Below are 140,830 nucleotides of genomic sequence, written 5' to 3' on the forward strand. Positions count from 1 at the left end.
TGTGCAGTGGTGTGAGGAACATAATCTGGTTTTTAACGTTAAAAAATCAAAAGAAATGGTGTTTGACCCCATCGGCGACCATAGCCCCGTTTTTATTAGTGAGGAAAGAGTTAAGCAGGTGACACTTTAAGTTTTTTTAAGTATTTGGGCATTTGCTTTGATTCTCATTTGCATTGGGATCATCATGTCGAGTTCATCTGTTCAAAAATCAGTCAACGTCTGCAATTTCTGAGGAGGCTCAGGATACACGGAGTGGATAAGCACATAATGTTGTTGTTTTGTAGATCAACCATTGAAACTATTATTCGTTACTACATTACAACATGGTTCAGGAACCTGACTGTCAAATTTAGATCACAGCTTCAAAATCTGATTAGGAGATTTTTGAGCAGACTGTGACAAGGCAAGGTCAAAAAATCACTGCGAACCCAAACCACATCCTGTACAAGGAGTATGAGATACAGGCAACCTCACTGTAAATTGAACCGATACAAATTTTCTCTTGTACCATTGTCAATAAAGTTATTGAACAACAGTAAGTAACAGTCTTCTCTTCTCTTCTCTTCTCTTCTCTTCTCTTCTCTTCTCTTCTCTTCTCTTCTCTTCTCTTGAGTGATGAATCCCACTCTTCCATCTGGCAATCTCATGGACAAGTCTGGGTTTGGAGGATGCCAGGAGAACGGTACATTTCAGACTGCATTGGGCCAAGTGTGAAATTTGGTGGAGGAATTGTGGTGTGGGGTTGTTTCTCAGGAGCTGAGCTTGGCCCCTTAGTTCTAGTGAAAGGAACTTTGAATGCTTCAAGATACCAAAACATTTTGGACAACTCCATGCTCCCAACCTTGTGGGAACAGTTTGGAGCAGGCCCCTTCCTTTTCCAACATGACTGTGAGGAGACTGAGAGCCCGGCTTTCTCGACCAACATCAGTGTGTGACCTCACCAATGCACTTTTGGAAGAATGGTCAAAAATTCCTATAAACACACTCCTCAACCTTGTGGACAGCCTCCCCAGAAGAGTTGAAGCTGTAATATCTGCAAAGGGTGGACCAACTTCATATTAAACCCTATGATCTAGGAATGGGATGGCACTTAAGTTCATATGTGAGTCAAGGCAAGTGAGCGAATACTTTTGGTAATATAGTGTATATCTATTGGCATTGTAAAGTCAAAACGACATAAGTCCAGGACCACGTATGTCGAGGACCTCCTGTAAATGAGTATGCATGAAGGAGCAAAATGTTCCTGTCTGTTAGACATGGCCCTCTCGAGTTCGTCAGATGGGAGCATGCCCGCCTACTTTGCATACTTTCTAAACATTTAGCTTTACACTTGACAAGCAATTTTAAGTTTTGGATTTAGATCTAACATTTAGATTTAGATTTAGATTTAGTATTTCAATGTAGATGTAAACGATGGTCCCAGTGCCCCACACACTGTTAGCAGCACACTGCTGTCCCGAGGCTTCATGTGTCGTTCAGGATTAGCAGTATGGTCCAGATTTTTTAACGTCGATCCAGGCCCACACACGGTTAAGATATTCAAAGGGCATGGCTGCAATAAGCTTGGAGAACGTACAGCGACTGTACTTCACAGGAAGAACATAAAAGGACCCAGAGGTTGGAGGATCGGTGGGGGGAATGCGTAAGTGCTGCATACACAGCCCTACAAACACATCCTCAAGGTAGATGGGTTTAACATGCTTGGAGGCCTCCACCAGTGTTTTAGCCAGGTCCAGAGAGAAAATGTACGCCATACCATACACATAGGGAGGGAAAAACTCACGAGGGTAAAGAGACGCCGGAATGTACCACTTTGACTTTGGATCCCTCAGGACGGCTCCTCCTCTGACCACGAGTCCAGTCAGGTAGTTGGTCTTTGTGGAATTTAGCAGCATTCTGATGAGATTGGGCACATTTAAGAACATGTCTGAATCGATCTTCATGGCATACGGCGTGCCAGAGCAGTACGTGTCCAGCCACTCCATCATCACCATGGTCTTGATGGTCAGGTTCTTGTAGCAGTCCACAAAGTTGCTCTGGATCAGGTCTCCGTACTCTTTGCTCTCCTCCAGCAGCTTCTCCTGGAGCTCCTCTACCCCCACCCCGCTTTGCTGCCCCAGCAGGAAGAACAGCTGGACCACTTTGCCCAGGACCAGGCTCTCTCCTCCCCATGTGCTGCGGATGATGTCACGGTGCGCCCTGTTGTTGGGCGCCACTGGAACCACTAGAACCAGGAAGGGTTTGTACTTCTTACATGCGTAGGGCTCGTTGATGGTGAAATGGTACTTGTAGGGATACTCCACCAAGTACGGTCCTGGAGATTTATACGGAGGCAGAGTTATAGGCTCAGAACTAAGGTTCTGTGGTGTCCTCCATGTTTTGATGCTGTAGTGTGTCAACCACTTAGGTCTCCAGTCAGAGGACGTTGCTGTAGTGTCTGTTCTGTAGAAAACAAAAACTGCAAAGACCACCAGGACGAAGAAGACGAGGTGACCCCGTGACAAACCGCAGAATCTCCTGTGACTGGGAGGAAGACTGTGAAAATAAAACGACACAGAATCAGAAACTAAAGATGGCAACAGAATAAAAGGTACTGTGATGGAAGATTTGTCATTACACTGAAGACGCAGAGGTACTCGTTGCTTTCTCTACGTTCAGTAACTTTGTATGCTGTTGATTTAGAGATCTGTCTACACCAGAACCAAGGTTATAATTGTTAACTTAAAGGCAAAAAAAGACAAAACTAAAATTTGCCTTATTTATAAACTACGACAAGACTCAGATCAGATTAATCACTTGAATCTCACAAATGCCATCATGCTAACTGGAGGACAGAGGAACTCACTCCTCTTTCTCACAGTTCAGCTAACTGCTCCTTGATCTGATCCCGTAATACCTCAGATCACAGCAAAAACAACAAACCAGGCTTACCTTTTCCTTCCTGCAGGATCCATCCCTCAGTATGAAGACGCTCACAAAGAAACAAGGTGACTGACCGTCCTACACATTCATCAGGACTGAGAAAACTGCACAGGGTGTGAGAGAAGGGGTTGAATATGGAACCGATATGATTCCTCCAGATATTTACCCACAAGCTCCCGCTGGCTAATTGTTCTTCAAATAACGATGAATGACAGGTGCCACACCTGTTTGCTCCTCCTGTCATGATGCCAGCCCTATTGGCAAAGTGACAGGCCTGAAGGATTTGAATATCCAACAGCACAAAGGCATCCCAGCCATGTAGGGCAGTTTTAGACTAATCTTATCCCCATCACATGATATTTTCCAGAAATGTTTGAAAGATCCAGAGAAACTTTAGAGAGATCCTTTGAAATCAAGATGTTCTCCTGTGAAATCCACAGAAACATTTGTGGACTCACAGACAACTTTTGCAAGAGCGAGAGGTTCCTTGGTGGGTATGAAAGTGTTGGACAATATTTTAAAATAATGAAAGTAGATCAAGGAAAAACAAAGGAAGTGTCATTAGATCCAGAGAAGCTGTCAGTAGATCCAGAGAAACAGAAAAAAAACATCATAAGATCAAGAGAAACAAAGCAATTGTCAGTAGATCATTAGAACAGAGAAACTGTCATTAGGTCCAGAAAAAAAACAGTCATTAGACCATGAAGAACAAAGAAATTGCCAGTAGCTCAAGAGAAAAAGAGAAACAGCCATAAGATCCAGAGCAACAGAACAACTATCAGTAGATCCAGAGAAACATAGAAAATGTCAGCAGATCCAGAGAATAACAAAACTGTTATCAGATCAAGAGAAAATGAGAAACTTTCAATAGATCCAGAGAATAAAGAAACTTTCAGTTGATCCAGACAATCAAAAAACTGTTGTTAGATCCAGAGAAACTGAGGAACTATCATTAGATCCAGAAAAACAGATAAACTGTCAGTGGATCCAGAGATACTGCAAAACTTTTATTAGATCCAGAGAAACAAAGAAATGTCAGTAGATCTAGATACTGGAAAACTTTCAGTAGATCCAGAAAAAACAGAGAAACTATCAGGAGATCCAGGGAATAAAGAAAATTTCATTAGATCCAGAGATACTGGGTAACTTTCATTAAATCCAGAGAAACAGATTAATTGTCAGTAGATCTAGAGAAACTGAGAAACTTTCACATGATACAGAGAATAAAGAAACAGTCATTACACCATGAAGAAAAAGGAAATTGTCAGTAGCTCTAGAGAAACAGAGAAACAGTCATTAGATCAAGAAAAATCAAAGAAACTGTCAGTTGATCTGGAAAAAACAGTCATTAGATCAAGAACAAACAAAGAAACTGTCGGAAGATCCAGAGGGAAAAAAAGCTGTCCAGAGGTCTACAGAATAAATAAACTGTCATCAGATCCACAGAAACAAAGAAATTGTCAGAAGATCCAGAGAATAAAAATGTCAGTGGATCCAGAGAATAGCAAAACTGTTATCAGATCAAGAGAAACAAAGAATCAGTCAATAGATCCAGAGAATAAAAAAAACTTTGAGTTAATCCAGATAGTAAAGAAATTGTCATTTGATCCAGAGAAACTGAGAAACTTTCATTGGATCCAGAGATACTGCAAAACTTTTATTAGATCCGTAGAGACAGAGGAAATAACAGTAGATCCAGAGATATTGGGAAACTCTCACTAGATCCGGACAACACAAAAACTATCAGTGGATCCAGAGAATCAAGAAACTTTTAGTTAATCCAGATAATAACGAAACTGTCATAAGATCCAGAGAGACTGAGAAACTATCAGTGGATCCAGATAATAAGGAAACTGTTGTTAGATCCAGAGAAATTAGAAACTCATTAGAAACTTTCATTATTTCCAGAGAAACAGATAAACTGTCAGTAGATCCAGAAAAACAGAGAGACTGTTGTTGGATACACAGAAACTTAGAAACTGTCATTAGATCCAGAGAAACTGAGAAACTTTCATTAGTTCCAGAGAAACAGATAAACCGTCAGTAGATCCAGAAAAACAGAGAGACTGTTGTTAGATACAAAGAAACTTAGAAACTGTCATTTGATCCAGGGAAACTGAGAAACTTTCATTAGTTCCAGAAAAACAGAGGAAATGTCAGAAGATCCAGAGATAATGGGAAACTTTCACTAGATCCAGAAAAAAAGAGAAACTGTCATTGGATACAAAGAAACTGGGAAACTATCATTTGTTCCAGAGAAACTGATAAACTGTCAGTAGATCCAGAAAAACAGAGAAACTTTCAGTAGATCCAGAAAAACAGAGAAACTTTCAGTAGATCCAGATTAAGATTTGAAAAAGTGGGAGTCTGAATTCAGGAGTGACAGTTGCTTTATTCTTTAACAGTGGGAGCCTCTACGTAGATATAAAGGTGAACACTTGTTTCTTCATTTTCTATAACACTTATCCTGTTTAGAGTCTTGGGTGTTTAAAGCCTATCCCCGCTGGTCTTTGGGCAAAAGATTGGGTACTGCCTGGACTGTTCTCTGGACAGACAACCTTTAATGCTTACGCTCACACCTATGGGCAATATAGAATCACCAGTCAACCTGATGAGATTAAACATGTGCCGTAGCATCAGAGGATAGAACCATCTCAGAGTACGCAGACGACACAGTTACTGTCAGCCGGCTGAAAAACAATGACACGAGCCATGGCCTAGTTGTTAATGATTTTCTGGACCCAGGCACTAAATGCAAGTTCCTAGGTTTTGTGGGAGAATTTAAACAAAAGATCTGGGGCCTTAAGTTGGAGATCGTTTTAGGTACTTTTATCCAATTAAAGGTGTATTTATTCACTCATGAATATGTCTACACATGTACAGTCTATGAACCATCATCAGATCCACAGAAGAAGAATGAGCTTCTTGGTTACCAATAAGCCCTGATCTGGATGTGTTCCAGTTTCAGAGGGTAACAGGATTGTAGTTTTTAAAACATGTCAGGTTTATTCAGAGAGCAAGAAAAGTCCTCGAGTTTTCAAACGATTGATCAACAAGTCCCCTGAGAGGAGAGTGGGCACTGAGTCTGACCCGCTCCATGTATAAGTCCTCTAAAGATAACTGTGGAGTGGAATCGATACTTTTCAAATAAAGACTGATTGATCAGGGTTTACTCTGTGACACCATCTCACCTGACGCCTTATCTGTGAGGAACAACAGACAGAGAGAAAGTTCCTCTGACCTCAGAGCCCCAAAAGGTGTGAGATGACCTCCACCTGGCTCTCTGGCGCTCTGGTGTGGCTTCTTCCTCTTTATCCTTGTTTGATCATTAACTGAAGGAACAGACTAAGTGTGATCATCACATCGTCATCACCTGAAGGTGACGTTGTGTAAAGGATGAGATAAGACTTCAGCCTGTCTACGTTTTCATTCAAATGTATGCAAACTAAAAAAGAAGTCTGACTCTGAGTCCTGCGTTTGCATCCAGAGTCAGATGAGCAAACAAAGTGCTGCAGCGTTAAGACAGAACATGGAAATAATCTGCAGTCAGCTGTGCAAAATAACTTTATGGATGTTGTTTACAGCTTTTTGAGGCAATATCTCTGTTAGTTTTTCCTTTTACTGAGACTGCAGCTGGATGAGCCAGGTGAGGCAGCATCAGTTCAGTCTGAGCCGCTCTGCTCTCGTCTCCCCATCATTCGTCAGACCGCTCAGACTTCACTCTTTCACCACCAGCTCCCCAACTCCTCAGCTCCTCAGCATCAGTGTCTGGACCAGGGATCAGCAACCTTTACTTTCGTAGGAGCCATTTTGCCTGAGCAGACCTGGATTAAAGTCATTCAGAAGCCACAAAATCTACTTTATCTTCAAAATATAGACTATAAAGTGGATGAAATTTCTGTAGGCCTACATCGAAAAAAACAGAAATTGATTTTTTTTTTGTCAAATTTACTCAATTAATTTAATTTTATTTTATTTTTTGCAACTTGAAATGTCACTTTTTTTTAGATTTTTTTTTTTTTGCAAATTAACTAAATTTAAAAAATGTATCTTTTTGCCTATTTATTTAGATAAATAGGCAATAAGATACCTATTTGACACCACATTTACAATTTCACAAATTCCAAAAGCTTGGGTTTTAGCGTTTACCTTGTGTTTTAGCCCTTGTTTTAGCATTTAGCTTGTGTTTTAGCCTTTAGCTTGTGTTCTGGCCTTAAGCTCCTCCTCTAATCCATGTTTTTGCCTTTAGCCTCTGGTTTAGTGTTTAGCTCGTGCTCTATCACTCTCCTGTTTATCTTTTTTTCCTTCTCCTCTGTCCTTTTTCTGTTAGGCTCCTGAGTCCAATCGCAAAAATTGTTTTCAGCAAAGAAAAACACAGATCTCTCTTCTTACTAGCAAACTTAGTCAGCCAGTGTGGCGTTGTGAGACAGACGTCCATGTGCCGTTAATCAATCCGGTCCAGCTTGACCTGATCAGGAAGCCAAGAAAAAGTATTTTTGAAAAAACCATATTGGTGCTGATAATCTTGTTTCAAAGTGTGAATTATGGTCAGGCATATATCTAAAAGGAAGACTTTTCCGAAATCACTAAGAACGTCTTCACGGGGACATTAAGTTAAAAAAAAACAAAAAAAACCCAATAACACGTGGATTAAAGTCTTACTGTTAACAGACTGAAGCCATAATGTTAGGAGCTGTAAGTTAGACTTAAATCCACATTACAGCTTGTCTTCTTCTAATATCACAACTTTTTCTTAAATCTGTGACTTTTCCTTGTAACGTTACAACAGTAAACTTAAATTTTTTGGAAACATGAAGACTTTATTACTGTAACATTACAACTTTTCCCCCATTACATTACATTACTCTAACATTATTGCTTCACTCTTGTTACAACTTTTATTGTGTAACATTATGTTCTTTATCAGGCAACCATCAACTATTCCCTTTGAACATCACGACCTTTTATTATTTTTGTAATGAGACTCTGATCTTGTATTTATATGACTGTAAACAGAATAAAGCTGTAAAATGACAAGACTGGAGTGGTTATGTAAACGTATTAAAATGTTTGAGAGATGGTGACATTAATGAGGTATGGTATTAGGAATGAGGAAGCAATTTGTGGAGATCAAGTTTACGGTACATCCCTTTAAAACATGATTACTGTTATCTATCGTGATAAGTTTTGGCATTCTGAATCACCGTGGCTCAAACTGAGTCTGAGATGAAGAGTGAGTGGTTTGGTGGTTGTGTTCTTCTAAATCCTGAGACCCTGAGGCATGATTTGATCAGAAGGTTTAAACAGATTTATGATATTGAGATGAAAGCGGGTACAAACATACAAAATGAAGCTGTCACCTAATGTTTGCTCAGCAGGTATAGCACACTGGAGGGGAGGGATATGTTTATCATGCTAGTTAGCAGACAGAGGTAGGACGAGTTGGACTGGTTTCCTCTGAAAAAGTTTATTTTTGTTCCGGACAAAGAAAATCCTTCTTCAGTTTTGGTTATTTGATTTCCATGGAAGCCCTAACTCTCCAAAACTGGTTGTTCAGAATTCTCATCAGATATGAACTTTTCATGCATGTGCATTTGTTTATTTGTTTACGTGTCATACAAAGGCCTGGTGTGCTTGCTGTCAGGTGTATTCTGAGTGAAATGTGTCGTGTTTGGAGGGTCATAGTTTTATTTTCCTCTCTGGCTCAACCAGTGGTGGCCTGTAACCAAAAGTACAGAGGAAGCCAGATTAAGCAATGAATTTGATTCGATTTAAATTGTTATTTTCATGCAAACAAAATACTGTGACAGTACCACTTTCATTTTACAGACTTCTAATTAATTTCAATGTATGGGTAAATAAAGGGACTTCTTTAGAGTCCCAGGGGTGTGTGCAAGTGTGTGTGTGTGTGTGTGTGTGTGTGTGTGTGTGTGTGTGTGTGTGTGTGTGTGTGTGTGTGTACATGTGTTAACAACATGTAAGCTTGACAAATATTGAATTTCACCATCCTTAATTACACATCATCAAACATTGAGAGTGTTACTAACAGGCTGCTGCTACAAAATGTTTGATCATTTGTCAATAATTGCTTTTAAATTCTGGCCTCATTTTTTCCCCCTAACTCCCCTAACTAGCTCTTGTTTATAGTTTGAAGAGCAGAATCAAAAAGCTTAAAAATACCCCATTGATTGAATAATTTTTTGTCTCTGTAACAAAACAAACAGAAACATTATGGTTATTTTTTGTGTTTTTAAAGTTTGGAAGATCTGATCTAATACTTTAGGTACCAAGGTTCACCTGTAGCTCCACCCCCTGTTAGGCCTGGCCAATCAGATGAAGGGGGTCTTGTGGGGCCAGGAGTCTTAAATACACAGCAGCTAAAAGGTGTTTGAAACTGAAGGGCTGAAGTCAGAGTTTTCTAAAATACCAAAGAGAGAAAATGTGGATTCTTATGACCATGAAAAGATCCTACTGGTGCACCAGGGGGACAAAATAAAGAATATTCCTCCACAATTCCCTCTGTAGGCTCAAAGTAGAGACTCCATGGGTGTCTGAGATCATCTCTTTCTATTAGTCCCTTGATCCACCAAAAGGAACCATGTTGAGGTATCTAAATGCATCCTTATTAATGTGAGGAAGTGGAAGAGTAAGTAATTTTCCATGCTGGACATGAACGCAGCATTGTAGAGTTATATACTGAGGAATAAATGTGTTAAATTGAAAAAAAAAAAGAGTATGCTTTACTATAAAGAAATTGATTTTTTTTTTTACCACATAAACACAAAACAGTACTGAAAATTGTTACCGTTAAGTACATATCGATTCAAATGTGACAGGTACCCATCCCTCTCTGCAAAAGCAGAAAATACAGGTTAACAGGAGCGCTCGGCCTGAGATCTGTACACTGCTTCATCACATACTATCATCTTCTACTGGGCGTCAGCTGCTGATGCATAAGGTATTGAGCGCCATCTGCTGGTAAAACTTATATGTGACTCTTTTAGAGCTGAGTAGACATAGACAGTAGGTATATAAATAAAGATCTGCCTAAATCAGTAAAAATAAAATTGGGGGGGGGGGGGTTCCAAAAACAATCCACATCATAGTGCCACAAATGCAATAAAGACATGATATGAGCCTAAATTTTTGATGGTTAAAATTCTGGAATAAATATAAGATATAAAAGTGTTTATCACTTCCTTTTTATCACTGTTTTTTTTTTTTTTTTTTTTTTTTTTTTGGTGAAGTGATAAGTGATATGAAACTATTGAGTTTTGTTAAGGTGGTTACTATTTTCTTTTCGGCCATTTTTTTTTTCCAGTTTAATTTTCTTTCTTTCTTTCTTTCTTTTCTTTTTTTTGTATCGTGTGTGTGTGTGTGTGTGTGTGTGTTTGTGTGTGTGCAAAAAATAAAAAAATAAAAGCGTCTCCCGTATCCCAGATTCACTTCCGGTGTGACGTAAAGACGCAGGGCAGCGTCTGGCGTCATAACTTCCAACACAACCGCCGCTTCCCGGCCGGCCTGGGCATGCGCCTCAGGCCCCGCTGCACCCTGAACCGTTATCCGCTCCTCAGCTCCATCAGCCGGGAACACGGAGCTTCTCCGCCCGGTCTGCGGGCAGCTCAGGGCGGATGAAGAGACTGAAATCCGCTGAAGCCTCCGCAGACGTCCCGGGACTCTCTGCTGGGTGAGTTTGAGACGGTTTGAGAGAGTTTGAAGCTGCAGAGAGATGAAAACAGAGGTGAAGTGATTTATTCTGAGTCCACAATGAATCAGTGTAAAGTCTCAGGGCAGAGATTCCTCCTTCCTCATTCACTCAAACTCCTGTTCGGTTCCAGGTATTGCTGTGAGTTAAAGCAGAAACCTGGTTTCTGATGTTCAGAGATGCTTGTTTTTAATCAGGATTTACTTTAAAGCACCACTGAGCGTCTTTCCTCTCATTAAACAGTGACCAGGTAAAGCTTAGCTGTCTGCTCTGTTTTGTGTGTGTGTGCAGGTGGAGGGTGGAGCCTGAGGCGTGGCGGCCGTTGTGATGGTGTTGGACTCAGGTGAGGTCTTCATGGATCAGGTAGAGGGCACTGGGAGCAGCAGGGAGCTGCTGGAGCGAGCAAGAGAAAGCCCCGCCACACCGAGACCACCCCCCAAGAGGAGTGAGGTCACCAAGAGGGAGAGATCATCCCATAATGGACTTCCTGTTCAGACCGATGGCAGCCAGGTGGCAACGAGGAGGTCGTCCTCATCCGTGTCATCACGAGGCAAGGTCACTCCCAGACCTCCACTGCGCCGCCCCCTCAGTCTGGAGGTGACCCCACAGCACCTCAGAGCGTCTAGGGAGCACGTGGCAGACAGGCGGGTGGTGCAGCCTCCATGGCGTAGCGGCTCTGCCCCCTCGCCACCCGCTCGAAGCCTGACCAGCCCCAACCTGGGGGCCGGCGGCTGGATGCGCCGCAGTGAGAGCACCTGCTCTGTCAACTACCCCTTGGGGCTCCGAGCAGGACGGGGGCAGATGAGACCGGCCACCTCCCTGCCACACATAGCAAAGGGGGTGGGGAGCTCCACCACTCCTGCCTCTACCCGGCCCTGCGTGCTGGTGGCGCTCAGACCCCTGAACCTGGAGCAGGAGAAGCAGACCTTCTTTCAGGCCGACTACAAGTACGAGCCGCAGTTTGAGTATGCTCAGCCAGAGCCACGGAGCGTGCTCGATAAGTACAGGGAGGGGTCCGGACTATTCCTGGAACAGGTACGGATGATATTTAGCGCTGATAATAAAGTTGTTAAAGGTGATGATGACTTCCTGTCTCTCCTGCAGGCGGTGGGGATCATGGAGTGCGTCCTGAGGAAGTTTGGCTCCTATAAGAGCTTTGAGGAGGTGACAGGGGGTAGCGTCCTCCCAAAGAGTCAGGTCTGGGCAGCGGTCCGTAAATACCTGCAGAAAGAAGGCTGTGTGGGAGAGGTGAGGGCACGGGTCACATGACCACACATCACATCATTGTCATCATCATTAGCAGCAGCAGCAGCATTTAAGTGGTGTCAGGTCTTAGAGCCATGATGTCTACCAGGGAGCTCATGTGAGGTTAGCTTATCTTAGGTTCGCGTACTTTGCATTAGTTCACCTGACGTTAGCTAGACTGGCATTAGCTTGCTAATGTTAGCTCACCTGATCTTCTACGACAAACAGGTTGTACATCTTCAGGAGAATGATCGTGCCACCCTTAACACTCTTATACTCTGACCTTACTACCTGTACAGGTCAATTTTCTCTGAAACACCTGGAGGGGGCGGGGCTTACAGGTGTTATAGAGGGATAATAAAGATTACAAAATACATCATACATTCAGTTTTTCTGCTGTTTTTATTAACCCCTGCTGGCTGGATGTCTCATGCCCTCTCTCACACACAAACACACATGATGATGATGATGATGATGATGATGAAGATGAAGGTGTCTCTCCTCAGGTGGTGGTGCGTCTTTCTGATGAGTTGCTGTCTCAGGCACTCATGGTGGTGGAGAGCTGTCGGCCCACTTTGACAATTAACCTGTCGGGGGCTCGTCAGCACTGGCTGGAAGGGATGCTGAGGCATGAGATCGGTGAGTACACACACACACACACACACACACACACACACACACACACACACACACACACACACACACACACACACACACAGAGAGATGGCGTACATTCACTCTCTCTGATCCTCACATTTCCTGTCTCGTTCTCAAACTGTCCTATAAAAATAAAGGCTTAAAGCTGGCCCTCTGCTGGACAAACTATGCTATAACAACACTCTGAATCAGAGTGCTGTGAAAAAAATAAAAGATTTTTAACCCTATAGAGTAAATATGGTGACACAAAAAAAGAAAAGAGTGAGCGCTGCTAATGCGAAGAAAACTGTAAAACAATGCAAAGACCTAAACCCAGAGGCTTCGTCAATTCGATTTTGTGTCTCACAAAGATGCATGTACATTATGTCTGATTGAGAGATGAGAGGAGTGGAGGTTTTAACCACAGAGGCAGGTAAAGGTGATTCAGCAGGCTTGATTTCATCTTGTGAGTGGGCAGAGTCAGTGGGAACAGCTGAGGTTGATTTGCAGCCTGATAATTTGAATACAGTGTGACCAGTATGTGACGATTTATGGGGTCCATCCTGAAGCTTAAAGGAAAAGTTCAGTTTATACAGCTTTTGCATTGTTTATAGAATGAAGTAGAACAAAATACTCACCCAGAAGGCTTTCCTGATCCAAGCAGAGCTTCGGGAGATATTTAGATCCAAAATCGTGCAGCGGACGTCCGTATAATGGGATCCATCGGGGCAAAGACAGCGCCGCTCCTAAAACTGCATTAATTGTCCAAAAACTCATGTTTTCACCAATATTCCATCATGGTCCACTCCGGGTTAGTCCTCTGCTGCAGTCTGTGTCACTCCAGACAGTGCTGTGTGGCTGTAATGACCTCTGAACTGACAAAGACTTTGTTTACGTTTGCCCCTCCACGCATGCACAGTACTCTCTGGAGAGCTGACTACACTTCCTCCTTTCTTTAAGGGGCTAACATAAACAAAGTCTTCGTCAGCAGAGGACTAACTTGGAGCGGACCATGATGGAATATTGGTGAAAAACACGAGTTTTTGGACAATTAATGCAGTTTTAGGAGCGGCGCTGTCTATGCCCCGATGGATCCCATTATACGGACGTCCGCTGCACAATTTTGGATCTAAATATCTCCCGAAGCACTGCTTGGATCAGGAAAACCTTCTGGGTAAGTATTTTGTTCTACTTCATTCTATAAACAATGTTAAAGCTGTATAAACTGAACTTATCCTTTAAACTCAGGTGTCCTGTTGAGGGAGGAGTCTCACGCTGGCCCAGGTGAAGCTCTAGTCCATTTAAAGTGGTCTGCTTCTCCCCAGGTACTCATTACCTGCGCGGGGTGAACAACAGTCTGCAGCCGTGGGCGTCCTCTGAAGGCAGGAAGCAGTTTGGTCTCAAACCAGCTAATCCCACGGAGGAGGGCCTGGCCAGCCTGCACAGCGTGTTGCTGCGGAAACAGCCGTACCTGTGGCGAGCGGCGCTGCTCTACTACACGGTGTTCCAAGCTGCCAGCATGAGCTTCAGCCAGCTCTTCCAACACATCGCTCGCTTCGTCCATGACCCCCACGTCCGCTGGGAGTACTGCCTGAGAGCCAAGAGGGGCCAAACAGACACCTCGCAGCCAGGTGACCACACACGCACACACACAGAAACAGCCTGTGAGACAAGATATGTGTCCTTTGCCCTGAGCCTTACCTGTCAGGGAACTTTAGCCTTATTTCTACCAAGAGGTTCAGCTCAGATTGTTTGGTTACGCATTTGGTTGCATTTCCATTAACTAATGTACAGTCCCACTGATATCCTTCTGTTGGGGTGCAGGGTTACCGATCTGACCCCAGAAGCTGAAGGTAGAAACACTGCAGTAGCTGACACGACTATTGATATCCAGCTTACACACCACCTTCCAAGAAGGTCACTGTTGGCTGTGGAAACAGGATCAGGCTTTTCAGATCCTACCTGTAACAAGCTGTACTGATCCATACTGGACCGCTTGCTAGAAACGGGCTAAAGGCTCTCTCCACCTTCAGTAGCCATCCTCTTATGAGAGAGTGATGCTTTTACAGATGTTTCAAATGCACAAACAAAGACTGCCCAAAAATCTCCATCACCAGAACTCCACAGAGCAAATACAGCGCAAAAAAAACCCCATACAGTGATTTTGAAGGTGAAAAATTCAGATTTTTTTGTGTTAATACTTGTTTGTTGTGTGTGTGTGTCAGGATGTTTCAGCAAAGATCAGGTGTACCTGGACGGGATCCTCCGAATCCTTCGCCATCGCCGAAACATCGACTTCAAAATGCTGACATCTTTAGGGAAGGTGAGTGTCTGCTGCAGGTGTTCAGCTTCATCCCTCTGTGTGAGAGTGTTTCACTTTATTGACCTGTCAGGTGAACAGGTGAGCAGAAGCTCAGAGGTCCAAGGTTTCCTTCTGGTCCAGAATAATCTCCAGTCTATCTCAAACCTTCGTCTTACCTGTCCAGGTGTCTTTCGAAGACGTGGAGAGGCTGCGGCCCCTTGCTTCCCTCCCACGGACCAGAATCCCTCACTTCATGCGAGACCAAGAGCGTTACCTGCAGCACCTGGATCACATTGTCGCTGTCAATGAGATTGACGATTCAACACTGCAACACCTGCTGCCCTGAATCGCCCTAAGCCCCTCCCCTTTCCTGGACCCGCCTTGCACCACCTGGATCCAGGTAGAGGAGACACCTGTTGCTGACTCTCCTGAGATTAAATCCTTCAAACGTTCAGTATTATCGAGGACGTGTTGGAGAAATTTTCTTTAACTTGAACAATGTGAAAAAAAGGGATGAACACACCAACACCTGTATTACCTGTCACTTGTCTCACCTGACACCCCATCACATTGAAAAACTACCTGTCTTACCTCTCACATCTATCACACCTGTTCCCCTCTGTCTCACCTGTCTAATGCATGTTAATGAGGCCTCTCCACAGAGCTAGTCCAGATCAAGTGCCCCCTTTGTCCCTTGTAGACTGGATGTACTTCAGTCCTATAACTCCATCATATAACTGTCATTATCTACGCACTCGTTCCTAATCCTGATCCAGTGCCTGTACAGACTCTGCTCACCTGTACAGACTCTGCTCACCTGTACAGATGTTATTTTTCAGAATCAGGCTTTATTTATGTGTTGGTTTTTTACTTTAGAGACCAAACTGAATGTCTCTGGTTTTATCAGCTTTACACCTTTTTTTTAAGAACACCTTGTTTTTGCCTTAGATTGTTTGCTTTTAAAGGACACCGAGGACACACACGGTCTTAGCCGAGACCTTCAGTCTTTAAATCAAATGCCAGTGTAATTAGAGACGTTCAGAGATCAGCCGTTGCAGGATCAGCTGTTTAAAGAGTCCTCGGTGGTCTTTAAATCATATCAGCATGCTACTGTGAAGTGATGGTTCCAAAGCTCTTTCTCCACTCAAACCAAACTGACTGTAGACCTGTTAAAGGAACATTGACTCACTTATTAGCCTCCACTAGATCCACATCCGGTCTGTCCCCTGTTGTCCAGTCTGTCCACTCACAGGGGTTTTCAGAAAGCAGCTCTGAGCAGGATGGTCTGACAGCTGGAGCCACATGACAGGGGAAATCCTGACTGAATCAAATACAGATACTCTGAGACCAGTCCGGCGAAGTCAACTGAACTTTGCTGGATCCTCAAAAGCCCTGTTCCCACCAAGTGGTCCAGAATGGATCAGAACAGTTTGGCATGGGTCAGATTGGTCAATTCTGGTCCTGTTTGTGTTTCCACAGCCAACCGTGCCCTTCTTGGTAGGCGCCGTTTAAGCTAAATGCTGATAGAAGCGTCATCTGCGTAATAGAATGACGGCATATCAGCAAGACACAGTGTACTCTGCTAATAAATCCAACAAAGAAGAAAAACGCAACACAGGAAACCAAGAGCGTCGATGGAAGACATCCATCAAATGTATTATTACCGCTGTTGCGCTGGAAATTACGATTCTTTTGACAAATCAACACACTGCAGTGTTTCTAGTAGGGCTGGGATGATATGCTATTCTCGCGATTCAATTCTATTACGATTTTTGGGGTACCGTTTCGATTAATTTTGACATTTACGATTTTTTAGTTTGCTTTTTTAACACCAGACCATGTGAAAAAGTTTAATTATTATGATAATGTCTACAGACTATAACATTCACATTTCACCCTCTGCTGGAGAAAAGTGGTAACTCTTTTTCCAATCCAGTTTATAAACAAAGACTGAAATGAAGAATTTGAATTTGAAAAAAAAAAAGTTTTTTTTAAAAAGAATCTTGCCAAATATTGCCAAACAAAAACCCTATAAATCATGTAATGATTTTTTCTTCCACCCCTGGTTTCCAGCTCCACCTTTTGGGGTGGGATCGGTATGTCTGGCACCCCAACAGAGGCGTACCGAAAAGTAGGACGGTACGGGTCGGTAATTTGGGAACTCTGACAGCGTGTTCAGTTCGAAACAGACTGATGGACGTAGCTAGAAAATATAAGCGTCTGAGGATCGTTGGGCTGCTAGAGTGACATCGACCCAGTTCCTGAGAGTTGTATGGGTCTTTAGTCGTCTGTGGTCATTGGGACTCTTCAGTTGTCAATGGAGGCATTTCCTTAGTTGAGTCCTGAGGGTCGCTAGAGTCTTCAGTCTTCTGTGGTTGTCATTAGCAGAGTCGTTAGCCTAGTTTCTGAGAGTTGTTAAGAGTTGTGACTGTGCAGCAACAAACCACAGAGTGTTGTGATCTCTTACATATCAGATAAATATCCAAGAAATCCAGGAGAATCTTCAACAAAGCCATTACACAGGTGCATTTCAAGCCCTCTAAATATGAGTCACGAAACAACAACTGGTTCACCTGATCCCAATATCTCCCTGGAACTATGTCAGCAACTATGCTAACCGCAGACAACTCAAGACCCTTCTCTAGCTCCACCTGGCAGTCCCTTTAGGACTAAGGATTCTCTCTGAAGAGAAACATCTTGAGGAACTTAGAGCCAAGTAACCTGAACTGAATCAAGCTCTGGGTCACTGAATCCAGATGATTCTTATTTACCTTTTAATTAGGTCTTTATGAAGTGTGTAACTGTTCCTTTAACTAGTAGTTCACGGGCCAAAGAGGCATTCTGAATTGACCTTTGAACTTTTTTTTAGAAGCAGCCAATCATCGTAGCTCCTCGTTTACCTTTGAGGAGGAGTCCAGGTGTTGTGGGCGTGCCTTCGATGGGTGTCGAGCTCATCCTGCTGTAGCTAGCCGTGTGTTTGTACGCTGCTTTTTAACGTGTTTGACACTTCGGACTCCAGATGTCAGTCAGGACATTCAGCCGGGCCACGAGCAAAACTCAGACCAGGTGTAGACATGAAGCTGTCTCACTTTTTAACCTGATCGATCCGTAAAGCAACCCAAATCCTCCGTCAGTATCTAAAACCTGGATTTGAAAAGGATAGAAACAGATTCTGTCAGCTGTTTTTAACCGACACCGACCTCTGGCCTCAGCGAATGCTCCTGTTTGTAACGCACGAATGTCGCACAAGTGCTTTACGTTCTGGAAAAAACTGATTTCCAGGTTATTTATTAAAAAGTTGACACATTGACTGAGACTCTGTCTGTTTACTGACTAACACACCACACGCTGAGGATCATCTGGAGCCTGTTCACTGCTTTAATGTATTTGCAGATAAAAACAAATCAAACTGTGAGTTTTATGAATCTTACAGCTTTATTCCTTTCAGGATGGTGGAATTTGAGCTTCTAATGACTTTGAAACCTTTTCTAAAGAATTACGTTTATCTTTCCTCATCATTTGACACCCCATTTGAACTTATTGTGAAGAAGCTACTCTGATGATTGCAGTACAATTTGGTAGTTCGATGCTTTTAGCACGTTATAGTATAAAAAGAGGTCCTGCAGTAATCCTTCTTTTCTATAATCTACATTTCATCCCTAAATCATTTATGTAAAATCAAGGTTTCACCACAGTTTAAGATAACAGCTTTTAATTTTTTTAGTTTCAGATTTTCTCGATTAACTAAACAATTTATTATGACAGCGGATTTGGGCCGCATTACAGAAAAAAAAGAAGTAAATTGACGAGGATAATCTCATATTTAGACAAAAAAAGTAATAGATTACAAGATTAATCTCCCAAACCCTTAACAGTCCAGTTACCTTGTTTTTAACTCTTTGTAACAACTATAATGACTTTTGCTGAGGTTGCAACTATCCAGGGTCAAAAATGTTGAAATCACAGGGAGTGACAGTTGTTTGTTGTTTGTTTGTGTTTGTTTTGTTGCTAATAAATTAATTTACAACTTCACTGACATCTCTGTTTGCTCAAGAATAAGTTTCACAGAGCAAAACGTTTGGGTACGTTGGATTTGTTCTTGGCAGCAAAGCGGTGTACATGTAAAGCAAAAAATAAGAGTCAATAAAAGGGGACACAGGTTAATCCTTTAAATAAAAATGGTTTATTCTCTTAATATAGCTTTTGTTCTATCTGGAGCAGAGGGGAGCCTCCGAACCGCTCCGTGCTAAAACCTGGAACTGGATCTCAGGTCAGCACGGCATCGTAATGACCGACAAACGTCTTTACAGCACAACACCGGCATGACGCTGATACACCCACAGTCACTCTGCTCACGCTTTAAAAACAGGAGGAAGGGAGGAGAGGGAGAGAGAAGGGAGGGGAAGGAGAAGGGGGTCAGACCTGAGTCCAGATGCGTTATATCTGACCCGGACCCAGCAGAACAGATCCCCGGGCCGGGCTCTGCGGGGAGAAGTTGAATCTGTGTGTTTGTGTAAAACTGACATCTTGCTCCTGTATGGCTGTCGATGTGGAGGCAGAGGTCTGCCACAAAAAGGTCACAAGCTGAGGTAACAAAAGTTCTTCCTGAGGACAAAACAGACAGGAAGTGACATCAGAGCCCCACTAGAGGTGTGTAGTGTGAGGTCATTGTGGCTGTGTGTGTATGTGTGTGTGTGTGTTACCTGCTCTCTGGGCATCATGTCGCGTTGGAGCTGCTTATGGCCTTTGTGCCGTCTGTGTTGGCATTTGCATGTTCCTTCACCACAGGATCTGAGGGACAAACACACACTCTGTTTGAGCACACACAATCAGGACGCCAGCAAAAACAGCTCAGACAGGTGTGTCCAGGTGTGTGTGACTCACAGAAGTAGGGGTGCTGCATGGCCTCAGCAGCCGTCAGCCTCTGCTGGTGGTCGTAGCGCAGCAGTTTGTCCAGCAGGTCCAGAGCCTCGGGACTCACCAGGTGTTGGTTCTCGGACTGGATGAACTGCTCCCAGCGCTTACGGGTTTGTCTGAAACACACATGCCACACAGGTAAAGACACCTTCGCTACAAAACACAGGTAACTGAGATGAAGTCAACGGTGGGCGGGTACAGTTATGTTTCATCTCGCTGAATCAAACGGCTCCCCAGTGACACCAGTTATAAAACCCAACAGGTAAACTGTTCTTTGTCTCAAAAATAAATAAATCATTGATGGATTGATAAATTGGTCGAATACTGCAGACTTCAAAAATGCCCACTATATATACAAAAATAAAGACAAAATACCAAACTAACAAAAAAACACAAAACACAGATGTGTACTAACTACTCACTAAAACCTACATGAACCTCCGGGGTGATCAGGGACAGTTTTTCCTCTAGCAATTCTATTTTGCCCAATATTTGGATTTAATTTTGAATGTGTTACTCCACATAAAATGTTTTTTTTTATTTATCTTTTATTATTTATTTATTTTTATTTTTCTACCAATTTTTTTCTATTCATTTATTTACCCATTTTTATTATTTTTATTATCTTTTTTCTTTTTTTACCATTTTTTTTCTAAGGTCATCAATGCACTGAAGGCAAATTTACGACCCTTTGAGGACATTAAAGGACAAAAAATGTCCTCTACCAAAAACTTCTATTAAGAAAAAACAGATTAATTTTCTTTCTACTTTTTTTGGTTAATTATTTCAGTCAACCTCAGTCCTAATTAAATGTACCAAATATTTAAGAAATCTTACTATTTCAACTGTTTTAGTTGCACCTTTAGTTACATGATGCCACTGTTTTTATGAAAAAATAAAATAAATAAATAAAATGAGTTGCTTTTCATTTATTAAATGCTGAAGGGCTGTTTTTTGAGATCAGGCATAAACAAGCACAAGTTATTCAACTAATTTTGAAGTGCTGTATGTATTTTTGATTAGGACTTAAGTTGACTGAAAAACTTGAGGAAAAAAGATGCAAAAATATTACTGTAATGTTTTAAGGCTGTTTTTAAAAGAGGACTATTTTGTCCTTTAGTGTCATATATTAAAGCAACCCATGAGGGTTTAATACAAAAAACAGATTCAAGAATAGTCAACATAACCTTAGTAAATCAACCAATAAATCAATACACACAAATATGATAATAAATCCATAAATGGTACTCACTGTCACATTAATACATAAATACATTAAAATTACCACTGTGCTAAAAATGATCATCTTCAATCTCCAAATATATTTAAAAAGCACTCACTGTCCCAGCAGGTCTTTGAAGCGAGTGTCCAGCTCTATGTGATATTTGTGCAGGTAGCCGAAGAGCTCATCTGTGCCCAGAACTTTAGCGATACGGACCAGCTGCACCAGAACAAACACACACAATCAGATTGAAACAGCTCCAATCAGAGGTTACAGATCAGGACTGGGGACCCTTCAGGTCTTACCTGGTCGTAGTTGTCCTGGCCGTGAAAAAACGGTTCCTTCAGGAAGATCATGCTTGCCAACATGCAGCCTAAACTCCACATGTCCAAACTGTAGTCATACATCTGAGGAGGGACAAATGGTCACTCAGACTAGTTTAAATTAGTGACATACATGATGACGAGAAGGTAAAGAGGCTCACCTGATAGTCCACTAGCAGCTCGGGGCCTTTGAAATAACGAGAGGCCACCCTGACGTTATATTCCTGAGCGGGATGGTAAAACTCTGCCAAACCCCAATCTATGAGACGCAGCTGAGACACACACACACAATCACAATATCAACTCAAACGCCTCATATTATACAGTTTGAGATTCAGCAACAAAGAAACGGGATGAGATCGAAACTGGAGGAGCAGGACCCTAAAACCTGTCTCATATACTCACCTTTCTGAGCTGGTGGTCGATCATCACGTTGTGCGGCTTCACGTCCCTGTGCATGATGCCCATACTGTGACAGTAATCCAGGGCCTGAACACACACACACACACACATTACATGATACTTATAAACACCAATGAGACCTTATTTGGATTCCAAGGCAACAAAAATTAAGGTGCCTAAGAGTGGGTCGTTTTCTTGTTTTGATTTCCAACCTGCACAAAGAGCTCATACAGACAGGGCACCCATTTAAACCTTCATGTTTTATGGTAAAGCCTAACAGGAAGGGTGCACATAGCAGACACAAAATATTCCCTTTCAATACATATCCCTGTAAAAAAAATAAACAAACAGATGAATAAATTTAAAAAAGGACGTTGTCTTGCTTGGCTTGTAATGAAGGCACAACAAAAACTGCTCCCCCTGGTGGCTGGCTGCAGTACAAGTCAAACACTGTGACTTGGTCTGACCAAGCTTTTTGCATGCATCTTAATAGTCCAATCTTATGCTGACTAAACTCATAGTCTGATTTCTGAAGCCGTATGTAAATGCACTGATTATGAACATCATCTCCCCTGAACAGAACAACTTCAAGTTCCTGGTTGTAATACCACACCCCCACCAGACGATGGCAGCAGCGTGTCTGACAGCTGTTTGCCAACAGGAGAAGGTCTATAAAGGTGTGCTGAATTATCCCTGTATATTAACTTCTAACTTTCCTAATTTCATTGTGTGCAAATCACGTGATGACAATAAAGACAGCGTGAATCTGATTCAGTAATAATCCCAGCCTCATAATCAGCTCCCCATCCTACAGATTAGTCCAGTGACTCTAAGCAGGTTTGGCACAGTTCACCTGAAATAATTTCATTCTTACCTTGAGCAGCTCATACATGTAGTATCTGATGTCATAGTCTGTCAGCTTCTGGTAAAGCTCCTGTTAAACAATATAAGGACAGAAAGTATGAGAGTGTGTAAGGAGCTCAGCTGGTCTCTGCTTTCAGAAATCAGGATCGGGATCAGGGGGGTTCAGACACACTGAGACCTTACCTTAAAATCTGTGTTATTAATGCACTCAAAGACCAGTGCTGGAGTTCTGGACTGGAAGAGAAGAAGACACCAGGTGATCACTTTCTCTGCCCCTGGACTAACATCTCACAGCATGCCCAGAAACAAACTCACCACCGGGTCTTTGACCGTGTCCACCAGGCGGATGATGTTGGTTCCTCCACGCAGGTTCTCAAGAATCTTGATTTCTCGCTTGATCTTCTTCTTCTTGACCGGCTGTGGAAAGAAGAAAAATAAAAACAAACACATGGAGATTAACTTCACTGAGCCAGATTTTAAAAAAGGGAAGTTCCATGGACAGATCACGAAAGACACCTTTCCACATAAACACCGAGGGAAGCTGTAAGAAGAAAACCATAAAGTGAAGGATGCAGAATTATTACCACATGGCTGAGATTCACTTTTAGCTCTGTTTAAGATGAAAGATTTATTGATTCCATTGGGTTTATCAGAACTATTGTGCTTTAATTTAACCTTAAAGTGATACTCGGGGATGGAACAAGTTGGGTCCTATCACAAGGTTCAGGGCAGAAATTACCCCTACAGCAGTGATTTTGTGCAGCAGAAGCCCAGGGCGCACGCACCAAACACCCCCTCCCTGCTCCTCTGCCGGTTTCCTCTGCACTCAGACGAGGCCATATTTTACTTGAACACAAATTAACACAAATAAACGGACTCCCACTGAAAAAATCTGATATCGCTCTGCATTCACCCGTTATTTAGAGAATTTTCAGCGCGTTACTTTCACACAAAAACACAGCTAAATAAGGCTCTAGTTCTCATCGTGTCTCTTTGTCCTGGCAGACTACCTGCGTTTGTTGATATCTGGCACGCTGCGCGTGGACTGATACACTAAGCGGCGAGCGCCTCGTAGCCAGCTGTGGCTCTGCAGCGGAGGTAGCGCCGTTTTACGACACAATAGCCTCACATTCTTGTTGCTAGGCGCTGCCCAAGTAGCTGCCTGTTGCAGCAGCTCTCTCGTCTTTGTTCGTTTCTTGTAATTTTTTTCGTCTCTTTTTCGTCATATTTGTATTTGGAGTGGATCATCACTTTGTATGGTTCATTGTTGGTCATGGACACCAAACTTTTTGTGGCTTCAGCGATATTTTTTACTACTTTTCTCCTGTGTTTGTCTGGAGAACCTACATGTAACCATGGCTGCATTGTTTACATGTGAAATAAGCTGTTAGCAGCCTGTAGCATGTCAATGCTAACTAGTGTAGGGCTTGATGATTTCCCTCAAGGTGAGGAGAAGGAGGTGAAGACGACGTGCTGGTTCTCAGGTGTGAGCTGGGAGGTGACGACGTGGACCTGTCCTTCCATCTATCGTTGTTGGGAAAGTGGGATCTATCTCTGGTGGGATGGATGAGCTAGCCATGCTAGCCCAGCGGCAGAGGGGCTGCCGGAGGGCAGAGTGGCATCGTACTGTTCACAGACGTGGCTGACGGAGCTGACATCGGATGCTGGCGCCACATTGGAGGAGCTTCGCCCGCTGTGGGCAGACAGGATCCAGGAGACAGAAACTGAACAGACTGCTGGGGAGGCTCAGTCCTGGACCCTGTGGAGGTGGGGACTGGCTGGGCAGGAGAGTGGTGGACGGGCTGTCGTCATCTATTTTTTGTGGACCTTTTTGCACTTTCTATACACTTTCTTACTTTTGTTTTCTTGATTGCTGCTGTGACTCCTGAATTTCCCCTCGAGGATAGATAAAGTATTTTCTATTCTATTCTATTCTTTTCTCAGTACAGTAAAGCCATCTTTTGTCAGATATCTGGACAACTTGGTTTGTCCAAGCTGAGTTCAGAAATGAGATCAATAGGCAATAGTATAAAGGGTAATGTATTTTAACCAAAGACTGCATAATAATTTTTAAAAAAAATAATTAAATACATCACTTTGTGATCAGATAAGTACATATTACACTTTCATTGTAGCTAGTAACCTACGAGATAACCTCACTGACTCTTTCTTCTTTGTTTGTGCAGACCTCACCTCTTCATTCTCAGTCACCTGATCTGGTAGCTCTTTGTTTGTTTCTGCTGAATTCTGCTCCTAGACAAATAAAACAATGGAAAAACACACCTGAGATTGATGGTTATTTGTATAACGCACCCCAGATGTTCTATAATGTTTGTACTTCTGTTGATGATGGTACAATTAGCCTATTGTTTGATATACTTTTTAAAGTGGCCACAGCCTAATAACCATGGTAAATAAATGTAAATACGTGTAGATTTGGTATATGAGCGTGTTGAGTCCAAGGCTGTATTCAGACCAGGAAAGTCCTTTGGTCCAGTTGTTTGGTCCGGACCAAAAGCAGACTTTATTTTTTTCGTTTGGTGCGGTTCGTATTCAGATTGTACTTTTTGCAAGTGGACTATATTCTGTAAACACATCCACGTGTGTAACGGTCCGTGCTCTCATTGGACAGCACTGACAAAGGCAGCACTCAGAGTACAGACCTGGAAATGGCGGTAAACATGTGTTTGTGCTCGTATTAGAGCTGCAAAATCATTTTCAGTTTCAAGAGCAGCTCCTTCAAAGAAGGCTTAACAACACCATTTCAAATTTTGGAACAGCGAAGACGAATGATCGCAGCAAGGAGACGCTATGCTCTGCGTGTCCTGACCCACAACATGCTAGCAACAGCGTGGCTAAACAGAAGACGGAGGATCAGGTATGAACCAAAGACGGTTAGGTTACGGTGGCTTTATAGGCCCAAAAGGCGCATGTATCCTGTAGTTAGTTTGGATAGACCTTGGCTTGTATTCAGACCTGCACCGGAGAACCACGAACTGTACCAGAGTTCGTTTGGAAGTGGACCGAGACCACCTCAAAAAGTGGGTCTCGGTCCGGTTGTTTGGTCCGCACAAGGGTTCGTTTGTGTCTATTCACACCTGCATGAAAAGTCCGCACCAGTGTGGGAAACGAACCCTGGTCTGTTTAAAGTGGACCAAACAGTCCAGGTCTGAATATGCCTTTAAGATATATGAGGCCATCTAGTGGTGATTCTGTGGACTGCCAGATTGTCTCCCTGCTCCTTGCATTTGTGTTTTAATTGGCATCAGTCAAAGCCAGTATGTGGTTATATAGATGGACACCGTTTTGATAAAATGGCTTGTAAGTCCAAACTGCTATAATGCTCATTTATCTCTTATCTAAAGTTGTTTACGACAGTAATGCTAGTCAAGAAATTGCTCCTGCTAGCTTAACCACAAAGTATATCCTACTGATATATTCATGGTGTTAGCTACAGCAGCTGTACAATTATAGTGCTACTGGTGTGAGATGGCACCTACGTTGCATTTCTGCTTTGTGAAAAAAGCTCTGATGTCTGTTGCTTTTCTTTATGACATGTTGATTTGGGATCAGGTATTTTCCTAGATTTCATATATGTAAGAAGAAAAAAGAATGGATGGCGGTAAACGCAACATAGCGAAATAGAACCCTTCCATGAAAACCACGGAAGAAGAAGAGGTCATGACCCGGATGATCCACTCATGGCAAAATTTTTCTGGAATAATTTAATGAAGATAATTGTAATAATTAATGTTTCCAGTCTAGAAATGAGAAAGGTAAGACAAGAAGGCTTCATGTTTTGATAACTTGTTCTTCCGCTGCTGATTTACTTATTTTTGTTTCAGTTTGAGTCATTAGACTGATCATTGTGGGGTCAATTTTGGTGAGCTGGTAAGCTGTGTTGCAATTTTTCTGTTTCTCCCTTGAGTTGCTTTGTGTTATAACTTTGTTCGATTTGACTGGAAATAGCTGGTTAGGCTTGATCGGTCATGGATATACTCAGTTAAAGATGTAGGCAATATATTTGACATGCAGTTTTCAACATGAAGTTCAATATTGTTGAGGTTTGTTATTCATATAAAAATGTCGACCTAGCTCAAGAGGTTTTTATTTAGTACATCACAATTACTTAAAACATGAAATAAGTCCAGGCTTTTTATGGTAGCAATACCAAAAGTAAAATCAATTAAAATCATCCCCCCAAGCACCCCTCAAAAGTCACTTTTGGCAGTAGCTATCCCCCACACTTTTAAATACAAACTGACGCCCTTGGTGGAGCCACAGGATGACACAAAGCCTCATCCACACCCTCACAGGCTGTAGTGATGTCAGGTATGCAGTGTGCATGCATGTGGTGTGTTTGTGTGTGTGTGTGGTCCCAAGCAGAGTCAGATACAGCTCCCAGGTCAGAGGATGGGGAACTTAAGATATTTTCAGGCTCACCTTGAGGATTTTCACCACAACCTTCTCATTGTTGGTCACATTTATGGCCTCGAATACTTCGCTGTACTTCCCTCGGCCCAGTTTACGAACCAGCTGATAGTTTTCCTGATTACTGCAGAAAAAAAAAAACATGAAGACAAGTTTAATCAACAGAAATCAACATTCAAGTTTAACTTGATACAAACATTTTAATAGAATTACTTTAACTATTGTTCAATAAATGCATCAGTCTCTTCTTCTTCATCGCTGAAGCTCACACAGTCAAAGTGTTCCTCACACAAACCACAGGAGCTCATCAATAAATCAGCTTGATAAAGAATAACTAAAGCAGAACAGAGTCATTTGACATTCGAATGAATTTTAGATTCATGTTCTTTTTGTTCTACTCTGATATTTGCCATTCTCCTTTTTTCTACTGTACTTTTCATTTCTATACATTCCTTTTCTTCTAATTGACAGTTTTCGTTAGTGATGCACCTAGATGGAAATTCTTGGTCAAACCAAAAATGAGGAAACCAAGGTTGAAAACTGAAACACTAAAAGAAATTTTTATACATATTATAAGTGCCATTGCATTTATGCTATGACTATGTACTAACTTCACAGCATTGCATCTATTAATCATAATGCTTCAAAGAATAATGCAGTCTTCATAGAGCTGAGCTTGGGAGCGCTTTAAAAAAGGCACAGATTTTTTTCCTATATGTCTTATATGGTGGTTGTGGCATTATTTTTCCTGACTCTCTCTCCATGCCCCAAGTGTGCTTATTCTGTGTGTGCCCTCATGTATTTGTGTGTCTCTGCATCCATCCCTGCCTGGATCATTTTTGTGCACGCATTGCGCACTTTTCAAATTGCTGTCTGTGGACCTTTCTCAAACATACTGAATTACATCCACACTGCACACATGATAGGCCTTATTCAGACAAGAGCTTGCTGGCCCCGGTTTTTGCAAGCGTCATCACAACGCACTGTTTCATCAGTCTTGTTTCAGTGATGAAAACTGTTCAGCCTAAAACACATTCAAAAATTTTCAGTGGCCAAATTTTTTGGTGCATTTCTAGATGTTATTTTTCGGATTCACTTCGCTGTACTATCCACTATCTATTCCAGCCTGACTGATCTTTTTATGAAGCATTCTCTTCTATTTTAATTTTAAAAAAGTATTTCCCACAAAATTATATTTCTTTTCTACTACATTCCACTAATTTCCACTGCAATTATTACAACTTTTGTTTTATTTTGCTCAATCCATTGTTATCTTTTCTATGCTATTTTGTTGAATTATCTAGCACCTTGTTACATTTCCTTTTTTTCATTCCATTCTACTGCATTTAATTCTATTCGGCTGACCCCATGTATGTCTAATGCACCCTCTTATTTTATAACACTTTATTTAATTCCCCTAGATTGTTCCTTTTAGTGAACAGGCCATGAAAGCCGAGTAAAAGGATTACAATATATTTATTTAATTGTAGTTTTTGTTACAGAAATGCAGCTTTCTGCTCTCTGTGTCAGGCTTTCATTAAAGCAGTAGTTTCCTGTAGAAGTGGACACTGGGCAGGCAGGTATTGATTGGCGTTTGCAGCAGCCAATAGCAGCATGGTGAACACTGCCCCCACACAAATGTCCTCCATCAGATTTAAAACCAAAACAGAATAATGATCGATACCAACGGGAGGCAGAGAGCTCTGCAAACGGGGATGGAAAAAATGAAAACCAATCTGCTGCTCTGAATCTGACAATCACACACATCTGTGTTTGAACACATGCTGACACACAGGAGACTAAAAGCCTGGTTCAAACCGTGTACAGTGTGAAAACTTCAGATCATAAGAAGCTGAATCTTGAGTCCTGACAGCAAACACCAGCACAGCAGTAAGTGGTCAGAGATCATGTCTGTGAGATGCTGCAGGTAGAGGTTTCAGATTCAGTTGTTTCAGAGCAGGTTAATGCTGTAGCCACATATATGGACCCTGAACAGAGGGGACCCGGTGACCACGCCTGCAGAACACATGGTGTGTTGCAGACAGCCCCACCCCCTGAGCTAACAGCTGGACGCACTGAACATTCAGTCCTATGTCCAAAAAAGCAGCAGATGCTATGAGTGACAGGGTTGTTCTCTGTGCTCCCTACTGTCAGAGGCTGGACCAGGTGTGACAGGTGAGGGCCAGACCAGGTGTGACAGGTGAGGGCAGGACCAGGGGTGACAGGTGAGGATTGGGTTTGTTTGGGGAGTAGAAGGAAGGCTTAGGCTGTGATTCTATGCTTAAAACACTTGCAGTATTTATGTGGTGTGGTTGTCTACATGTTTTTCCACCAGAATCGACGTGAACTCAAAGGATGCCTCAGTGTGAACCCTGACCCTGAACCAAGCTGTGGGGTGTGGCATGTAGCATTTGGCGTGTGGTGTGTAAGCGTACCTCCAGTTTGGCACATGTGCGTCATAGTCCCAGTACTCTCTGTTCTTCTGTGTGTTGACGTCGGTGTACACCCGAGCCTTGCTGCTGGCCGGCGTGGATCCGGGCATCGCTAGCTTTGCAGCCCCGTGTCGAGGACCAGCTCCTCCCTCTAAACACTTCTGGGCTTGGTACTTAAAGGCAGCACAGCTGTTCTCCTGGACCTGTAGCTTTAAGATGCTTCTGCTGTTCTTACCATGAGCTCTGGCTCCTGGTGCTGCCCGCTGATAACAGGCGTCAGGCCGGTCCGACGCTGCTGCTGCTGAGCAGACGGACAGAGCGACAATGACCGAGCGCGTGAAGCCCCGGAGCAGGAAGTTAACGGACAGGAAGGGATGAAGAGCCGCCAGCTGTAAAACCACAGGAGACAAGATTCACTAAGCTTACTTCAGTGAGTTATCAGAAACGTGTTCAGTCTCTAACTTTAAAAGATCTGAAAGAAAACAACAAGGTGAGAGTTGTAACTTTAGTATGTCTTCATAAACTTTTTTTTATCAACCATTAACAGAATTATACACACCAACCTCTTCAACCTGATCTACTGTTGATGCCTTTTTTTAGCCGTAATAACTGAAATAGGCTTCAAAATCCAAACTCAGTGACTTTAGAGCTATTTGATCAGGTCCAGTGTCACCTGGAAACTCTACAGGAGGATTAAAAAACTGCTGCAGATGAACGAAACCATTGTCCTGTTTTTACAAAAAGCCTGCTTTCCCCGACAGGATCGACATCGGACCAGGCCAACCTGAAAAACCACTACACCTGTCAAACCTCACAGAGATCAACATGAATGCCCTGCAGGGCGCCTCAAGAGAGGCAGAAACTGACCTTGAATCTGTTTGTCCTGGATCTAGAACAGACAGCCTACATTTCCCATAATTCAACCAGAGTTAAGATCTGCTTCAAGTTTCTGTGGCGTCTACTCAGAGTAAACTAATTCATCATCCATCAATTCACCCATTTTTCTCCCTACAGAAAGCTATGTTAAATATATTGAACATATATCTCGGTAGGAAGCCTACTAACTTTTAAGTTACTTCACTTGTGCCTGCTGGATATGCGATAACCACAGTCCCTTCTTCTAGTCTCTCGTGACAAATGAAGCCTGCATATTTTTGCATCGCATCAACGCTGTAGCCTATGCTGAAGGTCTACGTAGCCTTTTACGAGCGCAGAAGCCTAAACACTTAGATTGATATGCTCCTTTCCATTTGACTACAGGACAGGTCCCTGTATCACCAGGCCTGTCACGATAATCAATAAATCAATTAACCGAACGATAAATAAAAACGTCCTCGGCAAGTTTGCCAGCCTCGATAAACTGACAAGTGCATGCATGTTTGTTTTCCTCCTCTCTTTCGTCCAAAGAGGCTGAATGAGAAAATGGCTCACTACGTCTATCTTTCCTAACATCAGGGTGCACAGATTCTATAGCGGATTTAGCGGATTTAGCGGATTTATGGCGGAGTGAGCATCTGTCAAAACTGCGATCTTTGGGGTGAAGACTGGGCTGCTCACGCGTACACACGGAGAGAGCTGAAGCGAGCATCCTGAGGGGTAAGGAGGAAACACACGCTAATATGAGTGATGGCACGAAAGATACGGTTCTTAAGCTGCCTGCTACAGTCCCAGTGTGGGAATATTTTGTTTTTTACCAGAATGAACAAAGTGTGAGCTTATGAACACTAACAAGCTGATATGTCGCATTTGTTTGAAAATAGTTGCAACGAAGAAGAAGAGGGAGGTGCAGTGGAGCCTTGTTCTTTGACAATCCGCTCTTACTGAGGCTTTTGGTCTGCAAAGAAAATAGAAATAAAAGCGCCAAATGGTGGGCGCTCAAAGACAGCTACATTGCCAAAGAAATGCAGCCCTTCAATACGGTTGAAAGCCAGACATGTTAAAAATGTTTGACAGACAGTGCGGATTGAAAAAGGAAAAAGTACATGTTGCAAACAATTCAGGAACTGTATGAACTCCCTTTTATTTAGGCTATAGTTTTTGTTGTTGCTGGGGTTTTTTTTGGAGTTTTGTTTTTTCTTTAGAGACAGGGTCTATGTTTTATTGTTTTTGAATAGTATTAATTATTTTCATTGACATGTTTTTTTAAAAGAGAGTCCATTTCATTTTCATTGTATTTTTTTCTCTTTCTTGTTTGTTAAATTTATTATATTTTTTGTTTAATTTATTTCATTTAAAAGATCCTGACCTTTTAATTACAGTTAAATACTCTTAAGAAATTAAAGTTTATTGCTTTTGATATGGTATACTCACTTTATTATCCCATTTATCATAATTACATCAATGAAAAAATGGAAAAAAATCAAAATAATAATGACAATAATATTGTTTATCGGCAATAATATTTTGGAAAATTATCGCTAGCAAAATTTGTCATCGTGACAGGCCTACTGTTTCCTGTATTTACAACTCATTTCTTCTCACTTCCACCACTTTTTTTTCACTCATTATTTTTTTCTGTCTAATTTTATTTGTATCTCCTCTGTTGTTGCAGTGTGTTTTCTAAGGATTTGAAAAATAAATGATGATGATGATGATGTTGATAACAATCTGAAATCTGTGATCTGTTAACTCCAGTCAACATTTGACCGTAATCTCTGCTGTCAAAACTTCACTAGATGGCAACCGCAGTTTTAAAAAACCATCATCAACAGATAACATCAATGCTTCCTCTTCCTTCTATCCAAATCAGAAGAAACAGGCTGTGGACAGATGACAATCGGTTAGCCCTGTACCTGATTTTCTGAGCCATCTCTCTTACCTCACCGAGGCTTTCTGCTTCTGTCGCTCAGCGCGTTCACATGACAGAAGGTGTTTAGCTCGTTATTCCATGTTTCCTCTGCCAGATCTAAGAGCTGCAGGAGAATCCGCAGTTTCAAATCAAGCTGTTCCTCACCATTAAAGCTGGTGTCTGACATCTTAGCTGTGCTACATCTGAGTCAGTAAGCAGCACGCAAAGGATGATGGTCTCTGTAGTTCTCACCAAAAATACAATTACAGTTCACGGCCCAAAGACCCACTGTTTCAAACCATCACAACAACATGACAACACTTAGTGTCCTGTAACTGATGATACCGCCAACATCCACTTTATCCTCTAATATTCACCTGTCAGATGAAGAGAGGGTGTGGAGAGAAGTTTGAAAAGAAAGGCCAAGTTGGCACGTTATTCAACAAGGAATTAGTGCCAGAGTAGAAAACAACTATGATAACAAGATTACAAAAATGTAACGATTCAAGATTACGATGCAATAAAATATACAGTTGTATTGTATCAGGAAAACAGTGATCATGTTGTGAAGATTCTGACAGACTGACGAGAGTAAAGCTCTGTTGCTACATTTAAATATACTAGTGCTGCACGATTTAGGGAAAAGGTGCGATTTGCGATTAGGTGGACAATATTGCGATTGCGATTGTGCTTGCGATTGAATAAAAAAAGTTGTGTCATGATGAGTCTACAGACTTGCTTGGTTATTATGGAGAAAAATCTGAATTGCATGTGCTGACATTGCGATTGCGATATCCTCTTTTGCGATTACGTAATTGCATGTGCTGACATTGCGATTGCGATAATCGTGCAGCCCTAAAATATACTGCTATTGTTAAGAAATTAAATGTTACATGACTAGATCCCTTATGTGGAAAAAAATAAAACTGTAATATTTTAAGAGGAAAGTTGTTGTGCTAACACTGCAAAGTCCTAATGTTACAGAATGAAAGTCATTATATTAATCGTCTTTGTCAGTGACGTCATCTACAAGCCCCTCTCGCCATTTTGGTGGGTAAACGGATGTAAACAATAGAGGTTAACATTAGAGGTAAAAGGAGAGGCAGTGAGGAGCTCTACGATTTTATACAATTTTAAAACTAAAAAAACAAAAGCCAAACGAGCGAAAACTTTATCGAGATAAGCTGACGATAAATGCCAGGGAAAGGTTTTTTTTTTTTTTTTTAACAATATTGATCAGTGCATTAAGATGCACTGCAGAGTTTGCGAATGTGACGTCACCTGACAAAGACCGATAGATAATTTGCAATGTAAAGAGATTACAGTCATAGTGATGAGAAAAAAAAGTCATATTACAAGTTCAAAGTCGTAATGTATTGTGAAAACAATTATACTCACAAGAGAATACAGGGATGTTATGCAACTAAAGATGTAGCGAGATCATAGTCGTGTCTTAACAAGATAAAATTAAATAAAATGTTACAAAAATCAAAACTGTGATTGTATAGAGTTACAGACATGTCACAAGACCACAGCCGGGATTGGAAAAGAATAAAATTGTAATGTTTTGAGCGAAAACTCAATTAGCTAACATTATGCTTTTTGAAATGTTAGGAGAGTCGGGTCCATTTTTATTCTTGGGACATTGTGACTTTATGTCTAGTCTTTCAGCTAAGTTAAAATAGTGCTTATTAAGTCCCGCATCTAATCACAAATTGTGCCAATATCTAAAGGATTTTTGATTGGCACATGAGGTGGCCAATCATATTTCAGTGGGGCCCATGCCAACCCTTGACGCGCCCCTGTTCTCCGGGGCCCTTTCAGTTACAACCGTTTCGCAGCCTGTTTTCGCATATTTCAGCATCACAAACTCTTGCAATACAGAATCATTCGGTCATTTCAACCGTTACTAGCAACGTCCAGAGTAACGGCTTCGACTAGCCAGCTGCGGTGACACAGCTAACTCAGCAGATATCAACTGCCACAGTCACAGCTTACGATAGGAAAACAGGTTAATAAAAGCAGGAACAAACGATCGTTTGTCAGTTACATCTACAGAAAGCACACTGGTTATTTCTGCCGACATTTACAACATGTAAAATCAATACGTAAGCTAGTTAGCCGGCTAACCTCGTCGTAGAAGCTCCGAGCTCAGCCGAGTCCGCCCGACGCTAACCCGTTAGCTCCTGGTTAGCTCCCTGTAAGCTTCTCATTAGCTCCCCGTTAGCTCCTCGTTAGCTCCACGTTAGCAGCTCATTATTTACACGCCGCTCTCTGTAAAGCGATACAGCAGCTCCAGTTTTAAAGTGACTAACAATATTCGTAATATTACTGTTTAAAGGACCACTTGGAGGAGAGGAGGAGGGACAGTAGCAGCGGGTCGTTAGCAGAGCAGGGTGGTCTCTTCCGTTTTGCGGTAAACATCAACCGGAACTCTTCTTCTTCTGCGTTGGCGATTTTGCGCTAGTTTGGTTCCGTTTGGATAAAGCACCGCCACTCAACGGTTACAAATCCTAACGGCTAGTCACATCTTTAAGCCTAGTAAAAAAAAAAAAAAAAAACAATGAGAGAAGTTGTCTTGCACTTTTGGATCTTGAAAATATTTTAAGTTATAATAATAATAATAATAAATTATTTTTTATCATTTTTTTAAAAAAAATTCTTTATAATTTGTTGTTTTATTTTCATTTTTATTATTTACCTGCCCGGTTTCACAATTTTTGATACTTTTCTCCCCATTTTTAACCTCCAACCTATGCTTTTTATGCATTATTTTAACTATTTATCCTCTCATTTTAATGCTTTAACTTATTAAACTATTAAATTGCTTTATGTGGATGTTAGTCTAAAGATTATAATTCTTTTTTTTTGTTTTTTGAATTACATTTCATTTAAGTCTGAAAGTGATAAAAGCTGTAAGTATTTTTAATTTATTTGTCTGATTTTAAAAAATAATTATTACTACGGGATGTTTTACCTACAGAAATGATGGATAGACGCTCTGCTGAGCAGCCGCTCTTAGTTACATGAAAAGAGGCACAGTTTATTTCATAAGGGTGGTTTATTTAATTGTCTGTATACAGTATGAACAGGAACCTTTATTGATATCCATAATGTGTAAATCCACCGTTTCAATAGACCCACTCTCCTCCAACAGAACAAAACCATGGCACAACCACGCTGCCCCCCTCCCCCCTCCCTGTGACCAGGATTTAAACTCCAAAACCCTTTAAATATACTGCAGATTGTACGGAATATAGAAACCCACACAGTCAACTAAAGTACACAAATATCTGACTTTATGCTCGGCATAAACCAACACGGGACTTTGAGGCTACCTGGATTATCTGTGTGGAGCAGGAGGAGGCCAACTCTTCAAAATAAAACACAAAATAAGATACTTTGTTAGATCTAGATCTCAGTAACTAATGCAGCTAGTTTGTGGCGATAAGCAGTAAAACGCTTCTGGTTAAACGTGTGATACTGTGTGTGGAGGTGAAACTAAAAGGGCCCGCAGCTTCTGGCAGGCTCGCTCCAGGTGAATAGAAAAGCAGGTAACATAAGCACTATACAGTTTTACATCAGCGTATACACACAATCTCTAATATAACAGAGTAGACTATGCCATGAATCAGTAGTCATAAATATTACATTGTGCATGTTCTATTGCACATGTCAAGTGTCTGTATGACATGGTAGGTACAGGTTAGTTACCTAGATGTCATCTGTTTAATACAAAGATGCAACAACACAGACTTTATAGGACACAGGCTATACATTTTCACAAATCCACTTTTTCTTTTCTTCTTCTTCTTCTTCTTAGGATGTTTTCCTAAATAAAGCAAAGGCTATATTACAACAGTGATATTAAAGTGTGATAAATATTCATGCACAAACAGATGAGACTACCTAAGACCTAGTATGTGAAAGATACTGCTGCACAGACCAGCCGCAGTGTGCGGGTGGAGGTTTCAAACCAGACAGGAAGTCAAACTAAAACACAACATGAGCCATCAGTAAAAAAAGGCACATGGATCAGAGGAGCCGACACACACATCTGACAACTTTCTGAAAGTTTCCGTCATCTTTCCTCGACATCAGAACCACAAAAAAAGACGATCACATGCAACCACAGAAAATGTCCCGCTCTCAGGACAAAACTTAACCAAGATCTTTCCACATTTTACTCATCCTGCTCACATTTTCTCAATGATTTCAAAATAAGAGGAGGGTCCTGTCACCTGTCATTGTCAGGTGTTTCTTCTCTTACTCAGGATGAGGATGAACTGAGTTTATTAGTTCATAAAAATCATGAAACAGAACTCATGTGCATGTTGTATTCTACATATGAGGAGGGGTGCTGGCACACACTGGATGTGAATGTCAAAGTTCATGGGATGCAGGGAGTTTCAGGGAAACTTTCTCCCTCTGCTGTGTGCTGCACTGTGTGCTCCTGCAGAGCCGTGAGGTCAACAAAGCGCTCCCCGCACCACACGCACTTAAACTGGGTCTCTCTGGAGTGCACGCTCTGGTGCTTGGCCAGGTGCTCGCGCTGCTTGAAGCTCTTGTCACAGTTGGCGCATTTGAAAGGCTTCTCCCCTGTGTGAACCCGTCGATGGCGCTGCAGCTCAGACGAGTACCTGAAGCGCTTTTCACAGTCGGGACATTTCAGCGGCTTCTCTCGCGTCGGGTCGCAGCGGTGCTGGACGAACTCAGAGGACGACACAAAGCGCTTGTCACAGAGAGAGCACTTCAGCGGCTTCTCTGTGCAGTGAGAGTTCTGGTGGCGCTGCAGGGTGGAGTTCTTTTTGTAACCTTTGCCACACACATCACACTTGTACGGCTTCTCCACCTCACCGCCGCATTTGTGTCGCAGCAGTTCCCCTGATTGGCTGAAAGACTTCTGGCAGGACGCACACTTGAACAGACTCTCCATCCCGTGAACCTGCTGGTGATAGAGCAAGTGGGACGGCTGGAGGAAGCCCTTGTCGCAGAGATTACACTTGAAAGGTCGATCAGCCGGGTTTTTGTGGGTGCGGCGGTGGCGTACGAGAGCATACTGTTGCTTGAAGCTCATCTGGCACTCCTCACACTGGAAAGGCCGTTCCTCTGAGTGTGTGCGTTCATGCTGCCGCAGGTCTGACGGCCGCTTAAAGCTCTTTCCACAGGAGCCACAGCGGAAAGGCCTCTCCCCTTCAGGCTGGCACTGATGGTGCAGGAGCTCAGACGACTCCTTAAAGTGCATTTCACATAAATTGCACTTGAACAGGTGCTCGCCTGAGTGAGCGTACATGTGACGTACCAGGTGAGAGCGGTGTTTGAAGCTCTTTTCACACACGGCACATTTGTACGGCCGCTCTGAGCTATGCGTGCGCTGGTGGTGAGCCAGATGTGAGGACTGACTGAAGCTTTTGTCACATGTGTCACATTTGTACGGCTTCTCTCCCGTGTGCACCCTTTCATGGCGGGTCAGCTCAGACAGGTGGCGGAAGGCCTTATGGCACACTGAGCACTTGTACGGCCGGTCGGGCGCAGAGGCCTCAAACGCGGGCGGGGACGAGGCACTGATTGCTGCGCCTCCACTGGACGTCTCTCCGGTGGAGGGCTGCTGGGGGTTGGCAGCTGACGAGGTGGGGGTGACGTTTCCAGAGCCTGGCCGGTAAGTTTTCTCACAGATGGAGCACTTCATCGGGTTGTTTCCGTTGCCATGGGAGTTGTGATGCTGGGCCAGGGAGGTGAGGAGGGAGAAGCCCATCTTGCACACTCCACACACAAACGGCTTCTGCTCCACCTGCACACACTGGTGCTCTAGTAAGTCAGTGGCCTGGCTAAAGATCTTCATACACTGCGTGCACTGGAAGGAGCGGTCCTGGTTCACCATGCACTGGTGTTCATGAGGGTTGGCCAAGTGAGAAATGTCATGACCGCAGGCTCCACACTTGTGCCCTCTCTCACCCCCTACCTGCAAGGAGGGCTGCTGGGCTTGAACAGAGTGCTGCTGTGCATGCTGGGGCTGCTGCAGGGAGGTGTCCTGCTGCAAGACCACTCCGTACACAGCACAGCCCAGAGTGCTATCGGCCCCAGGAGGGAGTGTATGCACAACAGAAGGTGGAGCCACTGCATGTTGCTGCTGCTGCTGCCACGCCTCCGTCATCCTGCCTCCTTCTAGTGCAAGGATCAGAGCTCAGCAGAGGAAGTGGGTCTCAGAGCCAACTGAGAGGGTGGATGTGGTCTGAGAAATGCCACACCGAGAATGGTTGAGTGCGTGATAGACACAGCCTTTCACAGGGGTGAGAAAACCTACCAGGAGAAAAAAAGAGCACAGAGAAACTTACTGCACTACATCATAAATATAATGTAGAATGATTACATGACAGCGGGGATGATGGGCTGCTGCAGCTTTAAACACAAACGCAGGAAACTTACATTTAGAGTGTTCCTATAACACTAAAAGGAAGAGGTTTCTATTTCTACGAAGAGTCAAAATAAAGAGTGAAAGTGTGAATCATATATCAGCTGTTTGAACTGAAGCACCACCATACTTAGCTTAAACACTAACTCTGTTAAAAAAATAAAGCAACTATAAAAAAACTATGTTTATTGTAATCTGAACGGTTTACGGTAACACAGACAGACTCCTTATACTAAACTCAAAGAACTGACAGTAAACGCGAAGGCTCCATCAAAATAAAAAGGGCCCGTGTACTTACTGAAACATCATGCTAGTTTTACAGTGTTTAATGTTAAATAAAATACTGAAACGGGTGCGCTTAGTTAGGAAAGAATGTCTGCTAAAGTATGGTGGTTTTCAAGATATTATATAATAAATTGGCAAAATTTTTGACACACACAGAGCACAGGGAGCCCTCAAAATAACATCCAGCCTCAGAGCTCAACAAACGAGAAAAGGGCTTAGTCTATTTCCTGAAACAGAAATCGGGTACGATTGTTTTACGTGTTTTATTTTGGGGTATTTTATTAAGTTTACAGCCACGTTTATAAAATAGGAATTATTCTGTTTTTGATGTAAATGTATGTTAAACAAAATTTCCTTCAAATTGTTAAATTAATGTTTAAGTTACTGTGTTTCTGCTCCTGGATGTAGCTGCTAGCCTGTTAGCAGCGGTAGCGGAGCTAATTGAGAGCTAACGATGCTAAACACCTGGACTTCCTTTAAAATGGATTTTTCCTTCGTTTATCATTTATACTTGGCTGTGGGAAATGTTTTAACAGCTGGTAAAGCTGTGTTTCGCCCCACGGATTTAAAAATTGGACTCTGTAATGAGAGAACGGGGCCCTGTGTGTCGTGAGCCGCCATCAGAGGGGCTGAGATGCCGCTTGATGAAAGGCCACAGAGCCGTTTAATGGACCAGAGATCAGAGCAGGCCTCCCTCCGTGGGGCTGCGGGGAGAGTCCGCCTCCTGCCGCCGAGCCCCGTGCATCTGCAAAAACCACCCATTAATAAAGAAACAAGCAGGGTGACTTACTCTGTGGGATTATCGATGATTTTCACTGCTGTCCTTAGCCTGTGCTCGACAACCTTTGGTAGATTTAGGACTCGGAGGACCGGCGGTGGAGGGGATGCGGATGAAGCCGGACGCCATCCTCCCGCAGACGGACGGACACCGGAAGCCGCCACGCAGTGAGCTGTCGCCGGGGAGCTGCTGCTGTTACAACCGCTGCATGCTGGAGGTTTCAACCCGGAGTGAAAAACTACCCGATCGGGCGCTAAAATTAGCTCCTATAATGTGTGAAGAGTTCTCAAACAAACACAAAGGCCAAAACGAGCTCCAAAGATCTATTTTTAATTGTAGGTCTTCGCTGTTACTATAGGGGGCAGAGTTTTGCTCCCTTACTGTGAACAGTCAGCTTCAGATCGCTATTTCACTGAGTCTCCATCATCACCCAGCTCCAGTCTGTTATCACACAGCTCCAGTGGGGCAAAAACACTTTAGTATGATTACACCTGTATTTACAATGTGCTCAGGAAAGCTACCAGCTTTCTAGTTTATCACTGCACTTATACTTTACTATTCTTCCACTTTACTTTATGTGTGCTAGACTAGTAATACACATATAGCACACTTCAGAAAAATCTCACCTCATGCTGCTATTCATATGGTACAGAGAACTAGAGCATCTGAAGAGTTTTTAAGGTGTAATGTGTTTAATAAGCATAGATAGGTGAACTTTTGCATTCAAATAAATAGATTACTATTAATAATAACAGTAATAAAGATGATAATACCAATATCAGTAATAATAATAATAATAATAATAATAATAATAATAATAATAATAATAATAATAATAATAATGATAATAATAAGGATATTTTGTTAGACATTGTGTCCTTTAAGTAATCTTTACTTTTGTCTGTGGTCCAGTCAGCCCAAACAGCTGAACTTCCAAGTCTACACAAGTCATATTGTACACAGAACAAAATGCTAGCAACAAATTTCTGTACATTATACAACCTATATAGGCTTTTTCCGGGTCGAATATGTTTAAAATCAAAAATCGGAGACAGCTACAACTCCTGTTAAGGTCAACATGGACCCTTATTTTATCACAGGATGTGAATATGGTTGAGAGTGCAAACATGGTGTTTTATTTTGAAATCCACCTAATGGTCTAATTTTGTTTGACTTCCTGTCCAGGCCAATCTTCTCTGTCAGAAACAGACTCAGTGTGTAGCTGTCACAGAGTGGAGCAGGGAGACGCTGTTGGGATGGAGTACAGAAGTACAGTGACGCCCCCTGTGGAAATGATAACATCTTCTGGTAAGAGCTAGGATCAGCACCAGAATTGGTGACCGAACACAACACAACGAGCACACCTCCAACAGCTGACGGGGTCAGCTGTTTTCAGTCCCTCCTGCAGTTTAGTCTGGACAGGAGTAAAACTGTTAACAATAATATTCCTGTGTGTTTGAACGCTGGAATTTTTTGTTTTAGTTACACCAACAGCTTGCTCTGTTTGCGTGTCATCTCATGCTGGATATGCTAATTGGAGCAGGGCTAACATGCTAGTTTGACCAATAGCTGAGAGTTTAACCAGCAACCACAGAAAAACAGTGCCCCCTAGTGGAGAATCATACTAAACAAACACAACTTTGAAGGAATCTAGGCTGTTGGGTTCTTGTTTCCACTGTACTTTAAAGTTTCTCAAAGAGACAGTAACTGAAATCAACACCACACACATTCTTTAATAATTTCTTATCAGATGAATACTCTCTTTTGTTTTCTGCCTCTTTTTTTTAAAAAACATCTTCATCTCTACCTTATGGTAAATAAATTAAATCTGCTTCTACGGCATGCTGTCAGTCAGACTGACGCCTGCCCATCACAGTGGTAACAGTCAACTGAATACATGATGGAAACTCTCAGTATCATAGATAATGATGCTGTTTGCTTGTTGAGGTCATTAAGAGACATTCAGTCTTTTTCAGAATCAGTTAAAACTCCTTAGAGAGGCTTTAAAATGTGCTGAAGTCAGCATTTTCAATGTGGTGACCACCATCTGAGACCCAGACTGCAGCCATGTTTTATTCAGACTGTGTTTGTGTGCTTTGCCTCCACCTTTATGAAAAATGAATCATCAAACTGAAAGAAATAAGGAGCCCAGACTGCTTAATTTCAAACATTTCATTATTTTCTCCACATTAACTTGGAAACAACCTCATAAACCAAAGAGTAAGAAAGAGCATGCTCGGGCATGCAATGATGTCACAACATGATGATGCCACTGGGTGCGAAGTATAAAACATACAGTAGCAGAGAGTTTCTTTTGATCATTCATAAACCCACGGAGAGAGAGAGAGTTAGAAGCTAGCGTTTATTTTACACCGCTCTCCTCGTCGCCTCACGTCGCCTTGTGTTGCTGGATTAAAGAGACGAGAGGGGGAAACTCACAAACTGACACCAGATTGAGCAGGCTGAACAAACATGCTGAAAAAAATCTCATCCGGCCCAGAAAGTGTCTGGAAATGACACCGTAGAAACCCCATTTTTCCCTTTTTGACTGGTCCAAAAGGGGGAGAAAAGGGGGAGAGACAAAACAGTGCATGCCATTTCAGGGTGAGGAGGAGGAGGAGGGGGGAGGAGGGGGAGTCTGTTGGTGGGTGAGGAGGGTCAGGGTGGAGGGTCACCTTTCTTAATGATGAAGGTCATTGTCTCCTCTCGGCCTGCCCACATGGGGGCGGGGCTTAAATAAATCATAAATGAATAAATACGAGGCACTCTGCATTCTCTCTGTTTGCAAACTGCAGAACAAAACAAACTGTAAGAATAATCATAATAATAATCATAATCATAAATCATATGAATCATAATAATGACACATACACAGATATAGTAGAATCAGTGGTTATAACGTAACAGTCTCAGGCTGTACAAAGGGGCGGGGCTGATCCTCCTCAGTATGTCAGCAGGTAAAAGTGTATGTGTGTGTGTGTGTTTTCTTAACAATAAACTCCTCACATTTGTGTGTATGTGTGTGTGTGTGTGTGCGTGTGTGTCCGCCGGCAGCTGACGTTTGGTTCAGAGTTTGGTTTGCTGATTTGATTCGATGGTGGCGCTGATCTCCAAATCTGCGCCGGCGACAGGAAGTGATGACCAGGAGATGGCGTGCGTACGAATGAGGACAGAACGGTGATGTTAAAGGGATAAAAATGCTCCTCTTAAAGCCCACACAGCCTCATGCAATGGTTGTGTGTGTCTGTGAAGTTCTTTGTGGAAAGAAAAGAAAAGAACCATGACGGAGCCCTTTAAAATGGATCTACTCTGCAGCATAGTTCTGTATGTAGCGCATAGTGCCGATAAGACTGGGTCGAAGACTGGGGGGAGGGGCTAACATGGGAGATGGTTCAGAGGCTAAAGGGATAAGGATGGAGTGTGTGCATCATGCTTTAAGTTAGCATGATTACCAGGAAACAAAGTTTGTTATATTCTCGCCTAAAACCATGGAAAAATGGGAAGAACTGCCTGTGCCATCTCCAGGTGTGCTGCACACACATGCACCTGTGTCCTGACACACTCCTCTCTTTAAAGCCGCTCTCTCTGCGCTCTCCTTCTTCTTTGTCTTCTTCTTCTTTGTCTGTGGCTGCAAGCTGAAAAGAAGCATCTGAAAAAAGGAGCGGTGCTCGAACAGAGGTGAGAAGACGAGTACGAAGCAACGATAAAAGGCTCTGCTGTGTCCGTCGCTCGGGCTGCGGGCTCCATGTCCGTCTCAGCACATAATTATAATTTAATAATATACCGTAGTTATCAATAAGTCTTATAGATCATACCTGTATAAGCTTAAATAAAGAAGTGAATGAAAAGAATGGCTACTCCAATATTGAGTAAAATGACCATAACCACCAGAATAGAGCTGGAGCCCTGCAAGACAAGAGCAGAGAGGGAGAAGAAGGAGAGAGATAGTTGAGTAAACTCACATAGAATCAGTGCATTGGAATGAAAACATTTCATTTAACTGGAATCCAATGAAAGTAAGAAAAATGTGTCAAAAAATGTGCAGACTTACTAGACCAGTGGCCTAGTAGGGGGAGGTAGAGTATCCAGCCTAACCAATCAGGTCGGAGCAGGCTCTCTGCTTTCCCTTTCATATTTCTAACAACTCAGAACTCATGTCTTTCTCCTTCACCTTCACTTCGTACAATAAGGAGGAAAAGGGAGTTAGAGAGAGGTAGAGGATACAGTTGTTAGCCCAAACAGCCTCTTCCCCTTCCTCTAACTCCCTGTCCTCTTTCTAACATCTATCTGGAGAGTCTTACATTCACTTTCTTGCTCTCTTCATCCCTCTCATCCCTCAGGGGAAAGTTGGAGGTAGAGGGTACAACTTAACTCAGCAAGAGAGAACTCAAGGCAAAGAAGTAGGGGGGGTAGAGCATCCAGCGTTGGGGTGAACTCTAGTCAAAGCAGGTGTCTTGCCTTGCCTCTGCAATGGTTGTACTCTACAAAACATCTCTACCTGGTCTTCCTTGATTCTTCTCCCTGCCCTGTCTTGATCATTATGGAAGTGATAGCGTAAGGAAAGGTAGAGCATACAGCCTAACCTGGCCACTGTTAGCCCAGACAGCCAGCTTCATCGGTTCTATCTCCTGTCATCTTTCTTACATCTATCGCGGACACTCGTTTTATCATCCCATACTCCCACAAGGGAATGTTAGAGGTAGGGCGTACAGTCTAACTCAGCAGGAGTGAACTCTAGCCAGAGCAGGTTCCTTGACATCGCTTGGTTATAACATCATTCTACCATTTTGTCTCCTCTTTTCCTAACTCTTATTTCTCTTGACCCTTAAGAATGGGAGAGCAGGGGAGGTAGGACAGACAGCTGACTGGGCAGGAAAGGGTCCTAGCCCAAATAGTATTCTTGTACTGCCTTCACTGTCCTCTTTCTGGCATCTAGTTCTCATCTAGGTCTAACTCTAGTTTTTTACTCCCTTTGTTCTTCATGAAAGTAACAGAGCAGGGGGCGGTAGAGCATCCAGCCTTGGGGTGAGCCCTCAACCTGGCTCTCATGTGTTTGTTCTCTGTTACACATCTCTGCCTGCCTCTTTGTCTCCTTCATTACTCTTTCCTGTTCCCTTTTGTTCCTCATGAAACTGGACAAGTTGGGGGAGGTAGAGCATACAGCCTAACCGAGCTGGGAGCTGAGTCCTGAGGCCCTTTCAGCTTTCTGGCCCTGGCTCTGCTCTCTCTTTCCTTTCTTGAACATCGCTTTACCTGTTTGTCTCCACTCCTCTCTTGCTCCTTATAAAAGTGACAGAGGAACAGGAGGTAGAGCATTCTGACACTACCTACAGGTTCCTCTCTGTTTCTCTGTTTGTGTGCATGTGCGTGGGGTGCCTACAGCTGCCAGGACATGTTACTCACTGAGTTTGGTTTGAGGGTGAGATTTTCTCCGTCCTGCTCCAGAGTGATGGGCTGAGACTTGAGAGGGGGTGAGAGGGTCAGGTCCCTGTGCAGCGGCCACTCCTCTAGCTCTGCCCCCACATTCAGGTTGTCCAGCATCTGTACAGAGTCCATGGACCCCTCCCTGACCGGCCGCAGGCCTCGGGACCGCAGACGGTTGTTCTTCGGAGGCGGGGACTCGTGGCCCCGCCCCCGTGACGTCTGCGAGTCCTGAAGCCTCATGTCCACCGTGTAGTCGTTCATGCGCTCGTCGTCCTGCTCCGTGAGGCGGGAGTGGGCAGGGCTCCACCTCAGGGTGCTTTCAGCGGTCCAGCCCCCGGGGAGGCCGTCCAGCCGTGGGTCGGCGTGCTCGCTCAGCTTGTGGTTGGGCGGGTTGTGCTGCTTGGGGTGGTGGTTGGAGTAGACATGCTCTCTGGGTTTGTAACTAGAGACGTGCTCCTTCGCGTTGTGGTTTGATGAGATATAATCGTGGGACTTGTGATTGGAGGAAGCATGCTCAGAAGTCTTGTGATTGGACGAGCTGTGGTGCGAGGCCTTGTGATTGGATAAAATATGCACCTGCGGCTTGAAGTTGGAGGAGGCGTGGTCGCAGGCCTTGTGATTGGTGGAGGAATGATCCCATGTTTTGTGATTGGACGATGAGTATTCCCTCGACTTGTGATTGGAGGAGGCGTGGTTGGAGGGCTTTTGGTTGGACAGGGAGTGTTCCCACGCTCTGTAGGAGGACTTGTGATTGGACGAGGATTTGTCCCGGGGTTTGTGGTTGGACAGCGGCGCCTGCTCGTGCCCGTTGATCTGGCTCTCGTGCTCCTCCAGGAGGGATGGGGTGGTGGAGCGGCTGCTGCCTCCCCGGTCTGGATACATGTCATCACTCCAGTTGTTGGCGCCACCCCTTGGCAGGTCCATGCCCCGCCCCTCTACCAGCACCTGGATTTCAGCCCCGCCTTGATCGTCCACAGCGCTCTGGCGCATGAAGCAGGCATTCCTGGGGCGGTGGGCGTGTTTGGGCGGGGTGTGGGGGGGTGAGGTGGGCACGCTCAGCACGGGGCTGAGGTCAGGAGATATGACGGGGGGCGTGGTGTCTGGCGTGCACAGCTCTGGACTGTCGGTTCCTGTGGAGATCACCTCGTGGTCTTTGTCCTTGGCGTCCTGGTGTTTGGGCCTCTGACACTCCAGACCTGAGAACAGACGGAGAATGATCTGGACCTGATCCACCACACCTGCAGAGTGTATGTGTGTGAGTGTGTGTGTTTTTGTGTGTGTGTGTCATTAACATGCAGGGAAGCAAAATGAGAAGCGCTGAACAAACTGGATCATGTGTTGGATTAAAGAGGATTACAGGAACTAAATCCTGCGTTTATGATGGGATCCAGCATGAACACAGACCCTGAAGGATCCGGGTCGCCCGGCATTTAAAGTTCACGTTGCACTCTGATAAAAACAGCTTCCTGTCTGTCCTAAGTTTACAGTCACATGGTTTTGTTCTGATCTATGAGGGAAATCAAGGAACTGTTTTGGACGAACGTTCCAAAAACTATAAAATAAGGAAAGTTAGAGAATAAAGAACAGGGTGTTTTACTTCTAATAAACATGTTAGTCGGTGTGTGTCTGTGTGTGTATGTGTGTGTGAGTGTGTGTGTGTGTGTGTGTGTGTGTGTGTGTGTGTGTGTGTATGTGTTTTCCTCTCACCATTCCCGTAGATGTGGAAGGAGGGAGAGAGCTCTTTGGCAGCTATCCGGGCCAGACGACACTCCTCAATCGCCTTTTGAGCAACTCCCTCTGCTGCCTCCGCCTTCCCCCGAGCGTGGCTCATCCTGTGAGGGCAAACCGTCATCATCATCATCATCATCATCATCATCATCCTTGACCCCTTGTTCAGGCTGATCTGGTCCCTGTTCCTGATGCAGCATGGATTTGTTTTGCTGTCTATCACATCTATCATATCTATCACAATGTAAAAAGTTGAAATCTGCTGTTTCTCGAGTGTCCACTTGAGGCTGGCTCCGGAAGTACCAGAAGTCACACACACACACCAAGCCAAAAAAAGCAGTTTTCACAGCAGAAATAAACCTATTTACAGCCTGGTCCAAAAATGCTTCCCATCTGGATCACTAATGTCACTGTTGTTACACACAATGTACAGGGAGTTCTTATTTTCCAACTCAGCAAGTTGGGCCAATCAGAGGCACAGCTCAGCTCATGTGACTGACGGGTGCCCTATATGACTCAAAGCCTGCATCACTTCCAATATAGCCGCGACAGCCGATTTGATTCCAAAATCCATTTCAGAAACAGACAGGTGACATTGAGGAGACTACATCCATTAATTTCACACTGTATGTCATTCATATCAATTCATGCATCAATTTTTCTCATTTCTTTACCACCTGTAGACCTGGTCTACAGGAAAGACTTGTTTATATGCCGGCAGTATCCTTTATTGTGATGGTCATACTAAAGAATGAATTTATTGCTTGTGTTTAATAATCTCCTGTTTCGATTTTGGGGATTTGCCGACGTCAGCAGTTCCCTTTTTTGACCAATCAGGAGCAAGTCTGACCTGATTGGTCCACTGGAGCAGGTACCCCCGAACCCCCTCCCCGCCCACTCTCCTCCCCACTGCTGGGGAGATTTCTCTCCAGCAGCGGGGAGGAGAATGCCAAAGTTGAAGAGCCATCACTGCTCTGTTTTTGGCTGTAAACAGCCACATAGTTCCATGAACAAGCTTCCCATCTCGGAAGAAGACAAGACTAAGTGGCTAGAGTTCATTTATCAAGGAAATGTTCCAGCTACACTCAGTAAAACTGTGCATGTGTGTGCTAGTCACTTCACGGCTGACTGCGTTTCCAACTTTGGATAGTACCACAGAGGGCTAACGAATAGACTGGTCCTGAGTCCAGGCACATTACCAACCATCCGCCAGCAAACTTCGAACTTGTGAGTATTTTAAATGCTGTGTGCTCTCGAGCAGATGTAAGAGCTTTTCCTCCGAGTCCCCTCTGTCTCTGTGTTAGCTCCAGGATGCTAACTTTAGCTGCGGTTAGCCTGTTGTTTCAGCCTGTCATGTAACGGTAAACGAGCTTCACTGTTTTCTAAACATTGTGCACTCAGAGCTTGGCGCCGCTCTCAGTGACGTTGAAGAGCGCGGCGATATCAGTGGTGGATCATTTACATATGAAGGCCACTCCCACTAAGTCAGAGCGTTCTGAACAGAGGGGCTATGAGAGCCTGGAAACAATGCTGCTGTGCTTGATTTATTGGCTTTTTGGACCAAAAATTTTACTACCATTTCATGAAGACATTAATGATCCATATTAAACTGCAGAAAAGGAGCAGAATATGGGGCCTTAAAGTAAAAACTGTTTCCACCAACAGCACACAGGAACTTTGAGTCAAAAAAGACACTTCTCAAGAGCTTCAAAAGTTCCTCCTGCTGTCCCAGGATCTATGTGAACCATAAACAAACAAACAGTCTGAAACCTGTCGATCCAAAATGTTTACCACAGCAGGACCAAGGTCTACACAAAGGTACTCTAGAACCAGGTCCCTGTGGTGGAACCTCTGGATAAGGTTCCAGGAACTTCAGATGGTTTCTCCCTAAAGGATAAAGTTCCTGTAATGTCTCACCTGGACATGGCGATCTCGGCCTTCTGCTTGGCGATGTCTGCGGCCTTCTCTGCTGCCTCCACAGCTCGGTCCACCTTCTCCCGGATCTTGCTGGCTCTCAGCGGGATCAGGTTCTTGCGTTTCCCGCTCACCAGTACATTCTGCTTGTACTTCCCCTCTTCTTTGGTGCCGTCGGGGAAGGTGGTGCATCCATAGCCGTGCCTCTTGTTCCCCGCCCACTCGCCTTCATAATGCAGGCCGTCAGAGCGCCGGCTCACGCCCCAGCCTGCTCTCTGGTCGCTCCGCCACTCGCCGGCGTACATCTCTGTAACAGTGGCGTCCACAGGTGCGCCTTGCTCGCTTTCGCTGGCGTTTGAGTGGATGTCAGATGCGGCTGAGCTGACTGTGCTCATGCCGGCCTCGCTGCAGAACGAGCTCTGCTTGCTCAGCTGACTTGCAAGCGAGCTTTTGGACTCAGAGCGCCGCAGCTTCAGGCCGCTTAGGATGGACTGCCTGAAGCGACCTTTCCTCTTCCTTTGTCGCTCGGCTTCACTTGGCGCCGTCAGAGCAAAACCACCCCGACCCACCGGGCTCCCCGCTAGCCCAGCAACCACACCGTCTGTGGGCGTGGGGGCAGAGCCATCCTCCAGTACAGCGGGGGGACCGTGGCTGTGCTCGGAGCGGAGTGAGTTTATGGATGTCCGCAGGGGGAAGAGGATGACGGCCGCCATGCCGTACGGGACACTCTGCCGCACGCCGTAACCGTGGCGCATCCCGGCCAACCACTGACCCTGATAGGTTCCTGCGAGAAAGAGAAAAAGAAACCGTCATAAATCTCATGTTTCCGTCCTGATGTTAACCTCAGACGTCTGCAGACATCACGTCCTCCTCACCATCAAACAACAGACTTCCTGCAGAGAGGAGCGCCCCCTACAGGGGACTCTTCACAGAGATAAAGGTCAGAATCCCTCCATTCACCTCCTCCTTCAGCCTCTACACTGATCTCTCAGCTCGTGGGTTTGGTTTTAGCAGGGATGGAGATGAAGAAACTGATCGATCAGACGGGGACTGAGCCCAGGGTTATGTTTTTGAGCTTAAACTGTGATCATGACGCAGAACGAACAGAAACAGAAAGACCTGAAGAAATGATGAGTCCTGTGCTCAGAGCTGCTTGTAATAACTGATTATCAGACAGAGTGAGATCACAACTGGATCATCTCTGATGGATCTCATGCTTCCTGTGGTCACAGATGTCTCCTGCTCATTAGCAGATCTGCTCCACATTAGCTATTGAATCAGTGATATCTATGATGTTAACTGATCTTCAGCTTGTTTGAGGCGCTCTAACAGAATAATATCAGACTCTAATCCTTAAGATTGGTTCTGAGGAAATGACTCAACTTTGGGTGTTTCTTGTGCCACAAAGATCAATGACAGACTCCACAGAGTCACTAAGGTTGTTTTTACAGTGTTGTTTCTGCACAAGGAAAGCTTTCTAAAAGAACTGTTTTTATTTATTTATTTTTTTGTTTGTTTGTGTTTGTTTGTTTTTCTTATGTTTTTTTAAATTGATTATTTTTTTGTTTTGTTTTGTTTTTGGTCTTATGTTGTTGATTTTTTTCTTACCTTGGGTGTATATAATGTTTACTTCAGGAGAATTCACAAGTGCAATTATTGTTGCTGTTATGCATATGGAAAATCTCAATTAAAAAAAGTCACACACACATACTCTAGGTTTACCTGTACATCAACCTGTACATTCACCTTTATGTTCATCTGTTAGTTCCCCTGCACCTTCACCTGTACATTTTTTGGAATGTTTCACTGTTAGACACCAAACTTTTTGTGGCTTCAGTGATACTTTTACTACTTTTTCTCCTGTGTTTGTCTGGAGATCCTACATGCAACCACGGCTGCATTGTTTACATGTGAACCCAGCTGTTTGCAGCCTGTAGCAAGTCAATGCTAACTGGTGTAAGGCCTGATGTCTTCCCACAAGGTGAGGAGAAGGAGGTGAGGATGACATGCTGGTTCTCAGGTGTGAGCTAAGAAGTGATGACATGGACCTGTCCTTCCATCCACGGTTATTGGGGACGTAAGATCTATCTCCAATAAGATGGACAAGCTAGCTGTGCTAACCCAGCAACAGAGGGAATACTAGAAGGCAAAGTAGCATCATGCTATTCACAGACATGGCTAGCGGAGCTAACATCAGACATCAACGCCACATTGGAAGAACTTCACCTGCTGTGAGCAGACAGGATCCAGGAGACAGAGACTGAACAGACTGCTGAAGAAGCTCAGTCCTGGACCCTGTGGAGGTCAAGGCTGGCTGAACTGGACAATGATGGACAAGCACTTTCTATACACTTGCTTACTTTGGTTTTCTTGATTGCTGCTGTGACTTCAATTTTGTTATACTTGTTACAATGACATTAAAGTTCATCTATCCTATTCTATTCTATTCTATTCTATTCTATTCTATTCTATTCTATTCTATTCTATTCTAGTTCCCTATAAGTGCACCTGTCCATTCACCTGTAGTTTCACCTGTAAGTTTAACTATACTCTCAACGGTACATCCATCTGTGTGTTCACCTCTTTGATCACCTGAAAGTTGACCTTAATGTTAACCTGTACATTTACATGTAACTTCCCCTGCACACTCACCTGATAGTCACACTCAGTTGTAAGTTTGACTGTATCTTCACCTGTATGTTTACAGGTCCACCTGCCAATTCATCTGTGGTCCACATTTTCCTGTATGTTTACCTTTTTGTTCACCTCTGTTCATGGTTGCTTGTTAGTTCACCTATGTTCACCTGTACATGTTCACCTGTGCATTTACGTTCACCTGTAGGTTGGTTTGTGAAATATTTGAACATTTCCCTGGTTATTTTCTGTTTCCAACTTATACTCAGCTCTCCCATTTCATAAAGTGTCTCGTCTGTGGGTCACCGAGGCCACACTTTATAGAACACATGACGCTCAGAACGACACGCAGTTAGCATGTAGCCTGTATTTGGGTCAGCGCCTGAACTCTGCACATTAATCCTAAGCTGATTTTGTGTTTTTAGTGTTTTCACTCTAGTAAATGATCGAATTACGTAAACTAAAATCCACCAGAGTGCAGAACAAAAACACGGCAGACTTAGTATCATAACCCGTGTGAATCACAACGACACAAAATTTACACCGAGGATGAAAAATTTGGAAAACCAAACTTATTCAACACCTGATTTTTCCTTCAGGTGGAGGAAGCACCCAGACATTTAGAGCCAGCATAAAGAGGAAAGAAGTGCCACAATGCTGAAAGAAAAAGGCCTGTCTCCAAATATACAATAAGTTAAAGACTAGCATCAAGCAGGACATGCATGTTTCTTTAACTTAGATCCTGTGCGTCTCCTGAACCTAACCCCGCCAAAAATTTATCATTTTATCTTAAGTAACATAAATAAATACTTTTACAAATACATAGTATTATTTCCAGCCATTATCCTCCATCTTTCTTCCCTTGAAGTTGCATTTTGCTTATTTGTTGATGTGCTTTTTGAGCACAGATGATTTCAAACTAAGGTTGTTGTTTGAATGTTAGGTCAAGCTAACTACCTCCTACATGGAAAGCAGCAGAAACATTTATTCATTTTTTGTATATCTTTTTTTTTTGTCCTATCAGTGAAGTTATAGTGATCTTTTCTTTGGTGTTGTTATTGTTCAGCACTGACCTGGAATAACCTCACAGATTATGTGAGGACTCCCCAGACTAAGACTGCCTTTAAATCCAGACTAGACACATTCCTACTACTCAAATTTACACCCTAGCTCAGATTGAAAACTACATTTTCTCTTCCTGGTGTTTAAAAAAAAAAAAATTCAGTCTCTGTCTGAAGCATGCTTATTTTTTAAAAAAAATATGATTCCTGTTGTTAAAATAGTTGAGCTGTTCAGTTTTCATTACTTTCATGTTGCTTCACATGATAGATTAATCGGTTTTAAATGTGGGTAAGGAGAGTGTTTTGGAAGCCAGGGAGAAGAGGGCATATCTGTTTGAAATCCTCTAGCTTTAAATCTACAAACATCTGTTGTGTACAAAGTATTTTGGCTTCACCTGTATGCTACAGGAGGATAAACAGTTGTGCTGTCCATCTTTAAATACAGACCATGATCTGTTTTAGGTTTATGTAACTATAAAATTTAAGATGTAAACAGTTTACTTTTAGGCTAAGCAACAAGTAAGTCCTAAAATTTTGAACTATATTTAAATCCTTCAGATTGGGCAGTTTGACATATTCAATCTGTAAAACTTCTTAACCAATTTAGAGTGGATGCAAAATCTAAGCATATATCCCTTTAAGGCAGGATATAAAATGTATGTGTTTCTACCTCAAAGACTGGATGCAGCATATATCTGTATATACCTTTAAGGCCAGATGCAACATTTACACATATTTACCTTTAAGGCTGAGTGTAAAATTAACTCATATATAGGCTACCTACAAGGCCAGATGCTACACTTGTGTGTATATACCTTTGAGCCAGGATGAAGCATTAATGTGTTAACATTGCAAGACTGAATGCAACATTGATTTGTAAATACCAATTAAGTAGGAAGCAAAAATAATGTGTGCACCATGTGGCCAGATGCGATGTTTACCTTTGAGGCAAGATGCAACATTTAGGCGTTTATATTTTACATTTATGGGTATATACCCTTGATGCTGAATGCGTCATTTGCATATATATACCCTAAAGGCTGAAAGCAAAATATATGTGTGTATATAACTTTAAGGTCAGATGTAGCGATCATGTGTATGTACCTTTAAATCCTTATGCAATATTAGTCTGTGTATACCTCAAAGGCAAAACCTAACATTCACATGTAAATACTTTTAAGGCTGGAAGCAATATTTACTTGCATATATGTATAAGAATGGATGCTATAAGTTTATATACATTGTGTATGTGTTAATACCTTTAAGGCAGGATGGATCATTTGTGTGTTTATACTTTTTCTACCATATGCAACATTCACGTTCATATACCTTTAAGACTGGATACAACATTAAGATGTGTGTACCTTTAACTCCAAGTAAAAATAATGTTTATATACCTTTAAAGCCAAATGCAACATCATCATGTAAATACTCCTTAAACGGGATCCAATATTTGAGTGTATATACCTTTAAGACTGGATGCAACATTTATGTGTTTATAATTTTAAGACCAGAATTCTTTTCCTGATTTTGATGTAGATGAAACGTGTACTCTCTCTTTTATTTTTCCTGGTGTGTTGTTGTGTGTTATTGTCTCATATAGCAGTCTGTATGTTATGAAGCTGGAGGCTGGAGCTGTCCGCGGTGCTGAAACCAAAGCTGGTCTGTAGCACGAGGCTGCTCGTGGCCTCTGTTCTCATTATTAAGCTATTATCATTTTTAATCAGCTCTCCGTTTGTTGACAGGCCTGCCGGTGTGTGTGTGTGTGTGTGTGTGTGTGTGTGTGTGTGTGTGTGTGTGTGTGTGTGTGTGTGTGTGTGTGTGTGTGTGTGTGTGTGGTGAGAGAGAGAGAGAGCACAGTTACTGGGTTGTGGAAAATGTGTCAGCTCGTGCGTGCTATATTCATCTGTCGGCGGTCGTCCACGTGACCAGAGGAGGCGTGGATCTGACGCGTGACGCAGTGTTTTTTTTTTTAATGTTTCCTCCCCGCGCTCCATCTTTGTTTCTGCAGGTTCAGCGCGAGCGCAGGTGTGACGTTTGGAGCCGGAACGCTCGCGCTGGGAGCCGTTCCGAGCAGCCTCCACCTTCACTGCAGCACCCCACACACACACACACACACACACACACACACACACACACACACACACACACACACACACACACACACACACACACACACACACAGTGTTTTCACTCTGCATCACTTATTGACCTCCTTCATCATCCGGGTCCCGGAGGGAGGGCGGGGCCTCTATGATGAGCCACGCAAACATACAGAGTGACAAACGCAGGCAGCCAATCACAGAGCAGCTGGTCTCCAGTGACACGCTGACCTGCTGTCTCCTGGTTGCCACGGTGACAGCGGGTGATGCTGAGGGCTGAAGGTGTGTTTTTATAAACATGATGAGATCTCAACACAGTTTGATTTCTATTCTTAGAGCCCGGCCTCTTTTCAACACACAGCCTGTTTCTGTCCGCCATGTTTCCTCCTGCAGCTCAGAGTGAGGCCAGGCACATCACCCTGTGTGTGTGTGTATGAGTGTGTGTGTGTGTTTATATTATTCCCTCATCACGTCACACTGTTTTAGTTTTGCATCCGTTGGCGTGGCCATGTGTCAGATCTCTCATAAAATTAATCACTCTGGTATTTCTGCATCTCTTAAAGGAAGTTGGGATTGTAACTCTGAAAAGGTTTCATGAAACTTTAAATTATTATTTTTCTTTGTAGTTTTTTTTTTAATCTCTATGATCATAAACATCTAAATCCAACTCTTTTACATTCCTTAAGATGGATCCTTTCTTTAAACTTTATAAAACTGTGTCCCATTGATTGTAGTTCTCCTAGGTCTCTGTCTTTTAACAGTTCCTTTGTGTCTCTTTGTGGTGTTAGTTTGTTGATTAGCATAACTGCAGTTGTTTTGTATCTTTGTGGTCGTCCTTGCTCTCTTGTCTTGTTGCGTCCTCTGTAATTGTTTTGAGTCTTTGTTTGTAGTTATTGTCTTTAGTTTTTCTCTATTTCCTGCCACTTTGTGTCTCTATAAAGTTGTTTTATGTTGCTTTTTGTGTTGCTTTAAATGTATTAGTAGTCATTTTGTGGTTTTGGTTTGTTGCTCTGTTGTCGTTTCGGTGTCTTTGTCATTGTCTCCTGTCTCTCTGTGGTTATTTTGTGTCTTTTATTGTCTTTTTGTGTCCAACTGTTGGGCCTTTTTGCTTTTCCAGTCTCTGTAGCTCATATAAGTCACTTTATATTCACTTAGCATCTCTTTGTAGTTGTTTCACACTATTGTATTAATAACAATCACTGTTGTTGTCTTTTTGTGTCTTTTGTGATTGTTTTGAGTTTTTGCGGTTTGTTTGGGTCTCTGTAGTATTTTCAATCAGTCTATGGTCACTTTGTGTCTCCTTGTAGTTGTTTAGATGTCTCTTTTGGCTGTTTTATTCTTTAATAGTTGTTTTGTGTCTTCTTTGCGGTAATTTCCTGGCAACTATAGTGTTTTCAGCTTTTGTACTTTGTTGTTCGTTTAAGAGTCATTTTGTTTTTAACCATATTTATTAAGTCATTCTTTAAGTTTCTTTATGGACGTAAATATCTCTTCTGGTTGTTTTGTAGTTCGCTTGGTTCCCTTCATAGTTTACAGTTGTTTAGTGTCTCTTCACAGTTGATCTATGTCTAGTTATTGCAGTATTGTATCTCTTTTTTATTGTATTGTATTATTGATGTTCTTTTTGGTAACTAGAGAATATTTTTGTTTCATCATGATTGGTTTTTGTAATTCCTGTAATTTTGTTTGTCTCGCTGTGATTGATTTTGTCTCTTTGTATCTCTTCAGATTTTTTTTTCTGGTAGTCATTCTGTGTCTTCTTCAGTTATTTTGTATTTTCAATATTACCTTTTTTAGACTGTCTGTTGTCCGTCTGTTTTTCCTAATATTTGCTTTCTGTCTCTTTGTAGTTGTATTTTCTCCTTCTTAGGTGTCTTTGTATTTGTTTTGTATCTCCAAAGCATCATTTTCTTTTCTTTTGTAGTTGTTTTAAGTCTCTGTAGTTCTCCTTGGTCCCTGCAGTTTTTTAGTCTCTTTTTTAAAATTTTGTGTATTGGTGGTAGTTTTTCTTTTCTTCGTGATTGTTTTCAGATTTTTGTGCCTTGGTTGTTGTTGTTGAAAGTCTTTTTGTAGTTCTCCATGCTCCCTGTAGTTTTGTCTCTTTCTTTGTAGACATTTTGTGTGTCTTTGTTGTTTTTTGGATTTAGTTTGATGTATCTCTATCACCTCTTTCACTGTAGTTTTTTCTTCCCTTCTTGATGTCTGAATCCTCTTGTTGTTTTGTGTATCTTTGAATCATTGTTGTGTTTTCTTGTTTTTGTTTTGTCTTTTCGTTGTTTTGTATAATTAAACATCCTCTGACAGAAGAAATCTTTTCTGTTTAGTTGGCATCAGTTTTTCTTCATGTGACACTTTGTTTCTCCGTTTGGACATTTAGGATCAGTTTAGGTTTAGTCGTGATTTTTCTAACTGGTAGTTTTCTAGTTTTATTTCCATCTCTCTTTTGTTGTTTCTGGTCTTGCTGTGGTAGTTTTGTGTCTGATGTTTTGTGTCTCTGTCTATCTAAAGCTGAAGCTGACCTCTTGTCTCCTCTGTGGTTAAACTTGATTTCTGATTTGTTGTTGTTTTTGATTTTGAGTAGAGGAGGACCGTCCTGACTGTTTAGACTTCAGCAGACTCTCTCTCACCCCCTTTGCTTTCATTTTTAACTCTGATTACTAAAACCTGACCTCAGAGGCCCTGAGTCCTGGTCAGTATCCTCACGTCTGTCTGTGACCTCGTGTTATCTCTGAGGCTGATATCAGAGAGGCGTTTGAGAGCCTCAGAGTCTGAGACCTGTAGAGGATCAGTTTTAGGAGACTCCCCTCCGTCAGTCTTACCTCCATCAGAGTAGGTTTCTGTGCCGTATCCGTCCTGCAGCCCGTTGCTCCACGTCCCCTCGTATCGGGCTCCACTGGCTGTGCTCTCCAGCTGCCCATAGCGACCTTTGAACCCCTGCGTCCACTCCCCCCTGTACTCCCAACGGCCCTTGTTCTCCACGCCGATGCCGTGCCTCTTGCCCTGCGCCCAGGTGCCCTGGTAGCTGTTCCCACTGGGCCATGTGTACACGCCCAGGACCTCGAACCCATGACTCCAGGCGCCGGCATACTCGCCCTGACCCTGGGGCCCCGTGCAGACCCCTCGGCCATGGGCCTTCCCCTGCTCCCACCCCCCGCAGTACGACCCCCCGTCATCAAAGTCAAACCTGCCTCCAGTGGACATGCATGAAACAGGTTTAGGCAAATCCTTAGAACGTCAAGAAGAGAAACCAGGCCGGTTCAGAGGGAGGGAGGCGAGAGGGAGGAGGCCTCGATGTCTGGATGTGTTAGCATGGAGCTGCAGGCCTCCGCTCCTCCTCTCCTCTCACTTCACAAGGAAACACGGCAGCTCCTCGTCTGAAAAGCAGCGGGACGTTTCTGGAACAGCATCGCTTCACGATGGAGAGGCGCTCTCAGCCTCAGCGGCGGTTGTGGGGTGACGAAGGCAGCTGTTGTGCATGCTGCTTCCCATGGGCATGCAGACTCAGAGAGCTTCTCCTCCTCCTCCTCCTCCACTTCCTCCTCCACCTTCCTGCTCCACGCAGCCTCGCCGCCCGGCAGCCTGCCGGCCCGTCGTCTCGGCCGTTCAGCGGGGCGCTACAGACAGGCGAGGCCTCGGCTTCTCCGGTGGTCCCAGAGGCCCTGAGAGCTGCGAGCGACAAGCGAGCTCAGTCAGACATCACAGCATCCAAACGGCAGAAGAATCCCAACATCCAGACGTCTGAGTGCTGCCGCCGCAGCATCCACACAGGAGAGGAGAGACGGAAGGATGCTGCTCTCACAGGGTCTCAAATAAAATCAGAGAATCTCTGTAGCATGGCCTGGAAACAAGCAGAGCAGGCTAATGCTCAGACACACACATCCACAACACACACACACACAGCGTCAGCCTCGCACACACACCTCGGCAGACATCACGGAGAGGTAATATCTCTCCTCTTGTTTCCTCTCCTCCGCTCGCCTGAAGATGAAGCTCTCTCTTTCTCTCCTCCTGAAGGAACAGATCACTGCTCTCCTCCTCTTCCTCCCTCCGTCCTCTTCATCCTTTCATCCGTGATGTTTGTCTTTTATCCTGATTCCATCAAGTCATCCGTCCTCTCCTGTTTTTCGGCCTCGCTCCTGCTCTCTCTCTCTCTAAAATCTGCTCATTACAGGACTGTTCCACCCCAGCCAATACCCCTCCCCCACACACTCACACACACACACACTCCTCTCACACACACACACACTCCTCTGAGCTCTTAAAGAGATAGAGACGGAGGGATGGTGGAATAGCTGCGTGTTCGGATCTGGCTGCTCTCTCCCTGTGGGGATTCAGCCTGCTCCTCCTAATTATCCAGCCTCATTTCACTCCTCCTCCTCCTCCTCCTCCTCCTCTCAGACTCAAATCTGGTCACTCAGCAATCTGTTTCCCTGATAACCGGAGCTTTGTGAGCTCATTGATCCCATCCTGAGCTAATTGTTGCTCCTCTTTTCCCGGCCGTCTCGTAGGACTCTCTGAGACGCACGCTGACCTTTTCAAACACCACCTTCCTCGAACGTGCTGAGCGCTCAGCGGGTAAATATCGCTCTGATCAATAACCTGAGCGTGCTGCTATTGGAAATCTTTCTGTCATCTCTTGGACGGTGTGGTGACCAGGAAGTGTTGTCAAAGGAAGACTGACAGTGACCTGAGCAGATGAAGCTGCATTATTTATAATGTCTGTAATACCTGAAAGAGACGCTGACTGTGAACTGCTTCAGACTGCTGCTTTATTCCTCTGTACGGAGTCCTGCTGGGGACAAAAAGAGGAGAAAATCAAAGCTGTTTCTCACTGAATGAAGAGAAACTGCTGATAATCTCACTGAACAGATAACCTGAGTGAAGCATTAAGCTCAGTGCAGCAGGTTCAGCACCCTGGACAGCTCCACAGCAACCTCAAAACTGCGTCCTCTCTAATGTCCAGCAGGGGGCGACTCCTCTGATTAAACACCAGTCTCTAAAAACTGCTGTTCTGACCCCTAATGAACAGCTGCAGCTTCAGGGCAGTCAGAGCAGGGCTGTAATGAGACAGGGACTCATTTGCAAAATATCCAATAATTTCTCGAACTAAAAGATTAAAAAATAATAATAATGATAATAAAAAAAATGATTAAACCAACTTTCAACCTTCTTCTATTTTCTAAAGTCATATTTATTCTAATATCAAAATCCCTGTAAGATCCCAGATTTATTACCTGGTAGTTTTTGTATTACATAGAGTTTGTCTTGGTCTGTTATTGCAAACAGCAAAAAAGAAAAAAGTATCAAAAAGCATGAATAAATTAAGAAAATTATACAAATACATACAATAAGATGAGATAAACATGCAGGGAACAACTGTCAAAGTGGGAGTTGTGCATGACAGTGCAAATAAGATGCCATCTCACTTTTTGTTTGTGAGCCTGATCATGATCCAGGCTTCAAAATAAGAGCATCAGCAACAAAATTTGTCATTGCTAAAAAATTATGTAGTCTTTGTGGACACAAATCTATTTATGGCACATAGACTACAAGTCTCCATGTAAACACTGCTTGAGTGGGAAGAGCAAACTGTTTTTTCTCTGCTAAAAACAATTTCTGTGATTAATTTTGCGCCTAACTGGCAGATAGAAAAAAAGACAGAAGAGCAAAACAAAGCTAAACAGGAAAGTGGTAGAGCATGAGCTAAGGCTAAACCACCAGCTGGAGACTAAAATACTAGCTAAGCGCTAAAATGCGTGTAAAGGCTAAAACACAAGCTAAAGACTAAAACACAGACAAAACGAAAGACTCAAACAAAAGCTAAAGGCTAAAATACTTCCTGACGGCTGAAACACAAGATAAAGACAATGTGGAAGGCCAAAACACAAGGTAAAGGCTAACAGATAGTTTAAAGACTAGAATACAAGCTAAAGGCTGAAACATGATAAAAGGCTTGAACACAAGCCAATGCCTAAAACACAAGCCTAAGGCTATCTAAAGCTAGGCTAGAATATTAGCTTAAGGCTAAATATGAGTTAAAGGCTAAAGGCAAAGGGGTAAAACACAGACTGAAGGCTTAAACAAAAACTAAAAGCTATAACACAAGCCAAAGGCTAAAACACAAGCTAAAGGCTTACATATTAGCTAAAGGCTAAAACATGATTAAGGGCTTAAACATGATTAGAGGCTAAAATATGAGTTAAAGGCTAAAACAAGGCTAAAGGCTAAAATGCAGATTAAAGGCTAAATAGAAGCTAAAGGCTAAAACACAGGCTAAAGGCTTAGGGCTTAAAAACACCAGCTGAAGGCTAAAATACTTTCTAAAGGCTGAAACACAAGATAAACGATTATACATAAGTTTAAGGCTTAAACGGGTTAAAGTCTGCAACAAGGCTAAAGGCTTAAAGATGTGTTAAAGGCTAAAACATAGGTTGCTTAAACACAAGCTTAAGGCTAAAACATGAGCCAAAGGCTACAATACTAGCTAAAGGTTTAAACATAAGTAAAGGTTACAAAACAGGCTAAAGGCTAAGACACAGACCTGAACTGTTTGTGCTAATGTTCATTCCAACGCACATTCAGCATTTATTCTGCAGTGGTTTGTTCAAACTTGAGAGTCTATCAATAAAATGAAGAGTGAGGTTACGTTAGCTCTGATTGGTAGATGACCAGCAGGACATAACTAACCAGGATTCACTAACGTTACACATTATGAAAAAATGTCATAGCACCAGATTTTTAAAGAACTCTTAACAATCTGCTCACCTTCTGGACACTAAACTAAAAAGTGAGCTCATAAAGTTTGACTTTTGCCACCTTCCAAACAACAGGGCTACTTAACAACAAATAAATACATCACCTTGTTGCTCTTCATTCTGGAAAAAGTCCTGTGCTTCAAAACAAACGTTTGCCTTGGTGAGAGCCATGTCTTTACCACAGTGGGTGATGGTGCTCATGGGAAACAGAACACATATCCCAGAAAACACTACCAACTCTGACCACAGGGGGCACTGTAATCAACTTAAAACAGTCCTCACAGAGACTTTTAAATATATTTTTTGAAGTCTTTGATCATTACTCTCCTCACAACAAAAGTGGACTAGCTGCTCCTGATTTCTGTTTTTGAACCTCTTGAACCCACAAATCAACCTTCAGAATTGTCTGTATGATGTGGACGATTAAGTGTTTACCCTCAACCAAAGATGGTCCAATTAGCTACCAAAGGTGAAGGAACGCTGCATGAGGAGACTGGGATAGCAAATCATGAGACAAACAGGAGACAGAGAGGAAGAGTTAAAGGACAAAAAGCAGAAAAAAAGGATGAGAAATGAAACATGGCAGCTTGTTTGTGCTCAGAAGAAGCTGCACTGAAAAGAGAAGCTCTGATATTTCCACTGAGCAGATGATTTTCTGCCTCATTTGAGTCTCTTTTGATGAAATAATCTGGATTTTTCCTCCCTGTGGATGGAGAGAAAAGAGCCTCCTGGAGGATGTTTCAGTGTTTGTTGTGCTTCAGTGAACTCTGTGTTCAGATCCAACCTGCCGTTCATACAGACGGAGGAATTGTCCCGGATCATGTCCTGGGTTAAAACACTTTGAATCGCTGATTCTGCTTCAGTGTTTTTCAGTGACCTTTCAGTGAAGGAGCGAATCAGAAACGCTCTTCGTGATTTATTTCTCTTGGATGACTGAGCTGATTGTCCTGTAGTTTAATCTGTGCCTGCTCCTCATGTTTTATTAAGTAGTTTCATATTTTATAAGCTTAACATGTGGTTTACATTTTAAATCCTATTATGTGAAGACGCAGCAGACTGCAACCATCGGATTAACATGAGGAGAAACATCTTCTCTGGCATGATGTCGGAGCTTGTCTCTGGATAAAGAGACGCTCTGCGCCAAAATAAAAGACGACCAGTTAAAGATGAGACAGAAACCAGGTAGAAGCACTCCGACTACAAAAATTTAACTTTTAGCTTCTGTTTCAGCCTTAAGCTCGTGCTCCATCACTCTCCTGTTTCGATCAATCCAGTCCTGCTCGGCCCCGATCAGAAGCCAAATAGTAGCTGATAATCTCTTATTTCTCTGATAATCTCTCTCATTTTAAAGTGTGGATTACCATCATGTATATGTTTAGAAGTGAGACTTTTTCAAGATCACTTAGAAACTCCTCACAGGGACTTTAAATAACAAACCATTGAGTCATAACTGAAAAGGACAGAGTTTATAACAGGGGGGGATCAAAAAACCCTGATATGCCCCAAATGATGCTTCACGCATCAACCATTGCAACTTCATCCTATCAGGCCTCCCTGCATGTACATTTAAACCTCTACAGATTACCCAGAATGCAGTAGCAACTCTTGACCATAGACTGTATATAGAGTGGACAGCGTGGCTCTGCCATTTATCATTATATGGTTTTGAAACCAAAATTCCCGGCGGCGCCGTTGGCAGCAATTGCAGCCAGCGCAGTAAAGACGATGAGGGATTCTGGGAGAATCTGAGTGGAGTTGGGTGACAAAAATAATAATTTTTTTTTTCTTTCGGGAGTCTAATCACTTCTTGACTCTACTGTCCAGACATATTTTACAATCCCCGAAAAAAATACACGAGAATGGCAGCTATCAATCATCGTCAAAGTTACGTAAAGCCATGTTTTTAACCTCCTATAACTAATGAAAACGAAACTTTTCAGAAAAAAGAGGACTTGAATACAGAACAGCCAAATGTTATTTTCAAATCACCACAACAATTGGGCATGAGAAACATTTCTACGTGGAGTTTTAATTTTTTTCAAGTTTGACCACAGCTCATCTGGAATGGCTGGAAAGCTGGATTTTTAAACCTAAACTGCAGCCAGTGACCAGGAGGAGCAGTTTTTGCGGAGACCTCACTTCAAGCCTAGCAAGTGGACGTCCATTTTTTTTTTTACAGTATATGGTCTCGACTTTAACCTGCCTAAAAGCAGTCACCCCGCTGTTGATCTCTCTTCACTGACTTCTGGTGGCAGCCCGAATCAAATTCAAAGCTCTTCTTCTGGCTTACAAAACATTGACAAGAATGACTCCTGCCTACCTGGGGTCCCCTCATCCAGGTCTACACTCCTCCACTACGCTCTGCTTGTGAAAGACGCCTGGTGCTCCCAGCTCAGCATGGCTCCAAATCACTAGCCAGACTCTTCTCCTCTGTTGTGCCCAAATGGTGGAATGAACTACCTAACCCTATACGATCCACAGTTCCTTTCTACTTTAAGAGATGTCTGAAGACTCATCTGTTCAGAGAACACTTAAGCTGACCTTTCTCCTCTTTGTCCTCAGGGGTAGAATGAGTTAAAAGGTCTCAGACCCAGCTCTTAGTGGATTTGCAGCCCTAATTACTGAATTCTGTTGAAGTATATTGTTGCAGTGATTAATTGTGGTTAGTTGGCTACATTATTCTATATTAATAAAACAAACAAAAAACTTCTTGCACTTATTTGCAGCACCTGCAGCCAAATAACTTGTAGCACTTTGTCCCACTAACTAGGTCTTTCCTTCTGTCCTAATTCTTGCTTGTGTTTTATGTCGCTTCGGACAAAAACATCACATTTCATCCATTGGTAGAAAACATATAAAGAGAGGCTGCATTTGGTGTCAAAACATGCAAACAGAAAATGTTCAAACTGAAAAAAAAAAACACTGAGCGTCTTTAAAGGTTATTTCAGCATTTTTTATTCATGTTTTAACCATTTTTCAGACCATATGTCTGAGGATGATCATCTCACAGCCAGGTGTTCTTCTGGTCAAACACCAGGCTGTGATGAACAGGTCGTTCACAAACCAACACGCTAACAGAAAAATGAACATGTGATAGAAAACAATAGAAAACAGAAGCGGGGAGCTCTCTCTGGTCCATGTGGTCTATGTGAGGATGTCGTGAGCCTGCTGCTCCACCAGCATGGCCATGTTCTTCACGTCTCCACACCAGAAGTCCAGACGCTCCTTCATACCTTTGATCTGAGACAAGAGATGACAGGTGAGCACGAAAAGCGTGGCCACAGAGACAGAAAAGGAAAGACAAAGACACGAGGACTCACCTGCTGCAGGTCGAGCACTCGAGGCTGCACCCAGCTCATCTGCACCTTCTGGTCCACCTCATCGATGTTTCCTTTGATCAGACCCACAGAGAGGGCCTTCATCACCAGCAGCTCCACCTGCAAGACACCACATCATCATCATCATCATCATCATCATCATCATCATCATCATCATCATCATCATCACTGAAGGACCTGTTCAGCTGTTGAAGGCACTGACCTCGTTCACAGGGATTTTGGCGCTCTGAGCGATTTCCGTGAAGGTGAGCTGTCTGTGGTTGGCCGGGCGAGTGAAAGTCATCTGGATTAGACAAAAGGAGACATTTCAGATTTTTAATCAATGTCCTGGACTTTTAGATTCCGGTCAGAGCACAAGATGGGGCTGAAAGATTCGAGGACCACGATGATAAATGCTTAACCTGATGATGACGAGCTAAAATGCTTCGCTGCTGATAAAAACTGTAACGATTTCCTGTCTGAGGTAACCTGAAAAATCACATCCTGGGGCATAATGGAAAAAAAGCTGCTGCTATTATTTATTTGGCCCAAGCAGCAAGAGGCTGAGGGTGGATGAAAATAGGGCTTGTACAGACCTGTAAATAAAACCTGTCACTGTCTTCAGCTTTCTGACTGAAAAATATCTAATGTGTTTTTCTTTTTCTCGAGATAAAGTTTCGGACTCACCTCCATCACGCAGAGCAGCTGGATCTTCTGCATCAGTTTGGCTTCATGAGCGGCGAGATCAGGCTGCAGAGAAACAAAGGAAGCTGAATTACTGACCCCACAACACAAATGTTTAAATATACAACCAAAACAATCTGCAGTTCCCCGAGTGTCCACTAGGGGTGTAATGATCCATCGATATAGATCGATACATCGATTGGTTAAGCAATGATCCAATCACATCGCTGGAAAGTGGAAACATCGATCAACATCATGATCTTTAATGTGCGCCTTTATTTTGAAATCCCGACCGGACACGCATGTCCGTTCCACGAGTCGTTCTGACGTTTCCTCTCAAGCCTCACGCACTCAGCGTATGAGACACACATTTGAACCTTTTCACTCTCTGACACGCCACGCCTGATATTTCTCCTGCTGTAAAATGTACTGTTTAGGCGCCCACCGAGTCACACCGCTGTAGGCGAACGTGTAGCAAGACGTTGTTAGCATCACAGAGCTAGAAGGGAGCCGGCCATATCGGCCAATCATAAAACAGCTCTCCTGTATCCGGGTAAGATACAGTCAACCTGACTGCAGAGGATGCATGCTGCACACACGACACGAGTGCATCATCACACAACTGCAGTGAGTTATCTCATAATTTGATTTTGTAGCGCACTGATTCATGAAATTTAGTAAAGTTAAAAAGTAAAACGGCGAGAGCTTAGCGTCATTCTTCCTCCACATCGACTATTACACAGTGAAACAAAGTCTGATCACACTGACATACAAACTGTGGTTATCAGGCATCACAGTGAAAAAAACTATCAAAGTTAAGTTCGTTAAGTTGATAGTTCTAATTTTGAACAATAGAAATGTTTGGGTTTAATTAAAACCAAAGCTTCACATTTTTGGTTTGATAGAAAATGGTCAAATGTTGAAGGTCAGTAATAAAGTTTATGTAATCAGTAATTTTTAACTATAGTGTTGCATCATTACTTGATATAATAAACAAATATTACAGTATAACAGTAAGACCCATAAGGTAATTGTGGAGGCAAAAAAGCACCTTACCTGAATTTAACCAGTTTTAATTTTCTGAGTCATGACTGAAAAGGACAGAAGTGTTCACAACAAAGGGGATCAAAAAAAAAACTAAAATGCTCCAAATGCTGCTTCACGCATCAACTATTGCAACTTCATCCTATCAGGCCTCCCTGCATGTACATTTAAACCTATAGATGGCTATAATCCTCTACAAACTATCATACCCAAAGGTCAGCACATCGTTCAGCATTTCAGTAATAAAACTATCAAAATTGTTTTGTATTTATTTCTTGCCTCAGGTGAAATGTTGCTGATTGAGTTCAGTGAGGACATTATATTGTCTTCAATCGATTGAAGACCCCTGAATTGTATTGAATTGTATTGTATTGTATCGTATCGTATCGTATCGTATCGTATCGTATCGTATCGTATCGTATCGTATCGTATCGTATCATATCGTATCATATCGTATCGTGACAGACTTTGTGATATCGGCAAATATCATATCGTTGTCCAAAGAATCGATATCGTATCGTCATGAAACTGGTGATTTACACCCCTAGTGTCCACTACAGTCTATTTCAGCTACTGTCTCTTTAAGAGCCTTAAAAGCACTTGGGAACTCTGGAGCTAACATTCCGGAATGATTCCCGAAAGATCAAAGAACAGAGCAGGATGTTTCTGATTGGTTGGTGTTAGTTTATGATGCTGTTATAAAGACGTTCACCAATTAGTGATGTCACAGATTGAGTCATTCTAGTGTGATTTTTAAAGAAGTGTCTCATCCTGGGATTACTCTGACAAGATTTCCCTCAAGGTTTGGAGTTTGTAGGCACAGCTGGCTCTTGAATGGAAAGCAGGTGTTACTGGCAGAGATACAGCATGGCAGAGGTGTGGTTACTCACCTGTTGGCCCCAGGCGGACTTAAAGCCCTGGAACTTCTCCACGTTCCCGCCGTTGAAGGCGTACAGCGTATCGATGAGCCACTGCTTGTCTGTGTTCCTCAGAGACTCCAGCACCGGGTGCATCAGCTGTGGGTACACACACACACACACATACACAGAGTCAGCATCAACCAATCAGAGCTGAGATTGAACATGAGGACGAGCAGAGAGTTCAGTCACCAGCTCTCCAAAGTTATAAACTCCTTCTCCTAAGAGTCCAGCCAGGCCGAGTGTGAACGCTCTCTCCTGCTTCTCCGTCTCTGAGGAGGAAACAACATCAGGTCACTCACTCCTTCATATCACACATCCTCACAGGTGTCCCAGCATGCCTCAACTCACCTGGAAGGTCTTTGATGTCCACACAGCCCAGGTAGCGCAGAGCATCCTTGTAGTAGGAGGCGTGGTTCCCGATGATGCGGTAATATTTGCTGGAAAGGTCATAAAACCGACCCTGCACTGATGTCACACCTGGAAGGTTATTCAACATCTCCTCCACCTCCTCGATGAGTTTCTACGAGAGGGGACACAGATGTCACAGGTGAGTTTTGTGGAGAGACGTGGGGCTAACCGAGTGTTAGTCAAATTTTTTGTAAAACTTCTCTATTAGACTTCATCTGAGCCATGTTCAGAAAAATGTCTTACTGAATGAAAATAAAAAAATGAGGCCTGAATTACAAAACTGCTGATGTAGGAAGTAAAATGTTATTTTTTCATTCCTTAAAATTAGAGTAACATTTGAATACAGCCAATCAAACAAGTTGGAAAATAACTCAGGCGTCATTTTTGCCTTTGAATACCCTGAAACAAGACATTTTGCTCGACTCATCGAGTAAACGTGGCTCAATACATTTCTTAAAAGATACTTATTTACTAGAAATAAGACAGAAACACTTGATTAGATGTCGGTTTTTGCAGTGGTATAGCAAAGATGAACTTGCCAGAGTGGCTACCCATTGCAGAAGCTCTTTCTTCCTTGTCCCTTTTTCTCATTTTTTTCTTCTATTTTTTTCTTCTCTTTTTTTGTTATATTAGCATTTGGAGGCTGTAATTACTTTTATGTTTTACTTTTTGGTCATGGACACTACACTGGTTAAGTCTGCAGAGGTGTTTTTACTATTTTTCTTCCTGTGTTTACCCGAAGATCCTACATGTCACCATGTTTACATTATTTACATACAAGATCAGCTGTTTGCAGTCCTTCCATTCATTGTAATGGGGTATATAAGATCTATCTCCAGTAAGATGGATGAGCTAGCCATGCTAACCCTGCATCAAAAGGGGGGGGGGGGGGGGGGGGGGGGGGGTAGAGTAGCATCATGGTATTAGCAGATACATGGTTAACGGAGCTAACACCGGGCGCCAACGCCACATAAGAGGGAATTCACCTGCTGCGAAGGCTCACTTGTTCTGGGCTGGCCTCTGGACCCTTTGGACTATTTTTCTAAGTTACTCTATGGTATCCATCCATCCATCCATCCATCCATCCATCCATCCATCCATCTTCTACTGCTTATCCGTGGACTCTATGTTACCTATTTGATATATTGTGACTGTAATGTTTTTAACTTTACACTTTCATATTTGCTGTTGTACCAATGTAAATTTCCCTGTTGTGGGACGAATAAAAGCGTATCTTGTCTTTTTTTATTTGGTACATGGGTTTTCCAACTCTTTTTTAAAATAAAGGCCTAAAATCCCCCCCACGTATTATAATAAACAAATAAAAATGTCTTTTTGTATCATCATGTAAACATAATATGTTACAGATGGAATCAGCAGTTTCAGTCAAAGGATGTAAATCTGATTCTAATCACTCACTGAGGTAATATATGCATTTAACTCTGCTCCCCAAAGCCTGCCAGTTGACTTCACATGCAGTAAAAGAGCTGCAGGAGTAAAAAATGAAACAGAGTATCTTGGTTTGAATGATTCAAGCACAGATTAAATCCTGGATTCAAAGCAGGTGTTTCTTGCTCTTCTTACAAACTCAGCTGCAGCGTTCCACAGTATTAAACCCTCCTGAGCGAGCTGGAGCGTGCTGCTGGTGATTTGTCTAACAGCTGGTGGTGTCATCAACACATCACATGTGAACACTAACAGCAGCTGGGTGTTAGATGTGCCAAACACATTTAACACATTCAAAAAGGGAAAAAGTGAGAGTGCAGGAGGTTTTACCTTCGTGGCAGGAAGATCGTTGATCTCCAGTTTGAGGCTGCCGATTGAAGTCTTGCAGAGAATAACGGCTTCTTCACTGCTTTTCACCTGAGCACAGAAAGACACACAGGAATACATTAGATAGAGAATTTAATTCGCTAACCCCATGCACAGAGCAGCGATGATGTCTGTTTTATGTCTTCTGTGGGGTTTGTTTCTGTAAACTGACCTTTTCTTTGGTCTTTTCCAGAAAAGTGATGGCCTCTTTAGGATCTGGAAACAAAAACACTCTCCTAATCATCCTTAAAGTCCAAAAAATTCTGCTTATAGAAGTATTTCCTTTTGCATCATGACCCTCTTACCTTTCATCTGTCTGGCAACATACAGAATAATCTCCATCAAGGACAGCGGGTTAATTCTGACAGAGAGAAGAACAAAAAAATAATAATATTATTATTAAATCAGACAGAAGATGAGAGGATACTGAGCAGACAGGTGTTACATGAAGAGACCGAGAGCAGCTGGTATCTCACCTGTGTTCAAAGTCACTGAGGAAATTGTCGTAGAGCTGGAAGAGGAAAGGAAAGTAAATATCAAACGATGTAAACAGACTCTAAAGTGAAAAATATTCAGTATTTCCTTTTTTACATCACTTTATTTACAGCCTTATCCTTTTTTTATTCCAGCATAGTTGATATTTTGACTCTTTTTCAGCAGAAAATATAGAATAACTTTTCACTGACAGCAGTGAACTGTCATAGAAAGAGGTGTTTGACATTCAAGGCAAGTTTCAGAGGCTAAGGGTGCAATACACAAAAGAGACGCTCATTCAGGAGCTGCACTGTGTCTCCATGAGTCCTCCAGTGGGGAAATACACAAATGAGCCGCCCCCACTACAGGCTCGAATGTTGAAAACTTTTTACAACACATCTCACCATCATTGGATACAAAGCAGACAGACTTGGGGAGAGTCAGCACAGGGAGATTTCCTGCGTTAATTTACCTGTATGAGGCCATCTCCTGTTTTGAAGCAGGGATCTTTAACGAAGTCTGTCAGTTTCAGCGTCAACTGATGCCACAATCTATCAAGACGAAAACACACAACCGTTAAAAACATTTCAACCGACACAACACCAACACCTGGATTAAAAAAGTATCTATGATTGGACTTATTTTCCACATGATAATTATTTCCATAATAATAATTTATAGCAGACTAATGCTTCAAGTGGCCATGTCAACACACCAACCTAAATTTAGTGTTTTCACTTGCACAGATTATAAACAAGTGATAGATGAAGTTCTTATGTTGGTTAACAGCCTTAAAATAATAACCAAAAGGTAAACATAGGAAATGTTCAAATGGTAAAAAGTTTTAAAGCCCTCTGTGGGTGCATCTATAAAATGAGCAGATTTCAAAGCACTTCATTCTCCATGACAAGCTTCAACCACATGTTTCTGACCATAATATTACTGGGCGAGAAATGCAGACCCCATAGAGTCTCTGTGGGATTATATAGCTGTATTATATAGGACCAGCTAATGGTCAATGCCAAAGCCAGCTGAGCTTCAATAACACCTGAGCTGAGAAACAGATACTGCCCTGATGCTCAATTCTTAGTAAAAGAGTCCCAAACAAGTACTGGGATTAAAAATAAATACACTGTTGCGCATCTTTTGTAGTATTTAACAACTTTATAGATTATTTGTGATATTTATTGACTGCTATGAAGAGTCATAGTCATCAAAGTTAAAGCAATTACTCAAAATCTTTCACTTTAAACAGACAAATGGTATTAAAGTTGACATTTTTCTGAACTCTTGTTCAGTATTCGTATGTACTGTGATTTACCCTGTAGTCCAAATGTTTTTAATGACAAGTTACTCCTATAATACATACATTCAAAGAGTGAAAACTACTATTGTCAAGGATGTTTGACAGCCACAGAAAACATTTTCAGTTCAACACTGATTTAAAACCACGGATTTCAGTTTATTTAATAATTTCCAGCGTATCTCGTCCTAAAACTGTTAAATTCCAATAGATTACATTATTGTATGATATTTGACTGTTATATTTAATACTGATTAAACGGACGAGTAAGTTGACTCATCATAGCACAGATGCTAACTGACACAGACAGCAAACTGCTAAACAATATAATAAACTCTTGACTAACATCAGCTCAAAATACGAATTTTAAGTCCACTGTGGTACCAGGCTGTGTTGACTTATCTAGCTTCATTATTTAAGCTCTTAAAACATCAAAGGTTTGCAGTTAACGCTCTGATCTTAGAGGATAAACTTAGGGCTAGCATTGGCAGCTAGCGCTATCCTCGCGCATGACTCAGCGTCCATTCACAATGAATGAGGGAGCTAACTTCAGCTAGCCTAGCGTCAGCCCAGCAGAGCTAACTTTACCTTTTGTTGTAATACTCCTCCAAAGTGTGCCACTCCGCAGCCATCTCCGGCGTGGAGCTGCTGCTCTGCTGCTGTTTGAGGTACCCGCTGACATCTTTCATGATGGAGGCGGATTAAAGTTTAACTTTGATTCTGAAAGACGAAGAAATGATGCTCAGTGTTTCTGGTAAAACCTGCTAACCTCTGCTAGCCTGCTGTGTTTCTGCTGTTGCCACTGAGCGCAAGGCACGATGGGAGCAGTAGGCGTTTCTAATGTGGCTAACGTTGGGGTTTTTTGTTTTTAATTATGAAGTTGACTTCTTAACACCTTAAAGACTAATGCTCTCATCTCCGTCTCTTTTTCGTGTTTTGCTGAATCTAACAAACCAAGCGGACGAGTTGCTAACGGGCGCGTCTACATCATTCATTACGGTGTTTGAAAGGAGGTCAAAGGACGCCTGTGCACATTTCTGCAGCCTGTTTTAGCAGTTTGCTCTTTTTCAAAGCTATTTAAACATATGTGGAACATGTCAGTAAATCGTGTCTGTTCGTAGCCCTCTGCTCACGTTAACCTGCAGTCAGCAACTGTCCCCGAGCAGCAGTTTTTGTGTATTTCATAGTGGTGTCAGCTGTGTTATGGCTCCTGCAGTGAGCTCTGTGTTGTTGTCACCTGTCAGACTGTGTTTGTATCGCAGTTTGTGCTGGAGGAGCAGCAGGAGGCTCCCTGTCCACGGTCAGTACACCGACACACAGAGCAGAGAGTACACCTGAAATGACGAGTTAAACCCTGGTTCACGTTTTGTTTTAATACAGGCTTGAGTCAGAGGAGTTCAGGTGCTACAGCCCTGTGCAGGTAAGGATCCTTTTGTATCAGCTGTGCTGTGATTGTATGTATTTATGGATCCAAGAAGAAATGTACAATGTGATAAAGATATTAAACTTGAAATATAATACTGTTGTATTTAGTTTATGTAGGCCTAGTTTTGTGTCAGTAGTATTGTGTCTTTTTAAGGAGCTACTTATTGTGAAAATTCAATGAAGAGATGCACGCACACACCAAAAATTTCCATAGACATGTCAAAAATGTATGCATTCACAATTAAAATATGCACATTAAAGTGCTAACAAACTTACTCAGAAGTATCCAGAAGTTATTTGTGTTGAGAGACAGTCAATAAGATCTGAAGAGAACATTCATTTGAAAAAAAAAAAAACCCCAGATATAAACAAATATCATATCTCATTGTCCGTCAATTAGAGGGCTGAATTTGAGGAATTCTTCTTCTTAACTTGTAAAAACATGCAGTACATTGGTAAGTCTGAAAAAAAATGTGTAATGATAGTTGATTTGAAATTCTCCACTTATTAGGCACTTATTGCAAATGGATGTTGGTAACAACATCAGTGTTGTTCTTCCTGTACCTTTTTCTGTGATGTTGTGTTTTGTAAGATAAAGGGGGCAGGTTTTAAATAAATAAATAGGCTTTAGTTTCAACCTACACCCTTTCTGCTACTTTGGAAATTAAAAAATGTCACTTTAAGTTTGTAAAATTAATTCTTGTTGCAAGAGAACCGAAAGAAATTTCATTTATTCATTCATTCTTACACGAGAAAATCCATAAACTTCAGAAGAAATGTAACATTTAATGTTAAATTTAATGTCTCAGGAAGTCTGACTGTTCCTGTTGAATGTATCTTTGGAGCATATCTGATGAATGTAGCGACAATAAATAAAATACTTTATAATGGTTTTCCAGCCACCAGTGGTGTGCTCAAGGGGTTGGGCGAGGGGGCCACCCCACCTTGTGGCTCAATTGTTGGAAAGCACGTGCTGAAGTGCCCTCTTTGGAGCCAAAATGTGAGCTATAGTGCCTTCTTAGAGCCATTACACATGATTAACCCCCCCCCCCCCCGGCTGGATAGAATATGATAAACTTTAATCTAGGGTAGGGCTGCACGATTATCGCAATCGCAATCGCAATCGCAATGTCAGCACACGCAATTATGTAATCGCAAAAGAGGATATCGCAATCGCAATCGCAGTGTCAGCACATGCAATTCAGATTTTTCTCCATGATAACCAAGCAAGCGTGTAGACTCATCATGACACAACTTTTTTTATTAAATCGCAAGCACAATCGCAATCGCAATATTGTCCACCTAATCGCAAATCGCACCTTTTCCCCAAATCGTGCAGCTCTAATCTAGGGAAGCAAAAATTTTGTGCATGCTACTGTCAGCCACTGAAATCACAGTGCTATCTGTTTTTTTTCCGTAGACACTTGGAGAAACTGAGCAATGTAACTTTAGAAAGAGTGTCACAAAGAGATAAACAAAGAAATGACTCTTTATTTATTTTATATTTTAGCTCACTGTGGTGTGTTTGATGTCAGTATTTTTTCAGACTATCAGCAAAGAAAGGAAATATTTACCTTTTAAAACATTTTCATGAAGGGATGCATCATGTTGTGACACTGAGATCTGGAAATGTCAGAAATGTTGGTGTGTGTTGCTGCAAATCTCATGAAGAGGAACTTCTCTGTCCTTCTTTTTTTGTATAGAAAGATAAAGATAATAAACTGTTTTTAAAATGTAAGCATTAAGTTGTCACATTTAAGGAGCTAGAGACAGAAAGTTTGACCTTTTCAGAAAAAATCAGAGAAACAGTGTGATGTTTCCGTCCTCTAAATGAACTCATAGAGAGGATCTAGCTTTGTGGTCTAGCTGAATCTTGTTTTCATTTTCATCCCCCATTCTCCTGTTTCTCCACAGACAGACCCGTACCCCCTGGTGTGGTGCAGCTCGGGGGTTTTTCTCTCAGGGTGGGAGCTCAGATGGCGAGCAGCAGACCCTGCAGGATGTGGCTCAGAGCCTCAGAGAGCGGCGCGTCAGGAGGGTGGTGGTGATGGCCGGAGCCGGGATCAGCACGCCCAGCGGGATCCCAGACTTCAGGTGAAGGCTCAAAGGTGTTCCTGTGGTTGTTATTTTTAGATGTGAGGAGCGCCCTGAGGTCACCCAGCTGTTTGTCCCGCCAGGTCTCCAGGCAGCGGTCTCTATGACAACCTGCAGCAGTACGAGCTGCCGTACGCCGAGGCCATATTTGAGATCAACTTTTTCCACCACAACCCAAACCCCTTCTTCGCCCTGGCCAAAGAGCTGTACCCTGGGAACTATCGCCCAAACCTGACCCATTACTTTGTGCGCCTGCTCCATGAGAAGGGTCAGCTGCTCAGGATGTACACGCAGAACATCGACGGCCTGGAGCGGCGTACGTCTCCCCGTTCTTACCTTGATGTGACACAGACGGGGGTTTAAATTCCTCCTCCTGTTTACTCTCTGATGTGTTTCCAGTGGCGGGTATTCCTCCTGAGATGCTGGTGGAGGCTCATGGGACATTTGCCACGGCGACCTGCACCGTCTGCAGGAGGACGTACAAGGGGGAGGAGCTAAGAGTGAGTGAACAGGGTGCGAGGTGAGGGGGGAAACGGCAGAGGTCTTCAGCCTGTGTTAAATTCAGATCTGTTTCTTTCAGTCAGACGTGATGAGCGGCACAGTCCCCAGGTGTCCTACCTGTACAGGTGTGGTGAAGCCTGACATTGTGTTTTTCGGAGAGGAGCTTCCCCGTCACTTCTTTAAGTACCTGACAGACTTTCCCCTGGCTGACCTGCTGATCGTCATGGGAACGTCTCTGGAGGTGAGAGATCTTCACACACTCAACCTCAGGTGTGTTTATGCGTCACCTCCCTGCAGCTCTCCTCTTCGTCCTGCAGGTGGAGCCGTTCGCCAGTCTAGCGGGTGCGGTGAGGAGCTCTGTCCCACGCCTGCTCATCAACAGAGACCTCGTGGGTCCGTTTGCATGGCGTCGGCGGCCTCAGGACGTCGTTCAGCTGGGTGATGTAGTCAGTGGCGTCCAAGCTCTGGTGGACGCCCTCGGCTGGAATCAGGAGCTGGAGGCTCTGATGAGCTCCGGAGACCGGACGGTGAGTTTGAGTTCTGGTTTTGTGTCTCAGGTGATTCATGAAGTGGTACCACATTAAGGTGAAAGTTATCGACAAAGATTGGAGGCAGGCTGTGATGACCTTAATGACTTTTTTCTGCAGGAAACGAAGAAACCAGAGGACTGACTGAATCTGCAGACGGACTCTCTGAAACTGTTGGACTCTGAGTTTGATCACTGACAGAGCTGATGACTCTGAATGTTCAGGAAGTGAGTGACTGTATTTTAACAAACACAACAAAACAGGTGAGTCAGAATCACAGCAGGTCAGCAAAGTGTCAAATTTCTATTTGTTCGATTTTATTTATAACAGAAGACTTTGTTGAATTCAGCTTTAAGAAACGTGCAGATTTATATTTTATTATCAGACTCTTCCTCTTCTGATCACTTCCCTTGGTTTTAAGACTCCAGCTGTTAAACCTCCAAAACCAAAACTTCAGAAATGTTCAATAAATGTTTAAAGTTACGATAAATGTGAACATCATGGATGTTTTCAAGCTTAGAAGTTGATCAGGGCTGTGGACTTCATACAGAGAAAAGACGTCAGGTTTACCCTCATAATGTGTCTCTGTGGTGAAAGATGAGCAAAGAAGAGGAAAGTGGTACGATTTTTCTCATTTTATCTTATTTTTGTCACATGTGTAGGAAAGTTTAAAACAAAAAAAAAGTTCTATTTTCATTATTTGGGAACTATTTTGGGCAGTGGATGGGTCCACAGTGGAAAATTAAAGGAAACTACAGGAAATTCAGTTACACTGACAAAAGCTCTCTGATGTGTTTATTATGAAATTATTTATCATGTGCTTGGGTTAAACATACTGTCAAAGTGCGTTACAAGGAAACAAAAAGACATCAGCGGGATCCTTTGTATGAACATGAAGCATGTCGGCCAGCAGGGGGAGCCAGAGGCTTTACTGTAGTCTCCTTTGGCCATTCCTACTTTTTTCTCTCTTCTGTTGAGATTTCTATTTTTGAGGTGTTTTCAGCTGTTGCCCTCTCCTCAGTTTTGTTTCTGTCTTGTTGAAGCAAAATTTTTGTTTAAAGGAAAGAGAAATCAAACTCATCAAATCTCCACTAACTTATTGTTGACTGGCACGGTCAACATTGAATCAGTGGAACTTTTATGCCCCCCCCTAAATCCTGAGCCCTTAGTTCTTATGGACTTAACTGAGAATGAGACAACACTTAACTAGCCCACAACCTGCATGTCATCACATAGCAGCATCAGGAGATCAGGAGATATTACCAAATAAGTTTTAGTTGAGAAATAACTGGGTTTAAAAAAATACGAATATAAAAAAAATATGAATGAACATATGAATATATTAATGAAACTGCACATACACACAGAATTCTGTGTAAAAATAGATTTTTTTGAGGCTGTCAAGTACAGTTATTCTTAAATACAGGCATACTAATATTTCTGAAGCATCAACATTGGTTTCAATTTCTGTGATTCTTGTTTGTAATGTCTTTTTGTAAAGAGGCTATGTGGAAGATCTGTTTTATTGTCACTCCCTCGCCACCTTGTGGTCTGGAGTCTCCACACACTGTTGTAAACTACTTTTAGTGAGGTGTGTGTTTGTTTTTGAATTAAATGGAGATGGGACTGAGACAAATTTTCTTTGTCAAATACAACTTTTTTGCTGGCTACAACGCAACAAGGTAAGGTATTTATCAGTACAGTTACATAGAGCTACGGTTTGAAGCTAATTAGCCTTTGGCGCGGGCTGTGTCTCTCTCCTGTTTATCTTTCTTCTGCTCTTCTGTCCTTTTTCTGTCTAACAGTTAGGCTCCTGTATCCAACATCGCTACAAAATTAATCACAGAAATCATTTTAGCAGAAAGAAACACAGATCTCTGTGTTTTATCTCTTCTCACTACTAAACTTTGTCAGCCGGCGTGGTGTTTTCATAGAGACATAGATATGCCATAAACCAATCCGGTCCTGGTCAGCCCAATCAAGAAGCTAAGAAGTAGGAATTTAAAATAACCTGTAACCAGCAATATTGGTGCTGATAATCCCATTTTAAAGTGTGGATTACAATCAGGCATATAATTTAATGTCTGCGTTATGCATTTGATTACCCTGTCGTGTTCAAAGTCCTCTCATTGGAACCCAATGGGTGTTTGACGTCACATTGCTATGAACTTTGGGTAATTCCCTAACACCAAGTCTGCAAACATGCCCACTTATAAAGAGGTTGCATAAAGCACTCAAAGGGTCGGTGAGATCCCTCACGTACAGTCTGACAGTGGGACAGCCCTGAATTCTCACAAACTGGGGACGTGCCTCAAAGGGCCAATCACTGTTCTGCCCTTTAGCCCTTGTTTTACAACTTATCCCCTGGCTCTGCACGTTCACATCAAGTGGTGTGGTGTCCCAATGCTCCCTAAGTTTAAGGTAAAAGGCTACACAGCCCTTAGAATGAAGACAAACTGGGACCTCACTTGAAACTGAGGGGAATGAGAAATTTCCCATGATACACAGGGCCTGCTGACAAGATGGCAGAGCTGAGACTGTAGGAACTAGGAAGTATTGTAACATAGTAATGTCACTCAAGTTTTTAATCAGATATTCAACCCTTTGTTACCCCATGAAAATATTAGAGAAAATCATGAGGGACCAAGAAAAGGGTAACATAATGGGCAGCTTGGAAGTGGATAAACATTGTCGTATCTGCTTACAACACAGCCAGCGAGCAACTAGGGGTGATGACGTTGTGTGAATTGAGTGGCGTCTCGTTTCTTAAGGGCATAGTCAAAGGGGTAAGACAAAGGGGAGGATTGGGATTGGCCCACAGTCAGTGGTCAGAGGTCAAGCAGTAACTTCTGGTCTTAAAATATGAGGCAATATGGAAGCACTAAAATCTGCTGTTGAGTGTCTACTTAAGGCTGGCTCTAGAAGTACAGGAAGTCACGAACACACCAAGCCAAAAAAAGCCAATTTCACAGCAGAAATAAACACATTTAAAGCTTGGGACAAAACAGGACTTCAGTATAAACTGCTGGGCCCGTATTCACAGAGTCCTCTCAGAGAGCTCCTAACTTAGCCTAAAATTTCCCAACAAGGAGTCTTAGCTTCAGAGTGAAAAGCTGTAAATGGTTGGAACCAAAAGGGGAAAAGATGAGGGGGAAAAATGCTCCGTGCTTCTTATGAATGGACAGTAAAACCAACAGATCACATAACTCAGACTGTATTCAGAAATGTGTAATTGTGACATTAATTTTAAATCATGATGATGCTGTTAAGCTTGGTCTCTGCTTGGCGCGTCCGCAAGGTCCTCCCAGCTTTGTACGGACAAATGATGTCATTTGCATCCTCCCCCCCTTGCCCGATCTTTTTCCACCTTCGGAAATTTCTGACTTCCGAGCTAAGGCGGATGTACGGGAGCTCCCTGTCTCCTTCTCAGCAGCAAAGAGGAAGTGGCAAAATAACAGGCCTTCTCCAATCTAAACAGACCGATTAAAGGATTTCAGCCTGTAAGAGTCGACAGTTTAGCCGCGTTTCCACCAAGCAGTCCGGGTCGGTTCGTCTCGGTAAGGTGCGCTTTTAGCGGCGTTTCCACAGACTCATCCCGGGACGGATGCCTAAAAACCAAGACGAGCCATCCCACTTTTTTGGGACCCTTTTGTATGGGTGCCAGACTGAACCGATCCGCTCTCGGGAGGTGGAGCTACACACTGCAGACGGTTGATTGGTCAAAAGAATCGTCACTTACCCCGACAGCGGCTGCATTTCTCCTGGCGGCACACAGACTTCTCTGAAACGAAGCTTGATTGCACTTTGTAACAGAGAGTTACATGCCAATCACAGAGAGGATGAAATGCTGCATGTCTTCCATCTATGCTCTTTGTTTACTGTGTCGCGTTTTCTTCTTTGTTGGATTTAATAGCGGGGTAAGCTGCTACGGCGTCGCACTATTGTTTACCTGCTGTGGCTTCCGGCATCCGGCTTACACGCCGCCCGCCACGAGAGGGCACAGTTTGCTATGGAAACGCAAATGGGATCAGACTTAACTGTCCCAAACCGTCCCAAACCGTACTGAACCGACCCGTACTGCTTGGTGGAAACGCAGATTTTGGAAAACTCGTCACATGGAGTCGTTGACCTGGGGTCACATTATCTGGTTTTTACTTGTGTGTTAAGCCAATATTGTAGGTTTGCGTAGCCTTTTCCTGATGCTGAAGCCAACATGCATCACACAAAGTGCACCTTCTCCCAAAGGTAACCACAGTTTGGGATGACACAAAATAAAAGCCCTGTGACTGGTTGAGTAGGATCGTGCTTCCTACAAACTTTCCTCTATCTCCTTGTGCACCTTACAACCCAAAAAACTCAAGTTCAGTTACTTCTAGAAAACACATCAAGTCTCAAGTCAGTGTCATCCATCAGGTCTGGTCTTCCTGTGTTTGAAGGCATATTTAACACTGTGATGTGTTTAACTTCAGACCTTTTTAACCGTTTATGTAGCTTTAAATCAAACCTCTGAGTGAGATCATAAATCCACATTTCATCAAACTGTTCACACGGATGTACATCCAACAGCGTGTGAGGCCACACAACCTCTGCAGAGGTTTTAGTGTTGTCCAGCCTGTTTCCACCAATTTACAGTCTTCATGTTGTGTTATCGTCTCAATCCCAGAGTCAGACTCCAGCCGGGTGAACTCTCAGGGACAGTGAAGGAGAGAGGAGTGAGTCAGTATCTGTCTGAGCCCGACATGCGTCATGTCTACAAAGATCACCACAGAAGCTTTTTTCAGCTTCACTCTCACACCAATTTTCACCTCACATCCCGTCTCACTCACTTCAGCTGGAAAGAAAGTGTTTTAGACGAGCAGTTGACGTCTGCACAGAAAGAAACTGAGCGATTGCAGGGCGGTATCCCTCCTCACTTTTTGATCCTTTAAAGACTAATTGGCTGAAAGAGATTTAATGAGACACAGCGCTCAAACACAGATGGACGATGAAAAGGTGCTTTTTAACCCCAAGAACCTTCCCCAGGAACCCCAGCCTTTGAGAGGAACTCTGTGTCTTTCCACAGCAGGAACCAGGGCCTAAGTTTAGATCCTGGGTTGTTCTGTCCCTGCTTTGAAGGTAATACTTTCAAAGGATCCAGGAACTTTGGAGGTGAGGCCTGCAAGCTGAAGGTTTCTGATTGGTGGAGTAGCCACAGTGTTTTCATCCCCCCTCCTTAGGAATAGGAACCAAATTAGGTACTTTTAGGTACCAGTTGAGTTCTGTCTGTAGTGCTAATTCATGTAAAATCAAAAGATATCATGTTTTAGTACCTTAATGCATCCTTGTGACTGTGAAGGAGTAGAAGAGAGGGGATTTTCCATACTGGACACGAACGCAGCATTGCAAAATTATAAATTGAGTAATAGACATGTTAAATTGAAAAACTTTGAGACTTTATTATGAAAAAATAATGTTCATTACCACATAAACACACACAAAATGCCAAAAGTTGGTACTGTTGAGTACTGATACTAATTGTCAGGTACTGGGCATTGGTACCGTATTGTTTCCCATCAAATTGTATTGAAACCCATCAAATTGGTACCGATCCCTGGCCCTCCATCCCTCCGTCACGAGAACCCCCCCCCCAAAACCCCTCCTTCGTTATTATTTAATGCTGCTTTTAAAGGTAACATGACATGTCCTCTCACACACTCTCTCTGACACACACACACATTCACACACACTTCTGGAATCATTAAAGCTATGCTAAAAGACATTAGCTTTGTTTTTGGCAGACAGACATGACAGTTGTTTGGATCCAACACTGGAGAAAGAAGAAGAATAGGGTCCTGTGCCTTCAGATACGTGACTGTTTCTTTCAGAGTTTATAATAAAGTGACGTTTTCACACCTTGAGCGTTCTGTAGAGTTGAAGCTCTTTCAATTCGTCTTCTACCATCAGACGCATCAAATCCCTGATCTTCTACGGGACAGAAACTGTCAGACTGAAGCCCAAACTCGCCTAACGCTCTGTTACCTCCAGAAAATCACTGAGCGTGGCTTTAACTTCTGTCCCTCTGGAGAGCCAGAGTGTTCAGGTCTTCAGTAATCCCAGTGTCCTGCTGAAGTCCACAAGCTCCTCATAGACTAATCAGGACGCAGCACGTTTTCCATCAGGCCCAGCTCCTCAGCTGTCAAGGCGTCCATCAGGGTCCATCAGCAGAAGCTGCGGAAACACTTCTTAAAGAACTTCTTGAACTCGGTGTTGAAGATGGTGTAGATGATGGGGTTCAGGGCGCTGTTGACGTAGCCCAGCCAGGTGACGGTGCTCATCAGGACATGAGGGATGCTGCAGCTCAGGCAGACGGCCCGTGTGGTGTGGACCACGAAGAACGGAGTCCAGCAGAACAGGAAGCAGCCTGAAGAGACACACAGAGACAGAGACCAACGAGTGACGGTCTGATCTGTAGACCCTGAGTCTTCCTGAGCCCAACAGTCGTTTATGATTATTTTCTTGCAAAAAAACTGCAGGACTTCAAATACCCTCTCATTAAATCTCCTCAGGTTTCTGCACATGCTCAGACTGTTTCTGCATACGCCCTAAAGCTTGTTTTCTCCCCTCAGGTAGCATTGTTGTCTTGTCAGAATCATGGAGTTTTTCAAGGTGTTTTAATGAAAATGCCACAGATATAGCTGAATTTAAAGGCATTTGAACCTTAATTATTAATTAACACTGTGGAAAAAGCTTTATTGCAAAAAACAAACCAAATAAGAACAATTCAAAGAGCAAGAATCTGCAGGTGTTTGCTTTAATTTCAACACCAAATGTCATTTTTAATGACTGCTACTGACTTCGGTTTATCAATTGACATGTTCGCAAATCAGGTGTTGGACATTAAATGATATCAAAGGCTCTGAATGTTCCAGAAATACAGCTGGAAGTGTGGTTTGCCGCTTTAAAGAGTTCAAAACTGGATGTGACAGAAAGAGGAAGCAGTCAACAAAAACCCACGTTATTATTATTGACCACTAGATAGGGCTGTTTTTCCTTTTATTACATGTCACTAATAGGCACCAGGTGTGTCAAACTGGAGCTGGTAAGGTTGGTCTGGGAGCAGAGAGTGATAAAAGATGAATGAAGATCCAGAAAAACATTTTTCAGTGGACATTTCATTACAACAGCACAGGATGAACAAACAGCTGATATCAGTGAGTCAGTCAGATAACAAAGAGAAAGTGAATGCTCCGATAAAGATCCCCAACAGAGTAAATGTGCCTGGTGTTTCTGAGCACACGGTAGAAAACCTCAAACAAACAAAAAAGAAATCAAGCAATGTGAAAGCTGCTTTGTGGATCAAGCACTGCAGCACTGCCCCAGTAACTCAATAAATAACTCTACAAGCAGCTGTTTGATGAACGCCAACATTTCACCACACACACCTTGGAGGGACCCAGGCGCTTAAAACAAAGAGCAAAGCAAACTTATAAACCTGACAGCGGTGAGCCTTGCTTGTTTAAAACTTTGATTGCCTCCCTTATCTCATCTGTTGTATCTCCTAAATCTAAATTTGCTGTGTAGCTCCACATCGTCATACTTTTCCATATGATGAATTCAATGCCTAACTATCAGCTGTCTTTGCATATTGTATCTTTTACGGTAACACATTGCAAGATGTCTGCCTTTCAACTTCCAAAGAGGCGCTGTTTTTTTCACCATTAGTACAAATGATCCATTTTCCTAGCTAATGGGTGAACATGCGTTCATGCCCCGGTCAACAGACGCTGAGGTTTCAGTTTGAACAATGAGGCTCAGACCGAACGCTGGAGGTCAAACCTAAAGATGCTCACCATTATTGACTGACAAGCTTTAAGAGTCAGCTCCTGTTTGATTAGAAACTAGATCCATAACCCACAAAAGGTTTGGGATTCCATCTCAAAGACGAATATTTACCCCTTCATTTGTTTTGTAAAAATACTCTAATCCACATGTAACTGGGCAAATCTGTTGATAAGTGCAGCTTTTTACAGACGTGAAACCCCTGCCAACCAACCAGAAGGAACCCCGATCATCCAGCTGTGATGATTGCGAGCAAAACACTCTGTCTCTGTCTGCAGTTACATAAAACCAGACTCTTCAAGATCTTCACTTTGGCTAGAGTTTTCAGAAAACTGTTTAAAGTGACGTAAAACTGCAGTTTTGTGTGGAAGACTTTATCAAGTCTTTTAGTGAAATTTGTGGGTCTTTGGCTTTCCTCCCAGCCCACAAAATGTGATATTTAATGACAAAACCTGTATTTAGTAGAGCTTGTGAATGTAAAATCCTGACCTAAAACGAGCTGTTTGGAATTTCAAGGATTTGCCGACGTCAGCGATTCCCTTTTTTGACCAATTAGGAGCAAGTCTGACCTGATTGGTCCACTAAACCAGATACCCCTGAACCCTCTCCCCGCCCACTCCTCTCCCTGAGCCATCACTGCTCTGTTTTTGTCTGTAAACAGTCTCATAGTTCCATGCACAAGCTTTCTATTTCAGAAGAAAAGACTAAGTGGCTAGAGTTAATTCTTCAAGGAAATGTTCCAGCTACACTCAGTAAAACTGTGCATGTGTGTGCTTGTCACTTCACGGCCGACTGCTTTTCCAACTTTGGACAGTACAACAGAGGGCTAGCGAATAGACTGGTCCTGAATCCAGGCGCATTACCAACCATCCTCCAACAAACCTTGAACCCTTGAAATGTGAGTATTTTGTGAAATGTGAGCTTTTCCTCAGTGTCCCCCTGTCTCTGTGTTAGCTTCAGGATGCTAACTGTATCTGCAGTTAGCCTGTTGTTTTAGCCTGTAATGTTACGGTAAATGAGCTTTGCTGTTTTCTAAACATTGTGCACTCGAAGCTCGTGGCGCCGCTCTCAGTGACACGGGGAGCGGGGCGGTATCAGCAGTGGCTCATTTACATATGAAGGCCACGCCCACTAAATCAGACTGTTCTGAACAGAGGGGCTATGAGAGCCTGGAAACAATGCTGCTGTGCTTGATTTATTGGCTTTTTGGACCAAAACATGTTACTACCATTTCATGAAGACATCAATGATCCATATTAAACTGCAGAAAAGGAGCAGAATATGGGACCTTTAACATACAAAAATATATGTGGTTTCCTAGATACTTGGCTTTGTGTGGACATGGCTGAAGTTACTTTGTCACTGAATCAAGCATGGCATGCCTCCAGGATGCTCTGCGGCTGATAGCTCAAAGCCTGAAACAGTGAGGATGGTCGAGGAGGAGAGGTATTTGCAGAGTGGGAAGAGGGGAAGGTTGAAGGAAAAGTGTAGAGAAGAAAGACATGACCAGACAAAGTGATGTAAACACCTCAGAGCAAACCAAACAGTCAACCAATCAGATCTCAGCTCCACAGACCATGTGACCATTGAAAAAGTTGCTTTGTAAAGAGTCTTCTGGCTGGTATCTTGAGCTGTCTGCAGATAATCTACCTGTTTCAGAGAACAGACACCGAGCAGAGACTGGACTCTGACCCTCAAAGAGAAAGCAGAGGAAACAACAGACGAATAACATCTACAGTCCGACTCTCTGACAGCAAGCTTCTCTCTGATTGGAGGACACAAACACTCACCCACTACGACAGGAAGCACCCTCATGGCCTTCCTCTCCCGGCTGTTGATCTTGGCCCTCTTCCTGCGGCTCAGCTGCTCGCTCAGCGTCACCGTGGGGACCGAGTTCTCCCGGTACTGTCGGGGGTACGGGATCTCCTGCAGCATGTCATCGTCCGTGTCGTCCAGCCGACACTGGGCCAAGTCCCTCTCGATGATCCGGGGCAGAGGCAGCGGTAGCGGCCCTGGTATGGTGCCCGTCAGCGGTGGGAGGGCAGTGGCGATGGCGGCGTGCTGCAGCTTCCTGCAGGCCTCGATGCTGCTGCGGAGTTTGTGCTTGCGAGCTTCCTCCCAGCGCTGCAGCCCCCTGAAGACGCCCACGTAGAGCAACACCATGATGGGGCAGGGGATGAAGAAGGAGCAGACAGACGAGTACACCACGTAGTTATTGTCCTCCAGTTTGCACTCGCTGGGGTCGCGCTCGGGAACGTTGTTGATGCCGAAGATGACGGGTGAGGCCACAGCGAGCGCTAGCAGCCACGTGGCCGACAGCAGGATGAGCTGACGGTGGTCCACATGTTTCCGGTTGTAGTTCAGAGGAATGGATACGGCGATGAACCTGCAGGATGACAAAGGCCTGTTCTCATCAACTCTGAACGGCTTTGAAGAAACCATCGATGAACACCAAGAGACAGAAACATGATGATCAAACGTGAGGGTTGGAGAACAGACACGGGGAGCAATGAGGAGTGACGAGGAGCTCAAGCTCCCGCTGCTCTGGATTAAAATCAACATTTACTGACAGAAACAAGCTCAAAGGATGGAGGAAGGAGAAGGTTTCTGTACATCCAGCTAAAACACACAGTGACTCATGAAAGAGAGAGTCTGAAACAAAGACAAACTCGCTGCCTTCACCTGTCCACGCTGATGGCACACAGGTTAAATATGGAGGCCGTGCACAGCATCACATCCATGGTCATCAGGCCGTCACAGATCAGCACGTTCAAAGACCAAACTCCACCCTGAAACTACACACACACACACACACACACACACACAGAAAGAAAGAACACAAACACAGTCATTAGCTGGCCCAGATCTTGGGGTAAGGAGGTGTAATCCTCTTTAGTTTGCACCACAGCGGATCAGCGTGCAGACAAACATTCCTCCAGAGGAACTCTCTTTCCCTCTGCTCCTCCTCCTCAGCAGGTGAACGCTCCCACGTTTCACTTCTTCTGACTCTTAAACCCACACAGAGCACAGAGAGCCCACAGAGCATCCCCTGCAACCTGCTGCAGGCTCAGGTAAAGACAGCAGTGACACACCTGAGGGGAATCCTCTGCTGTCCACCGGTGACGTATTCAGGCCAACAGACGAGCGGACAGGTGGTTTTTAAGACCAGATTACACCTTCAGACCGTCATCAGGCCGCACAGCCTGGGATCTACCTCAGGTGTGTTTGTTCTAGGAAAACCTGGAGGATCTTTCCCTCACTGACGAGTGGACTGACGGTCCTTGTCCTCACCTACACCAGGACAGGAGGGGTTTGTGTAAACATGCAGCTTGAACATGCCAAGCTGTGCTCTTTGTGAAGCAGGTCTGCAGGTGCTCTCTTCTGCACGTCTGAGTCTGAGCATCCATGATATAGTTTCACGTTTAATCAAAGCTGTTTTGCACATCTCTGGAGTTATACTATAAGACTTTGCAGAAACACTTTCTCATCTTTGAAGATGCCTCAGTCGTGCAAATTTGACAGATTTTCAGGTTTTAGTTTTGCAAGTTTTTTTTCAAGATAACAAAACTGTTCACTCTTTGCAAAAGTTTGTAACATGCATGTGCAAACACATGCGCTTAAAGGAACTTTGAAGAGGCTGTGATGAGGCTCTGTTTTAATTAGGTTGCAACGACCTTTGTCCCAGGGTTGCACGCACACTGTCGTGAAGACGTGACTCTTTTCAAGTTGTGTGTTTGTTTTGGAAATGAATGGAGATCAGATCTTCCTTTTAACTCTAATTTTTAACTTTTTACTAGTTACAACTTAAAAGTAAGGTTTTTATCAACAGTTACGCAGAGCTATGGTTTGAAAACAAGCAAAATTTTTACTTATTATTATTATTATATCTAGCGCTGATGTCAGCCAGGTGCTCTGAGACTTGACCATAGTATCAAACACTAGTCAACTCTCAAGTTTCAACAGATCACTGCAGAATAACTGCTGCATGTGTGCCTGTGTTTTAGCATTTAGCCTGTGTTTTAACTTTTAGCCTTTAGCTCGTGCTCTATCTCTCTCCTGTTTCTCTTTCTTCTGCTCTTCTGTCCTTTTTCTGTCTGACAGTTAGGCCCCAGTGTCCACCATCACTACAAAATTAATCACAGAATTCATTTTTATCAGAGAAAAACAGAATTCTCCTTTCACTGCTGAACTTTATCAGCCGGTGTGGTGTTGTCTTCGAGCAGGGGTGGCCAACCGACGGCCACATGTGGCTCTTTGCCTTTCAGTGTGCGGCTCTTCGATCCATTCATAAAACTGATAATTTGATTAAATTGATGCCAACATTAGGATCAGTTCTGATCAATACTTGGGTGATGAGATTGATACTTAAGTTTCAGTTTCTTTTCTCTACATGTGCTCCTCTCTGCTAGTAGATAGATAGATAGATAGATAGATAGATAGATAGATAGATAGATAGATAGATAGATAGATAGATAGATAGATAGATAGATAGATAGATAGATAGATAGATAGATAGGAACTTTGTCTCTTCTGCAGTAAAAACAGAAATTTGTCTTTGACATGGCTCCAAGTACAAATTTTTAACACGCTTACAAACACAATTAATCTCTCTTTGAAAATTAGAAATGTATTGATTTTTATTTTATGTCATTTCATTTATGTGTGAGAGGAAATGCGTTTGTAAGACCACTTTTTTGTGGCTCTTTGTGCCTGAGTGGTTGGCCACCCCTGTCATAGAGACTTGGACATAGCATAAATCAATGTGGTGCTTTCTGACCAGACCAGGAAGCTAACAAATAGCATTTAGAAATAACCTATATTAGTGCTGATATGATAATCTCATTTGAAGTTGTGGATAATTATCAGGCATATATCTAGAAAAAGAGACTTTTTCAAGATGACTTGGAAACTCCTGTCCCTTTAAGTTTCCTCAAAGCCAGTAGGAGTACATGTGTTTAATTTATGCACATTCATAATCATCATGCATGGTTATAGTCGTCTTTTAAATTTTTTTTTTTTGTCTCATTCTGCAGGAAACAGGGGTCCAATGTGCTGCTGATATCTAGAGGAACCTGCAGGTAGACCTCAGATAAAGTGTCTGGTTAAGGTTGTGCATAAAGAGAAGCTACCTGGTGATAATGATCAATGCTGTGTCAGAGCTGCGCTGCATGGAGCACAGATCAGAGAAAAGACCATGGATAACTCATTGAGTTTGATACTTGAGGGTTAGTATTTTGCTTTAAGGATCGATTTCTAAGCTGTATGCGCTTTACCCTGCAAAGCTCTGTCTTAGATAAAGGTCCTGCAGGCCCATCTGACCCCTTTGGGCTCCTGTAGGTCTTACCTCTGCGTAAACGAACAGCGGCAGCACCAGCACCGCCAGCAGCAGGTCTGCAAACGCCAAACTGACGATGAAGTAGTTGGTGGTGGTTTTCAGAGCTTTTTCCAGATACACGCTGATGCACACGAGCACATTCCCACAGGTGACCACCACGATCAGCAGAATCCCGAAGACCAGCGCAGGGAAGCTCTGGTGGGGGGTCATGGCTGCAGGCAGCGTCAGGTTCTGCAGCTCACTGGATCTCTCCGTCATGTTCGCCGCTCCGAGTCCGGCAGAGAGCGACTCTCCCCGGGGCAGATTTCATCTATGAGCCGAGTCCAGGAGCCCAGGGAGCAGCAAAAGCAGCGCAGGTGAGATCCAGGTGGAGTCTGTGTGAGGTCTCCTCTGTGCGCGCCGTGTGCGCTCCGGTCTCCAAACGCACGATCCGCGCTTGATCCGCCAGCCCCCCCGTCACTCCTCTTTGACAGGGAGCTCACTCACAGATACTCTTAAACTCTGCGGGTATTATGCGGATCAGTTTCCCGCAGGCTCCTCAGCCTGCCCCTGAAGAAACAAGTTTGCACTGAAGACGAATCAGAAGGCGAAAGCGTAAATCCATCTGCGTAAATCAGCTTATTGAGGCTCTGCTACTCGCTCCGCTGCAGCCACAGCGGCTCACACAGGGACAACCGCGCACAACTACAACTACACAAACAATACTACACATAACTACTACACAACACTACACATAGTTGCTACACAAAATCACACACAGCTACAACACATACTATACACAATAACTACACAGCAACTACACAACAAGTACTGCACACAGTACCACACAATTACTACACAGAGCTACTACTAACAATTATAACACAAAAAAATGCTACACACAATTACTACACAAAAATACAAACAACACAGAAACTTCACAAATGATACTACACATAGTCACTACACATTAAATACTACACAACGAATATTACACACAATTACTACACAAAAAATACTACACACAGTGACTACATGCAATTACTACACAACAATTACACAAAATTACTACATATATAATAACACACTAACTACACCACAAATAACTACAAGACCAGTACTACACATAATTACTACACATCAAATACTACATACAATAACTACACAACAAAGACTACACATAATAACTACACAAAAATACTACACACAGTTACGACACACAGTTACTACACAACAAAGACTACACATAGTTACTACACAACAAAGACTACACATAGTTACTACACAACAAAGACTATGCACTTACCAAACACAATTACTTAACAACAAATACACACAAGCAATACTACACTTACTCCACAAAACTACAAAGCAACTACACAGCAAATACAACACACAACACATACTACACAAACCCTACACAACAAAGACTACACATAGTCACTACACAAAAATTATTCACATAAACTGCACACAATTACTAAACAACAAATACAACACACAACACATACTACACAAACCCTACACAACAATTACTTCACAGTTACAACTATACAAAAATAAACTACAAATCAAATACTACAACACATACTTACAAAAAAACAAAAAGTAGTACACAATAAATACAACTAACTGACTGCACAACTACTGAGATATTATACATAAAAACACACAAGAAATACTACACAACAAATTCAAGGCAGTATCTTCACATCAAAAACAACAAATGCTACAGTCTTACTACACAGCCACTTCTTTCTACACAAGAAATGCAACACACATGATGCACACTTACTACACAATAAATACAACACAACAAATGCTACACACTTACTACACAACTACACAAGAAACTACGAAATAACAGCAAAAATAACTACACACCAAATGCTACACAATATCTAAACAACAAATGCTAAACATGACCTACACAAGAAACACAACACACTTGATGCACACTTACTACACAATAGCTACTACACTGACTACACAACAAATACAACACAACAAATGCTACACAATAATTACTAGAGAAAAAAAAATCTACACACTTTACAACAAATACTACACACTAGCAACACGACAGATGATATACACGTACTACCCAACAAATACTACACACTTACTGCACAACAAATACTACACACTAACTACACCACACTGTGATTACACATCAAATACTACACACTCTCTGATCCTGACTCCAGATTTCAGGATGAATCATGATGAGAGAGTTTCAATCACCTCACACCTGAAACTTAATTCTCTTCTGATTCTGATGGTTCTAATGATCACAGCAGATTAAGGGTTAAATGAATGGTAATTGGGGGGCGTGGCCTCTTTGATTGACAGGTGGGAGCTGCTGACCAGCAGGACCATGGTCTATTCTTGGTTCTTTTCAGTATTCCTCACTTTCTGTCTGATCTTTAAACATCCTCTCCTTCTCCTCCTCTCCTTCCCTCTCCTGTCACATTTTTCAAAACCCACCCCTCAGCTCTGAGCACCTGCTGGTGTAATGATAAAATGTGTCTTAGTGTGAAAAATGAACCCGACGCCGAGGAGTCATTTACTCCCCTTGTTCTGTAATAATGGGAATAAATCAGGATTCAAAGTTCATGAAGTAACGTTGCCTCATCTCCGCCGGCTTCAACACATGACGAGCACTTCCATCAGACTGTGGCTCTTTAGAGACAGCGAATGTGATCCCAGCAGCAGACTTTTGAGTCTGACTTCTCAAACCGCTTCCCAGTTTAAGTGTGAAGGTGTTTGGTTCTGCAGCACTCCTGTGACATGACTATCATCAAAATAGCTTCAGTCGCAATTATCAGTTCACACACTCAGGAAGAGACAGACTAACACACACGCCTTCAGGAACAGGGGTGTTAAACTCTCCCTGAAAGCTGAGCAGAGAGATCTGAGACTTTGAATCTGATGTCTCATTGCAAGTATAAACTGGAGATCTTTCTGGGAGTCCCTGAGCGCCCTCGTCCCGTGGTTGCATTGATTGTTGCATCAATAAATAGTGACACACTATTCTCTACATCACTAAAGAGGCCAACAGAGGGTTCAAACAGAAGTTAACCCCTTCATCTCCAGGCATGTGAGCTGCTCTGTGGGTGAGAGTTCAAAAGTCAAAAAACTGTGTGACTCACTCAGCTTCCCATAATCCCCTGTGTGTGGTGTCACAGGTTACCCACAGGTCATAGCAGGCGAGCAATCCTCACAGGAATGAGTCTGGCTCCTGCTTTCTGATTGGTTCTTAGATACAGAATGAAATATGTGAAGAAGAGAAGAGGCCAATCAGAGAGAAGGGGGAGCAAAGGGCCTTAAAGAGGCAGCAGCTAAAACAAAGTATTTCAGACGGAGACTGAGGCTGTTTTCGAATTCGCATACTATACTAGCAGTGCCTACTGATTCGACCAAAATGCAGTATGCAGTATGCAGTATGCAGTATGCGAACAAATGTCAGAGTTGTAGTATGAGAAAAACACCCGGATGACGTACTGAATCGGGAAAAATCCACAGTATGCATCGGACCAGTCTGCTTCACATACTGTTACCCACAATGCAACGCGCCTGGTCCCATATCAGAAGTGAAAATGGCAGAGGGCGGAGCAACAACAACCGGAGTAGCAGAGGAATATAGTATGTAGTAGGCAGTGCCTACTACATACTACTTTAATAAGCAGTATGTAGTAGGCGAATTCGAAAACAGCCAGAATAAAGGTTTTCTAAAGTAGCAGGGAGGAGAAATAGGGACTACGGGTGCACCAGAGGGACAGAAAAAAGACAAAAAAAAAAATCTCACAATACCCCCTCTTTAATACCAAGTGAGCCTTGAGAGATGTGAGAGCATTTCAAACAGATGAATCAGATTTATCGTGTAACCTTGACTGAGTTTGACTGAGTGAGAAAACTTTCTGAAGGATCTCGGGTTGTGGATCTGGATCAGTGTTCCTGTATTTCTGTGCGTGGAACAGAGCTGAGCAGTAATTTGAGGGTCTGTAATGAGATTATTTTCTGTGTTAAATCCCTCAAACCCTCAGTCACAGTTACATCACTAACACGCCAGAAATATTTGTAAAGAGGTCAGATCTGTTGGTAACAATCACCCTAAATATTTACAGGTAAGCTGCTCTGACCTGGTTTAACCTGACCCTGGTCTCCGTGGTGCTCTATGTGACATCATCATGAATCAAAGCATCTGTCTGGACCTGAGCGCACAGGTAGATCACAGTCAGTGTAAGAGACTCAGATCAACAACTGACATGACGCTGATTGCTTTCTGAGCTTTCGCTGAGCTTCAGGGGTCAAAGGTTAAATGATCTCATCTGGATGTGACCACCAGATTACAGACCCATACGTCTGCTCACCTTTAGACGCGGAGTGACATGACCTGACGTGCTCCTGCTGCTCCTCTCCATACTCTTTTTTTTTTTTTTTTTATGCATTCACCTGATTGGTGGATCCTCCTCAGGCTTCAGTTTCTAAGTCTTTGTGTTGAGTCAGTAAACTTATCTCTGAGGTTTGACATCCAGCAGTGTTGCTCCCAGCTCAGGCGCCCCCTGGTGGTCAGATGGAAAACAAAATTGTGTGTGTGTGTATGTGTGTGAGGAAACATGATGTATGAGCGCCATCATGACACTGTGAGCCTGTTGTTCCCACACAGAAGAGGGTGTGTGTGTGCGTGTGTGTAGTGGTGTGTTATCCACACATGAGCGTCATGTGTCCCTGTTAGTGCCATCATGTGTCTGTTAGTACACTTTGTTTTCCATCTGTGTCTGTCTGTATATGTGTGTATTTGTGTGTGTGTCAGGGAGTATTTTGACTGAGGAGATATGATGAAAAAAAAATCCCAAAGCCTTTGTCATTTTTTTTTTTCCAGACTGCAGCCCCTGGCTAAAAGGGAAGTGCTGCGCTGGTATGTAGACACAGACTACATGTGTCAGGATGTGATAGTAATAGTAATAGTACATCAGTTAGTTCATATTCTGAGATACTGTGCACAAAGTGTTGCGTAGAAGACAAGCCTTACCCCTCAGAGATAAATAAAGTAGTCTCAAACTGAAGAAATCTGACTCTAGTATTATCTTGTTATTATTTCAGAGATTTATTTATCTATTTATCTATTTTTGCATTTTTCAGAGAAAATGAAATTGAAAGTGACTGAAACTGTGCACAGTTTGTATAAGTTTTGTATTTGCTGTTAATCATCTGAATCTGTCTATGCATTTTTGAAAGCTGTATTTCACAGTCAGGATTTAAAAAAAAAAAAAAAAAACATAGAGATGTATGTCATTTGCTTATATCGTATAATATATATAACATATGTCAGATAAAAGCTATATATATATCTCATATCTGTTGCTAGGCGCCGCCCTGTTGGCTATGGCTGCCTGTTGCAGCAGCTCTCTCTTCTTTGTCCGTTTCCTGTATTTTTTTCGTCTCATTGTTTACATGTGAACTCAGCTGTTTGCAGCCTGTAGCATGTCAATGCTAACTGGTGCAAGGCCTGATGTTTCCCCACAAGGTGAGGAGAAGGAGGTGAGGACGACATGCTGGTTCTCAGGTGTGAGCTAAGAACATCGGCCCGTCCTTCCATCCATCGTTATTGGGAACGTAAGATCTATCTCCAATAAGATGGACAAGCTAGCCATGCTAACCCAGCAACAGAGGGAATACCAGAAGGCAGAGTAGCATCATGCTATTCACAGACATGGCTAACAGAGCTAACATTAGACACCAACGCCACATTGGAAGAACTTCACCTGCTGTGAGCAGACAGGATCCAGGAGACAGAGACTGAATAGACTGCTGAAGAAGCTCAGTCCTGGACCCTGTGGAGGTGGAGGCTGGCTGACTGGACAATGATGGACAAGCTGTCATCATCTATTTTCTTATGGACCTTTTTGCACTTTCTATACACTTTCTTACTTTTGTTTTCTTGACTGCTGCTGTGACTTCAATTTCGTTGTACTTGTTACAATGACAATAAAGTTCTATTCTATTCTATTCTATTCTATTCTATTCTATTCTATTCTATTCTATTCTGTTTAAGTCTTAATTATGGTATATTTTGTGACACAAATTCTAACCTTTTCACAAAGACAGATGTTAGTTTTCTTACAAAGATAATTTTGAACAGTTGAATATCATCACGTTACCCAAGTTGTTTGGAATTTAGATAAAGACTATACGTGTGTGTGTGTGTGTGTGTGTGTGTGTGTGTGTGTGTGTGTGTGTGTGTGTGTGTGTGTGTGTGTGTGTGTGTGTGTGTGTGTGTGTGTGTGTGTGTGTGTGTGTGTGTTTGTGCAGTGATGCATGAACATGTGGGACATTGAAACAGTGTGACTCATTCATGTGATTTTATGTCACAGAGGAAGATACATCAGACTGTCTCACTCTTTCTCTTTCTCTTTCTCTCTCCCTCGCACACACACACACACATACACACACACACACACACACACACACACACACACACACACACACACACACACACACACACACACACACACACACACACACACACACAAACGCATATATTCTGAATCAAAAAATGATTTTTTTAAATAAAACTGGTGAAAAGAAAAAAGATAGTAAACTTATAAGACAGTAAACTGTTTCCTCACTCATCGACTGTTTTGGGTTTATTTTTGCTTGTTTTTATTTTTTGTTGTCTTTTTGCTTGTTATTTTTAAACTTATATTTGTATTTTTTTCATTTTATTTTTTATTTATTTTTTTTGTGATTTTTTTTTGTTTCCTTGTCCATGATTTAGTTGTATTGTAATTTCTTGTTGTGCATGTGTTTTCTTTTTGTATTGCCGGTTCTTTTTTTTTGTCTTAATTTTTATAGGTTTATTTGTGTTTCTTTGGTTGTTTTTTGCCTATTGACTTATCAAGTGTTGTTTGTGTAGGTTTTATGTGTTTGTTAGTAAGTTTGATTTACCCATTAGCTAAAACATAGATCTTGTTTATGTGTTGATCCTAATATCATTACTGTGGAAGTTATACCACCAGGTGAGATTGTATCACTACCTTCACATGTCACCTGTCAGTCAGCAGGACTTCCTGTCACCTGTTGGTAACTCTGCATCGACTCCTCTTCGCTCGACTTACTGTCAGGTGATCAGGTGATTAGGACCTGGGCAGGTGGACTGAGACCTGCGGGGACGATGAGATGTGCCCATTTGTTCTGAAAAATTCATCCTGTGAGAAAGTTTTTCCAGCTGTCAACATTCCTCTGCAGAGCTCCTCCCATGATGCCCTGGTGCTGCTGGTCTAAGCAGATGCAGGTATTTCAGTGGGAGGCTGGAGTCCTCTGCTGGCAGCGGCTCCTCCAGCGACTCCGATGAAGTCACAAACATGGGGCCTGTAGTCGACTCCCACTCTGCCGCAGCACAGACAGCTCTTTATGTGAGCGAGTACCAGCTGGTACCAGCGCTCCTCATCCTCCTCACACACTTCATCTGAGTCTGCTCCGAGACCCCGACATGGACCCTGATCTGAGGACCAAACCTGTCCATGTCCTGCTTGGCTGCTTCCTCTGCTTCCTGTGTGTGTGCTCACTTTGTCGGGCTGAGAGACGTGAGTACACCGAGACTTGTGAGGAGGTGAATGTGTGTGTGTGTGTGAGTCTGTGTGAGTGTGTGAGTCAGTGTGAATGCAGGAGGAGGAGGAGGAAGAGGATGTCTGTTGTTGTTTTCCAGCATTCACGTGATACTGATTAAAATCAGGGATTAACTTCTCTGATGAGTTAATCTGGAGATTTGAGGAGCTGTGCAGAATCAATGAGACAGAGGCAGAAATTAAAACATCATTCAGTGATTTTTCTGTCTTCCCTGAACCATTGAGGGACTCTCTGATCACATTTGGGGCCATTCAGATTCCTGACCCTCAGCTGCTGGTTTCCGAGACTCAAATCAGGTCTGAGTCAGACTATTTAGGATTATTTTGTATGCATCAATGAGAGCGGCGCATAATAAAGAGGATGTTAAAACTTGATATTTACCTTCAGACAGTGTCTGAGGACTGAGTTTAGACGAGGTCTCTTTTAAAGTTTTACAGGAATAAAGATTAAAAAGTTGATCCTAGAACTTTGAGACTTCAGGCTCTGCAGCACAGCTTTAAACACACAGAGAAAGTACATTTTGAGAAAGTTAAATCAGCTTAAAGTCGATGAAATGAGCTTAATAACAGGACTGAAAACAGAATCTCACATCCATGCATTCATGTCTGATGAACGGTAAAGATTCAAGGACTCTAAGGCTCAGGATGAAGCCACAGGATCTGTGTAAAGGTGTGATGTTGATGTGTCAGACTGAGACACGCTAACAGTTTCCTACTGCTCTCATTCATTATGCTAAGCTAAGCTAACACGTTTGATTCTGGGTGGTAGTCGCAGAGTTTAAGGAAGTCCAGCCAGCTCCTGAAGACTCAGCAGAATCTGAAATGTCCTCTGTGGAAAAACTGTCTTCATCCTCTCTTCGTCTCCGCTCTCAGTGTGCACGGTCCCTCCAGGTCCGGTCTCGGTTCCTGAGAACAACACGGCGGATGTCCAGGTGGTGAAGATCAGCTCGATCAGTGACGTGACTCTGACCGTGTCGGTGAACCCCGAGGACCTGTTCTACCTGAGAGGAAACGCTCTGATGGTAAAGAAAGGACTGGACTACGAGGTGAACACACAGACACACACACACACACTCCAATCTCCAATTGTGAGGTGTAACTTGTGAAGTGTGTGTGTGAATGTAACATGTTGCTGTGTGTTTGTGTCAGACTCTGTCCAGTGCAGCTCTGGTGGTCTGGGTGGAGTGCAGCAGAGACGGATTCAGCTCTGTGAGTGAGACACACACACCTTCACACACACCTTTACATGCCTTTACACACACACACACACACACACCTTCAAACACACCTTTTAAAACATCTTTAGACACACCTTAAAACACAGTTTCATACACACATTTACACTCTCCTGAAAACACACCTCCACACAAACTTATACACACTTTTAAACACACTTTCACACTCTCCTTTACATGCACTTATACACAAACCTTAAAACACAGACCTTCACACACACATCAACACACACACTTTTACACTCACCTCTACACACACCTTTAAATATATACATTTACACACTCCTTTAAACCCATGTTTACACACACACACACACCTTCACACTCTTTTACACACATATTTAATCACAGTTTTAACAAACCCCTTTAAAACACCCTCAAACACTCCTTTAAACACAATTTCAAAAAAAACCATACACACACTCACACACTTTTACACACTTATTTAATCACTTATTTACACACACCTTCAAACACACCTTTACAGACACCTTAAAACACACTTTCACACACAAACTTAAGCAAACCTTACACACACCGTTATGCAAACCTTTAAAAATGCCTTTTTACACCTTCACACACACCTTTACATATCTTTATACACCTATTTAAACACACCTTTACAGAAACTTTTAAACATGTCTTTACACACATCTTTAAACACTTTTACACACACCTTTACAATGAAGATGATGATGAAGATGATGATGATGATGCTGATGATGCTGATGAAGATGATGATAGTGGAGATAGTGATAGTGAATATGATGATAGTGTTGGCAATGATGTTGATGATGATAATGAAAATGATAATGATGATGATGATGATGATAATGATAATTATGATTATGATAATAGTGAAGAAGATGATGATAGTGATGAAGATGTGTTGAGCTCAGTCTCTGGTTTGGTCTCTCCTCAGGTGAATGAGTCCGTGGAGGTCCTGGTTGAGAATGTGAACGATAATCCTCCAAACTTTGCTCAGAGTCACTTTGTCCTGGAGGTCAACGAGGTGAGCGGAGGTGATGAAGAGCTCTTTAAGTCTCATCTTACAGGTTTCAGAGGATTTAAACTCTGAACTCCTCTTCCTCAGCTGACTGCCGTGAACTCCAGTGTGGGACTGATCGAAGCCACAGACGTGGATTCAGAGCCGCTTTACTACCGCCTGGAGTCTGCTACGGTGAGATCAGAGCTGAGGGACTGAGACCAGGACCAGGGGGCACTTCCTCCTCAGCCCAGCAGGGGGTGTGACTGACAGGGGGCTGAGGATTAAAGGGACTCTTACCTTAGCAAACCATGGCTGTTTGATTCCAGAGCAGGAGGCTGAACCCCACACGCTTTAACTTTGAGATAGGATGTAAACTTGGTGTCACTTGTTGGTGTTTTATGCAGATATTCAATCTAAACCCCTGTGTATCTTTTCTTTTTTGAGCAGGATAAGTATTTCCGACTGGAGAACATCAACTCTCCAAAGATTCTGGTGAAGAGCATCCTGGACTACGACGTGGTTCAGAAGATCTCTCTGGTTCTGCACGTACAGGTACAAGAGCAGCCTATAAAAGCAGTACATACCTGCAGCTCACTCTGACCTCTGACCCCTGACTTGTGCTCCATGTTCAGGACACGTTTAACGGCTCGGCCTCGGACCAGCCTTTCTTCACCTCGGTGGCGTCCATCACGGTGCTAGTGAAGGACGTGGACAACCGACCGCCGTGGTTTCAGCCATGTCTGAGGGCGACTCTGGGTATCGCCAAACTGTGCGTAAGCACGGGTTACAAAGGTCGGGTCAACCTGACCGAGAAAGAGGTGAGTCCTGACTGGACCTCATGTTCAGAGGCTTTCTCTCTAAACTTAGGGCCATGTCCACAGCCGGGTATTTGGGAAACTGCTTATATTTCTATACGTTTACGCCTGTTATCCGAATAAAAACACAGCTTTACGTTTCCAAAAAAATGTTATTTTCTGATAACTCTTGTTTCATGGTTTCGTGTGGACGCCGGTAAACAGAGTTTTCGGTTCTCGTCACAGCTGAATGATGAGGGCTTGTTCTGATTGGCTGGCACTGGTTTTACATCTGGAAAACTCTGCCAAATATGGGTTTGGCTTGCCCAAAGCCTCACTTCTTGGTGGATTTGCCTGCTGCATGTAGACAAAATAATTCTTTTTAAAAACGAGGGAGGGATATTCATTTTTGAAAATACCCAGTTATGTGTGGAGATGGCCTTGGTCTCATGGTATTTCACTCCGAACAAGAAAGACGTCTGTAAGTCCTAACACTGGTTTGGGTCCACAGGAGGGGCCGTTGATTCTGGAGCCAGGACCGGTGTTTGCTAGAGACGGAGACAAGAACCGGAGTGAGCAGATCAGCTACAGGATCCTCAGAGGTTTAAACTGTTTCTTATTTGAGAAGTCTTATTAAAGCATTAGAGCTCAAGAGCAGACATTAAAAAAAGGAAAGTTGTTTTTTTCATATTCAAAATGCAAACCTGAAGGTAAAATGTCTGATCACCAAAGGCTGGCAGATTTTGTTCAAAAAGTCCCTTAAGAGTTCAGCGAGATCAACATGAGATTTACACAATCTGTGACATCACAGATTGGTGTCTCCCCTTAAAAGGTCAAATTAATCATTTTAAAAATAGAATCAGGATTTTTTTTAGTATAACAGAGTTTCAGAATACTGAGTTTGAGTAGTTTGAAGTTTCTTAAAGATACAGATTACAGATGCATCCACTCTGTGGATTGAAGAATGTCTTAATGAGCTGTGATTGGCTGACTGTGTTTCTCTTTGTCTTCAGGAAATGAAGGAGCTATTTTCCAGATTGACGAGGAAACGGGAAACATCACCATGACTAAAGCTGCTGACATCGTCGGGCCGATAGTTCTCACAGTTCTGGTAAATTCAGCCCATCTAGTCTGTGAGACAGAAACATAAAAGCGAAGCTGGTCTTAATCTAAAGAAAGGCTCTAAAAGTTTGTCCCCTAGACTCAAATCTTGTGAATCTGCTCCTTTAGGCGTCTCAGGTAACCAACAGAGACCAGTTTGCAGTGACGCAGGTGACCATTGAGGTGATGAAGAAGAGCAGGAACCCTCCTCGCTTTGAGAAGGAGCGATATGAAGGATTCATCTACAGTAACTCGGTCCCTGAGAGCATGATCCTCAGAGACCGGAGCACCAATAGACCCTTCAGGGTCCGAGCGCGAGACGAGGACTTTGCTGGGGTGAGAATCTTTATTTACGGCTGTGATAGTTTGGTTTTCATGCAGTACACTCTGCTCTGTGAGCTCCCTGCCATTCTTAACATGTACCTGGGATGCTTCAGCGTGAGGTGGGCCCAGGCAGGGAGAGCAGCAGCAAAGACTCTGGAGCAAGCAAACATCTGTCCTGACTCTGTTTTTCTGCTTTTACGTGTTTGCGTGTCTCAGGGTTTGAACCCTGACATGAAGTATGAGGTTCAGTACAGCAGCTACGTCAACGTGACCTCAGACGGGTTTGTGATCCTGAAGCGAGTGGTGAAGACGGAGTCCTTCGCTCTGCAGGTAGATGACGTTTAAAATACAGCTTAGCGATGTGTTTCCTGACTTTTCTCCCTGACCTTCTTTCTCTGACTGCAGCTCCGAGCCGTAGACTCGACCACAGGAGAGTTTGGGACAGCAGCTCTCTCTGTGCAGGTCATACCTGGTGAGAATCACACCTGAAGTCTCTGTCACACGGGGTCAGGTCGTCATGAATTTATCATGATGATCAAATTTTTGTCCTCCAGTCCAACCTCTCAAAGGCGTCCCTGTTGATTTGTTTTTTAATGTTCCTCATCTTTCATTACTTCAGTTGTGATTGAAGCTTCTCACCTGTCCTCCTCCAGCTGTGGCCATTCCTTCTGACTCCAACATCGGATACCGGCCCGGCGACATGGCTCTCCTCGGCCTGATCATGGCAGCTCTGCTCGTCCTCTGCCTCATTGTGATTGGCTTCCTGATTTCCCGCCTGTTTAAGGGAAACGCTGGCGTGGACAAGATCTGTGAGGTCTGTGTCTCTTCCTGTTCAATGTTTATCACTTTTTCCTGTTTCTGACCCCCTGCACTGACCGTCTATTTTTGACCCTCTGTTTCCGATGCTGCCCCTGACCATCTGTCTCTGACCCTATGTCTCTGACCCTATGTTTCTGACCCTATGTTTCTGACCCTATGTTTCTGACCCTCAGTTTGTAACCCTCTGTCTTAGACAAGGATTCTGACCCTCTATCCCTGAAACTCTGTCTCTGACCCTATGTTTCTGACTCTCTGTCTCTGACTCTATTTCTCTGACCCTATGTTTCTGACCCTCTGTTTTTGAAGCTTTCTTTGACCCTCTGTTTCTAACCCTCTGTCTCCGACAAGGATTCTGACCCTCTATCCCTGAAACTTTGTCTCTGATCCTCTGTTTTTGATGATGTCTCTGACCCTCTGTTTTTGAAGCTTTCTTTGACCCTCTGTTTCTAACCCTCTGTCTCCAACAAGTATTCTGGTCATCTTTCTCTGACCCTCTGTCTCTGACCCTCTGTCTTTGACCCTTTGTTTCTGATGCCCCCTTTGACCTTCTGATTTTGATGCTTTCTTTGACCCTCTGTCTCTGATCCTCCCTCTGACACTCTATCTCTGACCCACCTTTTTAACATTTTGTCTCCGACCCTCTATATCAGACACGCTGTCCCTTACCCTCTGTTTCTGACCCTCTGTTTTTGCCCCTTTGTCTCTAGCCCTCTGTCTCTGACACTCTGTCTCCAACCCACTGTCTTTGACCCTATCTCTGACCCTCTGTTTATGACCCTCTGTCTTTGAACCTCTATTTTTGATTCTTTTTCAAATCCTCTGTCTTTGACCTTCTGTTTCCAAGGCTTTGTTTTTACTCTGTTTCTGACAGTTTTCTGACTGTTCCCTATGTCTTAGACCCTCTTTCTCTGACCCCCTGTCTTTGACCTTTTGTCTTTGACCCTCTGTCTTTGACCCTCTGTCTTGATGCTGTTTCAGACCCTACGTCTCTGACCCCGACTCTTCGATGCTCTGTTTCTGACCCTCTGTTTTTGATGCCATCTTTGACCCTCTGTTTTTGCCCCTTTGTCTCTGACCCTCTGTTTCTGACCCTCTGTTTCTGACCCTCTGTATTGTCCTGCAGTGTCTGGGCCCATGTTTTAAGTCTGAGACACCACGCTCCGGTCACAGAGACTCTCTGCAGTACACCAACGACGGCTTTACCACCGAAGGGGACGCCAGCCGCGGGGGTGCAAGACGCCTCAACAATGTCATCCCCCGTAGGAGCACCTTCCCTACACCCCGAGGACGCGTCATCCCGCTGGAGCGACGGAGCCGCCACTGCTCCTCCTGTGGCGTCTATGACAACCACGTCCCTGCAGGAAGCCCATCAGCGAGGGCGTCCAGGAGGGGCCGTGGGGACGGGGATGACCACGCTAACAGGTCTGTCCTCAACAAACAGCGGAGGAGGGAGGGACAGAAGACCGTGTGGTTCAAAGAGAGTGAAGACTCCTCTGACATCGAGGTGGAGATCATCCCTGACTCCATCGGCCGCGTGGAGGAGGAGACGGAGGAGCAGCTGGAGGGGGAGGTGGAGATGGAGGGGGTCGTCAGAGACCCAGCAGCCCCGGTCAGAGAGCCCGGGGACCAGGACACAGAGCCCGGTGAGGAGCAGGAACAGGGAGACCCAGAGACCTCAGAGACAGAGAGAGGGGGCAAGCAGCAGGAGGGCTGACATGAGGGTCAAAGGTCAAACTGTGAGTTTTCAGGGAGGACGGGTTGCAGGAGGGACAGAAGGACACGACACCACTTCTGACTCCACTTCATAAACCTCCGGGACAGATTTGAGGACCCAGACCTGAAGGCCCCACCTCTGAGAGAGACTGAGATCATAACGTCTCTCAGATTACAACAGAGGTCAAAGGTCAGAGGTCCAACCCTGGGGTTAGAGGGTTCTCCTGCAGATGCTCTCATCTTCTTACTTTGAGTTAGTTAAACTTTTACTCACTGAATTAATCATAAAAACATCTCCCAAGGGTGTCAGACAAGCCCTGCAGTGGGGGCGGAGCCTACAACATATCCTCACCACTGATTGGCTGTTTGCCTCAGCAGAGGCGGGGCTTTCTTTGGATGTGTTTAATTCTTAAGATCCACAGGAAGTCATAATGGAGCAGATCTGTTTCTGTGTCACACTAAGCGAAGCTTGCTGGACGGAAAAGATCGACCTGGACAGGAAGTCAGGCACATAACATCTGCACAATTTCAAAATAAAACACCACAAACAGACTTTAAACTCACTTCCTGTGAAGCACGGCACTCACCGACACACAGAGCAAAGACAAAACAATGGAGATCAGCTTTGCAGCCGTCATTCTGCCGCTCATCTGACGTTTGATATCATCTCTGAATATTCCAGTGGGCTTTTGCTTCTTCTTCTCTATACCTTCACGCTGTTCCTGCACACAGGATGTATTTTCAGGAGGTCAAAGCCAGTTTTAGTTTGAGAGGCGGAGCAGGTAGAAGTTATTTAAAGCTAACTTGAAATGAACCCCTCTGTCTGGTTACCTTACAGCCTGATTTATCACCAATCCCTGTTCTCTCTCTGTCCGTTCCAGCTGCACTAAAACCTTTTCTACTGAACACTAACCAGCTGAGTTTAATGTGAAATAACCTTTACATACGAGTCTGTGGATGAGTTCAAGTCAACTTTTTGTACATATAGAAGTGTTTTCTGTGAAGTTTTAGAGGAAATAAAGTTTAGAGGGTTGGTTATGTTGTTGAAATGTCCCTTTAAAGTCCTGATGAATAGTGTCTTGGATGAAGTCACACACAGGAAGCTGTGACGTCTTACATTCAGACATGTTAGGTTTTTAACTGTCTTTTAAAACTTTATTCTAATTATTTTTCTCTCTGGAGTTACGTTTAATTCCTAAATTGAGCCTGAATATGTGTATTTTTGTCTTAATTAGTCAGAAATCTTTATATTTTGTTTCAAATAAGGGGGACAGTGAGAGTTATCTATTTTAATAGGACTGCAGTGGCCCCCTACTGGCTGGGAGTCTTGTGCACACAGACATAAAGACGTGACTCCTAACAAGTCATTGAGTGTTTGTTTTGGAAATGAATGGAGATCTTAACTCTACTTTTCTTTGTTTAAGACAACTTCCTACAAGATTCGAAGCAACGTAGTAAGTTATTACTCACCACTTATGTCGCGCTGTTGTTTGAAATGTGATAACAAGCAAACTTTGTCAGTTTGTACCGTTGTTTAGTAGCCAGCTATATTTAGCACTACTGGCAGCTCGGTCCTCCGAGAGGTGTCTGTGCACTGCAAAAAAACTGAAATGTCATCAAATGTTTTTATCTTGTTTAAGGTAAAACTTGACTGGATATGAACCACATTCAGCTGATCAGTCCAGAAAAAATGTCTTGTTTCAAGCTGTTTAAAGACAAAAATGAGGTCTGAGTTGCTTGGAACAAGTAAAAAAAAAATCTGCCAATGGAACAAGAAAAAATTACAAGAAAATTTGCTTGAAACTAGAATAGTGTCTTAATACAAGTAACTTACCTCCTGTTCTATGGGCAGATTTTTTTTTACTTGTTACAAGCAAGTCAGGCCTAATTTTTCTCTTTAAATGACTTGAAACAAGACATTTCTCTGGACCAGTCAGGTGAATGTGGCTCATTTAGTCTAAAAAATTCTCCTGAAAATTAGACAAAAACACTTGATAAGATTTCAGTTTTTTGCAATGTCATGTGTTATGTTAGAGAACCCTGGTCATCTAACCAATCAGAGCTAACGTAACCTCACTCTTCATTTTAATGATAGACTCAAGTTTGAACAGACCACTGCAGAATAACTGCTGACTGTGGGTTGGAATCAACATTAGCACTAACAGCTTAGCCCCCGTGTTTTAGCTTTTAGCTCATGCTATATCACTCTGTTGATCTTTCTTCTGGTCTTCTGTCCTTTTTCTGTCTGACAGTTAGGCTCCAGTGTTCACCATCACCACCGAATTAAGCACAGAAATTGTTTTCAGCAGAGAAAAACTCAAGCCTCTCTTCTCACTTCTCAACTTTATCAGTCAATGTGTTGTTAGCAAGTAGCATTTAGGAATAACCTATATTAGTGCTGATAATCTCATTTTAAAGTGTGGATTACGATCAGGCATATATCTAGAAGGGAGACTTTTTCAAGATCACATAGAAAGTCCTCACAGCCCTACAAAGATTTTTTCACTTATATTCAGTATATTCCACTAACTTTTTTTCCAGGAAGTTTGTTTTCAAGTATTTTCATCTAGAAATGAGCATTTTCTTCCTCTACTACTCCTTGGGTAGAATTATCTTGTTGCATGGACAGATAAATTGACTAGTTTTAAGACATAAGACATATTCTCATCAGATTTAAAGTTCATACATTGTATTTAAATACAAAAATTTCAGTAAAAGTCAAATGTTCACAAATTCTTATTAACAAGTGTCTTATTTTCAGTATAAAATGTCTTTTTAGACTCAATATGAGCAACATTTATCTGACCAGTCCAGAAAAAAATGTCTTGTTTCAAGTTATTTAAAGACAGAATGAGGTCTGAATTGCTTATAACAAATAAAAATAAAATCAGCCAATGGAACAAGTGAAAAGTTACTTGTATTAAGACATTATTCTAGTTTTAAGCAAATTTTCTGGCAAATTTTTCTTGTTCCATTGGCAGATTTTTTTTTACTTGTTCCAAGCAACTCAGACCTCATTTTTGTCTTTAAATAACTTGAATCAAGACATTTTTCTGGACTGATCGGTTGAATGTGGCGAAGATCAAGTATCACAAGACAATTTTACTTAAAATAAGACAAAAACACTTGATAAGGTTACCGTTTTATCGCAGTTTACAGAGGAGCTTCAAACTGGCTGTGTCCCCTGCTCCTTTCGATTTTAAAGCTGTGAAACATTAAAGCTCAGTGAACACAGACTCCTTTAAAAGTTTTTATTAGCCAATCTCATAGTACATCACATCAGCAGTCCAACATTTTCCTCCTAAAACCAAACTAAAAGAGTTTAAAAGGAATCCCTGATTAAAAGACGAGATCATGAAGGTGTTAAGACGGTTATACCGCTCACCTCACACACCACACCTCCCCATTTCCCTCAGTCTGCAGATACTCACACACACACTCTCTCTTCAGGTCAGTGCATGACGGCTCTACACACACTCTATTGCTAAAGACGGTTTGATTGCAAAGCAACAGAAAACGTGCAGCTCAGTTTCTCCGCTGGCTCTGCAGCAACGGCCTTATTTGGACTTGGCAAAGCCCACCCTGTCGTTCTCTCGGTCAAACACCGTGTAGTACTGGCCGATGAAGACGTCTCCCAGAATCCACAGGGGCCCGGCGGGGGCGGGGATGTCCAGACCCATGAAGCCGCTCAGACACATGGTCTTACCTGCCTGGGTCACCTGGACGAGAGAGAGAGAGGAGCAACAGTCAGATACAGACTGCAAGAGGTGAAATCTGAGCAGGTCTTTAGGCTTTCAGGATATTAAAAAACAAAAAAGAGTAAAAACATCTTCCAGTGAGGTCAGAAAAATCTGCTAGCTCAGTTTTTTTTATGTCAACGTTATTTTTGGTTAAAGAAACTGAACAAGTACTTCTTTCTGACCTCATCGTTTGGTTTTAATACGCAGATAATAAAACATTAGGAGGTCAGAGTGTGTCCTCCTCCTCTTCATCGCTCACGCCAACACAAAGCCTCTCTTGTTCAGTTTGCAGTGACACATCTCTTCGTCACAGAGCTGGTTTGTTCCTGCAGAAGCTGGCTCTCTGTCGCTCCCTGTTGGCTGACAATAAACACACACTCAGCCTCACCTTCAGGATGTACTGCTCCCCAGTCAGAGCGTACGGCTTTCCCCCGATGTTGAAGGAGATGACGGGCAGAGTGGGGACTTTATCACAGCTCACCATGTACTGAAACACACACACACACACACACAGGTCAGAAACACAGAAACAAACAGGACAAGAGTGTGTGAGAGTGTGAAGGAGTGTGTGTCTGACCTCTCCCTGGATGAGGGGTGTGGCTCCAATGGCTTTCTGCAGGTTCCTGACCTCGGCTGAGGGGCCGGTGATCAGAGACGTCCCCGTGTCCACAATGGCCTCACAGCCGCCCGAACACAGATTCAGCTGAGAGCCCACAGACATCCTGTCACACACACACACCAACACACAAGTTGAAGTTAAAGGTCCCATATTACGCAAAAATCCCTTTATTAAGTCTTTTAGTGAAATTTGTGGGTCTTTGGCTTTCCTCCCAGCCCACAAAATGTGATATTTAATGACAAAACCTGTACTTAGTAGAACTTGTGAATGTAAAATCCTGACCTAAAACAAGCTGTTTGGAATATCCGGGATTCGCCAACCTCAGTGATTCCCTTTTTTGACCAAACAATAGCAAGTCTGACTTGATTGGTCCACCAAAACAGACACTCCCAAACCCCCTCCCCTCCCCACCCACTCCTCTCCCTGCCATCACTGCTCTGTTTTTGGCTGTAAACAGCCACATAGTTCCATGCACAAGCTTCCCATCACAGAAGAAGACAAGACTAAGTGTCTAGAGTTGATTTATCAAGGAAATGTGCCAGCTACACTCAGTAAAATGTGAGTATTTAAATACCGTGTGCTGTGGAGCAGAAGTAAGAGCTTTTCCTCAGTGTCCCCCCTGTCTCTGTGTTAGCTTCAGGATGCTAACTTTAGCTGTGGTTAACCTGTTGTTTTAGCCTGTAATGTTACGGTAAATGAGCTTCACTGTTTTCCAAACATTGTGTACTGGGACCTTTAAAATGTGTGTTAGTTTCTTTCTCCTCTGCAGGACACACATGGTAACAGGTGCGCCACATATTTTGCATGTAATTCCAACAGTGACCACTAGATGGAGCCTGTTGAGCATCATAACCTTCCTCGACATAAGTAAAACTGTGCATGTGTGTGCTAGTCACTTCACGGCCAACTGCTTTTCCAACTTTGGACAGTCCAACAGAGGGCTAGCGAATAGACTGGTCCTGAATCCAGGCGCATTACCAACCATCCTCCAACAAACCTGGGACCCAGGAAATGTGAGTATTTTAAATGCTGTGTGCTGTGGAGCAGATGTAAGAGCTTTTCCTCAGTGTCCCCCTGTCTCTGTGTTAGCTTCAGGATGCTAACTTTAGCTGCAGTTAGCCTGTTGTTTTAGCCTGTAATGTTACGGTAAATGAGCTTCGCTGTTTTCTAAACATTGTGCACTCGGAGCTCATGGCGCCGCTCTCAGTGACGCTGAAGAGTGGGGCGGTATCAGCGGTGGCTCATTTACATATGAAGGCCACGCCCACTAAATCATAGCATTCTGAACAGAGGGGCTATGAGAGCCTGGAAACAATGCTGCTGTGCTTGATTTATTGGCTTTTTGGACCTAAACATGTTACTACCATTTCATGAAGACATCAATGATCCATATTAAACTGCAGAAAGGAGCAGAATATGGGGCCTTTAAAATGTGTGTTAGTTTCTTTCTTCTCTGCAGGACACACATGGTAACAGGTGCTCCACATATTTTGCATGTAATTCCAACAGTGACCACTAGATGGAGCCTGTTGAGCATCATAACCTTCCTCGACATAAGACGCTCTGCTCTGTTTCTGGGTGTATGTGCAGCACTAACCCGTCCATGTGGATCTGCCAGTAGGCCTGGCGGGTGATGTTGACGTATGAGAAGTCTCCGGTGTAGTATTTGGGATCAGTTCCTCCCAGCAGCAGCTCGCCACCAGGCTGTGTTTCTGGATTCCTGAAGAGAGGAAATGAGCATCACGAAACACAGCTCAATCGGAAGAAATCAAAAACTTTCACATCCTTCAGATTCAGTCAACACGGAGTGAAATATTTCAGTAGCAAACAGTTCAGGTACCTGTTCAGGTAGAAGGAGAAGATGTTCTTCTCCACCTTCTTCTGGCTCATGATGTTGTCGAAAACCGGAGCGACCCCATCCACAGAGATCCGGGGATACGCCATGCCCAGGATCCCGTCGAACTTAGCAGCGATGAAGGCCACGCCGGGCTGCTTGATGGCCTCCCCAAAGAGCTGCTTCTCCACCGCCAGGTCTCCGATCTGCAGAGGAGGATAGGATGAGAGATTTCTTTAACCAGACCAGAGTCTCTGCAGATCCAGAAACACAGAGCAGCCAGCATGAAGAATAGAAGGGTGAGTCGGGGACGAGGATGCATCATGGGATCTTTAATGAGTCCAAACAGGGTTTAAACATATCTTTATTCAATTCCTCATAGACTTACACAGCTTCCCTTACTGAAACCTGGACTTACAGAGCGATGTTTGGGCTCTGATCCCTTTCAGATCCCCCTCAGTTCATTTAATCTTCAGCTCATCTGTTAAAGTCTTGGTGTTTCTGACGATAAATCTCAGAGGGCGTTTTCTGTTTCTGAAGCTGTTTGCTATTTTCAGGTTTCAGAGCGTGTCATGTAAGGACTTGTCATGTGAGAGTGTCTCATATTAACCTAATAAGACTATTTGACTGGGAATAAAAAAGACAAAAGGGCTACTTTGATACTTTTTGTTCCGTTTCATTAGTTTTAGCTTCAGTTGTGTGTCAGTTTCAGCCGTTAGTGAATCCAGGATGTGTCAGAGCTGTAATTTCAACTTCTCCATGAGAAAGACGCAGATTGCTTAGTCGCTCTGAAGATCATGTCTACAGAGTGATGAAGTGGTCTTACCGTACAGGTGTCCTGGCTCAGGTAGCCCGACAGACTTCCCGTCCCATACTGGATGGCAAAGTCGGTGCCGTTCTTCACGTAGGAGCTGGACTTAGCGGAGTTGTATTTGTGGTGCAGCACTGACAGAAGAAGAACACATGGATGTTAAACTCCCTGAACCACAGGTGTGTTTGTCTGCTGACCCCATTGACCCCTCAGACTCACAGCAGGCGATGTCCATGATGGAGCAGTGCACGGAGGGCACCCACAGGTTGGAGGAGCCAGTGTCGAACACCACGGTGAAGGGTTGGGGAGGCGTCCCGAGACCAATCTCTCCATAATACTGGGCCTGAGAAAGAACAGGGCGTCTCAGTGATAATCAATAACAACAGTAATCATGAAAGCCTGTTTGGATTAACTCGCATAACTCGAGGCTGAGCTCATGTTTCAGGAAATCAGATTATCATAATCCCTGTACGGAGAACAGGAACGCTCAGCGGGCACAGAAACTGAGCTGAACTCTGCTTTCAAACATCTTTCAGCTTTAGTTTTAGGCGGGGTAATCCTTTATTGTCTCAGTCAGCCTGCTGGATTCAGTTCAAGGATGTGACTGCTGATCCTGGGTCAGTTTCTCTAAATCAGTGGTGGCTGTGACTATCTGAAGTTTTCAGTTTATGATAAAACTATTTTGGACTTTATGTTACAGTTAATCATCAAATCCACATCTTCCACTCTGTGTGTGCTGAAATCTTTGAGCCTGAATCGAACCCTCACAGGGACTTCCTCTCATGTCAGATGATCTGGATCATTGATCTGGTCTGATGGAGAGGGCTAACAGAGTTTCAGAAAAATCACTCTGTGTCCTTTCACCTGATGACTACATACATGTGAAGAAACTTCCTCTCCGTGTGACTGACTGAGCAAACCTCTGATGTTGTCAGATTCTTCAGACCACTTCCTGTTTCTGAGCAGAGCTGCTCTCTGGTTTACTCTGTGTGCTTTTATTCTCCTCTGGCAGCTTCATATGGTTTAGTTTTTATATATGTATTGACACCTTCAGTATTTCTGCTCATTTTTTTCCAGATGTCTTGAGTTTTTCCCACCTTTGAAGCATGTAATAAGCTAACCTAGCTTGGTTCTACCCTTTGACCAAGGAGTTCAGTTCAGTTAATCTCAGTTTGGTACGTAATTTGTTGCGTTTCCTTTGACTAAAACTGGGGCAGGTCTACAAGATACTGACCTGTACCATCCCACTTTTTGGTACCCTTCTGTTGGGGTGCCGGACATACCGATCTGACCCCAGAACAGAAAGTGGTGCTAGAAACACTGCAGTCCATTGATTGGTGGAAAGAACCGTCACTTCCTGTGTGACAGAGGTAATAATCTCCAGTAGACTTTGTGAGGATAACTTTCCTTTCATTTTGAAAATGGTGTCACAAAACAAAGTGCTCTTTGTTTGCTGTGTCGCATTTTTCTTTATCGATGAATATATTAGCAAGGTACACTGTGTCACGCTGCTATGCCCTCATCCTGTTTCATAACCAGTACTTTTTGACAGAATTTGGTCAGTACCTATAAAAGTTCCTAATTCGGTACCCATCCCTACTGTTCACATACTTCTGTGCATACTTTACTTTGGCATTGTCGTTAACCAATACATCCACCAGGAGGCAGCCCAGAGTCAAAAGTTTACGACAACAACAAACTCAAAAACAAACATGGCGACTGTGGAGGAAGTATTATTAATCTAGCTCTTGCATAAAAGACAATAACAAGGCAGAAGTTCCTCAAAAACTTGCAAAATTTTCTTCAAAAAAGTTCTACCCTTTTTATTTCTTCTTTGTGTTTCACTAGAGCTACATATCATATTAGTGATGAGTGTAAATGGGCCTTTACACAGCGCCTACCAAGAAGGACAGTGGCTGTGGAAACACAAACAGGATCAGGTTTTACCGATCCAACTCATACCAAACTGTACTGATCTATACCAAACTGCTTGGTGGGAACAGGGCTATTGTTTGTGGTCTGATAATGCTTAGTCTGACGCTCTGTTCAGAATCCATAAGATGAGGAGTTATATTAAAACCCACCTACCGACTCTAATCAGTAGGTACCTCTAGGGTACTGAGATCTCATGTTTACATGTAACTGGATGTTATCTATTTTTGATGTTTCCAGCAAACTTCTAAAAGATCACAGCGTTACTTTCTTATAAGGTCGAAAAAACATGGAATAGACCCTTTCACTTGTTCGCATCTACATAAGATCAATCAAATCCAAAATGTATGAATAAATATATAAAATCTATAACCAGTCTTTAGTTTGAGGCTATTCAAGAATTTCTCATGCTGATATTCAAAATGAGAGTTTATACAGTTACATTAGAGGTGATGGGGAGGCAGAGCGTACAGCCTGACCCCAGCAGGGGGAGCTCCACCCCAAATGGGCTTCTCGGTCTGAATCTGCTTTCCCTGTTCTCTTTATAACGTCGCTTTGAAGACACTTTCTCTGTTCTGCCTCTTCTCTCCTCTCATCAAGAATAAGGCCGAGTATGAGGAGGTAGGGTGTACAGCTTAATTTGACCATACCCGCAAACAAACTGAAACTGAAAAGGAAGAGAAACCGTGGATTCTGCACACTGTATGATCTACCTCCCCACTTTACCCCAAACTTTCCACAGACTCCTCTCTGTCTTTGGTCTGTTGGTGTTTGGTGACAGTGGGCGTGGAGAGGTGAGCTCTCAGGAGCAAACTGTTGGCGCTGATCTGTCCTCATGTTTAGGTCATGTGGTAGGTTATATCATTAAAGCTTACATATTAAAGCAGAAATCCTTCATGTTTATCTAACATTATCTCAAAGCTGAGACACTCAGACTTGTGTGTTTTCACTCTGTGACTGATTTAAAGTCTGACTGAAGACTGGACTCTGATAATCTGACAGGTTAAAGTCAAACAGAGTCAATAATCTCTCTAACACCAAACCTGAGAACATTACTGTAGTTTTATTCTTGTACCAACACGCTCTGGAAACACACTCAGCCGCACTGAATGCTAAAAACAACACCCTGTCAGCTGATCGGGGCAGCTCTGTGAGCAGGTGGACTGAGTCTGAGGCTGTGATTCTGACTGAAGAACAGAGTGTAGGATGAATCAGCATTTTTGATCCTGTCTGAGAGCAGGTCAAACGCACACAGAGCACCTTTGTTCAGCCTCTCAGAGGTGCATTAGTGAAAGGAAAGACCTCAGAGTGCACAGGTCAGTGATTTAAGAGAGCCATGCTTACATCCAGGTAGTTCTTCAGGGTTTCTGGAGTGGGTCCTTCACTGGAGGGGAAGCCAAAGTTGTACTTCAGGGAGTGTTTGTCTGCCACCAGCTCCTCCACGCTCCTCCCCGAGTCCGTCAACTCGCGTCTGATGGAGCGGAACTTCTTTAAGGGGATTCTGGAGGAGAGGGAAAAAGGGAAAGAGTCACTCAGGAGATTATTTTGAGCCTTGTTACAGACCCCTGAATCAGCACATACGTCTGGTCTGTGAGGGAATGATTCAAATGAACTAATGCACACATGACTAGAGGCGGAGCTGATAAGATATGACCCACATTCTTCAACCTTATCTGCACTGAGTGTTGCAAAATACAGTTATTCATAATGAAGCTGAGACGCAAACACCTGCTGCAGACACAACAAAATCAAACTGTTGAAACAGAACAAACACAGTTTGGTTTTAGAGCCAGTCGTAGTTCACAAACAGCGCTCAATTAAAAAAGTTTTGTCTTCTTTTGACACATCTGACCAATCCTTCTTCGGTTTTCAACTTCCGTCTTCCTTAAAGGAGCAGCCACCTTTCATTCATGTCCAACTGATTCTTTTCAGTTGTCTCAGTAAATTCCAGCTTACCTGTTTTTTAACTCATATGCAGATGATACACAGTTGTATTTTCCACACATCTTAAATAATCCAAACAGTTTAGATGATTTAATAAAATCATGGATGTCTCACCACTTTTCAAAGCTCAACACTGACAAATCTGAAATAACACTTTTCTGGTCATAAATCCTTAAATCATTATTTTTAATTTTGAAGTTTATGTTACCATTTATTATTATTATTATTATTATTATTATTATTATTATTATTATTTTTTTTTTTTTTTTTTTTTTTTTTTTTTTTTACTTTGCTGCATTGGTATTATGTTCAAATACCTTAAAACAGAATCCTTCAGTTCTGAGCTGTTTCTTATTCAAAAACTGACAAAAGAGAATAGACACCTCTCAGATGCACCAAATACATCTTTGTGCAATAAAAATAACAATAAAAAAACAGTACAACATAGAATAATATAACATAATTCATCAGTTTTGCCGAGGACAAAGTTAGTGTCAGAGAGGAAGGACAAGGTTTCAGAGCCAGACGCAGAAAAATAGTAAACAATGTATGAAGAGAATGGGTAAATGTGTAAAAGGTCACTTTGTATTCAAATATAAAAATTACTTTTCTTTGACAGCCTTTATTAAGTTGTTAAATTCATTCTTTGAGTCATTTAAATAAAAAAGAACATAAAAAATATATGTAAAGTGAGATCCACTTCTAAAAAGTTCTGCACAAAACACCAAATGACCATGGCTGAAAAGTTACTCATGTGTGCAACAGAATAGGTAGAGGGTAAAAATATAAATAAATAAATCAGATTCATACAGCCACAAAGGACAAATATTAGATTTAAATAAAATTTAAATAGCGTTTAATCAAAGGCTGTCTGTATTTTAAACAGGCTTCTTTGCAGCCACCCTTTGTCCTTCCCTGTCATTTAGTTCTTGGCTCTGCAGGTTGTTCCTATGTACTTTTTATGGCAGACCCCCATAGATCCTGATAAAAGACAGAGCTATGCTGCAAACTTTGGCAAAAAAAAGGTTGTAGCTCCAGTTCACCCAACTGTTACACTGGCTGTGGATGAGGACTCCCTACAAAAACAAGTAGACATGCTAGGATCAGCCTGTCATAGGATTCACGGATCGACGTGGTAACGCCAGAATGAAGATAAAAACAGGCCCACGTTAAGCTCCGTGCTGTGTGATCACATACATGAAGGTAAGTGTGATCAAAAAGCTTTTGTTAGTACTTGTGTGAAGGTTCAGGTGATTAAATGCGCACACACACCCTTGATTGTCTGTTATCTAACACAGTTAATGTTGTGCAATGCTAACCAACGTCTCTTCGCAGACCAATCAGAGCGCACTTTACTAAAATTAACGACATATTTAAAAAGTTTCTCCTTCTTCTTCTTCACTCACCGGATAATGGCGTCTCCCATGAGGGCGAAGCCCGCAAAAACTACCAGGAATAAGGTCCTCATTTTGTACTCTTCAGGTCCAGAGCACAACAATGACTGAGCAGCTTGCTGAAGGTTTGTGCCGTTTAAGAGACTTTATCAGCTGACTGCCGTCACGTGAGGCTGAAGCCGCAGCGTCATGACGTCACGTCGTTCCATTTCAACCAAAACAAGCACGTGACCCGAGCTGAGAAAGTAGAACAGGGAGACTTTCCGAACTTTTACACAGTCTGTGGTCTGAACTGTGTTCTATAAAAAGAAAAAAAGTGGCGCACTTTAACCTGCTGTGATGAGGAATGACGCACCTACGTCTTTTTGCGCCATTCCAGCGAGTCATTCGCTGTAATCTGCTGTTAGAAACCATCGCATGCAGCGACTTTGGATCAAACCAACCACAGAGGGAGGGTGGATGATTCAGGGCTGAGAGTACGAAGGCAAAGGTAGATTGCTTTCTTTCATTTAGGAAATTACACTTAAAAAAAAAAAAATTCAGGTGATGTTTCACATCCAGACACCACTGGAGTAAAGTCAGAATCATCAACTAACATAACACCTTTGCAGAAAATTTGACTGACAATGCAGAAAAAAATTCTTTAAAGGGGACATATCATGCTGATCCCTGATTTAATACTTACATATAAAATAATAAAGTTGAAAACAAGACCTTTCACCCCCTGAATTTTCAAAAAATGAGATATTGTATTTTTTTCTGATATCCTAGAACGAGATTTGATGCCTCTGAAAATAGGTCATTGACATTTGGCTTCGAGATTTCGACCTTCATGACGACACGAGGATCCTTTCTTTTAATTGGAGTAATCTGATAAAGCAGCTCCTCCTCTGTGAAGTCAGTCACACAACCGCCACCAAGGGATACACCCACCAAGAGCCGAGTATTAACGGCGGTAATAACAACAATAACAAACTGGCGGTAGAGGCGATCTTTAGACTACACTTTCAGCATGATGGATAAAACAGACAGAGAAAAGTGAAGGAGCAGGATGGAGCCCTGTTATAGAAATAGTTTATTGGTGAAGTCTGCCTATATTTCCACGTATAAACTATACATGTTACAGTACCGGTTTGACTCACCACACTGAAGCGTCCTGAGATGATCTGTGTCCAGGTGGATTTTCTTCCTCCTGAGCTGCAGAACCGTCCGGGTCTGACTCGGGGTCCAATACAAAAGGACGTATCCTACACTCTGCCATTTTATTAGTGCTATCAATGCCTTACTGTGAAGTTTTGGCAAACAGCAAACTCGCTTGGTCTGCCCCATCCAATATGGCGACTTTGTAAATATTGCCATGCTGCAAAAACCGCCCCCTGGCTCTACCCCCTCAGCCCCTCTGATAGAACTGACCAATCAGAGCACAAAGGGCTGTGACATTGCGAGGTTACTGGAGGTCGTTCTGCAAACGGAGCGTTTCAACAAGATCTTCAGAATGGCCTAAAATGAGGATATTGAGAACGCTATTGTGGGGCAATGAAGGAACTAGATGACTTGTACTTAGGGCAGAAATGCTTTACAGGCATCCTAGTCTGGCATAGTGAAAAGGAGAAACAAGCATGATATGTCCCCTTTAATTCAGATAGAGTGACCATATATCCTCTATTGCTCAGACATGTTTGGGTCACAAAGTTATGTCCAGGGGGGGTACTATAAAATGCCCTAAAATTAAAATGTCCAGGTTTTGCTCAGCTTGTTCCAAAGACCATTAATATTTGTAACAAATTGCTGAATGGCCACTGGCATTATTTGGGTGTGCCTACAAGTGATGTGTCATGCTTAAAAGAAAGTTTGCAGTGCTGGTGCTTTGTAATGAATCAGAAGAGCTGACTCCCATCAAGTGAGAGCTGGCTCCCAACTTTTTCCCTTTCGTCGCTCAGCTCTGCAGTGCTCACAGCAGAACTTTGTTTTGATTGACAGCATGCAGGCCATGCCAGTGAGAATATAGGAACACACCATTATGTCATAGCAGAGAGGGGGACACTCAGTTATTAAAAGCTTCTTTCCCCAACCATAGACTGTAAAAAAATAGACGTCCGTTTGCTAGGCCCGAAGTGAGGTCTCCACAAAAACTGCTCCCCCTGGTGGCTGGCTGCAGTATAGGTTAAAAATTCTGGCTTTCCGGCCATTCCAGATGGGCTGTGGTCAAACTTTAAGAAATTAATACTACTCGTAGAAATGTTTCTCACGTCCAATTGTTGTGGTGATTTGAAGATATTATTTGGCTGTCTTGTATCCAAGTCCTCTTTTTTTCTGAAGCATTTCGTTTTCATTAGTTATAAGAGGTTAAAAATGGTTTTACATAACTTTTAACGATGATTGACAGCTGCCGTTCTTGAGTATTTTTTTCGGGGATTGTAAAATATGTCGGGAGGTAGAGTCAAGAAGTGATTAGACTCTTGAAAGAAAAAAAAAATTATTACTTGTGCACCCAGCTCCACTCAGATTCTCCCATAATCTCTCATTGTCTCTACTGCGCAGACTCTGGCTGCAAACTGCTACAATGATGGCGCCTGTGACGGGGGTATTTTGGCTTCAAAACTGTACAATGATAAATGGTGGAGCCACGCTGTCCACTTTATATACAGTCTTTGGTCTCAACTCAGTGAGTGACACAGCAGACAGAGGTGAAGAGGAGAGTGCGCCGAATACAAAAACACATGAATATGAAGCAGCATATTTTGTTAATTTGTTTTTTTGTGCCAAAAATTGGACTAAAATGTTAAACAAAGCTAAGAATGCCTGGTTTTGTATAGTAAAACTGCACAAAATAAGGATTCTGTAGCTGAAAGAGCCGGCTCTTCTTTGAGAGCTGTGTGAAAAGAGCTGAACTTCCCATCAATGGTACCTACATGTCAAACATATCGAGCATGCACACTGCATGTGTCAAAAGACCAAGGCCTCTCCTTCTCTCAGATCAAAACAGATAACATGTCTGAGGGCCTGCTCTGAGTTTCTTTTCTTTAATTTTGAGCCATCATTTCTAAAAAATGAAGAGCACCTTTATTTTTCATTTGTAGAGACAGTGTCCAGGTGAAGCCATTTATAATCACACAAGAGGAGTGAGAACACTTGCATAGTGTGTTCAACAAAGGTAGTGGTACGCTGTGCTGCATAAATAAAGGTACCTGAGAAGGTTAATGCTGAAACATCACATTTCTGATGACGAAAATCAAATTTATAAAATAAAATTAGATTGTGGCTTGTAATGATGCTGACTAAACAGAGAGGGGCGCCCTCTTCCTATAATACAGTGCACAGCTCTATTTTCATTGTGTGTTCAACCACCAAAAGCAGTTTAGTAACTCCTAATGAAAGATACATAATAACAGCAGCAGGAATAAGCCGCAGTATTATTAAACAGTGATGCGTGTAGTTGCAGCGTGCAGCAGGAGGTCAGGAGGTCCTCTGTTGTTGACTGCGTTAATGTATGTAGATGTGTGACTGAGTCAGGACTTACAGGATGGATCACATGCAGTGCTGCTGATGGTTCAGCTCAATCACATGGGTTTATTAATCTGCTGCTGTGGAAATAAAATCTGATGATGATGATGATGACGAGGCATCACTTCTCCTGTTTTTATGCTGAGTCAGAGAAAAAACACTTCCTCAAAAATGATCCACGAAGCCACCGGCCCAGCTAATAACTCCATCCAGTGAGATTAGTCTGCAGCTTTGTGACAGGTCATTTCCCTGAGGATCAAATCATTTATTCAGCTTAGGAGGTGAAAAAGAAACTCTTAATCCCCCAATGAAGCAGAAATATTCAGGAGCAGCAGGGAAACAGAGTGAGGAGGGACTCAGGGAAAAGTTGACAAGAAAAAGACAACATGCAGTTAAATTAATGGACTGTAAACTCTCGGAGCATATGACTCAATAATAACAGAAGAAATTTATTGTTGGAGATGCACAGCCTGCAGGAGCTGGATGCCCAGCGGTGTCTCAGGAAAGCTCAGGAAAGCCCTGGGGCTCATCAGGAGGAGAATTGTAGAATAGTTGGTGTTCAGAGCATCCTCACAACAGCCTGTTCTCTCTGCTGCCCTCCAGAGGATGGAGGTGCACGTCCCATAAAGCACCAAACACCTGCAGGAGAGCATCTTCCACCTGACTGTGCTGATTCAACCTCTGTGTATTCATTTGTTGTAGAAATCCTTGAATCCGTACCTTCTAAATCTGTGTTTAGGAACCTTCATCAGATCTAATAACAGACTTTATAATCCAATCCAATCACACCTGGAGACTTGAGAAGATGCATAAGCAAAGTTTGTACAGTGTTCAGAGAGAGCATAACAGTCAGGTTAAACCCTTTTCAAAGCCTCAGTAAGTAAAAACTAAAACTGAGATTATATGCACGTTTTAAACTCTGACTGTAACTTTGAAATTTATCTTTACACCTAAGCTTTAAGGCCTTTGCACACCACTGGCAACGCGAATAAATGGCACAAAATTGCAAAATAATTCAATCTCCGCAGGTATTCTCCTCCAAATGATGTCTTTGTAATAATTGTTTTTTTTAGTTTCTATATCTTTTGTCGTAAAGAACCAGGTGCTGGGACACAAACACAATCAGTGTTGAATGTTTACGGTTTGTGACTTGATTGGTTGGATCTGTGCTTGTCGCAAGCAAAACTTTGGAAAAATCGACCTTGGTCCCAAAAAATAAAAGCCGCTGGTGTGAAAGCTTCATATCCTGCTCAGATATTTATCCAAAAAATACGCGTCTGGTGCAAAGGGCTTTAAACTCTGTTAAACTTTGACTTTAGCTTTAAACTTCAGCCTCTAACTCTCCCTTGAGTTTTAAATTTAGCAGTACGCTCTGATTTTAGCTTGAAACCTTAGCATTTTAACTCTGACTTAAACTGCAACTCTGACATCAGCCTCAAACTGTGACTTTAGCTTTAAACTTAAGTTATGAACTTTGACTTTAGCTTCACAACTCCGACTTTAGCTTTAAACTTTAGCTTTAAACAGACACTTTAGCTGTACACACTCAATTTAGCTTTATGCCCCGTTAAAACAACTTTTCATCTGAAAACGCTAAAATGCAGTGAAAAAAAAAATTGTTTACGCGAGACTCTGAGGGACTGAAAATGCTGTAGTAAGCAAGCCAGGCCTGTAGTTGGCACTATAACTGTCATGTCCAGAAGCAGCTTTTGGGAGATCTTCACAATAGTAGAGTTTGGTCGGGAAATACTAAGTTATAAAGTGGAGCAACAGATGCTCATTTTGTATAAAGACAGCCAGCAGATTCAGCAGATTGAGCAGCACAAGCACAACACGGTAGCTCGCGACAGTCATAACAACGGTACTGTTGTCCTGTTGTATGCACTCTCGTGAAGCAGGGTATGACGTCAGAATTTTCACTGAAAACGCCGGCTTACCGTTTACACGGCAACAGTGTCGACCGTGTTTCAGAAAAATCCCACTCTGGAGGCCATTTTCAAGTCTGTCTTCAGTCGGCTGAAAGGCAGTTTCCGTGTAAATGTCCCCTTAAACTTAAACTGTAGACTTTATCTTTAAACTAAACTCAAACTAGCTTGAATCTCTGATTTTAGCCTCAAAATCTAAATCTGACTTTAGCTTAAAACTTTAGATTTAAACTTTGCTATCAGTGTCTCATGTTGTTACCTTTTAAGCTCAACGCCTGTCCTTTATTATTAAAACTGAAATTAAAAAGAAAAAAAAAAGGATTTTAGCCTTACAATCTGACACTTGGTTTAAACTCTGACTTTAGCTTTTAACTTTGCTATCAGTGTCTCAATTTGTAGCTTCTTAAGCTCCACACCTGTCCTTGTTCACTTTCTAAAACAGGTTACATGCAACAGTTAAAACAAAGATCATTTAATACTGTGACAAAGCACAGAACACTCAGTTGATTTTTATTATGACATTTATTAGAACAAGTGGTCAGAGGACAGAGTCTCTGAAAGTTTTCATAGAGTCTAATGGTCTGATCGTCACGCGTCAGAGTCAGAGGACGTTTAGTTCACATATTAAGTAAACAGATGATCTATTAATCCTGTCATTCATTCATTCATTACTTCAGAGGTCAGAGAAAAGCAGTCACACACCACCAGTCTGCTCTCATCCTCAGCATCAGAGTTCAGACAGTCAGCATGACGAGCAGGTTTACAGCAGCACGAGGTATCAGTGGATCACATGAGTCCAAACTGTGAGAGTGACAGAAAAAAAGAGCCGACTCATCAGGTCTGAAGGTTTTTAATGTGGTGAGAAAGAGTGAAACAAAGAGGAACCGAGAGCGCTTAATGACAGTTTCACATCCTCTGATTCTGAAAGCCTCATCCGGACTGGAAATACTCCAGTTGAAGGTTGTTTCTGGGTTTATTTAGAGGACGGGAGAGTAGATACTAGATACTTAGTCCGCTCCGGTGTGTTTTGGCTGCATCCCAGCTCCAGCAGGTCCGAGCCCTCTGGATCAGATACACAAGGCTCCTATTTTTACCGGATCCTGGAGCAGTGACACCTCACTTTACAGAAAGAAACTCAAGCAGGACAGGAAATTTTGAACGTACACCACTTAAAAACAGCCAGTGACTTTTAAAATAATTACAAAACAAAACTTAACTACAACAACAAACCGACGTTGCCGAGATGCTGACAGCTCGTCTCCACAAAACAAGAGCACAACGCTCAGAGCTGAGCTACCTCACCACTGTATCCTCTCCACACAGACCTCAGCATTAGGATGACACAAAGTCCAACATTTGGCTCTGAACACGTCGATCTTTGGCGCCACCCGCTGGCTGAAGTCATGTAGTTTCCCGAGAATAAAATTCCAGAGTAAAGTTTAATCACTGCTTGTTTAACTCCTGTGAAGGGAGTGATGGAAGGAGTGTTTAATCCCCCAAGCTTGTCAGTAAATCTGATAATCTTGTTAAAATTCTGCTCTTCAGGTCACGTGACTCTTTGTTTCTCTCCCTCTCTCTCGGGGAGGCTTCTGTGAATTTTAAACTTTTCATCAGAGCAGCGGTTTCCTGCGACTTGCTGATGATAATGAGGCTGTAATTTGCAGTTTGGTCTCTCCTCAGAGGAAATCATCTAGAAAGTCTCCACATGTGCAGCTGGAATAAAAGCAGCGGAGGTACACAGAGAAAGCCACCTTCTGCTCTCAGACATGTTGGAGGGACCAGAGGCCAGGCTGGGGGGTAATTATCCCCACAAACACAGCATCTCATTAAAAAAAAGCAGGAGGAGAGGTCACATAGCTTCATCTGGGCGTCTAAAAGCTGCTTCGTAATGCACGACACAAACACAGCTGCCGTCTCGAAGCCTCCACCTCTTTCTCCTGTGACACCGACAGGAACAGTTAGCTCTGTTTCAGGCTGCAGACTGAGTCCACGCTCATTTCACATTCATTGGATTGTGGAGGGGGGGCTGTCGTGATATTAAACCAGCACTCTCCTGTTTTCTCCATCTTTCTCCTCTCTCCCTCTAACTCCATTAATAATTGAATTTTGATTTCTCGTCCCATCCAGCGAAAGGCCAAGACGTGTAACCCAAAAACAAATATCGACAGCAGTCCAGAGGGTCCATGTTTGGAGCTCAGAGGGTCAGAGAGGATCAATGTGAGGTAAACCTCTATGAAGACAGTGAACAGATGCAGATTTTACCTTTCCTTCTCCTCTATGTGAAACCTCTATGTCCCTCTTCATGACTCACTTTCAACAACCAGCCTTCAAACCGCCTCCTTTAAAAAGCAGCGTGTTGGAGGGACGATTATTCAGCGCTGAAAAGTTCATTTACTTTCTGGTGGCAGGTTTTGAAAGCAGCAGCCAGCAGCTTCGTGCTGCACAAACAACAACCTGCAAAGAAAAAAAAACCTGGATGAAAAGACAGAAAGAGAGGAGAAATACTCAACACCAGTTAAACCCTCCTCAACCTGTGATCAGAGAGGTTTCTTAGAAGTTTACAGCCTTTAGCTCAGGCTGTTTCACTCTATAACACAGGAGCTAAACTGTTTGTGCTAATGTTCATTGGAATCCACAGTCAGCAGTTATTCTGCAGTGGTCTGTTCAAACTTAAGAGTCTATCAATAAAATGAAGAGTGGGGTTATGCTAGCTCTGATTGGTAGATGACTGGCAGGACATTACTGATATTCTCTGACATTATGGACATGTCTTGGAGCTCCGAACTGCCAGCTGCACTAAATATGAACGGCTACTAAGCTACTTACAAATTGACGGCGTTTACTTGTTGTCACGTTAGCCTACAAATACGTCGGAGCACTGGGCTAACGTATAGCCAGCTGCTACAACGTCTGCTTGATGTCACATTTCAAACCGTAGAGCTACGTAGGGCGCATTGTATCCAGTAAAAATTTGTCTCAATCTGATCTCCATTTTATTCCAAGCAAACACACGCCTCACTGAAAGTAATTAACAACAGTGTGCGGAGACTCCAGGCCACAAGGTGGCGAGGGAGTGCAATCAAAACAGATCCTCCTCACAGCATCTTAAAAATTCAAATTTCAGGGTTTCAATTTGGAGAAAAATATCTCAGTTTTTTTTATCTTTATTGTTTACCATGAGAGATGGGACAGTTTCTCCATTGTACATCTATACACAAAACCCTCACATTGTTTCATAGTAAAAACAACTTATAAAATTTTGCTTTTGTTGTACTTCGCTTTGGACAAAAGCATCTGCTGAATGAAACTGTAGAACTGTAAAATCCAAATGGGCATTTAAAAGGTGAAAATAATGTGAAGCAAAATTAAATATTTGATGTTTTTGAGTAGGACAGGAGTTGATAAAAACGTCTGTGGAAAAAAAGGCAAAAATATTAATCTGTTTTGTTTTTATAGAAGTTTTGTGGAGGACATTTTTGTCCCCTAACGTCTCCAAAGGAGCATAAAATAAGAATTTGACACTACAAAAAATAACAATGCATCAAAATAAATTTATTTATTTATTTTTTTACAAATCTTATGTTTGTTGAAGCCTGATGTAAAAAAAATATCCCTAGCCCTCCAACATTTATTATGTGAAAATAACCTGTCATGAATGGGAATAGGAAAAGGAAATACTTTATTTATCTCCAAGGGGAAATTCAGGAGTCACAGCAGCAATCAAGAAAACCAAAAGTAAGAAAATATATCGAAAGTGCGTAAGGGTCCATCACAAAATAGATGATGACAGCCTTTATTTATTTATTTATTTATTTATTTATTTATTTATGTGTTGTTTAAAAGCAAAAAACAAAACAAAACAATGGAATCATGTGGTTTAAATTTTAAGGGTTAAAACAATAAAAATTACCGAGTATTTGGTATTTTTTTTAGTAGGACTGAGGTAAATTGAAATAACGGGGTAAAAAAGGAAATAAGGAGAGAAAAAATCTTGCGTTTTTGTGGCAGCCTTTGGCAGAGGACATTTTTGTCCTTCGATGTCCTCAAAGGGTTGTTAATTATAGCCACTCATAAGGGTCAAACTACTTTTTTAGTTTTTAAAATACTCAGTGTGACTTAAGTCTTTGTGTGAATAAACCCCTTTAAGAACGCAGATCTTGACAACCTCGTCCCGATATCTTCACTTCATAGTTGTCTTTCTTTGTCTTTTGTGTTGACTATTACCACTGGTGAAGGGTTTGGGCTTTTATTTTGAAGGCAGGGTTGAGGCAGTAAACCACATTTAAACAAATGTCAATGGGAACTAATCGACCAACAATGACATCAACAAAAACAACAGTTGCTCATCGACGTGAAGCTGATGCTGAAGTGTTTTAAACTGCAGTACCTGGAGTGTCCACTAGAGGCTGTCTGCAGAATCAGCATAAACCACATACACATCCATTCAAAAAGCTGACCTTTATAGCAGAAATGAAAATCTTTCCACCCCGTTTCAAAAAATACAAATCAGCATTTTTTCATTTATTTAACTACTTTTACTTTTGAACTGACCAGTGTTGTCCATATGGGGTTGTGATTGTTACATTCGAGTAGGCTAACTTCTTTACTTCATACTAACACAAAGTTTGCTTACTGGCAGAGTAAAATATTGATTCATGGATTTCCGTCCATATGAATCTCTAAAAAAGTGTTGACTTTACCATTTTTTTCTCACAGGAAACATCATGTAAAAACAGCTAAATTGACACAATAGGGAGCCCACCAGCATCCACAGCGATGAAGCTGCCTGCAGTGTCCACAGACGTTATAAGATTTGATTTTAATCGTCAGCTAACATTTCACTACTGGAGCTCAAACCTGAACAAATGAAATCTGGTTCTTAGATCTTCAGAGCAGCTCCCGGTTTCTCTCGGAGCAGATTGTAATCTTTTTTTTAATTCCTTCATAATGTGGTAATAAAGATAAACGCCCCAGGAGCAGAGGCTGTAATGAGGCTTGTTCAGTCTGCAGATGTGATGGAGCTCACTGATGTGAGGTCTTATTGGAGAGATATTAACGAGGCGTTTCAGCTCCGGGACAACCTCATGACTGCCTCTCACTCGGTGCATGCTGGGATGGCTGTGTAGACCTGTAATTGAAGATGAGTCTTCAGAGGTCCCATTAGAAATCCAATCAAAGGAGATGATATGATGATGGCTTGTGACAGACAGCAGGTAGAGGGGAGAAAGGTCACTTCCTGTGAGGAACTGGTCTTGGTGTATTTCTGACAATGGAGATGTTGGTTCCCCCTGCGGTAAATGGATCTGACAGGTGAGGGTAAAAGTGAGAGCTAATTAGTGTCTGCGATCGTTTTCATGAAGATGGAAACGCTCAGCACAGTGTGAGAGACAGAGCACCCACTGTAAACACAGAGATCTCACCAGGCCCACAGCTGACAGGATCACGATCAGACACTGTGACCTCATCCACGGGGTGAGTGAACTCTGAGTCATCACGGGTAATCAGCCTGCACATGTGGCTAATTCATTAGCTGCTAATGAGCTAGTTTAGTATCATTAGCACCAGACTGGAACAGAATAAATTGAAGAGTTCTCGTTTAGCAAAGCGCCTTTTAAATGAGGCTCAATCTGTGACATCACTGATTGGTGAATGTCTTTATTAGAGCATCGTAAATTAACACCAACCAATCAGAAACATCCTCCTCTGTCTTTGATCTTTGGAGGAACATTCAGGAATATTAGCTTTGAGAACGCTGAGTTCCTGAGAGCTTTGAAGTCTCTTAAAGAGACAGTAACTGGCAAACAGACTGACTCACCTTAGTGGAGTGGTTCCCAACCTTTTATTCTCAGCCCCCCACCTTACTTGTGTGTAAAAAGGCAGCACCTTTTCAGGGGAACCTTAAAATATTTCTTATGATAGAGATCATTTTTTATATTGCGTCAGATCACAGCAGAAGTAATTTAAGGGTTCCTTTCTCATAGATCAGGTCTCAACCGTCTTCTTTCATTTAACAGACTAAATAGTCTGATGTTATGTCTCATTTACATGACAGGATGTCATTCTGTCTCTACATCATTGCACATTCTCAACTGCTCTTCCTCTGTGCCCTGTAGCGCACACAAGTTCAGCTTCAATGCACAGAGACACACAAATATGTGCAGACGAACACACTTCACGTAGCGTACACCGAGACAAGGAAAATAAGGTGAAACCGACATAAGAAAACACAGAAGAGAAATCTCTGGAAGAAATGATAACTATGTCTGATGAGCCTGTCCTTACGCTGCTATGGTCACAGAGTTGCAGAGATTACGGAGGTGTGCTTACTGAAAACCATCATGTTTTGAAATGTGGAAAAAAAAAACATTTCTCAATGGGTTTGCACAGACTTATGTTGACCCCATTAAACATGCTGTTTTTTTGTTTGTTTTTTTCTGACTGGCACCCCTCTCTTTAGGGGCACGGACCCCAGGTTGGGAACCACTGCTCTAGTGGACACACAGGGAACTGCACTTTATTTTTAACATGGAGCTCTATAGGGACTGACCATAGACTGTGAAAAAAATGGACGTCCGCTTGCTCGGCTCGGAGTGAGGTCTCCACAAAAACTGCTCCCCCTGGTGGCTGGCTGCAGTATAAGTTAAAAAATCTGGCTTTCCAGCCGTTCCAGATGGGCTGTGGTCAAACTTTAAAAAATTAATACACCTCGTAGAAATGTTTCTTATGCCCAATTGTTGTGGTGATTTGAAGATATTATTTGGCTGCCTTGTATTCCAGTCCTTTTTTTCTGAAAAGTTTCATTTTCATTAGTTATATGAGGTTAAAACAAGGCCTTACGTAACGTTTAACGATGGTTGACAGATGCCGTTGTCGTGTATTTTTTCGGGGATTGTAAAATATGTCGGGAGCTAGAGTCAAGAAGTGATTTGACTCTTGGAAGAAGAAAATATATATATTATTTTTGTCACCCAGCTCCACTCAGATTCTCCCAGAATCCCTCATCACCCTACTGTGCAGACTCTGGCTGCAAACTGCTACAATGGCTGCGCCTGTGACGGAGGTATTTTGGCTTCAAAACCGTACAATGATAAATGCTGGAACCACTCTGTCCACTCTATATACAGTCTATGGGACTGACTCACTGCGGGACACGAACTCTAGTGCAGTGTTTTTCAACCTTTTTTGAGCCACAGCATATTTTTAACATTGAAAAAGTTCCACGGCACACCACCAACCAAAAGTATTAAAAAATAGTGTAGGAGACAATATGGTCTCCTACTCTCAGGCCCTGCGAAACCTGGGCCTGTTCAGAACACAGAGCTGATATCCTGACTTCTCTTACAACCTTGTAGCAATAGCTCTGCAGGCAGGTGGCATTAATGACTCTTTCAGATTGCAACATTTTTGATTTGGTAACAAGACAACGTGGTTGCTAGCTTTGAGGGCTAACTCCTTTGCATTTTTTTCCCACAAAAGTTGGCTGTTTCACCATGTTTTTCACACGGGCAAACAAAATCGTCCACCTGCTTGTTTTGAAGCTGTGGGTGGTTCATTTGGAAATGGTGTATACCAGTGGCGGCTGCTGGTCATTCAAGGAAGGGAAGCTCAGTTTTTTCCGGCCTACATCATGAATTTGTTTCTTTTTTTAAACATAAATTCTACCCCATGTTCCTTTTCAAGAAAATGATCTGTGACCCTGTCGTACCAACCAGGTGTTTTTTTCAGGGATTTTACCAGTGTTTTTTCAACGCTCGTCATTTTTAAGAAAGGTAAACTCACTGGGGATCGATAAAGCCTCCAGATCGGTCCAGAACAACTGAGAAGATGCTCTGGTGGAGGGTTATACTTCAAGATCGCTGACTGGCTCATCTCACCGTCAATCAAAAAGGGATTCGGCCTCAGACAGATCATCCAATCATCATGCAGAAGCCCAGCGTCCAGGCCAGCCCACTGCCTCATAGACCCCCAGAGACGCTGAGCGTCTGATGGGCGGGACAAAGCCCAGCGTTTATCCAATGACCGTCCAGTTTCCACAGTGGAACAACCCACTCTACGCTTCCCCGCTGAAGTCAGAAGACACCCAGCGTCCAACTGTGTTAAAGCGCTGAGATGCTGCGGGGATGAATGAGAAGGAGGTGGAGCCAGTTACCTGTGATAGGAGCTGATTCTGAACAAGACAGATTTCGCTGTACAGCTTTGAGTTCACCATCTTTGCTTTCCTTGACTATCTCCCATAGTAGAGCCTTCATCAGGGTCTGAATTTTGTCCCAGGCCTTGTTCGGAGTTTGAACTATTTCTTTTCAAAAATGTCTCCAATACTGTCAAGGCTACCTGTCTACCTGTCTCACCTGTCTAATTGTCTCTCATGCATCACTAAAGCTGACAATTAAGGCAATTAGTCACCTGCTGCCACCTACTGACATGGAAGAAAGTACAATACTTTTAAAGCAACTTGACTTGGCATGTTTTCAGTATTTTTAGAAAAATTAAGTGAAACTGGGTTATTCCTCACAGCACACCCTACAGTATCTCATGACACACTATTGTGTCGCAGGATATCGTACAGTGGTTGAAAAACGCTGCTCTAGTGGACACTCAGGGAACTGAAGGCTGAGGTGTTTGTGTTTGTATGGGTGCAGATCAGGTCTGACAGAAACAGACGTGTTGGTGTGTGAATATAAACACGTTCAGGTTCTCTACATCAGGTCCTTTTTTTTTTAACTCCACCTGCTTCTCCTCGTAGATGTCAGGTGTCATCTCCTCCACAGCTGTTGGATGAAGTGTGAAAACTCTCATTAGCTTCTCGAAACACATGGACCGAGTCACCGGAGCTCAGAGACGGGGACTTAGACCAGCAGTCATACAGGGAAACACACACACACACACACTCAGAGCTGCTGTTACTGTGGTACACGCCTAAAATACACATCTTGTTTCCATGGTGACAGAGTGAACAGGGATACTTCTTTTTCCAGTCCAAACCAGTCGTCTCTCTCTCTTTCTCTCCAAAGTTTCAGCTGCTGCTGGTGTATTTTAATATTCAGATGTAACAGCAGCATCCAGAGAAAAACTGAGCACAGAAAGAACGGCAGAGAGTTTGAGTCACAGGCATATGTGTGTGTGTGTGTGTGTGTGTGTGATCTCTAGCACTCAAAGAGTTAAACAGACCTTCAGTATTATTCTCTGAGAAGGAAAAAACGCAGTCTGTTTGGAGAAAGTTACTCTGATTTATTCAGACGCAGCCAGTGATGCTCCTCTTGTCGTCATTTATTCCTAGCACATCCAGACAAATTGCCGCCTAACCCGTCTCAAAGGAAGCGTGTGTATATATGTGTGTGTCTGTGGTGACGGTGTGTGAAAGAGATAACACAGCCGGTGTGTTTAAAATGAGGCATGAAGCCTCACGGTGACGGCTCTCAGGTGAGTGTAAAGGTGTCAGCGTGGAGGTAAATCAGAGCTCAGCGGCCCGTGTTTAACGTGTCTCTGACAGTCTGCTCTCTTTTCTCTGCTGTTTGGGTTTGTTCCACTCTGATGACTACATTACCCATGAGTCATAGCTATAATTAAACTTCATTTTTATTCAAATGTGATTCAAACTTATTAATTGTGTTACACCTTAAAGGGCATATTGCAGGTTAATTTTTTTGTAAACTTTTTGAAAACACTGATTTTATATGTTATTCAACAACAAAAGGCACAAACTCGCGCCCCCTTACTCCGCTTTGAGCCAATGTAAATAACAGGCTGTCATGAGTGAGATCGGGCATTTCGGGTTGTGTTTTTTGTGTGTCTTACAAAGTATTATTTAATTTGACCATCCATTTGGTTGATTTAGATGCATTTGGATGGATGGAAGCAGAAATACTAGCAGGACATTGAGTCCATTTTTTGGACTCTGTGAGTTAGGGGCTTAATTTCTGCATTGGTCACAAAAAACATACTCGTACGTGGTGTCCATTTCTTAACAGAAAGATCGATATGCTGGAGTCTGTTTTAGTCTATGGACAGAGTTCATGATAGGATACTGGAGCCAGGTCTGGGTTGACCTGTCAGACAACTCCAGCTCCAACTCCAGCAGCAGCCTCTAGCCCGGCTCCCGCTGACAGACGTAAACAAGGATTGTCAGAGATTCATCCCGAGATTCAAACTGACGAAATCGTGAGCTGAGCGCCGTAGCTAAGTCTCAGTTTTCGGACTCTAGATCAGTGGAAAGACCTTTGACAGACCTCTCTGTCTTTCCCTCTATGGGCTTTATCATATCGGCTCAAAACATGTTGCTTTATGATCAGCTCTTGCACGTACTACTTATTTTTTAAGCCAGTGTATCTGATTTTAAACTTTAAATATGTTTATGTGAACACAGCATTAGGCTACATACCACTAGCTAACAGCGCTCACTCACCGGGACACCTGCTCTGGTCTCCTCTGGCTCTTCTGCCCTGTTCCCTGTCTCCATCTTTCCTAACAGGCTCATAATCATAACCCTGAGGACCATCACATCATCATATGTATAGGAATACAGATTTCCTTCCTCTTCATTGACAGGACTGACAGTCTGATCCATGTTTATTTATGTCAAACAGAGGCAGAAGCAGCAGGACTCCCGACTGTGACGTCACGTTCAAATGCTGGTTTTTAATGCAGAAATACAAAAACTCTTACTAAAACGTCACCAGGGGAACTTGTGATTTATTAGTTTAGGAATTTTATTTCAGGATATTACTTTAAAGTTATTTTCCTATCAACTTCTTAATAGCTGTCTTTAACCTGCAATATGAAAAAAAAATGAAATCTTATCAAGTGATTTTGTCCTATTTTCAGAAGAAAATGTCTTTTCAGGCTTAAAATTATCCACATACACCTGATTAGTCCAATTAAATTTCTTATTTCAAGTTATGTAAAGACAAAAAGTTAAAAAATATCTGCCAAAGCAACAAGAGGCAAGTTACTTTTATTAAGACATGACACTAGTTTCAACCAAATTTTCTTGCAAATTTTTCTTGTTCCATTGGCAGATGATTTTTTTTATTACTTCTTACAAGCTTTTCAGACCTCATTTTTGTCTTCAAAAAACTTGAAACAAGACATTATCCTAGACTGGTCAGGTAAATGTGGCTCATATCGACAAAAAGACAAAAACACTAGATAAGATTTCATTTTTTGCAGTGTGTCCTTTAATGCATGAATCATAAACAGACTGGGAAGGGTAATTTAAGAGTTTTTTCCTTTTCTCAACAGTGGCAAACTCAGCCATTTGGGGGCACCTGCATCTGCCTGTCTACCTTATATCTGTTACTGTATGCAATCAAAGTTGGCATCCCGTCTTCCTCTCCACAGTCTACATTTACAAATAGGATGAGACCCAATGTTTGTGTCACTAAGTACTTGCATACATGGACGTGCAGTAAGAATGATGTTGCATAATTGAACACTGTGATTCCTACAGCCAGCAACATACCTGGATATCAAAGGCTACAAATCCCAAGGAAACTGCTATGTCAGTCCAAGACCAATCAAGATCCAGAGACCTGGGACCAACATACCCGGCTATCAAGGTGTCTCTGGACGTCTTAAGACGTGTCTTGAGACACATTTGCTAAGATGTCTTGAGACGTCTTGGTAAAGTCAAGACATGTCAGTTGACATGTCTTAAGATGTCTTAAGGCGTCTTAAGACACTCAATGTCTTTAAGACACAAAAATCTGTCTGGGTGCATGTCATGTCTTAAGACATATTAAGATGGGAATGTCTTAAGACAAATGAAGTATGTCTTAAGATGACTTAAGACGTCTTCAGATGGGAATGTCTTCAGACAAATGAAGTATGTCTTAAGATGACTCAAGACGTCTTAAGACACACCATGTCTTCAAGACACAAAAACATGTCTGGATGAACCCCATGCCATGTCTTAAGACATGAGTGGTGTCTTTAAATTTTACCTTAGGACATCTTAAGACAACTTGATGTTCACAAATGTCTTGAGACATCTTGATTTTGGTTATCAAGACATCTTTAGACGTCTTGAAACTCTTTGATGGCTGGGAATGAAGACAAGACCGAAACCAAAGATTTTTCAGGTCATCAAAGTGGTCTCAATTACAGTAAGCTCAGTTCCCTTTCATCTTCTTTTGGAGCTAATGCCGATTGGCAAACCAGCTCGTTTGTGCGTTATCACCAACTAGGCTGAAATGTGGAGCAGAAGTTTGCAGCAAATTGAAGCAAATTTACTGGTCACACACATGGAAGTAGATGAAAATTTTACTCCCACTGTCTCAAATTTTAGGGCCAAAATGCGACTATTTAGGGGCAGTCTGGAGCCCTGCAAAACATGAGTAATGGCTCAATTTAGACGTCTCCATGCTACTATTGTGGGGAACTTTTTTATAAAAACATTAAATATGGGGATTAGATATAAAGAAGGCCTTTACAGGGCCCCAAAGGACCTTGTATGGAGCCCAGGGCTCCTAGTTCGCCCAGTAGTACGACAGTCTGCGCTTCTGAGGACATGCATGGTGATGTTTTTAATTTAACATTCATCAAAGTGAGTCACAAACAGACCAGACTGAACATCATTGAACATCATAATGGAATAATACACATTAATTTCTTTGTTCAAATTCATTTGTAGGCTGAGGGGAAATATTATCATTAATGTGTGTAATTTCCCAGAACATGCTGAAAGCCTCTCTTTCCGTGTTTGTGACAGCATTCATGTTTTTGGTGAATGCGCAGCAAACACTAAACCCTCAGAGAATAATAAACTCTGATATTAAGATGTGAGGCCTGTCGTCCCTCTGTCACCTCTCTATCCATCTCTCTTTGTCTCTCTGCGTTCATTGACCTGGTTTTTTCCACCTGAGTCTCTTTTGTTTCCATCTCACTCGCAGCTGAACCCTCAGGTGACTCCCGCTTTGTCTGCGTCCTTCGCTCGGCTCTGCAGATAAATGAGTTTGTGAAAGACTAATCTGGGTTTTTGCATTAATCAGGACGGATTTGTTCCTTCAAGGATTGTTTATCGTCATAAAGCAATCACAGCTTTGACAATAAGCTCCTGTCCTCCAATCAGACCCAAGAGCTGAGCCGGAACAGGTGTGGTTCCTCTGAGAGCTGAGGGAACAGGATGCTGAATCATAAACTTTATTTAAACAGCACAGAGTTACTAAGTGATTCAACAAGACCTAAAGAAATATGCTCACAGGTGAAGCTGAGTTCCTTGTTTCAGGGCTGAGAGTCTTACCTGTTTGGCTCTTATTGGCTCCCCATCAGTCTCACCTCCCATTGGTCCAGGCAGTGCTGCACAGGTGCAAAACCACAAAGCTCTTTAGCTCTGTTTCTACCAAGTGGTCCAGTATGAATCACTCAGTGTTGCCACAGTTACTTTGAAAAAGTAATCCTATGACTGATTTCGCCTTTAAAAAGTAATTTAGTTTCTTTACTGACCACTTGATTTTAAAAGTAACTAAGTTAGTTTACAAGTATCTTTATTAGTTACTTTCAGCAGCTGCCGATAATACCTACAGCCGCAAAAATTTGTTAACATTGTGCAATTAAAATGAATAATAATATAAGTGGTTGAGCACTTGTAAAACATGTACTTTAAAATTAAAAACAAAAATATTCATTTTATAAATTTTGAATTTCCAAATACAGCTAAAGAAAGCTTTACAGTACTATTTTTGGTGCACTACAGCACTGTTTAGTTAAATTTTAGATTTAAATTATTTTCTTTTTAAATACTTTGTTTTTGTCTAGTTTGTTTTTTAATCAGTTTCATTTTTGTTAAAGCTGTAGTCTGTTGATCCTGTATTTGTAACACAATAAGCAAAAATAAATGTTGCTGGGGTGCAGCCTCACATAACCCTCAGTACCCTGCTCGGGGCACCCCAGTTTAAAAAGTCTGAGCACACCCCTGCTTGCCGCCAGGTGCCCTGTTGTAGCCTACGTTATGTTGCTCTGCTCCTCAACAGATGGATTTATGCTAAACAGAGAAGGTTCAGCTCATGGAATAGAGGGAGTAACAGTGATAGACAGGTCTCACCTTTCCCCCAGGTAAAAGTCAAACAACTTCTCCAACGTTTATGGCCACAGTGCGCTGATTGCTCTCTGATGGATTCCTAAATGTTTCAGTCAAAGGTCAACGAACCTTAATACTGCCATCTTTAGCTGACAAACTCCAAACAGTGACTGTGTTTCCAGCTAGAAAACGTGCATCTCTCCTCTCCCCTTCTGTTTACCTTTGTGTCGCTGGCTGCTGTTACCCGTGAGTTGTTCACGTGCTGAAAACGTTATGAACACGCGACTCCCATCATTCCCAGGACGCAAGAAAAAAACTTTTTTTTTTTTCCAAGAAAATTAAAGTACTGTGATTTGGATAGGTAACTTTAATCTGATTACTGTTTGGAAATAGTTAGATTACTGGTTACTGAAAAAGGTGGTGAAATCAGAGTAACACGTTATGTAGTAGCGCATTACTGCCATCACTGGGATTAGAGCAGTTTGGTACTGGTTGGATTGGTAAAGCCTGATCCTGTTTGCATTTTCAAAGCCAACTGATAGGGGGCATGTAAGCTGGATGCTGATAGCCGCATCAGCTAAGTAAAGATGTGACAGCATAGCTAATAAATCAAGTGAAGAACAAAAACGTGACGTAGTTTCATTTTAAAAGCATTTTCACGCTGTTTGGTGACGCCATTTTACAAACAAATACAAAGTTATCTCCATGAAGATGACTGGAGATTTAGACATGGCAGGGTTATGTGTTGTTCTTTATTACCGCTGTTCCACAGGAAGTGACGATTCTTTCAACCAATCAACACACTGCAGTGTTTCTAGCTCCACCTTCTGGGGTCAGATCAGTATGTCTGGCACCCCAACAGAAGGGTAACACATAGTGGGACGGTACGGCCCTGTAATTTGGAGACCTGTCCCAGTTTTAGTCAAAGGAAACGCCACAAAATGTGTGCCACACACGAGACGAACCGAACTGAACCACTTGGTGGAAACAGGTCTTCAGTTGGTTTAACCACAGCAGGAAGTAAACATCAAAGTGACATCAACACACTTTTCCAAATAAAACAGCATTTCAACTTAAGCAATGACTTAACTGCTGAAGTTTTATTTTGAAAGAAGGGTTTGCCTTTTACCTGCAATACCCTAGATATAAGCAGTTGCTGGGAGGCAAAGTCCAAAATCTTCATGACTCACTTTCAACAACCACCTTTAAACCGCCTCCATTTAAAAAGCAATGTGTTGGAGGGACGATTGTTCAGCGCTGAAAAGTTCATTTACTGTCTGGTGGCAGAATATGAAAGCATCAGCTGGCTGCTTCGTGCTGCACAAACAAAAACCAGCATGTTAAGACTGACAGAGAGGAAAAATACTCAACATCAGTTATACCTTCCTCAACCAGTGATCAGAGATTTCTAACATGCTTAAACTTTAAACCGGGTTTGGGCTTTTATTTTGAAGACAGGGTTGGCCAATTAACAAATACCAGGAGGTAGAGACCAAGCGGTAACGTCTGGTCTGAAAACATGAAGCCAGTGCAGTAACACAGTCTCTGACAGAGAGGAATATCACCACCACCAGCACTCGCTGAAAAATGTCTGGCACATCCTGACGTAGTTTTGACAGTTATGTCTTTGTTGTCAGATTGGTATGCATCAAGAAAGGAGAGCAATTGCAATTGCAAACTATAGCACAACTATAGAGTATGCATACATTTTAAATATATGCATTTTTTTGTACATGTCTACACAATAATCTTTTGACAGTAACCTTACCCCATCATGGACACACAGAGGAGGAGCCATTATGCTGCAGACGTCTTCCACATAATGACCATCCTGAGAATCTGGGTCAGTCTGGGACCCTTTGAACCTTTAATGCATTAACATAGACCAGAGTGTTTCTGTAAGTTAAAGTAAAATAATCAGAGCTGACAGGCACTGACCTTTAAACTCATTAAAATTAACATTCGTGGCTGGCTCGCCACTTTAACACAATCAAAAATACAGAGTCCAGCTGCTGAATATGAGTCATGTTATTAAAACATCTCCCTCTTTTTTGCAACTAAGGTCACACTTACCTGATGTTATCTCACCTAGAAGATGTGTGTACCATCAGCTGCTCCAGGGTCTAGGTCACCTCTGTGGCTCTGAATGTCACAGCTTACCTGACAGGTTGAATTCATTTTCACTTTGTCTCAAAATTAACCAAAGACCATGTTGCTCCGGCTCGTCTGTGATTTCAACAAGGCTGTAGGTTGTGATGTTTGGTGATGATGGGTTTGTTAGTTCTTTTGGGGTTCAGGAAGTGGATTCTGAGGAGTCCAGAGCTTTTCTAAAGACAAAAGGCGAGAAGAAGACATTAATGTCCATGTGCTATGGTTATCTCATAGCTCCAGAGACTAACCCGCAATTCACACATACTCAGTGAGGTTTTGGCAGGAATCACACCCATGACCACACACCTGCATGGTAATCAGTGATTATTTCCTCCCAAGACTTCAGCAGTTTCAATCCATTCCTTCTCCTTTCTGTTGGTGCCCATATAGAAAGGATGTTGCGTTGTATAGAATTATAAAGTTCCCACCTCCAAGATGAACTTTCTCATTCTTGGCGCTGGGTTTCCCCTGGGTCTGACCTGCTGATGACTTCTGGCCCCGTGCCAGTGACGTAGTTTTGATCTTCAAGAAAAGATTTACGATCCAGAGCCAGAAGATGTTTTTCTATTATTATCATTTTGAAATGATAGGATACCCTGATTTTTTTTGTGTTAGTTTTCCTGTTTGGTACAATTTCTCGAGGGGGAAAACCGCGAGCCACCATTGGTGGCACAGAAATGAGATGCACAGAATCAGCATGAGAAAGCGTTTGTGGCTTTGATACTTTTTTAACGCTCTGTGTAGCATCTGTTCCCAAACTGCAAAGGGTGTAGTTTTTAACACAAAAGCACATCAACCACAGCACTAAACTAGAGTAGAAAAAGTTGTTTACAGTGTTTGAAACAGTTTCACGGCCAGTTCCTTTTCTCTGCAGAGTTTGTCAGCAATTTCCTGTCAAGTATTACAGTGATCTCTGTGTGATAAATCATGTATATGTCAGTATTTTTCGTACTTGAACACAAGAAGCTCCTGTTCATCTGAGCAACTGTGTGTAGAAGTCAGATATTTTTGGAGGTGTGCAACTCAGAAATTTTCAGCTTGAGGGGGCTGCATGTGGGAGGGACACTAGATGACGTTATTACGGTGGCCAGTGGGTGTCAGACAGTCTGTAAAAGCCACAACAAGAATGCAAACCCCACGACACAACGGAAGTACAGCCACGACGGAAGTTAGAGGTTAGTTTTCCAAACGGACACAGAAAAGTTGTGAAAGTAAGTAAATGATTTTCTTTATCTATGATGAACAAAGCTTCGAGGAGGTACCAACTTGTAATATCTTTCATATCCACTCATATTTTTTTTATTTGCCAGGAAAATATGTCATCTTATATTTAGCTTAATGAATCAGTTACGTTAGCATTACAGCTACATTTATCATAGCTGAAGGTAAAAAAAAAAAAGAAGACAATTATTTTCTTAATTTCTCAACTTTTCTGTCCTGTTAACTTACGTTGCGGCTAGGGATGGGTATAACCTGACTTCTTCGCTTGATTTATTAGCTATGCTGTCAAACAGAGAGGGAGAGGAGAGATGCATGTTTTCTAGCTGGAAAGACAGTCACTGTTTGGAGTTTGTCAGCTAAAGATGGCAGTATTAAGGTTCGTTGACCTTTGACTGAAACATTTAGGAATCAATCAGAGAGAGATCAGCGCACTACGGCTATAAACGCATGAGAAGTTGTTTGACTTTTACCTGGGGGAAAGGTGAGTCCTGACTTTCACTGTTACTTCCTCTATTCCACCAGCTGAACTCTCTGTTCAGCATAAATCCATCCGTTGAGGAGCAGAGCAACATAACGCAGGCTACGAGGCCCCCGGTGACAAGCAGGGGCGTGTCCAGACTTTTTAGACTGGGGTGCCCCGAGCCCACAATCCAGCAACATTTATTTTTGCTCATTGTGTTACAAATACAGGATCAACAGACTACAGCTTTAACAAAAAATGAAACTGGTAAAAAACAAAGCTAAAACAAAGTAACCTGACACGCCAGACAAACAGTTTCATATATCCGCCACAGAATTATTCCACAAGTCCATCTGGGTAGCAGCTCTTCCAATTTTTCAGAGGTGGGACTTTAAAAAAAATCTGCAGCTGGTGATTAGACGACCGTTCTGATTAACACACTCACCACGGACCAATCCACATCAAGCCACGGTATGACGTAGCTTATGTGAGCCGATGCTTCTGAGAAACAATAGATGAACAACTACTGAATCACGAGAAACAGCTGTGAAAAAGGCGTTAGACAACAGCTTCCGTTTTTATAAATTTAACTTAAGAATCAAAGGAACGCTGACAAGTACAAAAGTCTGCTGACGTCACGTCTGCTCCCACAGCTCCCGCCTCTCTTCCCTGATTGGACCGGTCAGAATTTAGCCGAGTGAAATCGTTGGTCAACGGAGCCTGGCAAGATGGACCTGCAGGAGTTCAGAAACTGAATCAGGCAGGTCTGTCTGCTCTGCAAGGTTAGGATGGGTACCTTTCACATCTGAAACAATATGGTACCGATGCCCAGTACCTGGTAATCAGTACCTGTACTTAATGGTACCAAGTTTCGGTACTTTTTTGTGTTTATGTGGTAAAAAATATCAATTTGTTTAATAATGACATATAAAAAAAAATCAATTTAACATATTTATTCTTCAATATATAACCTTACAATGCTGTGTTCATGTCAAGCATGGAAAATCACCTACTCTTCCACTCCCTCACAGTCACAAGGATGCATTTAGGTACCTTAACATGGTACCTTTTGGTTTTACGTGAATTGATGCCTTTGACAGAATTCGGTAAGTACCTATAAAGTACCTAATTCGGTACCCATCCCTAGTTGCGGCTGCACTTCCGTTGTAATGTAGCTTTTGTATTTATGTTGTTGCTTTTGCAAATGGTCTGACACCTACTGGCCACCGTACGTCATTTGTCCGTACAAAGCCGTGTTGCGCTCATGCTATATGTGTGAACTGGGGGTCAGACTTTGAAGACGACCCCTCATGAACTGGCCTGGCTGCTCCTCTGATCCCAGGGAAGCTTTAATGGACATAAGAGAAAGAGTTTATGTTTGAAATGTTCAAAGAAACTTAATGTTTCATAAACTGATGTTTCAGTCAAAGCTGATAAAATCTTATTTTTGTCCAATCAAAGTTTTAAAAGTTGTTTTCATTTTTCTCAGTTTTTTATTACCTAAAGAAATAGTCTCACTGCATGATGTCTTTACACATCTGAACAGGAATGTAAACAGAGTTTTTAGAATATTCTGTATAGCACAGCTTCCCTGATGTTCGTGACTCAGTGTACATCAGAGAAGTCAATCATAGTGGTGATAAATGAGGTGTTTTCTTGTTTACTGCAGGTTTTTGTGTGTTTCTACTCCTTCTGTTTGGAAGTGAGGAACATCTTTTGTGTCTTCGTCTGTAATCTGGAGTTTAACTCGTGA

At 42.6% G+C, this 140,830-nt stretch overlaps 10 protein-coding genes and 1 long non-coding RNA gene across 11 annotated transcripts in view; 4 read left to right on the top strand and 7 right to left on the bottom strand.

Annotated features, from left to right (window-relative positions):
• Positions 1 to 1,481: 1,481 nt before the first annotated feature.
• LOC141787797 (beta-1,3-galactosyltransferase 1-like) lies at positions 1,482 to 3,166 on the bottom strand. Its single transcript, XM_074666469.1, has 3 exons — positions 3,147 to 3,166; positions 2,997 to 3,026; positions 1,482 to 2,535 (listed from the first exon to the last, which is right to left on the bottom strand). Exons 1-3 carry the CDS (start codon positions 3,164 to 3,166, stop codon positions 1,482 to 1,484), a joined length of 1,104 nt encoding a protein of 367 aa, XP_074522570.1.
• A 7,219-nt stretch (positions 3,167 to 10,385) lies between these two features.
• Positions 10,386 to 16,800, top strand: kiaa0895l. The gene is made up of 7 exons (XM_074667205.1): positions 10,386 to 10,609; positions 10,919 to 11,662; positions 11,732 to 11,875; positions 12,379 to 12,511; positions 13,834 to 14,139; positions 14,734 to 14,831; positions 14,995 to 16,800. The coding sequence occupies exons 2-7, from the start codon at positions 10,955 to 10,957 to the stop codon at positions 15,154 to 15,156; spliced, it is 1,551 nt and encodes a 516-aa protein (XP_074523306.1). The 5' UTR covers positions 10,386 to 10,609; positions 10,919 to 10,954; the 3' UTR covers positions 15,157 to 16,800.
• A 2,170-nt stretch (positions 16,801 to 18,970) lies between these two features.
• On the bottom strand, positions 18,971 to 34,645 carry csnk2a2a (casein kinase 2, alpha prime polypeptide a). The gene is made up of 13 exons (XM_074667235.1): positions 34,320 to 34,645; positions 29,405 to 29,790; positions 26,982 to 27,093; positions 22,854 to 22,955; positions 22,722 to 22,772; positions 22,549 to 22,608; positions 21,678 to 21,761; positions 21,434 to 21,544; positions 21,255 to 21,356; positions 21,068 to 21,168; positions 19,695 to 19,843; positions 19,514 to 19,601; positions 18,971 to 19,415 (listed from the first exon to the last, which is right to left on the bottom strand). Exons 2-12 carry the CDS (start codon positions 29,509 to 29,511, stop codon positions 19,528 to 19,530), a joined length of 1,053 nt encoding a protein of 350 aa, XP_074523336.1. The 5' UTR covers positions 29,512 to 29,790; positions 34,320 to 34,645; the 3' UTR covers positions 18,971 to 19,415; positions 19,514 to 19,527.
• A 605-nt stretch (positions 34,646 to 35,250) lies between these two features.
• znf319a (zinc finger protein 319a) lies at positions 35,251 to 40,052 on the bottom strand. Its single transcript, XM_074667219.1, has 2 exons — positions 39,677 to 40,052; positions 35,251 to 38,489 (listed from the first exon to the last, which is right to left on the bottom strand). The coding sequence occupies exon 2, from the start codon at positions 38,341 to 38,343 to the stop codon at positions 36,580 to 36,582; it is 1,764 nt and encodes a 587-aa protein (XP_074523320.1). The 5' UTR covers positions 38,344 to 38,489; positions 39,677 to 40,052; the 3' UTR covers positions 35,251 to 36,579.
• A 1,778-nt stretch (positions 40,053 to 41,830) lies between these two features.
• Positions 41,831 to 58,743, bottom strand: jph3a (junctophilin 3a). Its single transcript, XM_074666985.1, has 5 exons — positions 57,347 to 58,743; positions 48,734 to 49,514; positions 46,796 to 46,920; positions 45,068 to 46,284; positions 41,831 to 43,570 (listed from the first exon to the last, which is right to left on the bottom strand). Exons 1-5 carry the CDS (start codon positions 57,726 to 57,728, stop codon positions 43,490 to 43,492), a joined length of 2,586 nt encoding a protein of 861 aa, XP_074523086.1. The 5' UTR covers positions 57,729 to 58,743; the 3' UTR covers positions 41,831 to 43,489.
• Positions 58,744 to 64,244: 5,501 nt separating this feature from the next.
• psmd13 (proteasome 26S subunit, non-ATPase 13) lies at positions 64,245 to 72,082 on the bottom strand. The gene is made up of 13 exons (XM_074666780.1): positions 71,833 to 72,082; positions 70,414 to 70,492; positions 69,944 to 69,978; positions 69,773 to 69,828; positions 69,640 to 69,683; positions 69,432 to 69,518; positions 67,596 to 67,767; positions 67,437 to 67,516; positions 67,218 to 67,343; positions 65,287 to 65,349; positions 64,823 to 64,903; positions 64,603 to 64,719; positions 64,245 to 64,522 (listed from the first exon to the last, which is right to left on the bottom strand). Exons 1-13 carry the CDS (start codon positions 71,931 to 71,933, stop codon positions 64,427 to 64,429), a joined length of 1,137 nt encoding a protein of 378 aa, XP_074522881.1. The 5' UTR covers positions 71,934 to 72,082; the 3' UTR covers positions 64,245 to 64,426.
• Positions 72,083 to 72,390: 308 nt separating this feature from the next.
• On the top strand, positions 72,391 to 77,414 carry sirt3 (sirtuin 3). Its single transcript, XM_074666781.1, has 8 exons — positions 72,391 to 72,544; positions 72,625 to 72,664; positions 74,584 to 74,763; positions 74,847 to 75,079; positions 75,163 to 75,263; positions 75,344 to 75,505; positions 75,582 to 75,791; positions 75,912 to 77,414. The coding sequence occupies exons 1-8, from the start codon at positions 72,448 to 72,450 to the stop codon at positions 75,933 to 75,935; spliced, it is 1,047 nt and encodes a 348-aa protein (XP_074522882.1). The 5' UTR covers positions 72,391 to 72,447; the 3' UTR covers positions 75,936 to 77,414.
• Positions 77,415 to 81,988: 4,574 nt separating this feature from the next.
• drd4b (dopamine receptor D4b) lies at positions 81,989 to 89,202 on the bottom strand. Its single transcript, XM_074665645.1, has 4 exons — positions 88,954 to 89,202; positions 86,292 to 86,404; positions 85,400 to 85,995; positions 81,989 to 82,191 (listed from the first exon to the last, which is right to left on the bottom strand). The coding sequence occupies exons 1-4, from the start codon at positions 89,200 to 89,202 to the stop codon at positions 81,989 to 81,991; spliced, it is 1,161 nt and encodes a 386-aa protein (XP_074521746.1).
• A 7,155-nt stretch (positions 89,203 to 96,357) lies between these two features.
• cdhr5a (cadherin-related family member 5a) lies at positions 96,358 to 104,591 on the top strand. Its single transcript, XM_074665644.1, has 14 exons — positions 96,358 to 96,512; positions 97,428 to 97,600; positions 97,704 to 97,763; positions 98,712 to 98,801; positions 98,883 to 98,969; positions 99,225 to 99,329; positions 99,410 to 99,595; positions 100,083 to 100,173; positions 100,585 to 100,682; positions 100,802 to 101,008; positions 101,213 to 101,326; positions 101,402 to 101,468; positions 101,650 to 101,810; positions 102,939 to 104,591. Exons 1-14 carry the CDS (start codon positions 96,419 to 96,421, stop codon positions 103,527 to 103,529), a joined length of 2,124 nt encoding a protein of 707 aa, XP_074521745.1. The 5' UTR covers positions 96,358 to 96,418; the 3' UTR covers positions 103,530 to 104,591.
• A 2,174-nt stretch (positions 104,592 to 106,765) lies between these two features.
• Positions 106,766 to 115,968, bottom strand: ctsd (cathepsin D). The gene is made up of 9 exons (XM_074665952.1): positions 115,815 to 115,968; positions 113,809 to 113,965; positions 110,752 to 110,875; positions 110,548 to 110,666; positions 109,728 to 109,927; positions 109,485 to 109,607; positions 107,846 to 107,990; positions 107,657 to 107,755; positions 106,766 to 107,247 (listed from the first exon to the last, which is right to left on the bottom strand). Exons 1-9 carry the CDS (start codon positions 115,874 to 115,876, stop codon positions 107,086 to 107,088), a joined length of 1,191 nt encoding a protein of 396 aa, XP_074522053.1. The 5' UTR covers positions 115,877 to 115,968; the 3' UTR covers positions 106,766 to 107,085.
• A 66-nt stretch (positions 115,969 to 116,034) lies between these two features.
• LOC141787499 (uncharacterized) overlaps positions 116,035 to 140,830 on the top strand; it is a 50,862-nt gene continuing 26,066 nt past the window's right edge. Inside the window, exons 1-2 of the long non-coding RNA XR_012598077.1 lie at positions 116,035 to 116,292; positions 123,359 to 123,453. This is a non-coding gene — a long non-coding RNA (uncharacterized LOC141787499). The remainder of the gene's footprint in view (positions 116,293 to 123,358; positions 123,454 to 140,830) is intronic.

This window comes from Halichoeres trimaculatus, unplaced genomic scaffold (genome assembly GCF_033239565.1).
Source record: "Halichoeres trimaculatus isolate MK-OKI-2021-1 unplaced genomic scaffold, fHalTri1.1 fHalTri1_scaffold_3, whole genome shotgun sequence".
NCBI classification, from domain to species: domain Eukaryota; kingdom Metazoa; phylum Chordata; class Actinopteri; order Labriformes; family Labridae; genus Halichoeres; species Halichoeres trimaculatus.

What these genes read in the sequence shown, in the direction of transcription:
- psmd13 (XM_074666780.1), bottom strand. Translation starts at nt 71,933, where the DNA reads ATGAAAGATGTCAGCGGGTACCTCAAACAGCAGCAGAGCAGCAGCTCC. An exon ending in TGGAAAAGACCAAAGAAAAG is followed by an intron (nt 69,519 to 69,639) that starts GTCAGTTTACAG and finishes TTCTGTGCTCAG; the next exon opens with GTGAAAAGCAGTGAAGAAGC. An exon ending in AGCTGCTCTGCGTGATGGAG is followed by an intron (nt 64,904 to 65,286) that starts GTGAGTCCGAAA and finishes TGTCTAATCCAG; the next exon opens with ATGACTTTCACTCGCCCGGC.
- csnk2a2a (XM_074667235.1), bottom strand. Translation starts at nt 29,511, where the DNA reads ATGCCCGGATCCACGCCGGCCAGCAGCAAGGCTCGGGTGTACACCGAC. An exon ending in TTAATAACACAGATTTTAAG is followed by an intron (nt 22,609 to 22,721) that starts GTAAGGTCTCAG and finishes ATTGTTTAACAG; the next exon opens with GAGCTTTACCAGAAGCTGAC. An exon ending in AGCTGCTAGTGGACTATCAG is followed by an intron (nt 21,357 to 21,433) that starts GTGAGCCTCTTT and finishes GTCCCTCCTCAG; the next exon opens with ATGTATGACTACAGTTTGGA.
- ctsd (XM_074665952.1), bottom strand. Translation starts at nt 115,876, where the DNA reads ATGAGGACCTTATTCCTGGTAGTTTTTGCGGGCTTCGCCCTCATGGGA. An exon ending in ATGGGAGACGCCATTATCCG is followed by an intron (nt 113,966 to 115,814) that starts GTGAGTGAAGAA and finishes CCTCTCCTCCAG; the next exon opens with AATCCCCTTAAAGAAGTTCC. An exon ending in CCCTGAAGAACTACCTGGAT is followed by an intron (nt 110,876 to 113,808) that starts GTAAGCATGGCT and finishes GTTCTTTCTCAG; the next exon opens with GCCCAGTATTATGGAGAGAT.
- drd4b (XM_074665645.1), bottom strand. Translation starts at nt 89,202, where the DNA reads ATGACGGAGAGATCCAGTGAGCTGCAGAACCTGACGCTGCCTGCAGCC. An exon ending in CGCTGTTCGTTTACGCAGAG is followed by an intron (nt 86,405 to 88,953) that starts GTAAGACCTACA and finishes GTGTGTGTGTAG; the next exon opens with TTTCAGGGTGGAGTTTGGTC. An exon ending in TGTGCCATCAGCGTGGACAG is followed by an intron (nt 85,996 to 86,291) that starts GTGAAGGCAGCG and finishes GTCATCCTGCAG; the next exon opens with GTTCATCGCCGTATCCATTC.
- sirt3 (XM_074666781.1), top strand. Translation starts at nt 72,448, where the DNA reads ATGGCTCCTGCAGTGAGCTCTGTGTTGTTGTCACCTGTCAGACTGTGT. An exon ending in CAGGAGGCTCCCTGTCCACG is followed by an intron (nt 72,545 to 72,624) that starts GTCAGTACACCG and finishes GTTTTAATACAG; the next exon opens with GCTTGAGTCAGAGGAGTTCA. An exon ending in AGCGGGATCCCAGACTTCAG is followed by an intron (nt 74,764 to 74,846) that starts GTGAAGGCTCAA and finishes TTGTCCCGCCAG; the next exon opens with GTCTCCAGGCAGCGGTCTCT.
- jph3a (XM_074666985.1), bottom strand. Translation starts at nt 57,728, where the DNA reads ATGTCCACTGGAGGCAGGTTTGACTTTGATGACGGGGGGTCGTACTGC. An exon ending in AGAAACCTACTCTGATGGAG is followed by an intron (nt 49,515 to 57,346) that starts GTAAGACTGACG and finishes TCTTTCTCGCAG; the next exon opens with GAACCTATCAGGGTCAGTGG. An exon ending in TCACCCTCAAACCAAACTCA is followed by an intron (nt 43,571 to 45,067) that starts GTGAGTAACATG and finishes CTTGTCTTGCAG; the next exon opens with GGCTCCAGCTCTATTCTGGT.
- kiaa0895l (XM_074667205.1), top strand. Translation starts at nt 10,955, where the DNA reads ATGGTGTTGGACTCAGGTGAGGTCTTCATGGATCAGGTAGAGGGCACT. An exon ending in CCGGACTATTCCTGGAACAG is followed by an intron (nt 11,663 to 11,731) that starts GTACGGATGATA and finishes TCTCTCCTGCAG; the next exon opens with GCGGTGGGGATCATGGAGTG. An exon ending in AAGAAGGCTGTGTGGGAGAG is followed by an intron (nt 11,876 to 12,378) that starts GTGAGGGCACGG and finishes GTCTCTCCTCAG; the next exon opens with GTGGTGGTGCGTCTTTCTGA.
- LOC141787797 (XM_074666469.1), bottom strand. Translation starts at nt 3,166, where the DNA reads ATGACAGGAGGAGCAAACAG. An exon ending in ATGACAGGAGGAGCAAACAG is followed by an intron (nt 3,027 to 3,146) that starts GTGTGGCACCTG and finishes CACCCTGTGCAG; the next exon opens with TTTTCTCAGTCCTGATGAAT. An exon ending in CCTGATGAATGTGTAGGACG is followed by an intron (nt 2,536 to 2,996) that starts GTCAGTCACCTT and finishes TTATTTTCACAG; the next exon opens with TCTTCCTCCCAGTCACAGGA.
- cdhr5a (XM_074665644.1), top strand. Translation starts at nt 96,419, where the DNA reads ATGGACCCTGATCTGAGGACCAAACCTGTCCATGTCCTGCTTGGCTGC. An exon ending in CTCTGTGCAGGTCATACCTG is followed by an intron (nt 101,469 to 101,649) that starts GTGAGAATCACA and finishes GTCCTCCTCCAG; the next exon opens with CTGTGGCCATTCCTTCTGAC. An exon ending in GCGTGGACAAGATCTGTGAG is followed by an intron (nt 101,811 to 102,938) that starts GTCTGTGTCTCT and finishes ATTGTCCTGCAG; the next exon opens with TGTCTGGGCCCATGTTTTAA.
- znf319a (XM_074667219.1), bottom strand. Translation starts at nt 38,343, where the DNA reads ATGACGGAGGCGTGGCAGCAGCAGCAGCAACATGCAGTGGCTCCACCT.